This window comes from Haliotis cracherodii, unplaced genomic scaffold (genome assembly GCF_022045235.1).
Source record: "Haliotis cracherodii isolate W230 unplaced genomic scaffold, xgHalCrac1.p SCAF_9, whole genome shotgun sequence".
Taxonomy (NCBI): Eukaryota; Metazoa; Mollusca; class Gastropoda; order Lepetellida; family Haliotidae; genus Haliotis; species Haliotis cracherodii.
In genome coordinates, this window is record NW_027266343.1 from 3,800,076 (window position 1) to 3,923,636 (window position 123,561).

At 42.0% G+C, this 123,561-nt stretch overlaps 5 protein-coding genes across 7 annotated transcripts; 2 read left to right on the forward strand and 3 right to left on the reverse strand.

The window, feature by feature from the left end:
* The first annotated feature begins 4,978 nt into the window (after positions 1–4,978).
* On the forward strand, positions 4,979–48,319 carry LOC139453260 (sushi, von Willebrand factor type A, EGF and pentraxin domain-containing protein 1-like). The gene is made up of 10 exons (XM_071234895.1): positions 4,979–5,269; positions 21,558–21,657; positions 37,873–38,055; positions 38,541–38,717; positions 41,160–41,336; positions 43,188–43,364; positions 44,277–44,450; positions 45,398–45,577; positions 47,600–47,788; positions 48,102–48,319. The coding sequence occupies exons 1-10, from the start codon at positions 4,979–4,981 to the stop codon at positions 48,317–48,319; spliced, it is 1,866 nt and encodes a 621-aa protein (XP_071090996.1).
* Positions 48,320–53,228: 4,909 nt separating this feature from the next.
* Positions 53,229–54,393, reverse strand: LOC139453028 (uncharacterized). The gene is made up of 2 exons (XM_071234655.1): positions 53,919–54,393; positions 53,229–53,842 (listed from the first exon to the last, which is right to left on the reverse strand). The coding sequence occupies exons 1-2, from the start codon at positions 54,391–54,393 to the stop codon at positions 53,229–53,231; spliced, it is 1,089 nt and encodes a 362-aa protein (XP_071090756.1).
* Positions 54,275–72,830, reverse strand: LOC139452905 (telomeric repeat-binding factor 2-like). The gene is made up of 13 exons (XM_071234536.1): positions 72,680–72,830; positions 71,689–71,924; positions 70,985–71,074; positions 69,766–69,924; positions 68,841–68,905; positions 68,116–68,245; positions 66,574–66,661; positions 59,645–59,693; positions 59,388–59,438; positions 58,376–58,453; positions 57,196–57,249; positions 55,996–56,273; positions 54,275–54,785 (listed from the first exon to the last, which is right to left on the reverse strand). The coding sequence occupies exons 1-13, from the start codon at positions 72,828–72,830 to the stop codon at positions 54,484–54,486; spliced, it is 1,731 nt and encodes a 576-aa protein (XP_071090637.1). The 3' UTR covers positions 54,275–54,483.
* Positions 72,831–77,468: 4,638 nt separating this feature from the next.
* Positions 77,469–92,263, forward strand: LOC139452310 (threonine synthase-like 2). 3 transcript variants are annotated; one of them, XM_071233740.1, is made up of 10 exons: positions 77,469–77,525; positions 79,480–79,796; positions 80,098–80,292; positions 81,282–81,434; positions 82,937–83,088; positions 84,866–84,932; positions 87,362–87,507; positions 87,794–87,919; positions 89,160–89,296; positions 91,144–92,263. In XM_071233740.1, exons 2-10 carry the CDS (start codon positions 79,577–79,579, stop codon positions 91,370–91,372), a joined length of 1,425 nt encoding a protein of 474 aa, XP_071089841.1. In that variant the 5' UTR covers positions 77,469–77,525; positions 79,480–79,576; the 3' UTR covers positions 91,373–92,263. The 3 variants fall into 3 exon arrangements, with proteins under 3 accessions (XP_071089841.1, XP_071089839.1, XP_071089840.1); XM_071233738.1 differs by lacking the exon at positions 77,469–77,525 and adding an exon at positions 77,757–77,838; XM_071233739.1 differs by lacking the exon at positions 77,469–77,525 and adding an exon at positions 78,073–78,124.
* A 4,726-nt stretch (positions 92,264–96,989) lies between these two features.
* LOC139452562 (GPI transamidase component PIG-S-like) lies at positions 96,990–120,015 on the reverse strand. Its single transcript, XM_071234084.1, has 16 exons — positions 119,933–120,015; positions 118,426–118,565; positions 117,672–117,765; positions 115,955–116,050; positions 114,586–114,729; positions 113,314–113,423; positions 112,522–112,642; positions 112,107–112,168; positions 109,885–109,999; positions 109,204–109,293; positions 106,167–106,339; positions 104,702–104,758; positions 103,566–103,694; positions 102,100–102,202; positions 101,348–101,405; positions 96,990–100,167 (listed from the first exon to the last, which is right to left on the reverse strand). The coding sequence occupies exons 1-16, from the start codon at positions 119,958–119,960 to the stop codon at positions 100,059–100,061; spliced, it is 1,629 nt and encodes a 542-aa protein (XP_071090185.1). The 5' UTR covers positions 119,961–120,015; the 3' UTR covers positions 96,990–100,058.
* Positions 120,016–123,561: the final 3,546 nt, after the last annotated feature.

Consider the following 123,561-nt stretch of genomic DNA (forward strand, 5'->3'; position numbering starts at 1 on the left):
TCTTAAAAAGGGACTTTGCCATCGAACATATTTCGGAGACGCTTCCTTAGGTCTTCAGAAATCCATATTGCCGTAATAGGTAGCTATGCTTGTCCTAAAAGGCAACTAACGGGATCCCAATAGCGTGGATCGATGCTTAAGATGTCAATCACTGGATTGTCTGGTCCAGACACGATTATTTACAGACCGCCGTCATATAGCTGGAATATTGCTGAGTGCGGTGTTAAACAACCAACCAACCAATCAGATTCCAGTAGTGTGACACAGAGTGCTACATCAGCCAAAAGGCATGCTTTCAAGTCTTTGAATAGGACTTGCCATCAAACATCTTTGAGACACTCTTCCTTGCACAGTTGCCCAAAGTTCATCCAGGCCACTGTCTTCCACACATTTGCGACCAGCACCCAGGTAGGACATAAGTTGATGAAATCCTCCAAGACTGAGTTGAACGTGAGAAAACTCATTGGGGTTGTCGGTCTTGATTTTGTATCCTTTGGCATAAAGAGGCTGATCAAATGTCAGTTGAGCACAACATTGTCCAAGCTTTATTCTCTGCGAATCAAGAAACGTCATGGTGCTGTACACTTCCTCATCTGTTTCAAGTCTCAACGGTATCATTTGGTTGTAGGTGACTGATGTGCAGATGCACTGACCACTTGCAATCTCGGACGTAAAGCCTTGCTAGAGGGAATTTACGGACTGAAATGTTTATCTGAGGTAATTCCAAGACAACATACAATTCTTTGGCGGATGCACCATATTTCCAAAGTTTCCAGCAAAAAGTAAATCAGATGGAGACACCTTTCTTCTTTGTATCTGTACTGGACTTTGATGAGCTGGAGTTTGACATGCAACAATTCCCATGACATGTGTTGCTTGATGCCCATTCAACGTGTCTTCATTATAGTCGAAATTGTCAGCAATCCACTGACAAAATCCTGATAAGACGTCTCCTTGTGAGGCTTGAGGCATATCATCACTTTATTGAGAAAGAACTGCAGCTTTTTTCAATATCTAAGACCTGGTCATAGGAGACAGACACTCATTCCAGGGGTAGACAGAAGATTCCAGATTGTTTGATGGATGATTAGTCCAGTAGACCAGAGCAGTGGAGATACACATGCAAGCTTCTCACCAGCCGTTTGCATGTGGCATACAGAGACTATCCAGATCCTTTGTCTGAGGCAGGCTTGGTTGGTTGGTTAGGTTGTTGTTTAAGGCCGTATTCAGTAATATTCCAGCTATATGTCGGCAGTCTTTGTAAATAGTCGAGTCTGGACCAGACAATCCAGTGATTGATATCATGAGCATCGATCCATTTTTGTAGATCTTCAAAATCAATTTCATTTGAACATACGAGACGGTGAGTCATACAGTTAAAAAGAATTATCTCCAGATCTTACACACGGCTGGATATTTTCATGGTTGTCTGTCTTTTTAGCTTTCAGGATATTTGATACTGCTGTGTAGGAATTTCTGCATTTTTCATTAACACAATTATTTCATTTGATTGCAGGGACTCTTTGCGATGAATTGAAACTTTGAGTCAAGTATTCATGCACACCCTTTAACTTCTTCAGAACCTTTGGACAAATAACAACACATGTCAGGGTGGGAATCAATATCTGTAAGTTGGTTTGTTTATTGTTTAACGTCGCACTCAGCAATATTCCAGCTAGACGGCTGTCTGTAAATAATCTAGTCTGGACCAGTCAATTCAGTGATAAATATCATGAGCATCGATCCACGCAATTGGGATCGATGACATGCATCAACCAAGTCAGCGAGCTTGACCACCCGATCCCGTTAGTCGCCTCCTACGACAAGCATAGTCGCCAATTGCAGCAAGCAAGGGTTGCTGAAGACCTATTCTACCCCGGATTTTCACGGGTTCTGTAAGAACATGAGGCATACATGAAACTTGTAATTTAAAATGAGCATATTTTGATATCTATTTTCATATAGGTGAATATTAATATGAAGAGAAAAGAATGTATTTTTAATTACGTTTTTTAATGCTTGTTGTTACGTCTTGTATTAATCAACTGTGTAAGATAGGTAGAAACGCCTACATCAACTAGTCCAGCTATATGACGGCGGTATGTAAATAATCGTGTCTGGACCAGATAATCCAGTGATTGACATCATGAAACATCGATCCATGTTGGTTGGTTTGTTGTCTAGCGCCGCACTCTGTAATATTCCAGCTATATGACGGCGGTCACCAATATTTGTGCATCGAATACACATGCATCAACCAAGTCAGCGAACCTGACCAGACCACCCGATCCCGCCACGCAATTTGGTTGGTTTGATGTTAAACGCCGCACTTTGCTAAATTCCAGCTATATGACGGCGGTCTGTAAATAATCAAGTCTGGACCAGACAATGCAGTGATTGATTATCATGAGCATCAATCTACGCAATTGACATCGATGACATGCATCAACGCAATTGACATCGATGACATGCATCAACCAAGTCAGCGAGCCTGACCACCCGATCCCGTTAGTCGCCTCTTACAACAAGAATATTTGCCTCTTACGGCAAGCATGGGTTGCTGAAGACCTATTTTACCCTGGATCTTCACGGGTCCCCACGCAATTGGGATACGAGATGACATGCATCAACTGAGTCAGCGAGCCTGACCACCCGATCCCGTTAGTCGCCTTTTATGGTAGACATGGGTCGCTTAATGTGGGAGTGAGTGAGTGAGTACGGTTTTACGCCGCTTTTAGCAATATTCCAGCAATATCACGGCGGGGGACACCAGAAATGGGCTTCACACATTGTGCCCATGTCGGGAATCGAACCCGGGTCTTCGGCGTGACGAGCGAACGCTTTAACCACTAGGCTACCCGACCGCCCCTTAATGTGGGAGGAAAGCCCGAAGTGATACAGGTCTCGGACGTTTACCACGTCGGTGAAACCCACGAGCACGGGTAACTACTTTTTCGAACAGCAATTAAAGTATGACTGAAATGCTACTAGACCCGTGAAGATTCCGGGGTAGAATAGGTCTTCAACAACCCATGCTTGCCGTAAAAGGTGACATGCTTGTCGTAAAAGGCGACTAACGGGATCGGTTGGTTAGGCTCGCTGACTTGGTTGGTATATATGCCATCAATCCCAATGGCGTGGATCGATGCTCATGATATCAATCACTGGATTGTCTGGTTCAGACTCGATTATTTTACAGACCGCCGTCATATAGCTGGGAAATTGCTGAGTGCGGCGTTAAACAACAATCAAACAAACAGAAATGTTACTGATGAGTTTGTGTACTTATTTTTTGTGTGTACAAAGTGTTGTTGACAATGAGCTTACATTTTTCTTAATCGAATTCCATCCCGTGTATGACATGCCAATATTGTTGTGTATTTGACGAAGCATGGCGGAACAGGAAGCGCATGTGCGACCGCTTACATCAATAACAATGCTTATGACAATTACAAACATAACATCCCCTTTTCTTTGTGATTTAATCAATACCAAAGAAAAGGTTCACATTGGACTATTGGGTCATCGATCCCTATTGCGTGGATCGATGAGCATGATTTGAAGAAAAAATATTAAACGGTTTATGAGTTATGCTCCGGAAACGAACCCTACCCTAACAGATCCAAAGTCCTTCTTGTTGCCATGGAAACGTAAACAATAAAAAATTCTAAATAGCAAAAGGCACCAGTTCAGCATGTACCTGACAGACCTGCAAAGTTTGATGAAAAAATATTGAACGGTTTATGAGTTATGCTCCAGAAACGAACCCTACCCTCACAGAACCTAAGTCCATCTTGTTGCCATGGAAATTTAAAAATTTCTAGAATTTCTAAATAGCAAAAGGCACCAGTTCAGCATGTAGCTGACAGACCTGCAAAGTTTGATGTAAAAATATTGAACGGTTTATGAGTTATGCTCCGGAAACGAAACGTGACGGACGGACGGAGCCCGTTTCTATATCCCCCGCAAACTTTGGGCGGGGGATAAAAAGGGAAAGGGGGTGATACGGCGCAGGTTGTTCGTTGGTTTGTTGCAATATTCCAGCTATGTGACGGCGGTCTGTGAAATAATTGAGTCTGGAACAGACAATGTGATTAATATCATGAGCATCGATCCACGCAATTGGGATCAATACGGCGGAGGTATGATGTTGGCAAAAAACATTATAATGAAAGAAAATCTTAAATACCAACCAAGGAATCATCTGACATGACCAAGGGATGCAACACTTCCCAGCGAATTGTGTCACCTTTGTTGTTCAACGACGGCGGTCCGTAAAACATCCAGCCTGAACCAGACAATCCAGTCATAGACTTCATGAGCATCGATCTACGCAATGCAGAAACAGAGTCCGCGAGTCTGACTACGCCGTTCTGTAAGTGGCCTGACCTGTGAAGATCCGGGTTAGAATAGGTCTTCAGCAACCCATGCTTGCCTTAAAAGGTGACTATGCTTGTCGTAAAAGGCGACTAACGGAATCGGGTGGTCAGGCTCGCTGACTTGGTTGATGCACGTCATCAATCCCAATTTCGTGGATTGATGCTCATGATATTAATCACTGGAGTGTCTGGTCCAGACTCGTTTATTTACAGACCGCCTTCATATAGCTGGAATATTGCTGAGCGCGGCGTTAAACAACAAACCAACCAACAACTAACCAACCAACTGTAATAGGCCTCTTTGGACACACAATGGTTGCTCTTAAGACCAGTTTTCCAAACTGCCCTTAATCTTCACGGATATTGACCATGGACCCTGGCGTACTCCCACGATGTCATATCGCATAATGATACACACAGCGAGAGTACCGATTACTCAATTAGTTCAACAGTCTTACATTCACAACGTCCTACAGAGCAGTAGCTGTTTCATTGATCTGGTCAATGTTGTTTCCACAGTGAACATCACAACTCCGCGACTGATTCAAGTTGGAAGTCATGTGAGAAGCAGCTTGTGTTGACACGGCCACTGAGACGTGATGGCAGCTCCACAACTGACATTTTCCTGCTTTCTCATACACGTGTGGCTTTCTCCAACCGAAGGGAATAACTGGTTACGGAGTACTGACGTGAAACATTCCTCTCTCGAAGGACCTTTAGTGTGGACCGCAAAAGTTATGAACAAATTTCAGTGTGAAAATCTTTGTGCGAAATTGAAGTTATGCAGTTCGGCAAATTATGATCTAGAGACAAGGTTGTGCCAAACTGTGGGTTCATCAGCGAAATCCCCTCAATTTACAAAAGGCATTATTCGTCTGAAGGAACCTAGGGTGAGTGTTTTATATTTATGTGTGTGTGTGTATTTCTTGTTTAACGCCGCACTCAGCAATATTCCAGCTATATGACGGCGGTTTTGTAAATAATCGAGTTTGGATCCGACAATCCAGTGATTTACATCATCAGCATCGATCCACGCTATTGGGTGGTTTGCTGTTTAACGCCACACTCGGCAATATTCCAGCTATATGACGGCGGTCTGTAAATAATTTAGCCTGGACCAGACAATACAGTGAGTGATATCGTGCATCGTGGTGCGATGACATTCCCTCTAACAAAGTGACCAAGCCTGACCACCCGATCCGTTATGTCTTTAACGACCACAGCTTGCCAGGGACCAAATCTGTGCCGGATTCTCCGCGAGGGGAGTGTTTCGTAAGCTACAGTATCCATGTATATGTTATAGGTAAAATATTCACTGAATGGGTGCATCTCTGTATCTGTCGTAGTATTCCTATTTGACCTAAACTCGTTAGAGATTATCCATGTTCTCTGAAATAGTTATAAGTTCTTAAACATTTCCCTGATTTAAATAACATTATTTTTACTCCTCATCTCAACTCACCTCAGTTTATTCTTTCTAAACCACCTACGGAATGGGAAGGCTAGTAGCATAAGAACGTATCCGGGACTACATCGGTCGAGATCATGTAACAGACTTTTGAGGCCGTATAACATTGCTGTCCTGAGATGGAATGACGCCTACGACAGGACCAGAACCAGCCGGAATGGCTATGACTGTTTGACCAATCTTCGGTTGACATTTGCAACATCTTCCATGCAGTTTTCAATGATCAGATGTCTTCACTAAATGTAGTTTTGGTGAGGTTGTGTGGCTGTGTGTTTTTATGAGTTTAGAATTTTAGGGTTATTCACAGCTTGCTTGTTGTAGTTGTTTTAGATGCAGTCGAGTAGGCCTGTTTTGATAAGAAAGATGCCTAGTGCTTTATAAGTCGTTTATAGGGTTTAGTAGCGTTGCTAGTGTCATTTCATTGTTGCAGTTTAGTGTGGATGTCCTGTTGTTCTGTGTTACTGGTAATGTGTGCAATATAGTATTACGTGTTCGGGTGTTTCTTTTCAGTTTCAGTGGGGGCATTTACCGGTGTTGTGTTTTTTTAATTTGGTTTAGGTGGGAGTTTAACTTAGTGTGGCCTGTTTGTACTTTGGTTATTTTGTCAATATATGGGGTTTTATGATGGATTTTTGTGTGACTATTGTAGAAGGTGTTTTAGTTTGCAGTCAGATTTCCGATAGTTATTTTGCCACTTTGGGAAGATTTTCTCTTTTAATTTCGTTTTTTTTTATAATGGTAGGTTGATGCTAACTATTAAGTTTAGTGCTGATTTGGCTACGTGTTTTTTGCCAAACACACTAACGCGGGCAAGGATCTAACTATTTCCATGTCTTTACCTAGTATGTAGATTGTTGGCTCTTTTAATTATCTGTAGTATTAGTTTTGGGCGTTTATCTTGTGTTTTCGTTTTTTTATGGCCGAGAGCCCACTTAATGAGTCTGAAAGGATGAAGGTTGTTTTGGTGTATTTTAATTTGAGCGCCGTGCAGGCCTGTTACTATCCCAATTAATTCGGCTGTGAAAATGGATTGATTATTTGGGAGGCTATAGGATTTTGTTTCTTTTTTGGGGTTGTTGATATGGATGCCGAATCCTGTGCGTTTTGAGCCCGGGTCAGAGGACCCATCTGTGTAAATGTGGCACCAATTTCACATATTTTCGTGAATGTATGCTTGTGTGGTGGATTTAGTGGTATTTGGATCAGTTTCTTTATTTAGTTAGTTTATATGTCGATTTTTGGAGTTTTGAGTTTGGGTATGAAGAAGTTATTTGATGCTGTGTTTAGTTTTAAATTAGTTAGGTTGTGTTTATTTAGGTTATTTATTATGCGTTGAGAGATTGGATTAATTGAGGGTTGTTTATAAATAGTTACTTTTTTTTAAATTGTGTGAATAGTGGGTGCTACTGGTAGGGAAGGACATGCTTTCCCTTTTCGCCAACACCTGGTGTCGCCATTTTCTGTGGTCATAATTTCCACACCTATTTTGCTCATTACGTCAAATGGAATCTGTTTCGGTGGATTACCTAAACTAGTTATTCTCTTGCAAGGGCAATTTATATTTACACCCGTGCCCCAGCTCATCCATCAAAGGCAGTATGTTAGCTTTTGGTAAAGGGTGCCCGTGAAACGGGTGTCGGACCAATGATTCAAGGTGTGAAGCTTATGTCTCTGTCCATGTCGTAATAATGTTTGAATATTGTGAAAACAACTGGGAAATTGATGAAGAAAAAGTCACCTGTGAAGATCCTGGTACAATAGGTCTTCTGGCCCGTGAAGATACGGGGTAGAATAGGTCTTCAGCAACCCATGCTTGCCGTAAAATGCGACTATGCTTGTCGTTAAAGGCGACTAACGGGATCGGGTGGTCAGGCTTGGTGACTTGGTTGATGCATGTCATCGGTCCCAATTGCGTGGATCGATGCTCATGTTGTCAATCACTGTATTGTCTGGTCCAGACTCGATTATTTACAGACCGCCGTCATATAGCTGGAATATTGCTGAGTGCGGCGTTAAACAACAAACCAAACCAAAAAACAAAACCAATAGGTTTTCTGCAACACATGCTTGGCGTTAAAGGCGACTATGTTTGTCAAAAGTTATTAGTGTATAATTGAAAACACTTTTTAATGTCACCAAGTACATGACGATTTATTTCAGAGACAGAATCTTCTTCAATTCCAAGGATTATCAACCATAATGCGGACTATGCCGGAAACCATTATCGATTGAAACTAATTGGTTTAATCATATTTTTATTTCAAAAGAAATCTGGATCGATAAACAAGTAAAACGTGCTTGTGGAAATAGATCTCCAGGTAATAACTTAACAACAGCTGGTTATATGTATAAGATGGTACTAACATTAATATACAAAATGCACAAGTGAAATACATGAAGCCAATTTATTGACTGATTGAGTGAATATGTTTTTACGATGCTTTTAGCAATAGTCCAGCAACACCAGAAATCGGCTTCACACATTGTACCCCTGTCGGGAATCGAACCCGGGTCTTCGACGTGACGAGCGAACGCTTTAACCACTAGGCAACCCGACCGCACCCCCAATATAATGAAGTCAGTGGTGTATGTAAAATATATTGATGAGATGCCTTCACCAATACAATAACAATAATGTATAATAGCGCTGCTTCTCTGTGCGTGCTGTCCTCACGTGTCTTAAGCATACCATTTCTTTTGTCATTGTTTAAGGCGCCGCGATTCACTGTGCCGAGTTGCGTCCCCCGGGCACGCCAGAAACCTATGATTGTGGGTTCGAATCCCGGTTCGCCCCAATTATGTTTTTAGGTATGTCAGCACCATACCCGTGCTCGTGGGTTTCACCGAAGTGGTAAACGTCTGAGACCTGCATCACTTCGGGGTTTCCTCCCACATTAAGCTGACACGCCGTGATAAAACTGGAATAATGTTAAAAAAGCGGCGTTAAACCCAACTTACTCACTCACTCTTTTGTAATTGTTCACCAGCAGACACACCGACCCAGTTCGAGAAACAATAAAACATCAACTCCAGAGAATAACCAGTCTCGATTATCCGCCGATACAGATCACAATAAAAGTAATTCTTTTTATTTTCTTTCATGTATCATCATGTCAAAATATACACAATTGAAAAACCACGTGTACATACATGTACGTGTATTTCCAATTATTATCACGGCAGTTGTAAGGACAGACTCTTTTCAAATATCTCCTATCTGGGAGTATACATCACAATGAAGGACCTGATTTCGAGTTCGATTTGTCCCAATGACAACACCTTGCAATCAGCCAAATCAATGAGAAACAACATAAATTATACACACTTCGTTATACATCAATAGCTTAACATAGACAACACAAATGCCTCGGATATAACGACTAGATGGAGAATATATCTTTGTGCGATGCCGTCACATGGTGCTGCTTCCATAAACGATTGATCATCCTTTGATTGAAGTACCTTGGCAGTTTATCAGGCAAATACTTTATTAAGACATGACCCGAGTACATAAGTGGAAATGCGTTACGTCTTCAGAAATTGACAGAACTGCTTGTAAGACTACATAACAGAAACATGATCTGAATACAGAACCACTTTCAACCATATATCTTCTATTCACATCACGACAGAACTGCTTGTTAACTACCCGTGAAGATTCCGGGGTAGAATAGGTCTTCAGCAACCCATGCTTGTCGTAAAAGGCGACTAACGGGATCGGGTGGTCAGGCTCGCTGACTTGGTTGATGCAGGTCATCGATTCCAATTGCGTGGATCGATGCTCATGATGTGAATCCCTGGATTGTCTGTTCGGGACTCGATTATTTCACAGACCACCGTCATATAGGTGGGATATTGCTGAGTGCGGCGTAAAACAACAAATCAACCAACATGTTTAACAGAAAAATAACCTTTTCGGGAAACGTTATTATTCCCCGCCCATCAAAGTTGGCGGGTTTATATAGAAACGTCGTCCGTCCGTCCTTCCGTCCGTCACGTTTCGTTTCCGAAGCATAACTCATAATAAACCGTGCATTTTTTTTCATGAAACTTTGCAGGTCTGTCAGGTACATTGTACATGCTGAACTGGTGCCTTTTGCTTTTTAGAAATTTTAGAAATTTATATTTTTTACGTTACCTTGGCAATAAGATGGACTTAGGTTCCAAACTCTTCTTTTTTTAACAATTTCCATGACAAGTTCCACCTCGGTTTAAAAAGGGTTTCGGGTTTGTTTAGATTTAAATCATAAATTCTGCAACAGGGGCGGGGGATATAGCAACGTTAGTGGCAAACTCTTGTTTATTATTATTATATTATTGTTATATTTTGTTTGATATCAGTTGTTCATGGTGACATATATGAAACATTTCTTTATTCTTAATACAGTTAACGTGATATTCGTCCATTCTAATGTCTAATAATGAGAAACATAAGCAGATAACCCGTTGTGACAAACACAGTTCATGTTTGAAACGCGTTGCAGTCTAATGTTAAAAAACACAATGCGCCAAGTGCTATTTTATCAATCAATCATGGGAGCGATTGTACTTCAGGTAACCTTTTCAGAACAGTAATCGGTAGTAGCTGGAGATTGTTCACGGTTCTATATCTAATTAATCTATACTTACGGAACAAAGCCTGTGCAATTATTATCACTGACAATATGGGGGTGGGGGGTTGGTTTGTTGTGTTGACACGCAAACAATTAGGTGAAATGGGGTTTACGTCGCGTCGAAGATTATTGCACTTATATAGCGACGTGCATGTTCGTGTGTGTGTGGCTGCTTGTACTAGACCGGACTGATGCCGATCTATAGTGCTAGCTCACTGAGATACCATGCCGCAGTTTAACATGAATACCCCACTCAGACACAGTATACTGATAACTGGAAACCGTGATATGAAACATAACACACACCCTAGCTAATAAGTTTGGATCAGAAACACCAAGTAAGTCAGTACAAGATTGGAAATTGCCCCATAATTACTTACTAGCGAAAGTAAGATTCGAGCTGATCACCCAGTAACAAAGTGACCCGAAAAGAGGTTTAGCGAATCTAGGCGGTTGCTACACTTGTTGTTGTTGCATTAAGTGTTAAAGAGGTCGCCTTCTGCCTAAGCAATTTCGGCTGACCTGTCCCTCGATGGCACTCACGCTAGTCAGTCAGTCAGTCAGTTTCTAAGTTTTAACGACCCCTTCTAGCATAGCTAATTTCGGGGTCGGGGTGGCCCCGTACTAGTAGATAAGGGGAATTTGAAAAATAAAGTCCTGATAATGACGTGAATAGTGGGGATATGCTAAGGTAGCCACCCCAAAAATGTAATGTTTTATGGGGCAGGGGAATGGGGTGGAGGGCTGGGTGGTTGGTGTGTTGAGACGGGGCTATAGTGGGATTTATTTTGAGTATTTAGTGTTGGTTATGTTTTGTGTGGTTTGAGGCAGAATAAGAAACTATTTGATTGTTTCTGAAGTTGTTTTTGTGTCACATGGGTTTTGTTTGCAAGTAAAGGGGGATTGAGTAAATAATGATTTGGGATTTTAGTTTATTTTAATGTCTTGGGGAGAGGTGCGTTAGGTTTATATAAACCAAGCACTCACGCTACACTACGCCAAGGCTGATAAACCATACGCGCGGACGTCGGAGACGACAATCTCCCCTTGCTGGCCAGGAGAATGCTAAATCCGGGGAAGCTAACATAATTGTGCTTCCTAAAATAAAGAAAACACGAGTAGCCAAAAGAAAGCCCTGAACATAACCAACCCAAAGGTACCATTAAACATTTACAATCTGATATGTACAATTAGTGAGGTGTCAAAAATGACCATAAAAACATGAGGATACAGTACTAGATAATCCCGCTACTGTGCGGATTAAAGTTACTGAAACACTTTCAATCAATGAATAAGCTTGCATATATACATGAGATAACATATAACAATGGGGAGTCGGAAAACTTGGTACTTGGTATGCAAGCGTGACATTTTGAAAGCAAGTCTGCATATTTGCCATGTTTTTCCTCAATCTTGTCAATCACATTTGTGTCAAAGGGGACAGAAAATTCAATGATATAAATGATTTCACTTGATTTAGCAAAAAGGTCAAGATCAGGTTTGTTGGCCTGGATACGTCTAAGGCTGTAAATGGGCCTATTCCAGAGAATTTTGTATTTATCATTTTCCATGACGCCCTCTACATATTCCGGGTCGTACCATGGGTGGACCTCTTTGTCAAAACCACAAGCATGGTGAAGACGGTAATAAAATGATCGTGCTAAACTATCATGTTGTTTAAGATACCGTGTTTGTGCCAAAGCTGGGCATCCACTGACAATGTGTTGGACAGTCTCGTTAAATTCATTGAATAATCTACATTTCATAGTTAAAATCACACATTGACGGTTTCGAGTGGGAAGTGACTGGTCCTGAGCAGCAAACAGAAAGCCTTCTGTTTGACCTTTCAGGCCAGCCGACTTCATCCAAGTGAAGGACTCTGCAGGATTGCTGATCATCTCAACACTCTGCGCATAAACTCGATGCAGTGGTCGTTAAGATTGCCTCTCCTTGAAAAACTGAGTCTGGGCCGACTTGATATGGCAATTTGCTTGCTTGACACTCATTTCTGTACCGTCCAGCAGTACAGAACCATCAACACCGCCATTGAGATTATGTCCCACAACCTTGGCTCGTTTTAGAAAACTGTGGAATGCCTTGTTTTCACCTTGACATGCTTCACAAGAGGACCATCAGACAAATAAATGTGTGCAAAAGTGCACAAAACAATTCGATCATGAAGAGCCCCAACGTTAATCTAACCACGTCCTCCCATAATGATTGGTAAATATAAGCGATTGAGGGAAGAGCGAGGGTGGTTGGATCTATTGTCTAACATGATTCTTCGTGTGAGGGTGTCAGTACCCTGAATTTCTTGTTTCGTCCAATCAACAGTTCCAAAAGAATATGAAAGGGCGGGTACAGCATAAGTATTTGTGGCTTTTACTTTATTGTGAGCGTTCATCTCTGAACTCCAGATTTTCTTAAGTCTACATTTGTACTCAGCCCGAAGTTTTTCCTTCATATGGGCATTCTGGAGTTTGTCCCTAATCTGCATCCCTAAGTACGTATAGGCCTGATCTTCCACGAGATGTTCAATAATTCATCCCCCAAGTAAACTGACTGATCCTCCCTCTTTTATCTAGCCATGTTTCAGTTGTAGAATGTTGCATTTGTCAAATGCAAAGGACATGCCGATATCATTAGAAAAGGACTCGACAAGGAGAATCTGTTTTTTTATAGTGTCGATCCTCCATTGTCAATAAGTTCAAGGTCATCCATGTAAAAGAGGTGAGTAAGGGGTGTTGGGGATCTGTGCTGAGGAGGTCCAGAATGATAACCTTCCTCTTTGCTAAGCAAAAAGCTCAAAAGGATTTAATGACAAACAGAAACGCAAAGGACTGAAAGAATCGCCCTGAAATATTCCTCTTCTAATAGAAATGGGTTCCGAAGTCACAACCTGCCCCTGCGAATACATCTCAACTTGAGTTGACCAGAAAGTCATTAAAGATATGCGTAAAACAAGTAGTCACTCTGGGAGGTCAATACATTTCTGTGTCTTCTAAATCCATTAGTGAGGTACAAAATTCCAGCTTTTCTGTAGTCTGTCCAACACATTGAGAGGTTTCGGTGGTAAGTTCAACACTCAACACTTCAAGGATCATTCTCTGAACCAGCAATTGATCCTTACAACCTTTTTGATGACATTTTTTAGGCAATCGGGTGTAATGAAACACACCAATGGTGACCTTATTTTATCATGTACACTATTATTGTAATCCTCTACCCATGGTTCCTCGAGGTTACAGTTGCCGGATATAGACCACAACTGTTTCCAAAACCTTTCACTGGAACCCATGGTGGGTCTTTTCTCATCACTCTCATTCGTTGAATATAATTGCCTGTATGTTTGTTTTTCTTTTGATTTTAACAATTTATTTTGTTTTATGAAATTATTTTTCTTGTCACACTTTCTTTTTCTTTCTGTCCAAATCTTTAACTTTGCCTTTAGAGAATCAAGAATTTGATTGAGAATTATCTACTTTGTTGTCTTGTGTGTTTTTTTCAAAATTGGTCTCTGGCGTTTTGACGTAGATTGTCCGGAAGAACGCAATTTTAAACAAAGTTCTATCCAGGACACATCTTTCCTTGTTTCATTCAACCCTTAATTTGAAACCGGTTTTTCTTTTGATTGTTTTGTTTATTTCCCTTTTGTCGTTCATTTTCTTTGGAGACTGTATGGAGTTCCCCCTGTGTTCGAGCAGCAGGACACACGCAACAGTTAATGTCATAAGAGCAGTCCGCATTGAGTAACAGAAATAATGTCATTTAATTTATAAAGTTGATTCTATGGAAATGATTGGTTAATTTGTTTTTTTTATTGGCCTCCGTTTCCCAATCAGTAAATCACAGATTTGATTATCAAATGACATTAACAAAATATATAAGGGATCATCAGAAAGATCAACGACAGAAGAGGGGGAAAACTCAAAATCTTCGAGGCCAACATCAGAAATTTCCTTTTGTGGGTCATCAGGTAGTCTAGGGAGAACAATGCGAACGTTCATTTGCAATTTCGGGTTGCTACTGTTGGAACTGGGGGTTCATGCAAAGGTGTCTGACGAGCGTTGGCAGTTAGCTCACCAGACCTACGGCGCATATACAATTGCAGTCGCCGGAGCTGGTCGCGAATATTCTGCTCTGTCAGGTATGCATACATTGGCATGGCTTGGTCCCAATGTTGCCTCAGTAATTTGACATTTATACGTGGTATGTCTGGGCATCCTGTTGCTTTCGCACACTCAAGAAGTGTGGACTTGTGTTGGTACGTCCAAGATATTCTTGGGCGGGTTCTGTGCCTCCCCCTGGGGCAAGTCCCGTTTCCAGTTTGGTTGGTTTGTATACAGGAGGGAGACTGACTGGGCTGCGGAGTTGAACAATGTTGTTTGTTTATTCTTGGCGTTCTGTAACCCAGTAGTTGATCAGCTTCGGGGTTTAGCCTTAACTGGGTGGTGTACGTTTAGTTCAGCGGAATAAATCCTCCCTTTCTAGGCCCACCACGGAGAGGCTAACATTATTATTAATATTATTATTAACAACCAATTAAGCTACATGGGAAACACCAGATCAACACGGATCAGCCCCTACATCCTTTCGTTTAATGGACCATAGTTCTATTCCACTCTCCAAACTCTCAACATCATACATTTATAAGATGTCGGCCGGTCTCAAGGGATGTCTGGCTTAACTCAGTGTGCGAGCATATATATTCCGAGCAGTTACAAAGGCTCTCATATAGCTGGAATACTGCGGAGTTCCGCGTTTCACAACAAACACAAAAAACAACTTAGGCTCTGACACGGTATACAGCACCCCATTTACCCCGAGGTACCGATTGACAACGATCTTATCTTACCAGCATTGTATTCGGCCATTTATCTGAAATATCTTCATCTGCATGGCTAGCCGTCTGAAGGACACATTGATGGCTGACAGACGACGTGTCTGGTTGATTGCTTTTGTTTAAAGCCGCTCTCAACAATATTCCAGCGATATGATGGCGAACTGTAAATAATAGAGTGGAAAAATGCAATCCAGTGGAACGGGAACGATGACATGCAGTCAAACAATTCGACGGACAAGGCAACCAAATTAATGAAGTCGTCTTTTACGACCAGCTTGGGGCCAGTTCTAACCAACTGAGAAGACGGATGCCATGTTCTCATTCTGTGCTAACAATATCAATATATTTGATTAAGATATTCACGTATTCATATGTTAAAAATTCTGGTATGTTTAAGTTTGTGCGTTTTTAAAGAAGTGAGCAATTTCGTCATTGTCTAACCCGGAAAGCTTAGGACGCCTTAAAGGCGGGACTACACAAAGTGTCATAGCGCGATTGTTTAATATTAGCAAGAAAAAGAAAGTTTGTTACTGTCAAGTCGATGAATCGGTTACGGTATCGTCCGTAATATGGTTAGTTTAGTACTTTGAACTGCTAAATCAATAACAAATTTACAATAATTCATTCCCCCATGGTGAGGTGAAATGGAGTTTACCGTTGCGTTCAAGATTGTTGCACTTACATAGGGTCGTGTGTGTGTGTGTGTGTGTGTGTGTGTGACTAATGCCGATTTTACAGTTAGCCCACTGGGATTCCCCCTTAGACATAGTATACTGACTCTGAGCCGACCAGTCCTTGTTTCAGCCTCTTAATGCCAAACGACAGGCAGTGTAACAATAAGTACCATATTTTAACGTCTTTTGGTATGAGTGAGTTGGGTTTAACGCCGCTTTTAACAGTATTCCAGATATATCACGACGTGTCAGCTTAATGTGGGAGGAAAGCCCTAATTGATGCAGGTCTCAGACGTTTACCACTTCGGTGAAACCCATGAGCACGGGTATGGTGCTGACAAACCTAGAAACACAATAGGGACGAACCGGGATTCGAACCCACAATCATAGGTTTCTGGCGTGCCTAGGGGACGCAACTCTGCACAGCGAATCGCGGCGCTTTTGGTATGACGCGGCCGGGGATCGAACTCATGACCTTCCGCTCACCGGGCAGTCGCTCTACCATAAGACAACTGAGGAGGCCTGAACCCCCACCTTTGTTCTTCATGGAAATGTTTAGTTGTACGATTGGATGGTTGGTTTGTTGTTTAACGCCGCACTCAGCAATATTGCAGCTATATGACTGCGGTCTGTAAATAATCGAATCTGGACCAGACAATCCAGTGATTGACATCATGGTTTGGTTTGTTGTTTAACGCCGCACTCAGCAATATTCCAGCTATATGACGGCGGTCTGTAAATAATCGAGTCTGGACCAGACATTCCAGTGATTAATATCATGAGCATCGATCCACGCAATTGGAATCGATGACATGCATCAACCAAGTCAGCGAGCCTGACCACCCGATCCCGTTAGTCACCTTTTACGGCAAGCATGGGTTGCTGAAGACCTATTCGACCCCGGAATCTTCTCGGGTCTATTGACATCATGAGCATTAGTGGTACGAGACACTTCTTTGTTTATATATACTCTTCATAATAAAGTAGGGGATCCAAGGGTCACAATAGTATTTTTGGTTTGGTTTGTTGTATTACGCCGCAGTCCGCAATAGTCCAGCTATTCTGTAAATAATCGAGTCTGGACCAGACAATCCAGTGATTGATATCATGAGCATCGATCCACGTAATTGGGATCGATGACATGCTTCAACCAAGTCAGCGAGCCTGACCACCCAATCCAAAGATATATTTGTTTCTAATAATAGCTGTATGATAATATTGAACGAATTGAAAACACAACTGGTACTGAAGTATGACAGCAGGTTCAATGACCGTCAACAATCTTCAAGGACGACAAGGGCTAGATGGTAAATTTCAAAGTTGACGTTTTTGGATCAGTAGTGTGTAATACCGCCCCAATTTGTAAAACATTCATTCATTCGACGACGCATACTGCGTATGTCTCCCAACGGTGATTTGAGGGGGTCTGTCCCACTCCTCTTACCGCCGTCATATAGCTGGAATATTGCTGAGGGCGGCGTTAAACAACAAACCAAACCAAAACCCACTCCTCTTACAGGGCCTGGCCAAGGTAATCACAGACTGTGAACATTGAAGGTATTGGTCACAGCACGCTGACATTTGCACATAACATGTTTGTAGACGCCCCGCGCGTTGAAAACGCCGAATTATAAGTTTATGAACAGTGAGGAGAGGCGGGGGACACCAGAAATCGGCATCACACTTTGTACCAATATGGGGCGTCGAACCCGTTCTTAAAGAGAGAACGTTTTAACCACCAGGTTACCCTACCGCCCCTTTAACGTTGGAGAAGAAGCCAGATGAAGTGTTAAGTTTTGCCCCAAATGTGCAATTAAATAACTCACATAATCTTTTGAAAGTATATTTTCATTTTATGTACGCTCGACTAACCTTCGCCTTTGTGGATTTCTTCATCCTCCCATCCCATGGTTATATGTTGTTGTTCGATGTAAGTGCTAGAAACACAAACAAACAACGTCTGCAATCACCATGATGCATATGACAAAGACTATACTATTTGTCGAGTCACCCGTACCATTTCATGAAGAACACTCGCGTTCATTATTGGAAAGTGACATCTTCAGGGTGACGCTCAATATTTTTGGCGCCGAAGACTGGTATCCCCCGCCGTGATATTGCTGGAATATTGCTAAGCCGGCGTTAAACCGTACTCGCTCACCCACTCTACTTTGTTGAAAGGGCGGCCTGATGAAGGAATATTGCCCCTCCACCTACTTCCACCAGAAAGTGAAATAAACCGATGATTGATCATAAAGAAGACATAATGCAGCAAACACTTGTCGACGTCATTTGAGGCCGTAAGGGAGAATAAGTGCATTTCCGAGTTGAGACTATGAGGTGACTGATTTAAATCAGATGTTTCATTTACAAATGAAAGGAATTTGGAGATGGCAGCGTTTTTTATAGAATTTGTATCTTGTGATTTAGCCATAGCACGTCTGAGAATGTCATCATGGGTGGAAGAAATATATATTAATTATCCCGAAGACCTTTTGCCCTCTTAAATTACACCCATGAAGACGGATGTTGTGCTTCAGTACAGACGTATATGAATCGATGACCTCCAACATAATTAGGCCTATAATATTATAATATATATACATGCACAAAAGTTAAGCGCCACCATACTCATAGTCTCTTGATTTCACGTGTGGGAATCAGAAATACGAAATATGATGATGTATGACTGATAAGGCTTCCATATTTTCATGAACCCAAATTTGTCCAGATACCACAAGGAAAGCGTGCTTTACGTGTTGCTGCAGTTCCCTTACCCCATTAATAGTGAAATTCAAGTTCCAGACACGTGGTTGCATTTTGTTCTTATGTGAGATTCCCCTTCCAATAGAGGTTGAAAATCAGCCATGGTGAGGAGAAAGTTAACGAACGCTGAAAGATGGCAAGTAATAGGCATGAAAAATGCTGGCATGTCATGCAGGGCCATTGCAAGACAAATTGGTCGTCATCACAGTGTTATCACTCGTTTGATTGTCAAACATGGTAAAACCAATGATGTCAATGACAGGCATAGGTCTGGTAGGCTAAGAAAGACCTCTAACAGAGAGGGTAGACGTCTTTTCAGGATAGTCAGACGAAATGCATTTGCCACTTCAACATATTTAAGACTGCAGTGGATTACCCATCAGAGACTCTCGACGATGACCGTAAGGCGTCGCCTTAGAGCGTCTGGTTATAACGCCAGAAGACCAGTAAAACATCCTTAACTGACTGAGAGGTACATGCAGACTCGTCTGATATGGTGTCGTGCCCGTAGTCGATGGAACTTGGCCAATTGGAGAAGGATCTATTGGTCTGACGAGTGTCGAATGCTGCTACGAACTGTTGATGGTCGAATACGTGTTTGGAGGCAACGTAACACTCGTTTTGCACCAAGGAACATCCAGAAGACCTTAGCGTGTGGCGGGGGGTCTGTCATGATATGGGGTTGTGTTTCCTTCGGCTGCAAACTTCCGCTGGTGACAATTCGTGGACCCTGAATGGCCAACAATACCAAGATGCCGTTCTTCGTCCAGTGGTAGTCCCTCATTTTGACAACCATCCTCTTCAGACAAGACCTGTTTACATGGACGACAATGCTAGACCACACATATCTCGGGCAGTTTTGGCTTATTTGCGTCAAGAAGCTATTGCCACTCTTCCTTGGCCGGGCTTTAGTTCGGATCTTAATCCGATTGAGCATCTCTTTGACATTCTTGGCAGGAAAATCAGACATCGTGATCCCCCAGTTCAAAATCTCGCTGGACTTGAAGCCGCACTTCATGAAGAATGGATCCGTTTACTTCAGAGAAGCATTCAACGACTTGTAATGAATATGAGGCGTAGGGTTGAAGCTGTGGTCAATGTCCGTGGATCATACACACGTTACTGGAGTTCCTGTCTTGCAATAGACTCTGCACTCCCTAGAGTGTCTACGTGACACCTGACATGGTCTGCTGATATCATGACAGTTACATGACAAAAAGGTTTTTCAATGTTTTTTAATCCTTCAATTTCTGGTCTTCGGTAAAATTCCTTTCTGCTCATATTCTTTTGAAACACAAGATAAACTTGCTTTGGGACAACTTTTGCATCACATGAGGTTTATATATACGGCTTATAACAATCGTACATCTCGTTACAATAGTCATCATTAAGTGCCAAAATTAACAGCTCACAAATATGGTGGGTGGCGCTTAATTTTTGTGCATGTGTGTAAATAATATTAGGCCGTTTAAAAATCAAAGTTAAAAATAATTATCACTTATACCTTTTCTTGCTCAGGAACATAAGGCGTCAACACCAGAGAAAGACGGTCCCGATTGTACCACAAAACATATTCCATTGGGTGTAAAATGCAAATTAGCAGTGAAAAATATATGAACCGATCACTCTTGAATTGTAAGAGTAAGATTGATGAACTAAATGACGTCTTAAATAATATAAGACCCACAAGGCGGTAGGCAGTGAATTTCCATTGCATTATTCAAATCAGTATTTCCTAACACCATTTAGTTCTTTAGCATTATACCTGTGAAGACCTACATGGTTGATGCATGTCATCGTATCCCAATGTATCCCAATTGCGTGGATCAATGCTCATGATGTCCATCATTTGATTGTCTGGTCCAGACTCGATTATTTAGAAACCGCCGACATGTAGCTGGAATATTGCTGAGTGCGGTGTTAAACAACAAACCAACCAACCAACCAAACAACCAATCTTTAGCATTATAGGACTGCGGGTGAAATCGTGCATGTCGGAACCCTGACTAAAAACTTTAAAGCCACTTGCACAGGTACACTGCTTTGTCGCATTTTTTGTTGCAAATGTGCTCAGTTGATGATTAGATATTTATGCGTACTTACTGCCACATATTGCCTGTTGTGCCCGAGGAGTTAACCATAAATAAAGGATGTCCCCACAAGTGCCTAGGTGCATTCAGGTGAATTGTTTGATAGGTTTATGACAAAACACTCACCACAAGACTTCAACTTTCCAACAGTCACCTTTCACTTAATGTCGGGCTATACAGTCCTGAAGCTACAGTCTTTGATGTCTTTTGAGGCATAATCGAACATGCTCTTTCTTCCAAGATTTGAAAGAGCGTCATACAACTCTTGATCAGATGTGTTTGTTGTTGAACGCCTCACTCAGCAATATTCCAGCTATAAGAGGTGGTCTGTAAATAATCGAGTCTGGACCAGACAATCCAGTGATTTACATCATGAGCATGGTCGACCTCAAACACATGGTATCATGACTGTTTAATTCATAATCACGTGCGTATAATTTGGTAGGAATTGTACAACGGACTCTTAACAGATATTTTTAAATTATGGAAAGGGTTTTGTAGGTAGGAAGAGATGGTAATGTGACTTAGTTGTATTCTCCCCAGGGAGCTGAGAATGAGATCCGAGCGCATACTGATCCATTAACTTGGGTAATATTGTGTAGCTACGCCGAATAACTATTCAAAATGAAACTTAGGCGCTTTAAAATTGATTAGGAAAAGGGTTTTGTAGCTTTCATTTAAATAAAATATCTTACATATCTATATTATATTATTTAACTTGCAGCAGTTTCCCCGAGACAACCCCTGTGCTTCATACCCCTGCCCGGAAACGACTGTTTGCGCTACCGTTACGCCCCCTTTTGGACGCAGTTGCCTTGGTATTGGTAAGTATAGTCTATGGCATTTCGCTTGTGTTGGTTGGTTGGTTGGTTTGTTGTTTAACGCCGCACTAAGCAATATTCCAGCTATATGACAGCGGTCTGTAAATAATCGAGTCTGGACCAGACAACCCAGTGATTAATATAATGAGCATTGATCCACGCAATGCATCGATCCATGATGACATGCATCAACCAAGTCAGCGAGCCTGACCACCCGAGCCCGTTAGTCGCCTCTTACGACAAGCACAGTAGCCTTTTACGGTCCAGCATGGGTTTCTGAAGACTTATATATTCTATCCCGGATCTTCACGGTAAAATCATAAAACGTCAGAAAAGGCTTAAGATTTATTCAGACTGAAATTCTTTTGTGAATACCGCCCCAGATGCACATCAATGATGTAGTTCGATTTCGATCTTTAGAAAGTCATTTTTTTACATTTACACAAGGATATGCATGAGTCTATCAAGAAGTCGGGAGTACTGAGTACTTGAAGAATGACATGTCAAATTGAACGAGGTGAGGTAAAATGGGGTTTCGCGTCCAAGATTATTGCACTTATATAGTGACGTGCATGCACGTGTATGTGTGTGTGTGTGGCTGCTTGTACTAGTCCGGACTGATGCCGATTTATAGTGCTAGCACACTGAGATACCATGCCACAGTTTAACATGAATACCCCACTGAGACACAGTATACTGACTCCGAGCCGACCAGTCCTTGTTTTAGCCCCTTAATGCCGAACGCCAGACAGGGTAACAACAAATACCATCTCTTTGTTACGTCTTTTGGTATGACGCGGCTGGGTATCGAACCCCGGACCTTCCGCTCTCCGCTATTGAGAATGATAATAACGTTGTTAATTATAGGCTTATTACGTCGTAGATCAAGAACTAAGTTTGTCCAACAAACACTGCTTACCTAAAGCTACAGAACAGCAAACTGTTCAATATTTTGTAAGACCACCTCTTTTCCTAACACATGCTTCTATGCGGGGAGGCATACTGCCGATCAAGGAAGTTCATTAGTCCTACTGTCCCAATATCTTACCACCTCTACTTTCATATCTCATATCTCCTGTACATGGAGTGGACAAGCCTGTTGATGAAGGCCATTGGGATATGGGCCCATATCCTGTGGAACGCTACATGTAGCTCTGCTGCAGTTGTCGGCCTTGGGCGTACGTCGTTGAGTCGGCGTTGGATCTCATCCCACAAGTGTTCAATTGGATTCAAATCCGGACTGAGGGCAGGCCAAGGCATGATTTGGATGTTGTGCTGCTGGAGGAAGTTCCTGGTGACTCTGGCCGTGTGGGGACGGGCGTTGTCTTGCTGAAAGGTGTGGTTTTGATGACGGGAAAAAAATAAGGCACGATATGGGGTCTGATGACTTGGTCAATGTAGCGGAGAGCTGTGATGCCATTACCCCTGCCTGGACCAATATTCTGAAAGACCACAGGTCCCACTCTCTGGTTCAGTCCGATTCCACCCCATACCATGATGCTTGGGCCACCCCACGGGTCTCGTTCCATAACACAAGCATCAGCATAACGTTCGCCCCTCCTTCACCAGACCCTGACTCTGCCATCCATCGTTGAAACACAGTAGCGGCTTTCATCAGTGAAGATGATTCTTCTCCATTGCTGTTGACGCCAATTTTGATGCTGCCTGGCCCATTGCAGTCGGGCCTGTCGGTGACGATCTCTCAGGATGGGTACACGAGCAGGGCGGTGGCACGAGATGTTGTTGGCAGTTAGGCGACGTGGGACTGTGCGATCACTGATGGCACGCTGGTGGTTGCCAATGGTTTGCTAGCTGTTTCAGAGGCCATTCGGAATCGGTTCTGCAGATGTTGGCGTTTCAAGAACCGATCTTGTCTGGGAGTAGTGACTCTAGAACGACCACTACGCGGTCGGTCGTCGGTGGTGTTGTGGCGATGTTGCAAACGATATATCGTTCTGACGTTGACATTGAATGCATTTGCAAGACCTGTGCACTGTGGCAGTCTTCCGATCACTTATCTCTCATTTCCTGATAATCTTGGCAATCGAAATAACAAAAGACAGCTTAACAGTTTTGGGTGTCTTCACGTGTCTATTTATATATGTGTGGGCCCTTGGCCTTGACTACAACAAACTGTTCTGAACATCAAGGGTAAAGGGGTGGGGAATTCGAGATCACGAGAACCACGGGAGCGGATGCATAGGTTAGTGCAGACTTACCGACATGCAAGGCCTGGAGATATAGAGCACGTCAACCAACCCACAAAGCCTGACCACCCGAGCCATTTGGTCGCCTCTAACAACAAGCATACATGTAGGTTGCTGGGGACCTATCCTAACTTATTCTATCACTATTCCTGTGACTCATCGGTAGCTTATCAGGAATTGTGATCATAAACGGATGGCTTTATTTGATAAATAGGGAATGTCTTCGACATTTTCACATTCACAGACCTCCGTGGTCTGGGGGTAGAGCGTCTGCCCGGAGGGCGAAAGTTTGCAATTCGATCCCCGGCCGCGTCATACCAATGGACGTGGAAATATGGTACTTGTTGTTACCCTGCCTAACGCTCGGCATTAAGGGACTAAAATGAGAACTGGTCGGCGTGGAGTCCGTATACTGTGTCTGAGTGGGGTATTCATGTCAAACTGCCCAATTGTATCTGAGTGGGCTAACACTATAAAGGCGACTATGCTTGTCGTAAAAGGCGACTAACGGGATCGGGTGGTCAGGCTTTCTGACTTGGTTGCTACATGTCATCGATCCCAATTGTGTGGATCGATGTTCATGATGTCAATCACTGGATTGTCTGGTCCAGACTCGATGATTTTACAGACCGCCCTCATATAGCTGGAATATTGCTGAGTGCGGCGTTAAACAACAAACAAACAAACAAAACACTAAAATCGGCATTATTCGGACTAGTACAATCAGTTACACACACGTGCATGTACGTCGCTATATAAGTGCAATAATCAATTTCAAGCTGTTGTATCATGTTGATTAACGTCGCACTCAGCAATGTTACAGCTATATTACGGCAGTCTGTAAATAATCGAGTCTGGACCACAGTCCAGTGATTGACATAATGGGCAACGATCCACGAAATTGGGATCGATGACATGTGTCAACCGCGTCAGCGAGCCTGACCACCGATCCCGTTAGTCACCTCTTACGGCAAGGATGGGTTGCTGAATACGTTTTCTATCCCGGATCTTCACGGGGTTTGACGCCTTTAACGCACAAAGCGGTGAACAGGTTATGTCCTGTCAATGCCACCTGTCACCATGGAGATGACTACAGTTATCGCGGAATAAACAAGGTAGTAACCTGGAATATTGTTCCTGTTTAATTAGGTTGTTCAGTCTGTGCCATACATATGTAATTGATTTGTGACAGATCAAACAAAGGATTAGATATTTATTGTTCCAATTCATTTATCCCTTCAGTGATCTTCAGTTACATGTCGATGGATGTGTTTCGGCTCGATACGATGACCATTAGTGACAGTAGTTACCTGCGAAAGTGAGTAGAGGTGAAATGGGGTTTAACGTCGCGTCCAAGATTATTGCACTTATATAGCGACGTGCATGTACGTGTGTGTGTTTGTGTGACTGCTTGTACTAGTCCGGACTGATGCCGATTAATAGTGCTAGCTCACTGAGATACCATGCCACAGTTTAACATGAATACCCCACTCAGACACAGTATACTGACTCCGAGTCGACCAGTCCTTGTTTTAACCCCTTAATGCCGAGCGCCAGACAGGGTAACAACAAGTACCATCTTTTAACGTCTTTTGGTATGACGCGGCCGGGGATCGAACCCTGGACCTTCCGCTCTCCGGGCGGACGCTCTACCACTAGACCACGGAGGCGGTTACCTGCGAAAGATTGATGATGGGCCCATGCATATATTTTGCTGTTTATAATTAAGTGATATGTGAAAGGTTAGCGTGCATGCAACAGGAATCGAGGGTCATAATTATGATGGCGGAGTGCCATGTCACTGTCGAGAGCAAAGAAAAAAATGATCGTGGACAAAGAGCAATGCCAAGGAAAGCAGGGGTTAGTTTGTTGTTTGCTTGTTTTTTGTTCAATGCCGCACTCGGCAATAGTCCAGCTGAATGACATGGTCTGTATATAATCGAGTCTGGGTCACCAGACAATTCATTGATTGACCTCATGAGCATCGATCTACGCAATTGGGATACGATGACCTGCACCCACCTACCGTGACTGACCACCCGATCCCGTTAGTCGCCTCTTACGACAAGAATGGGTTGCTGAAGACCAATTCACACATTCAAATATTGGATCATACATTCTTCCTGGTTACATGAAATGTTCAATTGCCTTAAAAGTACCTTCAATGTATCAACTGAATACATTGACTGGTTGTGGTAATGCTTTAAACATCGTTCGGTTGTATCCTTGGGGCGTGGGCAATAAAAAGTTGGTTGGTTGGTAGGTTTGTTGTTTAACGCCGCATTCAGCAGAATTCCAGTTATATGACGGCGGTCTGTAAATAATCGGGTCTGGACAAGACAATCCAGTGATTGACATCATGAGCATCGATTCACGCAATTGGGATACGATGACATGCATCATCAACCAAGTCAGTTATGGCAATCATGGGTTGCTGAAGACCTATTTTAACCCAGATCTTCACGGGTCTGCAAATATGAACCGTCAACGCCAGAGAATAATCATTCTCGATTATCTGTCGAAAAAGATTACATTGGCCGTAAAAGTCAAAATAGCTGTGAAAATTATTTGAATGGGTCACCGAGAATCCGTGATATCACAATGTGTTGGGGAAAAGGGTAAGTATGCCCTGCCCTACCAATGATTTGGTTTGTTTGTTTGTTGTTTAACGCCGCACTCAGCAATATTCCAGCTATATGACGGCGGTCTGTAAATAATCGACTCTGGAACAGACAATCCAGTGATAAATATCATGAGCATCGATCCACGCAATTGGGATCGATGACATGCATCAACCAAGTCAGCGAGCCTGACCACCCGATCCCGTTAGTCGCCTTTTACGACAAGCATAGTCACCTTTTACGGCGAGCATGGGTTGCTGAAGACCTATTCTACCCCCTACCAATGAACCTCCAGGGCCACCTGTGATGTTACCACAACACATATATAACCAAAGTTGCTCGGGGCCGGGGACAGGATTTGCAAGTTTCAATCGAGACTATATTTACTCTCATTTATTAGTTCACACAAGGCTCAATTTGTGTATCATTTATTTCATTTTTGGGGTATAGGTTGTGAATTTATACAAATTATTTAATGTCGGAGATTATTTTTTGTCTTTACGTTTTTCGAAAAAACAGTATATTGTGCTCCGTATGTTCATGTCAACAACTCTGCCTTTGTTGATTTGTTAGAGCAAACTTAATAAATTTGTCCGCGACCTGTTTTCATGTGTTAATTAGAATGAGTATTATGTCGTCCAATCGCAGCCTACGATAAATCGGCCACCGGCTGTCTACTCGTCTAGCAAGAAAGGAACCCAGTCTGACAGGAGTAGGGATATAATGAACTACATGCTGGAAGCATGGATAGGACACGTAGCCCAACACACGACTTTTATCCTGATCAACTCTTCAGTTTAAAAGGGGAAACCAAACTGTGGGACTTCGGGGGCACGGGTGGCCCAGTCGTCTAAGGCGCCGCGATTCGCTGCGCAGAGTTGCGTCCCTTGGGCACGCCAGAAACCTATGATTGTGGGTTCGAATCCCAGTTCGCCCCGATTATGTTTCTAGGTTTGTCAGCACCATACCCGTGCTCGTTGGTTTCATCGAAGTGGTAAACGTCCGAAACCTGCATCACTTCGGGCTTTCCCCCCACATAAGCTGACACGCTGTGATATAACTGGAATACTGTTATAAGCGGCGTTAAACCCAACTCACTCACTCACTGTTCCGACTCACACAAAATATTCGACATTCAATTCTAAACCAAATCACTGTCACGCTGCCTCCTATTGTGTTCTGTATGGCTGGCTGCAGTATCCCGCACACCATCTACATGCCATGCTTCAGTGGTCAACCCATCATTCTCAGACTTTCATGACAGGCAGCTGACACGCTGACTGTCCATGACAACAATAGCCCAGCTAGGGATGTCTTCAGCAACCCATGCTTGTCGTAAGAGGCGACTGACGGGATCGGGTGGTCAGACTTGGTTGATGTATGTCATCGTATCCAGTGATTGACATCATGAGCATCGATCCACGCAATTAGGATACGATGACATGCATCAACCAAGTCAGCGAGCCTGACAACCCGATCCCGAGGGTCGCCTCTTACGACAAGCACTTTCGCCTTTTAAGGCAAGCACGGGTTGCTGAAAAACTATTCTAACCCGGATTTACCCGTGTACAGAAGCTGCAATTTCTTTAAAAAAATGGTTATTTCATCATGAGGAAAAGTAAACATTCAGCTCGTCAAGCAGCAATGGAATGCCTTGTTTTCCTTTTCAAACTTGAGAGCATGTTCCACTGACAAGAGCTTTGCAGCTGTTTCTTTACTAGGTGGGGACACTGAATGACACTCTGTGGATGCCCAGGAATAGGAAGGGAAACAGGCAGTGGCAGTGTGCTCTGTTAGAGGTTCTGTTTGGGTGCTGATACTTGCATCATCAGGTGTGATGTATGCTGGAAGTAGTTCTTTCAGTCAAACAGATATTTCTTCTTGGAGCTGAATTTCCTTGTTTGACTTCATGTTCTTCTTTGATTGTTTGTTGTGTAGTATTTTATAAATAAAATCTCTCTGCAACCTTTCTTTTTAGAGATTTACGTGTTAACGAGAAACTAGATCACTGACTTAGGATTATACAGACTGACAGACAGTTTATTTGTATATGTGGCAAAAAGGCCAAAAGTAAAAATTTACTATCATGTATTCAATAACACTGTACAAGTTACAGCGCAACCTTGACAGTGTAGTTTCAGAATATGTACAACGGGTTTACAAACATGGAGTGTAGTTTCAGAACATGTACAACGGGTTTACAAACATGATGTGTAGTTTCAGAACATGTACAACGGGTTTACAAACATGATGTGTAGTTTCAGAACAGGTACAACGGGTTTATAAACATGGAGTGTAGTTTCAGAACATGTACAACGGGTTTACAAACATGGAGTGTAGTTTCAGAACATGTACAACGGGTTTACAAACATGGAGTGTAGTTTCAGAACATGTACAACGGGTTTACAAACATGATGTGTAGTTTCAGAACATGTACAACGCGTTTACAAACATGGAGTGTAGTTTCAGAACATGAACAACGGGTTTACAAACATGGAGTGTAGTTTCAGAACATGGACAACGGGTTTACAAACATGATGTGTAGTTTCAGAACATGTACAACGGGTTTACAAACATGAAGTGTAGTTTCAGAACATGTACAACGGGTTTACAAACATGATGTGTAGTTTCAGAACATGTACAACGGGTTTACAAACATGGAGTGTAGTTTCAGAACATGTACAACGGGTTTACAAACATGATGTGTAGTTTCAGAACATGTACAACGCGTTTACAAACATGGAGTGTAGTTTCAGAACATGTACAACGGGTTTACAAACATGGAGTGTAGTTTCAGAACATGTACAACGGGTTTACAAACATGGAGTGTAGTTTCAGAACATGTACAACGGGTTTACAAACATGGAGTGTAGTTTCAGAACATGTACAACGGGTTTACAAACATGATGTGTAGTTTCAGAACATGTACAACGGGTTTACAAACATGAAGTGTAGTTTCAGAACATGAACAACGGGTTTACAAACATGGAGTGTAGTTTCAGAACATGGACAACGGGTTTACAAACATGATGTGTAGTTTCAGAACATGAACAACGGGTTTACAAACATGGAGTGTAGTTTCAGAACATGGACAACGGGTTTACAAACATGATGTGTAGTTTCAGAACATGAACAACGGGTTTACAAACATGAAGTGTAGTTTCAGAACATGTACAACGGGTTTACAAACATGATGTGTAGTTTCAGAACATGTACAACGCGTTTACAAACATGGAGTGTAGTTTCAGAACATGAACAACGGGTTTACAAACATGGAGTGTAGTTTCAGAACATGGACAACGGGTTTACAAACATGATGTGGAGTTTCAGAACATGTACAACGGGTTTACAAACATGATGTGTAGTTTCAGAACATGTACAACGGGTTTACAAACATGATGTGTAGTTTCAGAACATGGACAACGGGTTTACAAACATGATGTGTAGTTTCAGAACATGGACAACGGGTTTACAAACATGATGTGTAGTTTCAGAACATGAACAACAGGTTTACAAACATGAAGTGTAGTTTCAGAACATGTACAACGGGTTTACAAACATGAAGTGTAGTTTCAGAACATGTACAACGGGTTTACAAACATGAAGTGTAGTTTCACAACATGGACAACGGGTTTACAAACATGATGTGTAGTTTCAGAACATGTACAACGCGTTTACAAACATGGAGTGTAGTTTCAGAACATGAACAACGGGTTTACAAACATGGAGTGTAGTTTCAGAACATGAACAACAGGTTTACAAACATGAAGTGTAGTTTCAGAACATGTACAACGGGTTTACAAACATGAAGTGTAGTTTCAGAACATGTACAACGGGTTTACAAACATGAAGTGTAGTTTCACAACATGGACAACGGGTTTACAAACATGAAGTGTAGTTTCAGAACATGTACAACGGGTTTACAAACATGGAGTGTAGTTTCAGAACATGTACAACGGGTTTACAAACATGGAGTGTAGTTTCAGAACATGTACAACGGGTTTACAAACATGGAGTGTAGTTTCAGAACATGTACAACGGGTTTACAAACATGGAGTGTAGTTTCAGAACATGTACAACGGGTTTACAAACATGATGTGTAGTTTCAGAACATGTACAACGGGTATACAAACATGAAGTGTAGTTTCAGAACATGTACAACGGGTTTACAAACATGAAGTGTAGTTTCAGAACATTGTACAACGGGTTTACAAACATGAAGTGTAGTTTCAGAACATTGTACAACGGGTTTACAAACATGAAGTGTAGTTTCAGAACATGTACAACGGGTTTACAAACATGAAGTGTCGTTTCAGAACATGTACAACGGGTTTACAAACATGAAGTGTAGTTTCAGAACATGTACAACGGGTTTACAAACATGAAGTGTCGTTTCAGAACATGTACAACGGGTTTACAAACATGAAGTGTCGTTTCAGAACATGTACAACGGGTTTACAAACATGAAGTGTAGTTTCAGAACATGTACAACGGGTTTACAAACATGAAGTGTCGTTTCAGAACATGTACAACGGGTTTACAAACATGAAGTGTAGTTTCAGAACATGTACAACGGGTTTACAAACATGATGTGTAGTTTCAGAACATGTACAACGGGTTTACAAACATGATGTGTAGTTTCAGAACATGTACAACGGGTTTACAAACATGAAGTGTAGTTTCAGAACATGTACAACGGGTTTACAAACATGATGTGTAGTTTCAGAACATGTACAACGGGTTTACAAACATGATGTGTAGTTTCAGAACATGTACAACGGGTTTACAAACATGAAGTGTCGTTTCAGAACATGTACAACGGGTTTACAAACATGAAGTGTAGTTTCAGAACATGTACAACGGGTTTACAAACATGAAGTGTCGTTTCAGAACATGTACAACGGGTTTACAAACATGAAGTGTAGTTTCAGAACATGTACAACGGGTTTACAAACATGATGTGTAGTTTCAGAACATGTACAACGGGTTTACAAACATGGATTTCATAATATACTTACATTGGTCTCTCAGTCCTATTACGAAATACGTAGCGTAATAACACGGATAACTTAAATAACATCTTTGTATCATCGTTATGGAGCATATCATACAGCTTTTCTCGAGATGGTACATTTCTAAAATACTGTTGCATGTACTAACTTGCATATTCTGGACATATCAATAGTATGTGAGATTCATTTTCATATGGGTGGTTACAGTATGGACAGAATGTATTTTCAATTTCTTTCTTTTTTAAATCTAGGGTTAAAATATGTACACTGCATTGTAAATTTCGACGGAGATCAACTGCTTTTATTGATGTAAGGTAGGTCTCAGGTGCAATAGACCTTTTGAATTCAAAATAATAATGTACACAATTTGCTTCTCGCACACTCATGAACCATTCTTGTTTGTATTTATCTTTAAACCTTTGTTTACAAATATTCAGAAAAAATATTCTGTCACCTACGTCGTGTGCGAGCTAGACATGCCCCAAACCGTATTTAATTAATATTATTCTTACAGAGGAAACCCAGTTTACGTCCCCTATATCGTCTTGTCTTTTGAGTAAGTCATTACAGTTTCTGGAGTATCGTGTTAGTGGTTGTCTAATAAGCCTTATCTGATATGGAAAAAACGTTAAAGTGGACATTTATGAACAGTGGCATTTGCCGCTTTGTAACCTGTGTGCAATAGAAATTTTCAGACTTGAGTGTGAATATTTCCAATTGCCAAACTGTTTTACACCCACAGTTCTGATCCATACAGCAGGATCGGTTGTATTTCTCCATCAAACAGTTATTATGAAGATGCGATTGGCAAATGTTTCTACCAAAATATAAACTTTTTGATGGCATGTAAAGCTCTTCCACCTTGCGTGGCAAGTGTCCCACGGGTTGTAGTGAATATATATTTCTACACGAAAATAAAATACCTAAATATTTGTTATACGATACAACCTCAACACTCTTGCCATTGAGAAACCATTTATCACATCTAGATCTTGATATCCTACCCCAATTCTTAAAGACTAATCCCCATTTCAGACAATACTAATTCAGGATATCAATTTTACGCTGGGCCAGAATTACCGAGTCCGCAAAAATGGCTACGTCTGCAAATGGTAAGATTGATAGTTTTTGTACAGTTTCATCGATAAACATACCTCTCGTATAGATCTATGCGCATAATATTTCATTCACTAGTTCTTCAATGTACAACCGAAGAAGGACAAGAGACAGAATGCACCCCTGTCTTACACCAGTTTATGTCTTTAATATAGCGGTCATATCATGTTTATTGGCTTTTACAGATGCTCTAGTAGTGGAGTTCACGTAATTTCCAATGTATGCCAGATGTAGTTAAACTTATAGTAATCTGGATCTATCAACAGAATCGAAAAGCTTTTTTTTTTAATCAACAAACAAACAATACAAGTGTCCACCTGTCTTACGTAAGTACTTACGGACAAGGCTGTGAATGTTAAATGCATGGGCGGTGGTAGAGCAACTCTCTCAACCGCGCTTGACTTTCTGATAACAATTGTTTGGTCGATATCCAAGGTTTTATACGATTATCAGTGATTGTGGTAAATATTTTGTTAAGTGTATTTAAAAGTGTCTCTCACTAGTTATTCGGGCCGTCTGTATTACCTGCTTTGTGAGGAGGTACAAGCAACCCGACGTTCCATGAATCTTTAAACTATCCACTGACTAGAATGCGATTAAACAAGCTGTTTATGATAGGTAGTAATAATTTACAAGTTTCTTTAAATACACCAACGGGTATTCCATCACCAACCGGCGATTTACCACTTTTTAAATTATTCATAGCGCAATTTCTTCGTCGGTGATGATGCTACCAAATAATTAATCCGCCACAGTGGTCTCTGTGCTCCGGTTCATGACCATTGAAGACAAAATACTTTTTTTCAAGCTCGGAGGTTCACACAGTTTAACTAGCGCAAAAAAATCGTTCACACAAACAAACGTAGCCTGGAAACAGATAAGCAAAATCGTGTGTTGTTCCTTGCCAACGTCTCCATCAAGGTTGATTGGTTTATTGTTGTTTAACTCGCACTCAGCAATATGGCGGCGGTCTTTAAATCATCGAGCCTTGACCAGACAATCAAGTGATTGACATCATGAGCATCGATCCACGCAATTGGGACACGATGGCATGCTTCCACCAAGTCAGCGAGCCAGACTACGGAAAGTACAGCATACTTAATGCACAACTCAGATAGGTTTGAAGACCATTTACATTCCAACATAGGAATGTTTGTTTGTTGTTTAATGCCGCACTTAACTATATTCCAGCTATATGACGGCGGTCTGTAAATAATCGAGTCTGAACCAGACAATCCAGTGACTGTCATCACAAGCATCGATCCACACAATTTGGATGACATGTATCAACCAAGTCATCGAGCCTGACCACCCGATTCCGATAGCCGCCTCTTACGACAAGCATATTCGCCTTTTATGGCAAGCATGGGTTGCTGAAAACCTATTCTACCCATGATCTCCAACATAGACTCATATTGTCATCATTGTATTTTTTTATTTCCCATGCATGTACTATCGACTGTTTCGGTTACGATCACATTAGACTTGTTTGTCAAACTTCGTACTGACTGACCTCGGTCGGCCACTTCCCCAGTCTCCCTGTACATGTGTAGAACTCTTCCGATTCATCTGGATCGTGACGGACTGGGGCTGGCTGACCTGGGCGCCGATCTCCGTGGCGTTTTGTGCCGTCGTTTCCCCACTTCGGCTAAGTGCTTTGGCCAATCGTATTTGTAGGTGATATCGTTAATGATCAATTTATTGTATGATATAAATAACAATCATCGCCTCTGTGCCTGTGTCTCCTACCGCCTGGGTGTAGCCGGGGGAGACTCTCACATCACCGGTATTACTGAGTTTGAGTCTGGCCACTACTTTCACGAATTATCTAACAATTATCGGCCGTGGGTGTCGTTTAGTGGCAGTCGATGTTCTCGTTCTATTGGATAGATTGGTTTGTTGTTTAACGCCGCACTTAGCAATATTCCAGCTATATGACGGCGGTCTGTAAATAATCCAGTCTGGACCAGACAATCCAGTGATTGATATCATGAGCATCGATCCACCCAATTGGGATCGATGGCATGCATCAACCAAGTCAGCGAGCCTGACCACCCGATCCCGTTAGTCGCCTTTTACGACAAGCATAGTCGCCTTGGAATGCGATCAGCTCGACTTTCCTCAATGTCGAGTTATGTTTCAGGCAGACTTATTTTACTCAGGATACACTTATGATGAAACTCGGTGACTTCAGTCCACCAGCAGAATTGTAAGGAAATAAGGTCAAGGAAATATAAAATGTCAACGCCAGAGAATAATCAGTCTCGGTTATCTGCCAAAACAGATTTAATTGGGCGTAAAAGGCAAAATAGTGGAGAAAAGAATGTCAGTGGTTCACTGCAAATCAGTCTGAGGCGCCGCAATTCGCTGTGCAGAGTTGCGTCCCTTGTGTAGGCTAGAAACCTATGATTGTGGGTTCGAATCCCGGTTCGCCCCCATTATGTTTCTAAGTTTGTCAACACCATACCCGTGCTCGTGGGTTTCACCGAAATGGTAAACGTCTGAAACCTGCATCACTTCGGGCTTTCCTCCCCCATTAAGCTGAAAAGCCGCGATATAACTGGAATACTGTTAAAAAGCGGCGTTAGACCCAACTCACTCACTCACCCACTCTATCTGATGGATACCCAGAGAACATATTTAATGATAGGTAACATGACAATCTTCGTTTGATCTGTTTTACAATCCATGCAGCAATAATGTCAATGTTTCTTACATGAAAACAGCACCTCCTGATTTTCCGTAATGGAGAAATCATAAGAGACTGATGATTCAGGAAGTAGAACCAACAGATTCGTTCATAATTTCTCTATATTTTATCATAAGTTGTGTCAGTTGTGCATGTTTAAAATGCACGTCAGCATGGTCAGTGACTTCCTGGCTCAGAATCAACTACAACAATCAAAACGTCATCATGATGGTTTAAATATTTAGATACGGATTGACATGTTCATCACGATTTTTACACAATAGTAATCACATGATGATAGAAAGTGTATGTTTTTGAATAATTCTCTTCATCCTATTTTAGAATATCCTCAATTTAGTACCATATTGGTCCCCCACGTCTACCATAACACTTTTTGAAAACTTTGCAGAGGCCTTAAATGTTCTAATCGTGATATAAAAAAACTTTGAGTAAGAGTCGTTTGAGGCTCTTTGAAGTCTTCATAGAATATCGATTGTACAGGAAGAGTTGTGAAATTTAGACACCAAAGGCTGGAGCTGCTACAATATTGATGGATTTAAAGTGAAGGTTTTACTATTGTAGAGTTGAAGTCCTACAGTCTTGTTGGGACTTTTTGTAGCTCTGAATCTTTATTTACAGATAAAAATATGAAAAAGACGAGGACGACTGACTGGTCTCCTGTATAACTATGTCCATTGAATACAAAAGTATATGCCATGTATGTAGTTTTTACATGCCCTATCAATAACATGAAAATGTAATTTCTATCTTAATATTCCTTTGGCTGCGGCCTGAATGTGGACAAAGTTCTGTCAGGAACCCGGATGACAGGGAGCCCAAAACCCATCCATGTAAACACTAGCCGTCCGTCCACATAACGTCATTTAGCAGTGGCCTAGCTAGGTAGTTGCCTTTATCATATAATGGGTAGGTTTCTCGGCATGATAAAGCCAACGGATAAAATCGATATCTGTTGGGGTCATATGCGGATAGAGATGCAAATATCAAAGGTCAGGTAGGGACTACTTTCACTGTTTAGATACAAACATGGCGTCGCCCTCGTCATTCGGCGATCGAGTCAGAATTAACCATCGGGAATCGGGATAAATTACAGGGATAATTTCTATCATTATCAAAAGAATAGTCTGATATACTGAAAATCAGTGTCTAACTGTGACGTAGCTAAGGCAGTTTATACGTTCTGGCAACTTTGGAGATATAAATTTCGAAATAATTTTGCGAGGGCACGAGGCCTAGCCAAGCGGGATTAGTAGCCATATCTGTGCTCGTAGACCTCTTCGGTTTGAAACCTTTTCCACAAATTAGAATAGTTGGATTTGGCCGAAATGTGTTTGAATTGTTACCTTGATTCGTTTTGTCGCTGTGTGTACACCTGACTACACTTCTTAACGTTATGACAGGACAGACCGACTGTCAACAATGTCTGACCGTGGCCGTGACGTCTCACATACTAGGGTTAGAGTAGCTTCCCTTTGACAAAGGGCAGTTACTCCAGCGGACAGACCGATGGATTCCCGCGAAAGGCTCGCCAAGGCTCGCTAAATACAATGTTTATTCCTAATGCAGGATATTTACCATCCCCAAACACACACGCGTGATAACCTCTATTTACAAATGGATCTACAGAGGCGAAAAATACGACTTGTTTACAATCTATGAGAATACTCGAAGATGTGTTTATCCAAAGATTATAGGTAACATCCTCTCTGGAAATGTCACATTTGAAAGTTTCGGAAATAATTGAACTTCAAATGGTTGATAACTGGTCTATTTCTTGTCCTTGAACATTTTTGGGTCTCGTGTACATAACCAAGGACTCGAAAAAGACTGAAATGAGTGAAAATGGCAGATTTGAGAAACTTCAAGGGATTATCGATGAGTAAGTCCGACTTAGGATATCTCTACCTTATGTTTGTACTGTTTATATCCATATCTCTCAAGAAAGCCAGCATGGGTCAAATATTTACGCATATTAAAATACTGGGGAATAAGCTTACTAAAAATCTCGAAAATCAGCAGATTTGACATAGTTAGCCATACCTATACATTTAGTTTTGTTATAATGCTAACGAGCAGGTGCTGGCATGAACAAAGAAAACTTCCATTCATGTGAATGTGGATGATGAATTTGATGATGAAGGTTGTTTCATAGGCTCAAATTATTCAGATTACGTAGGCCAAATCTGGCCCTAATCCTAATACGACGGTACTCTCTTTAGGGTTTTTAAGCCAGGAGACCAGAAGCGACATGGAGATCATAATATCCACAACAATATTATGACGCCGCCTTTATCGTTTGCATTTGTTGCTAGCTGATTAACTTCATTTTCTGAAAAAAGACATGCAGGTTTGAATGCTTCGCTCATTTGTACCGAGAATTTGTAATCGAAAGTTACCTAACAAATACCTATTTTGATGTGTCCTCAGTCTTTCTCGCACAGCGTTAACGTGTCGGTACAAAGATCCCCTGTCATACAGGTACAAACATCGAGGTAAAATCACAATTACATGTCTATTATGTAGCGAATACAATCTTATTCAAAGTATCTTAGTTCCAGAAGCCGACTGTTCCGCTCCGGACCCCCTCGAAAACGGAAACTTTACTTTTACGGACACAAAATATAAGTCAGTCCTCATCTATAACTGTGACGTTGGATACAACTTCAGCGGTGACAACAACATCGCAGTGTGCGGCACGCTTGGGCAGTGGAAGGGCTTCAGCGGAAAATGTGAAAGTAAGTTCTATTCTCTATTTCTAATAGATATAACCTTTTTGGACAGCCTCTGTCGTTTGCCTGGAGAGCAGGGGAACGATGGTTCGATCTCCGGCCGCGTTATATCAAAAGACGTTAAAATATGGTACTTGTTGTTACCCTGTCTGGCGTCGGCATGTGTTAATGATTGACGACCAAAAAGTGATGATACCAGGTGTTCGCCAAAAGGTTAGCGGGTCCTTCCCTACCGGTCGCATCGGTTGAGCTCCTGGAATATTGCTCGACAGAAAGGGAAAGTTGACTATGGAAAGCTGAAATCACCCATCAAGGCATTCAGCCTTATGCACTCTTATCAATATTAACATGTTAACAACTGATCCGGCAAAAATGAAAGAATCAAATGGTTCGGAAAAGAATCCACAATGTTATAACCAGTATATGGGTGGTTGACAAAAAGTCATAGTCGACCACATGTCTCGCATAAAACCCAATATATATATTTTCAGTAATTGATTGTGAGGACCCTGTTCCCCTCCTAAATGGCAGACCGTCCTACACCCTCACTACGTATGGTGAAAACGTCACCTTCTCCTGCGACATCGGATACAACTTCAGCGGCAGCAACAACGTTGCAACGTGTGGAAGTAGTGGACTCTGGGAAGGCTTCAATGGTCAATGTGAACGTAAGGATGAAGTTTTTTTTAGTATTTCATTTAAAAAAACAACAACAACAAAACTTTCAACATGAATGGCCCAACGCGCCACGTTGCAGTTAATATCTCCTGCAATTTTATATCAGGTTGGTGATTTTCCTTATATCCTATTAACAGGGGCACTTATGGTCCAGTCGTCATTCTGCCTCCCTGTGCAGAGTTGCGTCCCTTAGTCGTGCCAGAAACCTATGATCGTGAAATTGAATCCCAGATTTTTTTTCTGATTACATTTCTAGTTTAGTCAGCACCATACCCGTGTACGTGGATTTTGCCAAGGTGGTAAACGTCAAGACGTGCATCACTGCAACCTTGTCTCCCACATCGCCATGATGTAACATGGACGCGAGGGGTGACGGATATATTCTGAGCCTTCCATAGAAGGACTTGACATAATCCCCTTCCACATTGATTAAAATTTTGCCAACAATGTTGGAGTGCTTTTATCCCAATGTCCCATTTCGTAGAAGTCCTCCTGTAGGCTGTCCAAAAAGTTCCCCAAAGCAGCTATGACGTCTTCGTTCGTGTCGAAATGTGTTCCGCCTTGAGCTTTCCTCTTTTTGGGGAACAGATGGAAGTCTGACGGAGCCTGAAAAAGAGAATTAGTTGGGTACTGAAGGAGCTGAGTTCAAACAACTCTCGGGGAATGTAGTCATGGCAATGACTGATTTTTGCGCCGGCGCATTGACCTGGTGGAAGAGCACATCTTTTCTCATCTTCCACGTCTCTTAATCCTATTTCATCCCGTAATTGGCTCAACAGGGCAACATATTATCCTCCGTTTATTGTCTGGCCATTTTGAAGATAGTCCGTCATGATGACACGGTCGGCCTCTCTGAACAGGGAAACCATAACCTTCCAAGCTGGTGGTGGTAATATCAAATGCTTCAAATGTTTTGATTGTTGTTTGGACTAAGGTGAACCCAGGTTTCCTCCATCGTCACATATCTTTGTAGACCTTCTGGACCAGCTTCAAACAGAGCTAGATTATCAAAAGAAAAGTTGTGCCTGGTTCGTCTTTGATCAGATGTCAGAAGCTATGGAACCCAGCGAGCTGATACCTCCTTCGTTGCCATGATTTCTGTGATAATGGAATGTACACTCTCTAAATACCTTCTGAATTAGTAATATGACGCTCATTCATTCGCCGGTCTCATCATCACCACATCGTGGATTCTCTGGATCATTTCTGTTGATGATGTCACAAGCCTTTCAGGACGGACTCGTCTTCAAGGCTTTCCCTGCCACGCTTAATCCCCGCTGTCTACCAAAGTGACTCTCTCATAATACCAAGCTTTTATCAAAAGTGAGTTGGTTTAACACCACTTTAAATTTTACGAGGACCGACCGTTCGTTCATTCGTTTTTTGTTGTTGTGTAACGCCGCACTCAGTAATATTCCAACTATTTAAACGGTGGTCTGTAAATAATCTAGTCTGGAACAGCCAATCCAGTGATTGACATCATGAGCATCGAGCATTTGGGATACGAAGACATGCATCAACGAAGTCAGCGAGCCAGACAAACATAGCCACCTGCTACAAGCATGGGTTGCTGAAGACCAATCCTAACCTGGATCTTTACGGGTCGGGTAACAATGAATCAACGCAAACAATAAGCGATATTGCAACAGAACATTATTGTTATGTTCATGAAACATGAATTTTTCATGAGAGTGCCAGTGTCCTCTATAAACGCCATCGTTATCAGTTGTCATCTCCTTGGTGAAGATTGACAGAAATATCAATGGTTTGCATTTGTACATGGCCAGGTGACCAAATGTCGATGATGAATTCAATATCAATATAATACCACGCTTGTATTTCCATGGTGTAACATCTACAGTGAGCAATTTACATTTCTTAAACCGATATTATCTGTAGAGCAATGTAAGTATGGACTCGGGAATCTCCCCGAACAAGCCAACTATCAGGGCCGTGGTTCACCTTGGATACAGAAGCGTCAAGGGGTACAATGCGTCAATCATAATGTATTATCGACAGTCTATGGTAGATTCACATGATACCAAATAACTCTGGTGTAGGTTCAGTGGTTTGGATAGTCAATATTCTGTTTGAAATGGGAACAAACCCGATGACAAGGAATCAATTCTCTTGCGGGGGCTCATGTTCCCAAGAGAAACCAGATAATACACTGTTTGTTTGTTTGATGTTTGATAAATATACATGACTAAGATTCGGAATGACACACTAGGGAAGCCGTTATTTCATAGAATAATAGTACCCAGAACAATAGGTCTAACCAAGAGTTCGAACAAAAAGGTTACCTTAGTTGAAGTGGTCTTTTCGGGCCTCAAAGGAATCAAGTTTGAAGGCAATGTTCCGCGACACGGAGTTACAAGTCAGAGCCCAGCTGGTGACCATCAATTTCTGATCTGTCACCTTCTCTGTTCTAGAAATCACCTGCACTGCGCCAGATGCACTCGCCAACGCTAACCACTTCTTCAACAACAGCACCTACGGAGCAGAGGTAATTTACAACTGCAGCACCGGGTACAACTTCACAGGAGACAGCAACGTAGCGACGTGTTCTACCTCGGGGAGATGGGAGGGGCTGGATGGACAATGCAACCGTGAGTGGGTAGTTATCAAATATGAATAGCGTTATGAAGAAATACCCGTATTTTCAAACGATACATGCCTTGGGGAAGGAGGCTTTGTGTGAGAGAGTTGTTAACTCAGTGGTCCTATGTTCTACAAGATTGCACATTTATGATGAACCTAATAAAACGCAAGTGGTAATGTTATTCTAGATCAGGTGTGCACTGTCGATATCATACATAAAATGTGAAACTTGAGACAAGGTATATGGGCCATATACCGAAATGTCACTATTTGCAGTAGTTCTGCATTGCGAGCATCTAGTGAGTGAGTGAGTATGGTTTTACGCCGCTTTTAGCAATATCACAGCGAGGGACACCTGAAATGGTCGAACATCTCGGAGCAGGGTGGCCCGGTTGTCTAAGACGCTGCCATTTGTTGTGCAGGGGTGAGTCGCTTCCTAGTGCAAGCAACCTAACAACCAGGTACAAATCTCAGATTGGCCTTGAATATACCAAGTGGTAAACGTCTAAGCTAAGACCTGCATCACTTCGGCCTTTCCTCCCGTACCAAGCTGACACGTGATAGCACAGAATATTGTTCAGTGTGACACAGTATCAAACTCACTCACTTATTCACTACCGCCGTAAAAATCCGGGGTAGAATAGGTCTTCAGCAACCAATGCTTGCCGTAAAAAGCCACAACGCTTGACGTAAGAGGCGACTAGTTGGATCGGGTGGTCAGGCTCTGTGACTTGGTTGGTGCATGTCATCGTATCCCAATTGCGTGGATCGATGCTCATGATGGCAATCACTGGATTGTAAATGAAAATTGATAATTTTATTTGGGAAGCTATACACTTAAACTAAAGTGACAAAACGCTTCCCACCATGTGAATACCTCCTTCTTGCCTAAATGACCTATCCCCTAATTTCACATAGACGTTATCTATGAGGATGTCAAATATTTCACAATGGTATTTCTCAGTAAACTTTAGATGACCTTGAAGATGGAGATGTAACTATATCTATGGTAGCCACGTTTAGTGACAAATGTCCCATGGATAGTTCCTCCGATGTCCGTACCAGAGATAACTCAATAACTAGTGGCCAGATTTTGTGCAAATTGGTTATGCATATGTAGATTGTTGAGTAGCAGTTACCGCAAATATTCTCCTCTCGAACTTCAGGTCGAAATACGAAAAGGCCAAATTGGATTCAAAATCTGCAACGGCGATAGAAAAAGACCTTTATCGTTGCTTGAAAATGCTTGACTTCTCATTGATAACATCAATGTAAAAATTTGGGGTAAGACATTAAGGCGACAAGTAGGCATCCAAATGGTCAGCAATTCTCTTTTAAAAACGGAGGTACCAATTACTTCAATTTTGCTGGAACCATGGGTTGGTTGGTTTGTTGTTTTACGCCGCACTCAATTGGGATCGATGATATGCATCAACGAAGTCCGCGAGCCTGACCACCCGATCCCGTTGCCTCTTACGACAAGCATAGTCGCCTTTTACAGAAAGCATGGGTCGCTGAAAACTTATTCTATCCCGGATCTTCATGGGTCTGTGAGCAATTGGAATGCGATGACAGGCATCAACCGTGTCAACGAGCCTGACCACCCTATCCCGTTAGTCGTCTTTTACGACAAGCATAGTCGCCTTTTACGACAAGCATGGGTTGCTGAAGACCTATTCTACCCCGGATCTTCCGGGACCGGATCAAGAGAGATATCGTGGACCCGTGAAGATTCCGGGGTAGACTAGGTCTTCAGCAACCCATACTAACCAACCAACCAACCAACGTATCCGAGCAAAAGATCTGATTTAATGAGATTTGTAGTAACTGTGACCATTTGTTTTATTTTCTGCACCTAGTCATCGACTGCGGACCGCCTTCTATTCTTAACAATAGCACTACTGCATCAACCTCAAAGACGTACGGATCAGTTGCCGACTACACCTGCAACATCGGCTACAACTTCTCCGGTAGTAGCGACAGAGCCTCTTGTGACGCTGATGGCAACTGGGGTGGCCTTATGGGACTTTGTCAAAGTAAGTACTCGGGGAACGAAAATTGTCTGTCAAAAAAGCATTAATACTTGAACATTATTTGGAATATGTATGAAACCGGATTTGTCTTATAAACAGAAACGCCCGAAACTTGAAAACAAACAAACAATCACTTTTCAAACAACCTGAAATGAAAGAACATATCATTGGACTTAACCGCCCTGCAAAAGAAAGTATACACTTGCCAACTGGAGATAAACAAAACATCGCAAACGTCATCGAAACGCAACAAGGCTGAAAACAGTCGCCGCAACTCTGCAAACGTAAGGTCCAAAACACAACCGTGACTCCCGTACCAAATGCATCACCATCGAATTACCATGTTTTGTTTGTTTCATTTACTTCATTAAGACACAAATAGACCCGTGAAGATTCCGGGGTAGAATAGGTCTTCAGCAACCCATGCTTGTCGTAAAAGGTGACTATGCTTGTCGTAAAATGCGATTAACGGGATCGGGTGGTCAGGCTCGCTGACTTGGTTGATGCATGTCATCGATCCCAATTGCGTGGATAGATGCTGATGATATCAATCACTGGATTGTCTGGTCCAGACTCGATTATTTACAGACCGCCGTCATATAGCTGGAATATTGCTGAGTGCGGCGTTAAACAACAAACCAACAAACCAACCAACCAACCTATTCTACCCCGGATCTTCACGGGTCAAATAGCGTAAAGGCAACGACGTCAACGGGCCTAACATTTGTTTTCAGCAAAGTAAAGTTTTTAAAACGTTGGTAATTGTTTGGTCAAATCTAATTTTAAGTGAATACTTTCTCTGTCTCGGCAGTTTATTTAAGAATCAAAGACTTCTACTAAACCTTGACGTTTTGTAAAATCCACTTGCCTGCATGTCAGGATGCTATTTTTCTGAAACTGACTTTTCTTCTCAAGTTGTTGACTGCGGCGTCCCCGGCAAAGTCGCTCACGGCAACGTGGTCTACGATGGGTCTACGTACGCATCTGTAGCCGTGTACACGTGCAACGTTGGCTACAACTACAGCGGCATCGTCGAGGGTGCCACGTGTGATCTCAATGGGCTGTGGCAAGGCCGTGGGATGTGTCAAAGTAACTACAGTTTCGAGTTATCCGTCGTTTGAGACATAGTGTCGATAGTATGCTGCATAATCGATCAAGATTCTGGCGAATTGTCTCAAATGATGTGTCGACTTAGTTAAGTTCGAGTTAACAGAGTTCGAGTCAACGAGGTTTAATATACTTCAATGGACTGTATCGAAAAATATCTAATGTCCCAGAAGATGATAGAAGAATATGATTATGCTTCAGAATGTTGAAAAAAAGAAATTGTCTGCTGCATAAAAAGTAATTTTAAAAAATATATTTAGGCTAATTTTTTATTTAATAATATCTGGTTATCCAGTCTCCATACAGCTCCCCCTGCCCCCACACCAACCCCCTTCACACCAACATCGGGGGCACGGGTGGCCCAGTCGTCTAAGGCGCCGCGATTCGCTGTGCAGAGTTGCGTCCCTTGGGCACGCCAGAAACCTATGATTGTGGGTTCGAATCCCGGTTCGTCCCGATTATGTTTCTATGTTTGTCATCACCATACCCGTGTTCGTGGGTTTCACCGAAGTGGTAAACGTCTGAGACCTGCATCACTTCGGGCTTTCCTCCCACACGCCGTGATATAACTGGAATACTGTTAAAAGCGGCGTTAAACCCAACTCACTTACTCACTCATTCACTCACTCACACCCACAGACACAGCCACCTGACCCCAGAATGCCGAAAAGTCGCCCTTACTAGTGTTTATGGGCATGCCATTTATGAATTCTGTATTGTATTCGTTAGTACTGTACATTCTATTATAAGGGCCGGGATATTTCTTCGCGACAAAAGTATGACCTAAAGACTTGACCGCAGTGTTACTAGAGTTAATAGTTATGACGCTTTGTAAGATAAGACCTTTAGTCAGCGTTAGTCGCCTCTTACGACAAGCACGGGTTGCTGAAGACCTATTATCACCCCGATCTTCTCGGGTCTGTTGACAGTTGTAGATTGTGGGACACCTCCTGATGTGGTGAACGCCAACAGCACCTACACCACGACGACATTCACAGCAAACGTCACTTATGAATGTCGCACAGACTACGTCTTCACGGGCACGACGTTAACCTCGTCATGTACAGAGACGGGGATTTGGATAGGAATGGACGGTCTTTGTGTGGAATGTGGGTATCTATTTTTTTAGTTCACCCGCCCGTGCCATTTGAGTTCAAAATCTAATGAAATTATAGTAAATAGTGTGTACAAAGAGTAGGGTTTTTTGCGATAGTTTTAGTTTTGGTTGTGATTTGATCTCATGGACCATGCTCCTATATCCTGTCACTGTTCACATCCTCCAGAAACCACTGGACCTATGAAGATGCAATGATACACATGATAACACATTAATTGAGGTTCAAATCGAATTTTCAACATGGCCCCCAGGAGAACCATTTTGAAAATCCTTTGAGCGCCTTTATTCATCTATTTGGTGTTCAAAATGTGATTAAGTTTAATTCACCTATACATGTTAATAATGGAGTCAAAATATATATGTGTTCGTGGTTTTCGAAAGGTTGGCCTTGATTTGAAATTTGCACTTCCATGCTCTTTAAGTCTCTGCGACCTACCTATTTGGGGATGTACTGAAGTGGGAAACGCACACGTGAGCAACTGAACCATAGCTGTTGCACTAAGATACTGTTTTAGAAGAATACCATTGTGTTACGATAATATATACTGAAGTGTATTCGTGTGTACACAGAATTGCAACAGTGTGTCATGGAAGCTGACAAATGTTTGATTTATGAAGCTCGGAATGTTAACTAGAAGCAGTATGTCAGACAAGGGTTTTATATAAGGGTACGCAGTATTACCGGTATATCGGTAAATTCAGCAAGGATAAGAAGCGCCTCTAACGTTATCGGGTGGTCAGGCTCACTGACTTGGTTGATGCATGTGATCGATCCCAATTGCGTCGGTCGATGCTGATGATGTAAATCACTGGATTGTCGGGTCCAAACTCGATTATTTACACACCGCCGTCATATAGCTGGAATATTGCTGAGTGCGGCGTTAAACAGTAAACAGACAAACAAACAAACAAATCATGTGCATGATGTTCATAACATATTTTATTAAATTTATCAGTTTGTTGAATGGGGAGGTGTGGCAGCCTGGTGGTGCTGAAGGGGTCGTTGTCGGCACAGGTACTACAGGATTGTATCCCGGGTATGTTTCTCTATACAGAAACGTACCCTAGGATGAGTCCATTCTGTAGCAGGGAACAATGCGCGTAAACGGTTCTTTAGGTATTCGTCACCTGTATGCCAAACCGCGGTTAAATTCACCATGCAGTACTATCATACTGTTGTATGAGATGCATTCCCGCGTATCACCCACAGTGATGTTCGTACATTAGCAGTTGTAGCAATAGTGAAGATCCGAGTTAGACCCACTCTTGTCTTTAAGAGGCGATATGACGGGATCGGATAATGCGTGGATCGATGTCAGTCACTGGAAGTAGTAGTAGTAGTAGTAGTAGTAGTAGTATAGAGTTAGACCCACTCTTGATCGATGTCAATCACTGGAAGTAGTAGTAGTAGTAGTAGTAATAGTAGTAGTAGTAGTAGTAGTAGTAGTAGTAGTAGTAGTATCGAGTTAGACCCACTCTTGTCTTTAAGAGGCGACTATAACGGGATCGGATGGTGATCAGCTACATGGTAAGGTATCCCAAATGCGTGGATCGATGTCAATCACTGGAAGTAGTAGTAGTAGTAGTAGTAGTAGTAGTTGTTGTTGTTTTATTTTGTTTAACGAAGTAGTAGTAGGAGGAGGAGGAGGAGTAGTGGTGATTGTGGTTTAATGTTTGTTGTTTAACGCCGCACTCAGCAATAGTCCAGCTATATGACGGCGGTCTGTTAACAATAGAGCCTGGACCAGACAACCCAGTGATTTGAGATCATGAGCTTCGATCCACGCAACTGAAAATCAATGTAATGAACGAAGTCACCCAAACTAACCACCTGCCCATTTTGCCTCCCCTTACCCCAAGCGTAGGTTACAGGGGACCTCTATTCTTACCCGGGACCCACGCGAATTCTTTCATTAAAGAAAAAGAGAAAATATTTTATAACTCGCTGTTTAGGTGATATTAGGGCAGATGTTGCTCTTCACAGCTTATTCAGCTTTACGAATGTGTTTTTCAGACTTTGTAAATATTGCGCCCAACAAGACAGCGACACAGTTGAGTACCTTCGGATCGTCAACAGCCGACAGGGCTCTCTCTGGCCGCTGCGCTGATGGAAACAATGCGTATCAGCCATGGTGGAAAGTGGATTTTGGCAGAGACTTCGTGATTGACCATCTGAGAGCATCCCTGAGATCAGATTGTTGTTGTAATTCCTCTTTAATTTTTACGTTTTTCACACCGTTGTTTAAGGGTGCAATATCCCAGCTATTTCATCGCCTTGACACTGGTGTTTGTATTTGGTACATTTTAGAATTGAAGCTAACTTTCAAATACATGCCTTTTTAGCAATGTTCGGGGTGAAAATGTAACCCATTGTCATAAGATCCTGGCATACCTAAGGGACGCAACTCTGCACAGCTAGACACGGCTAATCGATCTTGATAAATATATAAATCCTCCACGATACACTCAAGAACAATTAAGTCCGTGCACCAAAGAAACATATCACTATTTTTCAGCATCCCGAATGTCGACTTTGACCCATGTCCTTGAATCAGCCAATGGAGTGTCAAGTACAACGTGTCCGAAGACTTCCGGTTCAATCACTAGCGGCAGCGTGCTTCGGTACAACTGTGTAGGGACTGGCAGTTTCCGTTATTTGACGTTCAGACTGACGGTGTATAGTGCTATGACTCTGTGTGACGTCAGGGTGTATATCATCAACCCGCTTCTCTGAGAATGTTGTCCATCACCCCAGTGCATGTACAAGGTTGAACGTTCATCATATTCACATGATTTACTCTGTTGTCATCTATTTTCGCGTTACGAATTGTATATGCCGTCGCCACATATCTCTTGGAAAATACTTTCTCATCTGAAGCCTTCTTTAAAAATAAAAATGATCAGGTTGGCAGACTTTGTTAACTTTTCGTATCCCAAAGGCAGATTATCACGATAAGATCAGATCTTTTACTCCAATACGTTACCTCCCTGCTTAAAGATCTAGTGCCACATCAATATGAGGCCGCAAAGGTGAACTTTGTAATCAGGCAATTAGCATCGAAGCATCTATATTCTTCTTACTAGTGAGCAAATCTCGGATTCCTTATGTCTGTTTCTTTACCATAACGGAGTCTTCCCAAGTGACACTCGTATTGCTTCAATAATGAAGACATTTGCATGTTGGTTGGTTGGTTTGTTGTTAAACGCGGCACACAGCAATATTCCAGCTATATGACGGCGGTCTGTAAATAATCGAGTCTGGACCAGACAACCCAGTGATTAATATCATGAGCATCGATCCACACAATTGGGATCCATGACATGCATCGACCAAGTCAGCGAGCCTGACCACCCGATCCCGTTAGTCGCCTCTCACAACAAGCATAGTCGCCTTTTACTGCAACATGGGTTGCTGAAGACCTATTCTACCCCGGATCTTCACGGGTGACATTTGCATGTGATTTCACGGCATTTGATTCTCTAACTGTAAAAAAAAAACAGTTGTTGTTTTTATTTATTATTTTTATTCATTTATTTCGACCGCCCTCTCCCTTGCTGGTTAATGTTGGAGATGAGAAACACATACACAAATATGGATGCCCTCATCATGCAATAAGATGGGAGTTGAACTGAACGAAGCGTTTGTAAAATATCCGTCTTAGCACTCGACCAGAGGAGTTAGTGAGTTGGGTATAACGCCGCTTTTAACAGTATTCCAGTTATATCATGGCGTGTCAGCTTAATGTGGGAGGAAAGCCCGAAGTGATGCAGGTCTCAGACGTTTACCACTTCGGTGAAACCCACGAGCACGGGTATGGTGCTAACAAACCTAGAAACATAATCGGGACGGACCGGGATTTGAACCCACAATCATAGGTTTCTGGCATGCCCAAGATACACAACTCTGCACAGCGAAACACTGCGCCTTAGACGACTGGGCCACCCGTGCCTCCTTCTTCAGGAGAGTCAAGAGTGTGTTAAAGAAGAAAGATATTGCAGTTATAGGTACATTTATTTTATTTTGTACATTATATCTGATGGCCTCCGGTGATGACAAACCTTTTTCATTCCTTGTGTCATCACAAATCGGTATTGAAATACCCTTTTTTCCAGTTTGGATAAAAGCTGCTTTGAACAGGATTTCAGTATTTGGTGGCCTGTTGGGTTCATGTGAGAGGAAGTGATGCAGGTCTCAGACAAAGACACAATTTATGGATAACAACTTCTCTATTACTGTAAAAATGGACATTTCAGTATAGATATTAATACCGTTGTCAAGCAAGAATAATGGTATAAGGATCTATACCGAAATGTCGCTTTTTACAGTATTAGTGAAGTTGTTATCCATAAATTGTGTCTACTTTGTCATTCGTCAACTTCTAAGGAATGTCTATTAAACAGGTTTTAGACATTTCTAGTTTTGTCACAAAAATGAGCACAGACATGCTGACAAATCTAGAATATAAACTGGGATTCGAACCATGACCATAGGTTTCTGGCACCTCTGAGACACAACTCTGCATGACCAACTGCAGCACCTTGTGTCTGCTGGACCCATGCCCCTAAACCAGTAATGTTTGCAAGGACACTATCCAATCTATTCAGAGATACATATTATAGTTGTTTGAGACATATATAACTCACATAAAAGGTGCTTGTGGAATACCACATGAGGTAGTGAGCTTGATGTAATGCTTCTTTGAACAGATGGCTGTGAAACTCAAAGCATTCATTGGACACAGTGTCAGAATCACGGATTCCAATAATATCACTTTCGATCTTCGTTTTTAAATGCCAATTGTTTCTTTAGTCCCAGGAACAGTCAACAACAGTATCATATGATATCATCAACAACTTTATTACAGTAAACACAACATACAGGAAATGGTGTGTCTTAATTAACAGTATCCAAAAGGTAAACGAACACATAGATGCTTATGAAAATATATCAAGAATGCACAATATTCATTCAATTTATCAATAGCCTTGGTAACTAATTAGTCACTTTGATCTGTCAGTCTTGTCCATAACTTTACAATTACAATTTACACAGCATATTTGAATGAGTGAGTGAGTATGGTTTTAGGTCACTTTTAGCAGTATTACGGTAATAACCACCTGCATTTTTTAAACTGAAGTCACAGTCAAGTCAGTTACCATAACAACAGTGTCTTGTTTCAAATAATTTGGTTCTAGCAAAATCAATCCAATAACAAGACACATTTCCCAAGGTACAGTACAATAAATACAAATCAATACTGCGAGTAAAGTCACATGCAAAACATTGAACATGATGAAATGTTTAGAGTTATCTCCCATGCGTGTGCAAAACAATTCCAGAATCATTTTTTGTTCATACCTGTGGTCGAGAAATGATACGGACACAGGTGAGACAATTTTGTTACAAGGTCAAGAGGAGGATTGTAAGAGAGAATATCTGACCCAAGGGTATGACACTAGTCAATAAAGTTGATTATCAGAGAGTGTTCATACACACATATTTGATATCTATTTGTCATCCAAAATCATTCTTCAAACATTTTCAGTTTCTAACCAGTAATAACCAGTGTCTTGAGTGTAAAACATACCACTAACCAGCCTCAGTAGCAGAGAGATTAGTGATGTCATTTGATTGTGATGTCATGGTAACTGATGATGTCAGAATGGTATGCAAATTCATTGTGATAGTTACTTTTGTAAATACTGTGTGAGTGAGTATGGTTTTACGCCGCTTTTAGCAATATTCCAACAATAGCACGGCAGTGGGACACTAGAAATGGGCTTCACATTTTGTACCCATGTACGGAATCGAAACTGGGTCCTCGGCGTGATGAGCGAACACTTTAACCACTGGACAGCAACAATTATTCCAAATTCTACCATGACCTTGAAGAATGCTTGATTTATACCTTTGAAACCTCATGCTGAAGCACGCTGTTCCAAATTGAAATAAGAGGTACCTACTCCACAGTGGGACTACATCAAATTTCAAGACACAGGTTTATCTCCTAATTAACCACTTCATCAAAATCCAAAATCAGTGGAATGTTTTATTGATATTGTTGTCAAATATGAACACACTCAAGTCTGGAGTTCTTCTGAAATAAGACCAATTGTCCAATTGGGCAACAGATGGCAGATTACATGTACAACCTCCATTCTTGAACATGTTGAACCATGATGTGGGGATGAGTATCACTGCAAATGTGTCTCCTTGACACTTCACCCCCACGCATTAAACCTCATTTAATGAATTTACCCTGATACAAGACAAAGATGAAGTTGCTGAATGGAAAAGTGAGTGAGTGAGTGAGTGAGTGAGTTTGGTTTAGTGCCGCTTTTAACAGTATTCAAGTCATATCGCGGCGTGTCAGCTTAAAGTGGGAGGAAAGCCTGAAGTGATGCAGGTCTCAGACGTTTACCACTTCAGTGAAACCCACATGCAAGGGTATGGTGCTGACAAACCTAGAAACATAATCGGGGCGAACCGGGATTCGAACCCACAATCATAATCATAATGTAGGTTTTTTTACATTGTGTTGACACTCTGAAGGCCCATAAGACTTCTTGTTGTTAAAGGGGGTGGTGGGTTAGCCTTGTGGTTAAAGCGTTCACTCGTCACGCTGAAGGTCTGGGTTTAATTCCCCACATTTTAAACTGGACTTTTAAAGTCAGTTAACTCTCTTGCCCCGGGAAGATGGGTGTAGCTTGGATCAAGATGCATGGTTAAGTTTATGATTAAGGATAATTTTATTTCTGTATTGTGTATCACTACCATCGATGGTATTGATGTCAAATATTTATATTTCAACTTGTCATCACGCCATGGTAACTTACGTTACATTGACAGTTTCCATCTTTCGTCGAGTCATCACAATCCTGCACATTGTCAGTGAATGTGTTCATTACAAATAGCAATCTGGATCTGGCAGCCCAATGGATGACAACAGGAGCAACGATCAATGCAATTTGGGTACGTCAACCATTAGGCATGTCACTGTACCCATATCATCGCATTGCTTCTTACAAATATTTCATTCATTGAACTCTCTCCAGGATCCTTACAGACAGGATACCAGGGTACTGTTGTACAAGACAACCTTAGTGCTACGACTGTGGTAATGTATGTTAAGGTATGGAGGTTACGATCACCTTAGCGCTAAGATCGCATAGCAAGGACGCCATTACTAATCATGTTAATCTAAACATGTAAGTTGGCCTTAAGGCCTGCCTGAATCATATTCCAGTTATATCACGGCATGTCAGCATAATGTGGGAGGAAAGCCCAAAGTAATGCAACTCTTAGACATGTTAATTTGTTAACCACTTCAGTAAAACCCACGAGCATGGGCATGGTGCTGACAAACCTAGAAACATAATCATGGTGAACCAGGATTCGAACCCATGATCATAGGTTTCTGCCATGCCCAAGAGACGCAACTCAGTACAGTGATGACTGGACCACCCATGGCCTAAACCTAACCTGAAGATTGAGGCTTATTTTATTGAGAAACGCAAAGACTGACCATCATAGAGTACATTGCTGCATTCCACAAGCTTTCCTCGTGCACCAACCACTGATATTGGTCCATGTTAAACTGAGTTATGTAATATACAATCTGAGTCATGCAACAATAACAGAGTCAGGAACTAACAGGAGTATCATCACTAGGTGGAACTAGATCCTGAGACTGCCCTGGGGTCACAGGGGTATCATCACTAAGTGGAACTAGATCCTGAGACTGCCCTGGGGTCACAGGAGTATCATCACTAAGTGGAACTAGATCCTGAGACTGCCCTGGAGTCACAGGAGTATCATCACTAAGTGGAACTAGATCCTGAGACTGCCCTGGGGTCACAGGAGTATCATCACTAGGTGGAACTAGATCCTGAGACTGCCCTGGGGTCACAGGAGTATCATCACTAAGTGGAACTAGATCCTGAGACTGCCCTGGGGTCACAGGAGTATCATCATTAAGTGGAACTAGATCCTGAGACTGCCCTGGAGTCACAGGAGTATCATCACTAAGTGGAACTAGATCCTGAGACAGCCCTGGGGTCACAGGAGTATCATCACTAAGTGGAACTAGATCCTGAGACTGCCCTGGAGTCACAATAGTATCATCACTAAGTGGAACTAGATCCTGAGACTGCCCTGGAGTCACAATAGTATCATCACTAAGTGGAACTAGATCCTGAGACTGCCCTGGGGTCACAGGAGTATCATCACTAAGTGGAACTAGATCCTGAGACTGCCCTGGAATCACAGGAGTATCATCACTAAGTGGAACTAGATCCTGAGACTGCCCTGGAGTCAAAAGGAGTATCATCACTAAGTGGAACTAGATCCTGAGACTGCCCTGGGGTCACAGGAGTATCATCACTAAGTGGAACTAGATCCTGAGACTGCCCTGGGGTCACGGGAGTATCATCACTAAGTGGAACTAGATCCTGAGACTGCCCTGGAGTCACAGGAGTATCATCACTAAGTGGAACTAGATCCTGAGACTGCCCTGTAGTCACAGGAGTATCATCACTAAGTGGAACTAGATCCTGAGACTGCCCTGGAGTTACAGGAGTATCATCACTAAGTGGAACTAGATCCTGAGACTGCCCTGGAGTCACAGGAGTATCATCAGTAAGTGGAACTAGATCCTGAGACTGCCCTGGAGTCACAGGAGTATCATCACTAAGTGGAACTAGATCCTGAGACTGCCCTGGGGTCATGGGAGTATCATCACTAAGTGGAACTAGATCCTGAGACTGCCCTGGAGTCTCACACAGTAAACCTGAAGCAGTTTGAGGCATGATGGGCCATTCACTAAAAAAGTAGATGGGAGTTGCTCTTGTATAAAACTAGTCAGCTTTTCCCTCCTTATCGACATTAAAATATTTCTCTCACAAAACTTTTCCAAAGTTCTTTGTCAAAGTCCTCAATTTACCAGATCTGTCCAAATTCCGCCACTTATCCTTCAGATCTATCCCCGACCTGAACGTCTTTAGTTTGGCCTTGACTGTTGCCCAGTTTCCCACACCGAACTTTTGCACTGCCTTAAAGAACTCCTCCTCTTCCTTTGGGGTCCAGAACGTCCTGCTGGCGGTAAAACCAGCACACTTACCCTTCACCTTGGGCTGCTTAGGCTGCAAGCTCCGCCGCACTTTGGGGCGACCTTCCAGACGAAGCTGTTTTCTGGATGACACTATGACATATAGGAAAGACAGTTTTCATTAATCTATGAGCATGATGAGCAGGTTATCTAATTTTAAGATCGTGATAATAAACGGGTTGGTTCAGAAAAACAATGACGTGAAAAACTTTAAATTTGTAAATACGAAATTTCCTCAGTCTCTAAAGTCTTTAAATTCCACAAGGTACTTCCAGTCAGAAAGCATTCAAGACATTGACCTTAAATAATAAGTGCATTTATAATGCGCCAGATTCCATTCACCAAGTGGATGCTCATAGCGCTACACTATTATTACCCCGGTCAATGGATCAGTGTGCTCTCCATTTCATTCTCAGCTCCTTGGGGAGTATACAACCCAAGCTGCCTGTAAGGCGCTAGAAGGTTAACAGCCACATTACCATCACATCCTACCGGGTACCCACTCACTGCTGGGTGAACAGATGCACATTTCGAACAAAGTCACTTGCCTAAGGAGACACCACATGTGGTACATGTGCTTTAGTGTGGGGCAGGACCGAAGCCCTAGAAACTCTCAGGAGTCAAGCTAGTGAACGTGGTCACACATCCAACTACTCTCCGAGACCGACGTTGCTTAACTTCACCTGATTTGGGATCTCTGCACAGGACCATGTGCCACCACGTCAATACCTTCATACAAAAGACTTCCAAAGATCCAGCAATTAATCAAGTTTCAGGATCATACAAATGCAACAGAAACTGGCAGTGAATGACACCATGTTTCACAATAACCTCAAAGATGCCCTTGACCTTTGACACACATGGCACCAACATTTCGCGTTGGAATTTTTGCAAAGACATTTGTTGCAGGGACCCATCCTAGAGAAAGTACATACCAAACTCTAATAAGAAATGAATCAATACCTTTTGAGAAAATGCAACAACTCTTTTTCTATCTCATGAATTTGACCTTTGATCTTTCCATGACAAGTGCCAAAAGAATTCCCCAAGGCCATTTGGAAAGATAATCTCTAATGTCAATAGAAATATCAGCAGCAGCGACGGCCATATTCCAACAAAAACTGAAAGCAGTCTTGTTTCTTCCAATGACTATTTGTCATAAGGGGTCGATGTCAATTTTGGTCATCCCATTTGACAAGAACAGGGTTAGTCACAGTCACTAATCTGCAAGTTTCAGATTAGTAAAAATCTTGAAGGAATTGCAGTTTTCAAGAAACAGCAACATGTATGTACATGACCCTACCTTCATCTTCAGAATCTTCCTCATCTGTCACATCCACACTTTCTACATCGTCTGAGCTGGGCAGGTCATAGACATGGCGGTCCTTTCTGTGCACATTCTTCTTGTAACGGAACTCCCGGATGTCCTTCGATGGACTTGTGTGTGGGGAAGATCCATGCCGTGATCGGTTGGCCCCGTCGCTGTCTCGGGATCGGTCTCTGTTACTCGTTCGGTAACGTGGAGTTCCCTCTCCAGATTGCCCGGACTCGGAGGATTTCCCACTCCCCTTCCTCTTGCTGCTGAGAAAATCATTTTCCTTTTCACCAAGCTGATACACATCTGTTCAAACTTAATCCCTCAACCTATCACTGCAACAGCATAGAACATAGGGCTGCCTCTGTGGTCTAGTGGTAGAGTGTCCGCCCGAAGAGCAGAAGGTCCATGGTTCAATCTTTGGCCGCGTCATACAAAAAGACGTTAAAAGATGGTACTTGATTGTTACCCTGTCTGGCGCTTGGCATTAAGGGGCCATAACGAAGACTGGTCGGCTTGGAGTCAGTATACGGTGTCTGAGTGGGGTATTCATGTTAAACTGCGGCATGGTAACTCAGTGGGCTAGCACTATGAAATTAGCATGAGTCCGGACTAGTACAAACAGACACAAACACACAGACACACGAACATAAGAATAATCTTGGACGTGATGTTAAACCCCATGTCACCTCACTGAAGCTCATCTAGAGATGTAGGCAACAGCTAACACTACCAAAAGAAGAGAGCGACTTTACAAAAGTTGGTGTCAGCAATGCTATTCAAATATTTTGTGTGTAAATACTGGGACACTGAAACTATAGTTTGAACAACAGGCCCAAATGACTTCATATAGTGTCAAAAAACATACATTCCGAAGTTCAGCAATGTGTGATCCCTCACTGTGGCAATCTGAGAGGAGGAATTGTTTGCTGAACCAAATAAGCATTTTGAGAGAAAACAAGAGCATATAAAAACACAAAGGTTGAAACAATGTCTTATTATCGCGAAAACCCCTTTTTGTCCCACCACTAAACATATACCAAATTTCATAACATTTTGAACAAAAATGGCTGAATAAATACAAACTGAAAACATGATCAGATAAAAAACCTTATATTTCATTTTTCATTCATTTAACAAAATTGAAACATTTACAAGTAACTGTAGTTCATCAGCCTTTTTTCCTACCTGTCACTTGACTTTGGAGATGAGGAAACAGCTTGCACATCCCGCACGGTCTTCCTGTAGAACATGAGACACTATATGTCAGGCAGTAGGTGCAACAACCAGCTTACATCTTATGAAGGTTCAACATCCTAGCTTACACCTTATGTAGGTGCAACATCCAGCTTACATCTTATGTAGGGTCAAAATCCTAGCTTACACCTTATGTAGGGTCAAAATCCTAGCTTACATCTAATGTAGGGTCAACATCTTAGCTTACACCTTATGTAGGGTCAACATCTTAGCTTACATCTTATGTAGGGTCAAAATCCTAGCTTACACCTTATGTAGGGTCAACATCTTAGCTTACACCTTATGTAGGGTCAACATCCTAGCTTACACCTTATGTAGGTTCAACATCCTAGCTTACACCTTATGTAGGGTCAACATCTTAGCTTACATCTTATGTAGGGTCAACATCTTAGCTTACATCTTCTGTAGGTTCAACATCCAACCTTACATCTTATGTAGGTTCAACATCCTAGCTTACATCTTATGTCCCAACAGTTCATGGAACAAAAGCTTGATAACTACACAAATCTCACATAACGTATAATCATTATTATTATCCAATCTCAATAAAACCAGATCTTAGTTGTTGCTACCTCTTAACAAAGATTAAAGGCACTTGTTTTGAAACTTGTGACCTCCATTCCAGGCTACGCTTTGAAAAATATTAATTCTGGAATGTTTAATAGATGGTTGATATTCTATGGCAGAACTTCCCTATTTAAAATCTATATCCCATTGCAGTGAGGGACAAACACCCAAGACTTTTTAAAGGTATCATGATAAGAATACACACTCTGAGTGTCACTTTCCAACTGTCACCCTGATTGGTCAGATGTAAGGTCATTCTGATGTGACCTGTAATTGGAGGGGCGGTCGGGTAGCCTAGTGGTTAAAGCGTTCGCTCGTCACGCCGAAGACCCGGGTTCGATTCCCGACATGGGTACATTGTGTGAAGCCCATTTCTGGTGTCCCCAGCCGTGATATTGCTGGAATATTGCTAAAAGCGGCATAAAATCATACTCACTAACTCACTGTAATTGGATGTCCTCAGATCTTGGATTAGAGATAGCCAGAACTAAAGTCTGGTTTTAATGACATTGTATCATTATCATAACATCATCCATCAACTGACCTCAGGGACTCTGTTGTCTTTGCAAGTCGTTTTCTTGCTTTTTGTGTTGAAAGTAATAGCTTTTTTGTATCTGAAGGGCTGAAAAGAAAGAAAACCATTAACGATGAAATACTTGATCTGTACACGTCAACAAAACTGTAAACAACAAGCCCAATTGGTTTTACTCAAAAGAACATGCAAGATGTGAAGGTCTAAATGAAATAGTACATGCATAATTTTGTGTGTGTGTTGTTTAAAGCCGCATGCAGCAATATTTCAGCTGTATGACGGCGGCCTGTAAATAATCAAGTCTGGACCAGATAATCCAGTGACCAGGTGACTGATATCACATGCCAGTATCCCACGTCATCAGGGTACAATAAAACGCAATCAACAAAATCATGGCGTCTGACAACCTGATCCATTTAGTTTTGCTAGCTCACCATGCATCTCCCCAAGGCAAGGGAGTCAATTGACTGTAAAAGTCCATTTTCCACCCTTGACAAACTAGGTTTGAATTTCTGGGCTTGATCATAGCGCCACCAGTGGCTAATATGAGTTATGTCCCTTCTATGCATTATATTGACCAATCAGATTCCACCACTCATATCACTTGCAATTGCTTCAAACAAAATGGCGGGGCCCAGTCGAAATGATCTGATCAATAATCAAGATCTATATTGTAATTAAATGGGCCTTACCTTGCGAAGTGCATCAAATACCTTGAGCACCTTAAATAAAAACACAAAATTTTGCAAAATATCAGTCGGTGCCCAGTTGACCGAAATCTGCATGTTGAAATCCATGTTGTCCATGAACCCATGTCTAGCTCGTTGGATGGAATATGCATAGACTCGTTAGTCCAGTCAAAATGTAACTCCGGAATACTTGCCTATAATCAGTTATCTCCCTTGCCTCGGGAAAATCTCACCATGCAATTGCAATGCGATCACAAGGATAGGACAGGTAGATTCTTTCTGATCAATGTACTGAATTCTCACTTCATGAAGCAACTGTATTCAGCTTTTCTCACCTTTTACTCTTGTGTTTAGTGTTATGATCACTTCTTGGGCTTCTTGAGGCACTGTAAAAAGAGTGAGTGAGTGAGTGAGTGAGTGAGTGAGTGAGTGAGTGAGTGAGTGAGAGTGCATTTTAAGGCCTTTTCAAGGCAATGATTACATTTTTCAAAATTAGCTATGGATTGAGATAGGCACCAATCTCTGGATTAGTCAACAATGCGGTTTTCTTCCGCTGGACTTTAATGTACCAGCATAATTTTTAAATACATACCTTGAACGTCTTGGACTGTCTCTGGTTGTCTCTTGTAAGTCACCATCATCTGCAAAAGTTGGAGACTTTAAACACAAGAGGGGGTCCCGTTTAGCAACATTTCTTTGGTCATTTTCAAGAAAAATATAAACTTTTACAAACCTGTAGAGGTTGTGAATTCTCTGATGAAATCCTCCTTGGGGCACTTATTGCATTTTCCTGGTTCAAGAAAATCTACATGACATAGTTGTAACCATTTTCCTTAATAAAATGTTACCACACAAAAAACTTCGTTTTTGTATGATATACGACCACCCTTACGGTGCCTCACCCTCTACGGCGCGTCACGCCAAGGGAAGCAACTCTCACCCAAATCACTTTCCATATGTCTAATGCTGACGGAATGTGGGGAGGTGGGTGGCCGTGCCCCAAGGAGGATTTCATCAGAGAATTCACAACCTCTACAGGTTTGTAAAATTCTCTTTTAGATTAAATCCTCCTTGGGGCACTTATTGCATCAAGACAGACTCCTAAAGATAATCTAGGAAGTGGCATCCGTCAGCAACAAGCGTAATAAATACATCGTATTTTGAATATTCAGAGAATAAACTGAGAGTTCAATAAAATGGAACCAACCTTATCGTGAGGCACCACCGTCGAGAGGCGGGGGCTGGAGACAGGGCGTGGTCGACCATATGCTATGATATTAGCCTTTATTCTTGGCTGATCATATTTTGAGAACTCAAAACACCCTCCCCCCCCACTTGTTTGAACGAGTGATATAGGGGCGTTGATCACGAGAGACTATAACCGCGCTGAGCTAGGCCAGAGGGTCTCCGAGGATCTGAGGAGTGCTGTGCAATACGAGTATTATCGAGTAGTAAGGACGGATAATTTATCGACCGTAGAAGATATAATCCGGACCGTTACTGAGCAGTTGTATAACCGGTCCGGGCGATCTAAAATCTCGAAGGCTCAATCGGCTAGAGATTAGAACTTTGCCCAGTTCGGAGAACTGACTGACCAAACCGAGCACGCTCGCTTGAGTGTTTGTCGAGTTGGTAATGTTTGATGAACGTGCTCGGCTGGCTCCAAATAGCCGCGGAGCAGATCTCCTCAATGGGCAGAGCCGCGGCGTACGCTTGTGACGTAGCCACTGCTCTAACCGAATGAGCCTTCAACTTGGTAGGGGGGTCCCTGCCCTGAAGGGTGTACGAAGTACAGATAGTAGAGACTATCCACCTGGAGATAGTTTGTTTGCTCGCAGGTGAGCCAGCCTTCCTACCGCCATAACAGCAAAATAGTTGATTATCCTTACGGATACCCTTAGTTCTGCTGATATAGGCCTTGAGTGTCCTACGGACATCCAAGACATGAGCATGTCTTGCAGTGGTCCCCAACGAGGAAGGCTGTGAAAGAGCAGGTAGCTCAATAGGAGCCGTCACGTGGAAGGCGTGTGCGACCTTAGGACGGTAAGAATCCGGCAGCCGAATACTGACCCTGTCCCGGTGGAAGACAGTTAACTCGGGATCGGCTGACATTGCATGAATGTCGCCTACCCGTCTGCCGGACGTTATCGCCACAAGGAACGCCGTCTTCCAGCTCAACAGCTGAAGAGAGAGAGACGACAGATCCCGAAAGGAAGGACCGGACAGCCAATCAAGAATGATTGACAAGTCCCAAGGGGGACTGATCCGCCGTACCGGCGGTCGGATCCTGTCCACACCTGCTAAAAAGCGCTGCACTAATGGGTGCGCACCCAGAAGTGCCCCGTCGACAGGGACGTGAAAAGCTGCGATAGCTGTAGAGTACCCCCAGACTGTTGATGCGGCCAGGCCGTCATCTAGTTGCGACTGGAGGAACTCAAGCACGGCTACGAGATCTGCAGAAAAGGGATCTGCAATCCCTCTATCGACACACCAGCGCGCATAGCAGGCCCATCTATCCTCGTACTGAACGTTTGTCGAATCTCTCCGCGAAGCCAGTATTGTGTCTGCAACTCGTGCAGGAATACCGCTCTTCTGGAGGCGATTCCTGACAGTGGCCAAGCCACCCACTGAATCCTGGGATTCGGGTGGAGGGCCCCGTTCTGGGATAGTAGGTCCGGTCGTAAAGGTAATAGAACAGGAGGCTGAGCCAGAAACCTGAGTATTACTGGAAACCAACTCTGCGCCGACCAAAGAGGTGCCAGGAGCACAAGTAGTCGCGCAGGGTGAGTGGTGAGCTGAGATAGGACCTTGTGGATGAGAGGTACTGGGGGGAATGCCCACAGAATTCTGTCCGTCCAATCTAGCTGGAAGGCGTCCGGTGCCAGCGAGCTCGGGTCGGGGACTCGGGAGCAGAACGTTGGTGTCTGGTGGTTCACCCCAGACGCAAACAGATCCACCTGGAACGACCCGTATAATTGGGAGATAATCCCGAATATCCCCGGGTCGAGCCTCCACTCGTGAGGAGCGAGGATCCGGCGAGACAGAGCGTCGGCACGGACGTTGTCCACCCCCGGGAGATAAACAGGTAGCACCCTGATATCGTGTGAGTCGCACCATAGGAGGAACTGCCACGTCTCTTGGAGAAGCGACGGAGACACCGTTCCCCCCTGCTTCCGGATGTAAGTCATCGCCGTTTGGTTGTCCATCTCTAGACGAACCACTTGGCCACGAAGCAGATCCAGGAAGCGTTGGAACACCAACCTGACCGCTCTCAGTTCTAGCACATTGATATGCAATTTGATCTCCTGCTGGGACCATAGTCCCGAGGCAGTGTGATTGTTCAGAACGCCTCCCCAGCCGGAGAGTGACGCGTCTGTTTGAACTGTGAGAGACGGAACGGGAGTGTCGAGGGGGAGCCCCCGGGACAGATTCCCGACCTCGGTCCACCACTGAAGGTGTGTAATGAGCCACTGCGGGGTCTCGAGAACAGTCTCGAGATTTTCCGAGTTCACCCAAAGTCGACGGAGCGCTTGTTGAATGGGTCTCATTCTCAGGCGCGCCCGCCAAACCACATCCACTGTCGCCGTCATGTTGCCCAGTAACTGGAGCCATGTACGAGCAGTGTGACTTGCGGACAGAAGGAACTGGGAAGTAACACTTCTGACCTTGGTAATGCGATCTTGTGACAGTGATACAAGACCGCTCACCGTGTTGAAATTCGCCCCTAGGAAGACTAGATTCTGAGTAGGTCTCAGGTCTGACTTCTTGAGATTGACTATCCACCCTAGAGTGATCAGAATATCTATCACTTGTTGTGTAGCTATCTGACTCAGGGATTGCGATAGAGCTCTTAGTAACCAGTCGTCGAGGTATGGGTGGCAGAGCCGACCTTTCGACCTGGCTATTTGGGCCGGAATCAACATCAGCTTGGTGAACACCCTCGGGGCCGTGGCGATCCGGAATGGTAGAACCCTGAACTGATAACACCTCCCATCGAAAGAAAACCTGAGGTATTTCTTGAACTCGGGGTGTATGGGTACGTGGAGATAGGCGTCTTTTAGGTCTATTGACGTTAGCCATTCTCCTGTCTCGACCGCGGAGATCACTGAGCGCAGTGTCTCCATCCGGAAGGACGGTACCTCTATATGATTGTTCAACCTTCTCAGATTGAGAATTGGTCTGAACCCTCCGTCTTTTTTGGTGACTAGGAAATAAGTCGAGTAGAAGCCCTCGCTTTCCTGTCCCACGGGAACCGATTCGATCGCCGCCTTCATAAGATGTGCGTTGACCTCGGCACGGAGGAATTCCGCCTTCTCTCGGGTAGCAGGCACCGGAGTGTGCTTTATCCCGGAGAAGGGGGGCGGATGATGTTTCCACCGAGGCAAGTGGCCATCCCTTAGAGTGGACAGGGTCCAGGGATTTGAGGTGACTGTCTCCCATTCCCTCAGGAATAGAGCCAGTCGGCCGCCTACGGGGACATCCGGTTTGAGGCAGTGGACCCCAGCTGTCGGCAGTTTGATAACTTGCGACTGTGGGTCCGCCCGGGGCGCTTCGGGCGCTAATGGGAACCCGATGGCTTCCCGGCCCCGCGAAAAGGCTGCTGGCCTCGACCAGCTGCCTTGCCCCGGCCCCTGCCTCGCTTGCTCCTCCCGGCGCCCTTACCTGTAGGAAGCGGCTGCTTCCAAGTAGGTGCGGACTTCTGAGCCGGCGCGTCAGAAGTGGGAGGATTCAAGCGGAGAGGCCCGCTTACGCGGTTTAACGCTAGGTATTTCCAACAAGGCCTTAGAGTCCTTGATGGAGGCATACATTTGAGCGGCCTCTCGGACTACCTGCTGAGCCCCAGGGAAGAGGGTAGAACCCATCTTATAAGGCAAAGCTAGGAGATCCTGGCGTGTGGACGTCGAGTACTTGGATACTGACATCCACAGCCTGCGCATGCCCATAACTGCGCACATCATCTGCGAAGCACAGCTACGAATAGCGTCCCGCGCGAGATGACTGTGGACCTCCGTCAGTTGCACCGCCAACTCCGAAGAGTCGGCCGGCCCCTCTCCCACTAGCTCTCTCTGTACAGCCGACAGATAAGCAGAGTGTACGGCTATGCGAAGCTGTTGGCCTGCATTACTGTATTGCTCCTCAAAGCAAACGTAAGCCGCCTTCAACTCCGCGCCGCACATGGGAAAGGGGGGCAACCGCCGGCCCTGCTTGGCCTTAGCCAAGGCGGGGGTCGAAGACCCCCCCAGGGTGACAGAAGTCCAAACGCACTCGTCGACCACAGGCACCTCAAAATCACCGTCCTCTGCCAACGGGTACCGCTTATTAAGTTCGGGCAGGTCGAACTTCCTGCGGGAACCCGAGAGCAGAGGGTCGATGACCTCGTGTGTCAGGGAGGACAAGATACGGAGCCGCACCTGGGGCGCCTTGCTAGGAGCGAAGGCGTCCCCCGGAAGGCGGAACTCAGTTGGATCCGACTCGGGCATAGGCGCAGCCACCTGAGGCAGTACCTGGACAATCTTGTCCCGTACGTGCCTCAACGAGGATGCGATGGAAAAAATTCCCGAAGCCTCCGAGTCATCCCCTCCCTCCTCCATCCACTCCTCCTCTCTCGATTCCGAGCCGACCGTAGTCGACTCGTCCTCAAGAGAGTGAGCGGACGAGGCAGGAAAAGGACACCCGAAGGCCTGGGTCTTCGCATCCCCGGGCTGCCCCCGGCACGAAGCCGAGTCCCGGTCCCGAGGTGCCGGGGGTTCAAGAGAACCCACCTGGCTCTGGGCCATAAATCCGCTAGCTGGAGCCTCGGCCTCGGAGAAGGCGTCTGACCCCGCTAGGGATAAAGGTGCGGAGGTAGTGAACGAGCAAGCGCTCGCCACCCCTTCACTGGGGAGCGACCTCGAGCCGGAGCCGAAGCCCGGTCTCGGGTCGTCCCCGAGGTCGAGTGGCCTGCCTCGGCCGACGCCGGGCATTCCACAAGACCTCGAAACCGCGCCCGGCGCCGACGACGAGGAAGGCCCCGCCCGCATCTCCTCTCGGAGCTGGGACTTGACCTCCTCCATCATCGACGCCATCTGCGACTAAAACAAAGCAGATATATCTGCTAAAGACGGTGCAGAAGAGGGTGCAGTTAAGGGGACCTCGGGAACCCTAGAGCCTTCACCCCCGGCCCTCGAAGAGGGAGCGGAGGAGACCGTAGCGGAAGGCTTATTAGCCTTAGGTTTATTTTTACCCTTTTTAGACGGGGGGGGGAATGGCCTTTTTCGAGTGAATGTCCACCCCCGCCTCGAGTAGGCTTTTATAGTGTAGGAGATCGGCATGCCGCCTTTTCATCGTCTTGGGCGTAAAAGCCTTGCATGTGGGGCATGATTGATCATCGTGTCCGTTCTCCACCAAGCACTTTAGGCAAAATGCATGTTGGTCTTGGGGTGGGACGTTAATCCCGCATCCCGTACAAAGTTTGAAGGTCTGTAAAAAGACCGTAAATCTTGTTGGGTTGGGCGGGAAAAGTGTATCAGTGCGATAAAGATCGGAAGATACGTGCTTTTAACAATTGTGAAAACAGAAGCAAAGGCGTAATGTATAATGCGACTGTAGCGCGATACTAATAGCCATTGTCCGTAGTATAATTTGTTTTGTTTTTTTAAAAAACACCAAGTGGGCGTATTACGCTCTAAGGTGTAAAAAACCCTTAAAAAAGGTAAGTATAGTTATAATCTAGTACATCACCTTGGGTTTTATAAAGGAAAAAAAACGTGCAGTTGAAAACTGTATGATATAACAAAACCCCAAGCCATTTTGTTGGCCTTGGGGTTACATGTGTCAGACAGTGAAACCGCACAATGGACGCCATTACGGACATTTGAATTCTTATGCACCGTACACGTGGCGTTTCTTCTATGAGAATTACAACCTTATAACTTTACAATGCGAGGTATTACGCCTTTGCAAGGTAATAAATGTACCATACATACAGTTTGGTCAGTCATGCTGTCTCAGGTCACGATTTCGTACTTTGAAACTTTTCTCAGAATGGTCACACGTCTTGTCAGTCGAATGACATAAAGGAAAGTGATTTGGGTGAGAGTTGCTTCCCTTGGCGAGACGCGCCATAGAGGGTGAGGCACCGTAAGGGTGGTCGTATATCATACAAAAACGAAGTTTTTTGTGTGGTAACATTTTATTAAGGAAAATGGTTACAACTATGTCATGTAGATTTTCTTGAACCAGGAAAATGCAATAAGTGCCCCAAGGAGGATTTAATCTGAAAGAGAATAGTTAATGTTCCGACTAGAATCTACTGAAAAACAGAGATGACACAGGGCTAGTCATCGTCAATACTGCACAGGTTTGTGTACATATGTTCCTCTTATCACTTGTGAAAACATACAGCGGTGTAGTCACTCTTTTAACAAACGAATCAAGCCATGAGCAGCATTCCAAAGAGAAATGCTTAGTAAATGCATTAAAAATGATAAGTTTAAAACGTGCATTTTTGCAAGTGTAGAATGGAGCCTATGTTTTAGTTACCTTCAACAGACATGTCCACCTCAGACTCGTAGTCCATGTTGGAGTTGTTCGTGTCCTGTAGCGCAGCTGTTACGATGCCGTTCACAGTCTGAAACCAACCACAACATGCTTTATCACGTACTGTCTGTAATACTGCCCGACACAACCCGACACAACACAACACAACACAACACGACTCTAGGACTCTAAATTCTTTGGAATGACTATTATTGCAGGGAAATTGAAGGCTTGTCCTCTTTTGTTTTTAGACCGCCTCTCTGGTCTGGTGGAACGTCCAAGAGAGTGGATGGTCCGGGGTTTGATCCCGCCCCAACATACCAAAAGACGTTAAAAGATGGTACTTGTTGTTACCCTGTACACGCATGCATGCACACACAAACGCATGTCGCTATATAAGTGCAATAATCTTTGACGCAACGTTAAACCCCATTTCACCACCTCAACTGCCTGCCTCATATTACCACAGTGAGACAAGCACAGGTTAATGTCTCACATTACCACAGGGAGACAAGCATGGGTTAATGGGTACAAAGTCTGTCTCATATTACCACAGGGAGACAAGCACGGGTTAATGGGTACAAAGTTTGTCTCATATTACCACAGGGAGACAAGCACGGGTTAATGGGTACATAGTCTGTCTCACATACCACAGGGATACAAGCACGGGTTAATGGGTACATAGTCTGTCTCATATTACCACAGGGAGACAAGCACAGGTTAATGGGTACAAAGTCTGTCTCACATACCACAGGGAGACAAGCATGGGTTAATGGGTACAAAGTCTGTCTCACATACCACAGGGAGACAAGCATGGGTTAATGGTTACAAAGTCTGTCTCACATACCACAGGGAGACAAGCACAGTTTAATGTCTCACATTACCACAGGGAGACAAGCACGGGTTAATGGGTACATAGTCTGTCTCACATTACCACAGGGATACAAGCACGGGTTAATGTCTCACATTACCACAGAGAGACACGCACAGGCTAATGGGTACATAGTCTGGCTCACATAACCACAGGGAGACAAGCACGGGTTAATGGGTACATAGCCTGGTTCACATATTACCACAGGGACACCAGCAGGGGTTGATGGGTACATAGTCTGTCTCACATAACCACAGGGAGACAAGCACGGGTTAATGGGTACATAGCCTGGTTCACATATTACCACAGGGACACCAGCAGGGGTTGATGGGTACATAGTCTGTCTCACATTACCACAGGGAGACAAGCACGGGTTAATGGGTACATAGCCTGGTTCACATATTACCACAGGGACACCAGCAGGGGTTGATGGGTACATAGTCTGTCTCACATTACCACAGGGAGACAAGCACGGGTTAATGGGTACATATTCTGTCTCACATTACCAAAGGGTGACTGGGGACGAATACTGCCCAAATAGAAAACACGCAGACAAGTAGGAGGCGTGGGGGACCTATAACATGCACACAGCCCAACACTTTGGAAGATGATTGCTTCTGAAGTCCGCAAGTGGAAGGGAATATATAAACAGTTTCTCCTGGTCACTGACAAACCTTGTTCCTGTATCTGCCCAGCTTCTTGTTGAACTGATCCCTTTGGTTGGGTGAGAGGGGGATGTTTTCATTGACTATATGAATGCCTTCAAGGGCTGATATTGTCTTGATGTCTTGCAGATTCACTTTCCTGAAAACAAACCAATGCATATTCAATCTAGATTAGCTGATTCAAAATCCACAAGAAGAATTAGTGGAATATTCAGCTTCTACTCATCCCTTTCTTAAAATTAGCATACTAAAACCTGAATTGAAGTCACACATTGTTGCCGTTTGCAAGGCAAGCAGGCCAGAAGACCTTGGCCACATCATGTAAAACTAAAACAAAGATCCCGTCAATGATAGGATGATGAGAATTTTTGACATTTCAACAACATTTTGCTGCAAAGAAATGACAACCAAAGACAATGTTTGTTGTTAGAAGTGAGTGAGTGAGTTAGGTTTAACGCCTCTTTGAAGAGTATTCCAGTTATATCACGTCTTAGACATTTACCACTTTGATGAAACCCATGAGCACAGGTATGGTGATGACAAACCTAGAAACATAATCAGGGCAAGCCAGGATTCGAACCCACGATCTTAGGTTTCTGGCATGACCAAGGGATGCAACTCTGTACAGCGAATTGCAGCGCCTCAGTGCCCCCTTGTCATAAGTAAATGTAATAAAGTGTTTTTAAGCTGTTTGGGTCATTTTGAAGCCTGTGGACCCTGGTCTTAGCAAGTACCTTCTTTTCCTGGGTGTTTGATTGTTGTTGTCTCGTCTGTCTGTTCCGACATAGGCCTTGGCAAGCTGAGACATGGAACAATGTGAGGAAATACGGTTACCAGGAATAAAAATGTAGAGGATATTTGACTTTCTTGTTAAATAACACATGATAATATGTTTATCTCATCCAGTGGCATGACCAGTCAGATGTTTTCAAGAGTGTTTATTGTTTAACGCTGCACTCAGCAATATTCCAGTATATGATGCTGGTCTGTACATAATCGAGTCTGGACCAGACTATCCAGTGACTGCCATCATGAGAATCGTATGTTTGTTTGTTGTTTAACGCCGCACTCAGCCATATTCCAGCTATATGATGGCGGTCTGTAAATAATAGAGTCTGGACCAGACAATCCAGTGATTGATATCATGAGCATAGATCCTAGCAATTGGGATCGATGACATGCATCAACTAAGTCAACGAACCTGACCACCCGATCCCGTTAGTCGCATCTTACGACAAGCATAGTTGCCTCTTACAGCAAGCATGGGTTGTTGAAGACCCATTCTACCCCGAATCTTAATTGGCATACGATGATATTCATATTACAACAAGCATAGTCGCCTTTTAGTAAGTTTTACGGCAAGCATAGGTCGCTGAAGACTTATTCTAACTCAGATCTTCACAAGTCAAGTGGCATCAGTAACTAAGTTACTGATATTGTACAGTGAGTGAGTGAGTATGGTTTTACGCCGCTTTTAGCAATATTCAAGCAATATCACGACGGGGACACCAGAAATAGGTTTCACACATTGTACCCATGTCGGGAATCAAACCTGGGTCTTAGGCATGACGAGCGAACGCTTTAACCACCAGGCTACCCGACCGCCCCATATTGTACAGTGATTATCCCTGACTCCATATGATCATGATCATACAATACCTTCAATAAAAACGGTTCTTCGATGTGTTCAATTGTGTCAATGACTAGATGTAGGAACTCTTCCATAATGTCCAGGAAGGACCTGTATGTCTCTTTCACAAGGTCTTTGTGTTTTGAGTTTTTGGACTTAAGCACAGTCTGTACGACCGACTTCTTGGCCTGGAACATAAGACCACATGGATAAGACAAGATACAGAGGAAAATACATTATGTGTGCAGGTTTCACTACAGGAATTTTCTGACATGGGCCCTTTATGTGAAAATTTCAAATATTCCAGAGGTACGCCCATACAGCACAATGTTAAAATGCACCACTGTATTTTAAAAAGTGGGCCTTTTTTCAAATTTAGGGACTAAAAGCACAAGTCCTCACCCTAGAATTATCCCTGTATGTGGCATTAAACAACAAAGTCACCTCATAGTTCAGGGTTCGAAATTAACCTAAGTCTGCCAGTCTGAAACTAGTACAATAATGGAAGGACAAGTGACATTTCCTTGTGGACTACCACTTTAACTGTTAGGTAGATGGCAACTCTGTAGCAGGACTAGTGACATTTCCTTGTGGACTATCACTTTAACTGTTAGGTAGATGGCAACTCTGTAGCAGGACTTGTGACATTTCCTTGTGGACTACCACTTTTACTGTTAGGTAGATGGCACCTCTGTAGTAGGACTAGTGACATTTCCTTGTGCAAATGTTGTGGACTACCACTTTTACTGTTAGGTAGGTGGCAACTCCGAGAGATCAATTTTGTGGACTAATGACATGATGAGTACAAAAAATGATTTCTAACCCTGTTAAATAGGGTATTCTACTTGTCTAAAATTCGACAGGACTTTCAACTTAAGAAGGTTCTGCGTATTTGATATTTCAGACTGAAAACCAAATCCCCTGGCCCTATATTTCTGAAACAGACCAGGGTTTTACCAGTTACAAAATATTGCGTCCTATACGCATACAAATTGTGAATGGATGCAGAAAATTTGAAAGGCTAGACCTGTTTTTACTGACAATTGCTTCAGACTTGGTGCTGAATTTCGGTCTCTGAGTAGTTCTAGATGTTTCCCTGCAGCTATAGTATTTGAACCAAGGGATCCCCTGCAGACTTTCATTTGTAATTTCTAACAAAGGATAAGTGACCACCATGTTTTATAACCAGCATTAACACATGATGAAGCTCTGGACATTTTCATGTCTCTTGTATTTACATGTAATCACCTTTTCAGTTTCATCAAGATCACACCACTGCCTGTTAAACACTTCCTTGGCCAAATCAAAGTCTCCAGCTCGGCAGCAAACATACACTGCCTACAACATGAATAATAGTTCTAAAGATACAGCATAAGACAGGATATATATACGCCCCAAACAATCTGCATCTGAGTGGCCTGGCCCGAACAGATTCATTAAGAATTCACGAACACAGCAGGCCGGTCGACATCCTTAGAAATTATATGGTTTGTTCTTTTCCCACATGAAAATTAAATTCATGACATATTTTATCATGTTTATTTTCTTATTATCATGATTTTAGAACAAAATAGCATAAATATTTCATGATTATAGCCCTTAGCAGCGTAAAAAAATCATAATATGTAAACCTTTTTGTGTTTTTCAGAATATCACATACCCATACTACATGTACAATGGTTACCATGGTTATTGCATATGAAATTACATGACACGTGATAAAAAATCTAAATAATTGACGAAGCTGACATTTGTACCCATATTTTTACAGAATCATATTTCTGTGAACGTTTATATCATAGCAGGGATCATCCTCGCAAAGTTTATGCATTCTGGTTCATAGCAGTGTTAAATAATGTAAAAGTTAGAAAGGTAAACAGATTGCCACCACCTCGCCACATTATAAGATCACTTTAACATGAGATTCAGGTGGGATTTACATGTGGACTTACCTGCATCATGATGGCGACACGTTTTTTGGGAGCCTGCTTTCTGATGTTGGTGGACATATCATAGCCTTTGATGATGGAGTCAAAGGATGCCAGCACCTCCTCCAAGACAGTCAGGTTGGAGTTGCTTGTGTACCGGGCATCGTAGTCCTCTCCATCAGACAACTTGCACAGTATCAGCAGCAGCTGGACTCGACTCTTCTTCACTGAAGAATTCTTTATTGGGCGACACAGTACTCCTGGTGGCAAATGATTGATGCAGGTTTTGACACGACATTGAAGAAATGGTCTTCAGCAACCTATGCTTATAGTAAGAGGTGACTAACATGGTCGGGAGGTCAGGCTTGCTGACTTGGTTCATGCATGTCATCATGGTCATCATATCCCAATTACGAAGATAGATGCTCATTATGTCAATCACTGGATTGTGGAGTCCAGAAACGATTATTTACAAACCACTGTCATATAGCTGGATTACTGCAGAGAGCGGCAACAAAGCTGGGACCTGCAAGTTTAGCTGCTAGGCCTAGTCATGAAGTCACAAACTAGTAAACTTCAGGACAAGGAAGCTCAGGCTCTTAACCACACTTCAACTCTTCCCTAATATTCTCCAAGGAACAGCCACAGCTTATTTAATCACAGCCTCCATCGTAACGTGTACTAACTATAATCATCGTGATCATTCCAAATGAAGAAATCTTAGGCTGACGTAATTCCAATTTAGGTTGTATTTGTCACCGTTTGGCATAACATCGCTTTAGGAAAAAAAGAAAGTGGAAATCCATGCAGAAACAAAATCATGCTAAAAGATTATGCTGTAGTGTCACTGGGAAACACCTATGATCAAACTATGCACACACGCACGCACGCAAGCAAGCAAGCACGCACACACACGCATCATGTAAAGAACACAGACTACATTGTAGTGAAGACTCGGCTACCGAAAACTGGACAACCAAGCAATTATTGGGAAATACTTATTTAAGTAAATTACCTTGAATCAAATCTCGTGTTGAAAATGCATCTACGGCTCTTTTTTCCCTAAATTCTTTCCATGCCGTGTAACAAGCAAAATCAAGTAGCCATTCGTTTACTGTTGACTCTATAGTCTCTTGATCTTCCCGCGAGTTTACGGAAGCCGCCATTTTCCCCATGGCATTAAATGTCAGAGAAATATCAAGCCAACCCTCAAACGAATAACAATGTATTTGAACGTTTTGGACATCCACTTTTATCTTCCGATACAATGTAGTTTGCTTTTGCACAAAGTAATTCCTTTCTACACTGCCCCAAAATAACATAATATAACACTAATCTGAGAGTTGTATATAGTGTAATACTTTTTTTACATTTTAAAAATCAATGATCATCTCCATGCTATCAAAATCCGACATGATCTAAACAGTGAGTCCATTCTGAATAAAAATAATCCGTATTAGCTTGTCTCCCGCCGTCATATTGCAGGAATATTGCTAAAAGCGGTATAAATCCAAACTCACTCACTCCATTCTTGTCTGTCAGTCTGATTTGAACCAATTCTAAACTAGAATACACACATATATTGCCCTCCATTGTTTGTCCAATTGTAGCAGACCAACACCGTAATGGTATATTTTTTATTTTATCAAAAAAAATAAAAATCATTTTATTCTTTTTTTATTTTATTTTACATTTTATTATGGTGTAATGGTGCATTTTAGTAAAATTTAAAAAGATTGAACGCAGTACAGAAATAAATGTCAAATTTTATAGTTACCCTCTCCACAGTTTATTTTTATTATTCCCGGCCATCCGTTATATACGTTATATACGTCATTTATTTGTCATCTTTATCGGCTAGGAATAGGGGGTGGAGGACTCAATTTTTATGCATGTCGCCAGCATTATCGTCTCAAGGTTGCAACTCTTGCAGAAAGTTCTGTCGCCAAATAATAATAGTTAAACTGGTCCCACTTATGCTTCGCGCAGCAAGCGCATCGCTTTTACTTGTTTAGGTAGACAGGATCCCAGTCAAAACAATCGTCTGCTTGCTCTTTATGGGTGGGGTTGGATCAGCGTTTGCGTTGAGCGTTTTCAGCTCAGACATATACATCACAGGCGTTTCCAGAGGGGGCAGGGGGACCGCCCACCCCACACACTTTTGAAAACAAAATGTAGTATGTTGTAGGCAGTAAACTTATCTGAGAGAGGGCTTTAATATTTTGGACCGCTTCCTTTTAAAAATGCTGGATCCGCCCTTGGGTATGTATATATACATATGCATGAAGCGAGCAAGATGCAATTTAACCTCAGCTAGGACGTATACTTGAGTGGTACATTCTGCTCGCGGTCAGTTCACAAGGTAATTGTTTTGAACGTTTATGTTCAAGAATGTTGGATGAACTTGAGCAAGATACAACGGCACTGATCCGATCAGTCAGCTTCCATTTGAAACCACCAGCCAGGATTAGCCGCCTTCTAAACTTTTTGCGGAAAAGAACAGCTTCGTCATCTCCATTGCGGAAGTTTGATAAACCTATTGGTGGTGGCTGAATAGTCCCGCGCCTAACTACGAAGGATGTAGGATACATTCTTACACTAGGCATGCATGTATATTAACTTCAATAAATTCCATGCGTACAGCCTGCAGTTGTGCCAAATACACAACCAGGCAGCATACTTCATGCATTAAAGTGAATTTAGATATTTTCTGTTGAAGAAAACAACCAGAAAGGCTCCTGTTTTACCATTTCTCATGAAAATTTACGTTATTTTGAAGCAGACCCAGCTTATTTTGTTGAGCGATTTAATTGTACTACATTAAACTACGGTTATAACTAACTCAAAGGGACTACTAATTTTAGTTCGTTATAACCGTAGTTCGTTATAAGCGTGTTCGTTATAACCGTAGTTTACTGTATATGGATCAGTCCTGAGTTCACGACTATCAGCCAGAGACTAAACAACAGTCAAAAGAAGTGGAAACATCTAACGTCTCATCCTAAAAAGGAAGCAAAGTCTGTTCAACCAGCTGGCGCTTCTGATATTCCAAAAACAAAAATGCTATTCAAAAGTGGACTACCTCCTGAAAGGTCATACCGTTAAAGGCCGCTATTATGCATATCTGTTTAGGCAACTACGCCAGAGAGTCAAGGCTAATGCACATGTCCGCCAGGAGAATGCACATGTGTACAATTCTGTTGTCATGGCTGCAATGCATGATGGCGCCCCTTTTTTTCAGACCCTACATGTTAACTGCGCACTCGGCAAAGGGTATATTATGTATGCACTTAGTATTATGTGCACCTCCACTTTTTCAAAATCCTGGATCCGCCTCTGTACCGATCGGTATTGAACTATTCAATCTATCCCAATAATAAACACGTGACATTCCCGCAGTATATGCATTTTGATGTTTTGAGCGCCTTCGTGGTCTAGTGGATAGAGCGTCTACCCATGGTGAAGAAAGTGAGTGGTTCGACCCCCTGGTCACGTCATACAAAAAACGACGTTAAAAGATGGTACTTGTTATCCTGGGATAAAACAAGCACTGGGCGACTCGGAGTCAGTAAACTGTCTGAGTAGGGTATCTATTTTAAGGTACGACATGGTAGCTCAGTGAGCTAGCACAATAGCAGTGTTGCGGTACTGGTGGTCGTTGGACCAGTTTTCTACTTGATGCGTCCATGTAGTTGTCTACGGGAAGTTGATTTCTAGGAACATCTAGATTTTCAGCTGTTTACGGAAGGTATGAACTTATGATATATTTTAAGTATCCTGGTAGTTCCAGAGAGTATGGACAACAGCAGAAAACGCTCTGTCGTCGATATGTGTCCAGGCCTCCTAGCTGTGAGTCGGGTGGTCGTGTAATGTCTAGAAATGAGGGCACATGGCTGGCCTTGTAAGACTCCTCTATTGCAGAGTGGTCTCCCCTTACATGTATTATGCTTGTAGGGATATGGGGGCTAACATGGGTATTTTAGGAGTGCTCACAAAATATATTCCAGGGAAGAGATTGCATCATCCAAAGGTTATATTTTTTTTATGTAGCTTGGGGATTCAGTTTCATCTATTGCTGCATAAGTGAGGGTCATAATTTTGCCTGATGCCTTGTTATATAGGAAGACAGTGAAGCTTCTGCAAGATTGGTGCCACGTGCTTCGATCGATTATTATGATTCGCGCAGCGTGGTACGAGTTGCACTTGCCGGAGATTGTTCACGGTAGTAACACGGCTTTGGGAAAATTTACAAGATACATCACTCAGCAATTCACTCCAGCTATATCGATATGACGGTGATCTGTAAATAATCGGGTATCGATCACAGGAACTCGTTAATGGTCAGTAAATAAACATATATACCCCTTAATTATAAGAAGAGAATTTTTATATAGGGGGTATATATATATTCGGAATCGAACCCGAACCGGAACTCGACCACCCTCCAATGCATCAACAAAGCCAGCGTGCCTGACATGCACCTGTTCCCGTAAGTAGCCGCCTCTTACAAGCATGAATGGGTTGCTGAAAAAAGCAATTCTAACCCGGATCTTTGAGGGGCTCAGGTGAGCTACAGTAATCTTGTCTTGAGATACCGTACTTAGAACTGCATCTGGAAATTACAGCATGTGTTCCGATTTTTGTGTGATCCAGACAATCAGAAAAAAACATACACAGGTTCAGTAAAAATTAATTGCTGGAACGTACGTCACATAATAATTGTCACGAACAATGAATGACATATTCAGTCATCTGCAACAATTAATGCACTGACATCACCTCTCTGTGAAAGGTGGATCCTGTGAATTAATTTTGTTTCCGCAACGCTGGCACAAACCAAAACCACAAGCGTACTAGCTTTGGTCTCTGGTGAATCAAAAATTGTATTTCTCAATAATCTATTACTGGTATCTATGGTGGCCGAGAGGGGACATCGCGCTTTCTCGCTCAATTGCTTTCTAGCGGTAAAGCAATATTCCCTCTTGGTCACTATATGGATCGCATGTGTTATGTGTTTCTTTACAATAAAAAGTATATACGTTAAACAACATTAATGAATTGTTAAACCTGACCTCAATGGGCGGGGGCTGATGTGGGTTTTAATCATAAAAGACAGCTGAGATTTTTCCAGTCACATTTCAAATTATACATATGGACGGAATGTTGAAATTTTCTCACTATCTACTTGAACATAATTTAACAGTACAGACATAGGTGCTTTTATAACAATCCACGTATTTCTGCGTAAAAAAATAATATTTGATTGATTTATGGCACTATTTAGCTATTGGATCCCCCGCCCCCAGGCCAAGTTATCAAAACAAATAGCAAATAACACTACCCATTAGCACTGAGTAGTACGTACTTCCTAAAAAACAATAGTGTTTTTCCTAAAAACATCGCTTATATCAAAGTGGAAGTCCTCATACGCACTCGTGCATTACAGGCACCCTTAATCATGGGCAATTAAATTCTGGAAACATATATCTGTCGTACATAAACATTTCAGGCTGTCAGCATAACCCACGACATTTATCTTTCAACTCAACTTTGTTTTCACCAAAATAATATTGTAATTTTTAGAGCGCACTGGGCGCTTATTACGTCGAATACGGTAATTATATAAGTCTACTCCAATATTTTTGCATGTATAATTAACTCTAACGTTAATTTCCAGATTTACAGTACACACAATTCAAAAGAAGTTAAAGAACGCCCGATTCTTTCATATGACTATGGTTAATCATTAGAGGAAGCGATAGAGCGAGAAAGCGATAAAGCCAGAAAGCGATAGAGCGAGAAAGCGAGAAAGCTATAGAGCGAGAGAGCGAGAAAGCGATGTCCCCTCCCGGCCACCAAAGGTATCGGCTTACTATGTGTAATATTTTTAATTCGTTGAGGGGCGGTCGGGTAGCCTAGTGCTAAAAGCGGCGTAAAACCACATTCACTCACTCTAATTCGTTGCGGACATACCATTCTATCTTACCATTACGTCAGTTTTAATGGTTTGATTTTTTACAGTTTCCTCGGGCCGTTTTGATGTGGACACAATTTGCCATTTTGTCTTTTAAGCTTTTCGGCCCGGGTCAACTAAATAACCTTTCCTTATCATTTCGAATGTCTGAATATGTGTGAGCAGAGGATGTGGACACGGGTATAGTGTGCATCTAAACGGTAAGAACATTAAGTATAGTGCAGCCACGCACGAATGCAGGGTTGACACGTACTGTCACTCACTATTTTGTCAGCCCAGAGACTATATAGGCCTACCGATATGGTCTCTGGGCAGCCCACAGGCCCCTGAAGCAGGTTAGTGATATAACTGAAACAGTGGACCCATATATATAAATAGATATATATGGGTCCACTGTTTCAGTTATATCACTATCCTGCTTCAGGGGCCTGTGGGGCAGCCCCATGAAGTACGTCTTGTTCACCGTTATAAAAGCAACGTTGTGATGTAAGTATTAATACGTATTTGGGACATCAGTCATATTAGATCGTTGTCCTGTCTCGACTACATGTCTACTGGCATGCTTTGACATTTTGAACTGCACTGAAGCTTCGCAATCATTGCGTCGTCGAAAATCGCTGCTGTATGGTGCCAGGCTGAATCAGCATTGGCCCTTTTCAGTCAGACACAAAACGTATAACCATCTTTTATTTGTTTATTTTTTTGTTTGTTTAACGACCCACTCAGCAATATTCCAGGTGACTGAAGGTGGTCTATATACAGGGTGTGTGAGTGAAGATGATTTTAGCGATGTTTCAGCAATATCATGGCTGGGGACACCAGAAATGGGCGTCACACATTGTACCCATGTCGGGAATCAAACCCGGGCCTTTGGGGTAACTAGCGAATGCTTTAACCACTATACTACCCCACTACCCCAATCTACAGGGATACGGAAGGCCTATGTAGCTTTATAAAAATTGTAACAAATTCAAATAACAAATAATAATAAAAGATGTATGCATCAACAATTTCAGCTTGACAACTTTGAATTCTTACAAAACCGCACTCACTGTAAATTTTGGTTTATGGAATTCAGATCTACTACATCACGCATTGCGCAGACACCTCAAAGTGTGAATGAAATCATCCCCTTAAGAAATGACAACTAAGAGAGAATAATTATTTAGAATATTTGCAATTGTAGCATTATACAATAAGCTGAGCATATTCTGCTGCAAGATAGGATGAAATTAAGTCTAAGAGAGGAAGAGGGAAACAGAAAAGGTGTGCTCTTCCATCAGGACGATGTGCCAGTGCACAAAGCAGTCACTGTATAATTTTTGAGGCAACTTTCTGGTACTCCATGTCGGGATATTGCTGGAATATTGTGTTAAGCGGCTATAAACCATACTCGCTCGCTCACTCACTCACAGCGGTTCAAAGGACCAGCACATAGGTGAATCTACTAGTCCTGTTGGATCTCTACTAGACACAATGGTCCAGACCTAAAATTGTTTTGTAAGGTATTACTTTTTTGTGCAATTAGAATGAGAAACCAGCCAAGAAGGTAACCACTGTCATTGCTTTTTAATATTTGTATGTTTAAGTTATTTTGATCTATTCATTGACTATTTAAAAATTTAAAATGCCGGAAACTGAATTATCCTGCATGTTTTGAATGGATGATGATACCTGTGTTTATAATATGAATTAAAGCTTGTGAATTGTACTTTTGTGTTCCGAACATGCTGTAGTTTTAAAATATAATGAAAAGTCAAAATGTGTTTTTTCACCCATAAGGTCCCCTATCTCATGGCTGGTCACAAATATGTGATACATTTTCGTACCTTATTTCTCAGATTGTCTGCAGACATTCATGATAGATAATAGCAAGCAGAGGACCTGGCCAAATATATAAGAAAGAAATAAGAAACCTTTGATCACTCAAGTCAAAACATGAAGTTTGCCAGTACAAGAGGCGGTGTACGTGGACTGACGTTTGAAGACGCCCTGTATTCAGGCTACGCAGCCGATGGAGGGATACTCCTGCCCGAGTCCATCCCCCAGATTTCCCTGGACACCCTTCAGTCATGGGCAGGTCTTTCCTATGTACAGCTGGTGAAGAAGGTCATTCCACACTTTGTTGGTGAGGAGATTCCATCAGAAGACCTCAATGGTAAGTAAATATAGCTAAGACCTTTTTTTATCACCTGTTTGGAAGATAATTCTTTTCCAATACCATTGGGTTAGTGGGAGAAAGAAGAATTTGTTATTTTCCTAATTGATGTGTGGTAAGGCACAGGGTAAGTTCCCTTTCCACATTGATCTACTTGATATTCTGTTGGTGCTGAAATTAGTTAATAGAAACTCAAACAAAAGCAACTGTAAGTAAAATCAAAATGTCTAATGACTTCCCCTAGTTCATATGTCAACAGTGATTTTTTATTGGACATTCTTCATTTCATTCTCTATTTCAGATTTGGTTGACAAGGCCTTCAGCAGGTTCTCCCACCCTGACATCATTCCAATAAAGAAGTTTCCCGGCGGCCTGAATGTCATGGAGATGTGTCATGGGATCACCTGGGCGTTCAAGGATCTGGCGTTGTCCTGTCTCGGACAATTTCTTGACTACTTTCTCAACAAGCGGAAGAAGCATCTCACCATCTTGACAGGTAGGACAATGGGAAGACAAATCATCTCACCATTTTTACAGGTGGGACAATGGGAAGACAAATCATCACACCATTTTGACTGTTAGGACAATGGGAAGACAAATCATCTCACCATTTTGACTGTTAGGACAGTGGGAAGACAAATCATCTCACCATTTTGACTGGTAGGACAATGGCAAGACAAATCATCTCACCATTTTGACTGGTAGGACAATGGGAAGACAATTTATCTCACCATCTTGGCAGGTAGGACAATGGCAAGACAAATCATCTCACCATTTTGACTGTTAGGACAATGGAAAGACAAATCATCACACCATTTTGACTGTTAGGACAATGGGAAGACAAATCATCTCACCATTTTGACTGTTAGGACAATGGGAAGACAAATCATCTCACCATTTTGACTGTTAGGACAATGGAAAGACAAATCATCACACCATTTTGACTGGTAGGACAATGGCAAGACAAATCATCTCAGCATTTTGACTGTTAGGACAATGGGAAGACAAATCATCTCACCATTTTTACAGGTGGGACAATGGGAAGACAATTTATCTCACCATCTTGGCAGGTTGGACAATGGGAAGACAAATCATCTCACCTTTTGACAGGTAGGACAATGGGAATACAAATCATCTCACCTTTTGACAGGTAGGACAATGGGAAGACAAACCATCTCACCTTTTGACAGGTAGGACAATGGGAAGACAAACCATCTCACCATCTTGAAAGGTAGGACTATGGGAAGACAAACCATCTCACCGTCTAATTTTGAGAGCGCCCTGGGTGCTTATTACGTCCAATAAGGTACTGTCCAGTGGCATTAACCCCAACTGTTCAGAGTGGCATTATAACAACTATTAAAAGTGGAATTAGTTCCAACTGTCAAAAGTGGCATTAACCCCAACTCATCTCCCCTCACTCACTCCTCATATTGACCCAACTGTTCAAAGTGGTGTAAACCTAACTCAGTGACCTATTTACAGCAACATCAGGAGATACTGGCAGTGCAGCCATCGAGTCAGTGCGTGGGATGACATGGGTGGACATCATTGTGTTGCTGCCCCGTGGCCGAACGTCCAGGGTTCAGGAACTCCAGATGACCACAGTGATGGAGGATAATGTTCACGTTTATCGAGGTACTGTATTCACTGTCTCTAACTCAGAGGCATTGATTTTACATAACTTGGTCGTGAATGCTTGAATATTGCTAAAACCAGCATGGAACCACTCACTCACTCACTCACTCCATGCTTTGGGGCTATTCACAAACTGCTAATTTATATACTGAACTGCAAAAGAAACGTCACCATGGACAGATATATGAGAAACCTTATTTGTCCAAACACTGTAAACATACTTTCAGACATATTAAAAAGATGAAACTTGGCAAAACTGATCATCAAGGTTGAAATTAAAGTCTCAAATGTTCTTAAAGTCTCTGAGAAAATGGCAACACAAGTCGGTATCTCGTGTGTCCACCATGTGCATTGATGACTGCCGTGCAACGTCGATACATGGAATGGATGAGGCGGTTGATGAAGGTCATAGGCACTTGGGCCCACACTCTGAGGAACGCCTGAACAGTTCAATTGCAGTTGTCGGCCTTGGTTGGACGTCATTCAACCGTCTTTGAATCTCGTCCCACAGGTGCTCAATGGGATTTAAATCGGGATTGAGGGCAGGCCACTGCTTGGTTCTGATGCTGTTTTGCTGTAGGGAGTCTCTTGTTGCTCTCGCAGTGTGGACGCGGGCTTTTTCATGCTGAAACTGGTGGTTCCGCCAACGTGCCAAATGAGGTATGGCGTGTGGTCTCAAGACTTAATCAATGTACCGAGCTGCTCTCCCTGGACTGATGTTCTGGAAGTCCACAGAGACCCTCTGTGCAAGACCAATTCCACCCCACCCCATGAGTCTCTCTCAACAACACAAGCATCCGAATAACATTCCCCACGGCGTCGCCAGACTCTCTCTCTGCTAACTGCTCTTGAGATACAGTAACAGCTCTCATCAGAGAAGAGGACTCTTCTCCACTGCTGGTGGTGCCAATGCTGGTGCTGAGTTGACCACTGAAGACGGTCCCGGCGATGACGTGGTGTCATAATGGGTCCTCGGAGTGGCCTGTGACATTGGAGGTGTCTGCTCGTCAATCGTCGACGCACGGTGTCCGCACTAATGTGTCGCTGATGTGTCCCCATAGTCTGTTGAGCAGTTTCCGCAGCAGTAACAAAGCGACCTTGAAGATGCTGTCGCACAATCTGACGATCCTGACGTCGGGTGGTGACCCTTGGTCTTCCACTATGTGGTCAGTCATCTGTTCCCATGATGCGTTAGGGCGATCAGTTTTATTGTCATCTGCTTTGTTTCTTTATCATCAAATTACATTTTTGAGGGGACAAGGTAATTTTGAATTTTAGAAACTTTGACAAAAATTACCCAGATATTTAAATGACAACTTATCATGCAATGTTACTTTGGCGGGACCTTTTTTTTGCGGTTCAGTATATAAACCATAACATGTGAGTGAGTTTGAGGTCTCAGATATTCACCACTTTGGAGAAACCCAAGGGAATGGTGCTGACAAAGCAACAAACATTTGCTCCTGTAGACATGCATCGGCTGATCTGTTTTTCCACCACAGCTGATGGAACCAGTGATGATGCAGATGTTCCAATTAAAGAGTGTTTCGCCGATGCAGCATTTGCGAAGAGGCACAATCTTTGCTCCATCAACTCCATCAACTTCGCTCGCATCATGGTGCAGGTTGCTCACTACTTCTACGCCTATCTACAGGTACTAGTATGTCAATGGAAGTGTGTGCTGCAATGTGAGTGCTTGAAAAATGTTAAATGGGAAATCTATCAGAAATCTATCAGAAATTCTTTTTTCTCTGTCCAAAATGTGCATAAAATCTAATGGATACATCACATTAAATATGAAATTTGATCAATATTTATAACACAATTTGGATTTAGTTTGTATTCCTCACTCTGGTGACCAGGTGAGTTCAGTTACCACAGGGGCGGTCGGGTAGCCTAGTGGCATTCGCTCGTCACGCCGAAAAAACCTGTGTTCGATTCCTGACATGGGTACAATGTGTAAAGCCCATTTCTGGTGTCCCCCTGTGGTGATATTGCTGGAATATTGCTAAAAGCGAATGATGTCATCCATTGTCTGATGATCCATCATGGCATCCCAGCATGACGTCATTAGAGTCAGAACTCCAAAAGTGATGTCATATCTGTCTCACAACAGTTGGAGGTCAAAAGAGAGGGCTAGCTAGAAAATTACAGATAACGTTTGTGTTCACAATGTCGATAAACATGTGTTTTCCAAGTTCGGTGTGATGGCAAACCATTTTTGAAAAACAAATTTTTTGGTATGTGCAGTATTGAAAGTATTGTTAAATGTTGAAAAGAAATCTCTGTCCCCAGAATGAACATGTATTCCATGTTCCCAACAATGATTAATATTCCCAACAATGATTAATATTCGACAGAAACCAGTCAGTGTTTGTTGTCAGTTAACATATGACCTCGTCCATCGCTGATAACGTCCAGACAACTCCAGATAAGCAACATATTGGCATAAGATATCAGCATTAGAAATCGGCACTAGTCCTGTAGTCCTTGCCAAACTGCCCAAAAGTTAAGGTATCATAACGACTAGTAGAAATTTGCTTGATCATAGCGCTACCAGTGGCTATTACATGTTAACTCTCTTCTATGTCCCTATTGACCAATCAGATCCTAAAGACTGAGGAGATGCACTGTTGTGAGTTCTGCGACATTTTTTACACTTAGGGCAGCGTACGAACAGGCATGAATTTGAAGCCAGATCAGAATGACTCAAAGACTTGCTCATGTTTAAACATTAGAAAAAGAAATATATTATATCGTGTATAAAATTCCCCAAAATTTCAGACAACCGGACTAGCAACTTTGCAAAGACACTAGATGAGATAAAATATTTCCAGTTTTCTGTGTTACAATAGATCTTCAGCAACGCCATGCTTGCCCAAAAGACAACATTGCTTGTTGTAAGAGGGGATTGGGTTGGGAGGTGAGGCTCACAGACTTGGTTGATGCATGTCACCGTATCACAATTGCGTGGATTGATCCTCATGATGTCACTCACTGGATTGTCTGGTCCAGAATCGATTATTTACAGACCGCTGGCATATAGCTGGAATATTGCTGAGTGCGGTGTTAAACAACAAACAAACAAACCAAACAAACATCAATCATCTAAAGGGTAAACATAGGAATAGTTCTGTTTAATGTTAGTTCACTGAAAATGACAATAAACTGGTGGATTGTCAGCTTAGAAACTTTACTCCCGACCATCGGACGGGCAACTTTTCAAAACTGACCACCCGTCAGCTCAATTGACCGTCTCTGACTCTCGGGCAGGCGGGTATTTTAAATCCTGATTATATCTTGTCAATTCCAGGGCCCTGTTCCACGGAGTGATTGTAGCAGTAAAGTGATTTTGTAAATCCCACAACTTAACTAATGACAGTGTTAGCACTGCGAACAGTTGTAACCAAGTGTGAGTGGGTATGTTTCAGATGTGTCCAGCGTGTGACAGCGAGGTCGAAATAGCGATCCCTACTGGAGGCTGTGGCAATGTCACATGTAAGTATATATACTGTAAATCGTGAAATTAACGAGAGTGTGAATAAGATGCGCAAAATGCGAGTGGTCTTTGTTCGCATTAATGAAACTCCACAATTAAGTCTCCAAAATGACTATCAACAATAAGATAGCCTCCCTGCACACTTTGGATAGCGGAAATACCAACTTGAATATAAACACAAACATAATTTATGAGCAGCAGTTGTAACAAGATGGAGATGCATTCATTTTAAGATTTACAGTATACCCCGAAGCTATGAAGAATGGCAGAATTATTTTTTTCTAATTCTAATAGTGTGAAACAACTGTGAGAGTTTGAATGACAATAGGTTATACTATCTAGGGTAGGTCAAATTGCAAATAAAGATAAAAATACATTTCTGAATCAGAATATTTATAAGATGTAGATTCATCAACTGGACTGTTTGATAATAAACTGCCTGTTAAAGAAAGAATACACTTAAAAAATAGATTTCCTCAAAACTTTACAAATGTTACTAGATTGAAAACAGTTACCTGTTAGATCCTCATTGATATGGTCCATGAAATATCGCCAATGATGCCAGTATCAAATGCATCAGCATCAAATAACCTTGTTTTAGCCACTATCAAAATAAAAGGGTGTGTACGGTACTTTCTTTTGCCAGGCAGTATATTGGAAATTACTTTGGAAAATATTTGTTAATTTTTTTTTATTGATCTTTGACAGGCATTTAGAAGTTGGAGTGCTAAGTAAGGATAAGAATTTATGGATGAACAACTTCTTTATATCTTAATTGTAATAAAGAAGTTGTTCATCCATAAATTCTTATCCTTACTTACTTACTTTTTTTATTGTACGTACATTTAGACAGGATTGCCATCACACCTCATCAAGCTGTTTTTGATGCAGTCTCAGACAAATTCTGCCATTCCGCAATCATGGAAAGATTTGCAGATTTCACAATCACGGAAAGATTTGCAGAAAATGTAACCCTCTTGTAATCAGTCAATACACTTTTCATTATTTTCAAATTTTTCTATCAAATTATGGACTAGAATGATGCCCAAATATTTGACATGTGATTGAAACATACATACCGTATTCAACGTAATAAGCACCAAGGGTGCTCTCAAAATTAGAAATAGGGGGCTCTTATTAGAATATAATTTTGGTAGGAAAAAAACAGAGTTGAAAGATCGTATATTTCTAGATTTATGTACCTGAAATGATACAAAAGAAAAGTCTTTGCGTATTATACACGACAGATATATTTTTCCAGAATTTAATTGCTCATAATTAAGGGTGCATATAACACACGAGTGCGTATTATACACGATTAAATAAGTCTTGTGTACATTGATCAATCGGAAGGGGTGCAGATTGGGATTGTTCACTAGCCAAAATATTAGCAAATATCACCGTGGGCGCTTATTAGAGCGGGGCGCTTATTATCGAATACGGTAATATAATTCCAGCTATATAATGAAATTTGAAATAAATGACTCTCACTTGTAAATGACCTTGCAGTATAATGACTACTGGTACATGAACTATGTTTACATATAACCATAAATAAATATCAGCGACACTATGCATATTGGCTTAAGTTTTTCTTTTCCCATGATAACTGTTTATATTGACAGTTTGTGGAATGAATTAATTCGTTTCAAATTTGGAAATCGAGTTTTCCAAAAAAGAGTTTGTATTCATTTTTCAGAGGGAAATGGCAATGTATTTACCACAGAATTTTGTAATGTTATTTTCACAGTATTTCTACTGCAGAATGTCGATACTTTTACCTCAGAATTCGTCAGGGACTGTTGATGGGAGATTGCCCACTGTTGATGGAAGATGGCCCGTTGTGGGTTTGAATCCCAGGTTGTGATCCTTGGTCTGTCAGTGCCATATCCAGACTCGTGAGTTTCACCAAAGTGGTAACCATCTAATGATCTGCATCACTTCGGGCTTCCCTCCCACATCAAGCTGACAAGACGTGGCAGGGATGTTCAATGCCCGACTTGCCTGTCCTGTCAAAATAAAGCACCGGGCAAGTGGGAAAATATAATTTAGTTGCCCTTGGGCTTGTAAGAAAATTGTCAGTGTAAACTTTTAAACTTAGATACATTGTGTGTCTTTCAACTGATGAAGTACCTGGCTAATTTAATCAATTTTCTATTCTGCATCTTCCATTAGCTGTTGTTTTGTTGTTAAAATCAAAGTTTTATTCTTTTCTCTAATTTAGCAGGGCAAGTTGAAAATCAGGCTGGGCTAGTAGAGGTTTGAAGTTTACTTGCCTGGGCAAGCATGAAAGTTTGGTATTTGAACACCCCTGCATGGTGTAACTGAATTAGAGGTCAAAGCAGCATAAAACAGACCCCACCTTCTCATAATGATCTGATGAGGGTGTGAGTAATTCATGGTTGTTTAATATGTGAATTTTGTTCAGCTGGATGTTTAGCCCGGAAGATGGGTCTGCCGGTGAAGCTGGTGTGCTGTGTCACTACTAACGATATAGTGGATCGTGCTATTGTAAAGGGAGACTACTCTATTGGGGAGATGAAACAGTCATTAGCTCCTGCCATGGATATACAGGTTCTTTTTTCCTTGTTCACTTGTTGAATATTTTAGTCAGTTACTAAAACACAGATCAGCAGAGGAAGTGTTGAAGTATGGAATAAAGAATCAAATTTGAACCCAACAGAAAAAAAACAGAATAAATCTCAATATTTTATAAATGGGTTCTGGTGAGTGAATATTGTCAACTTTTGTCCCACCTCTAGATGGCATATAACATGGAGTGAATATTGTCAACTTTTGTCCCACCTCTAGATGGCATATAACATGGAGCGAATATTGTCAACTTTTGTCCCACCTCTAGATGGCATATAACATGGAGCGAATCTGGCACATGTTCTCTGATGGTGATGTTGAGATGGTTAGCAGCATGATGACAGAGTTTGAGAAGACAATGATGACAAAAGTCCCGGAGAATCTCAGAGCCAAGGTAAGTATTTTTAGTAACAGTTATTCGATTCCCGACATGGGTACAATGTGTGAAGCCCATTTCTGGTGTCCCCCGCCGTGATATTGCTGGAATATTGCTAAAAGCGGTGTAAAACCATACTCACTCACTCACTCACTAGTAACAGTTACCAGCATGTTCTAAACCAGTTGGGAGTGAGTTAGTTGGCTTCACAAACCTATAGTTACATCACCTTATAGTTCTTATCAAAGGTTTCATCAAATAATGGAAAGCCTGCAAACTTAGTTGCAAGTATCTGTAATCGTCCCCTAAATGAAAAATTCCGTCACTATGGGGATTCCCCATACTGGGATTAAAATGGGTTCCTGGCATTTAATGTGCTACAATGGGGTTGGCACGCAGTCTGCCTGGTGGATCATTGAGGGTTTTCCTACATTTCATGTTTAGGTATTTCTGACAAAAATAATTTTCGTGTTTCCTAGGCAACAAAACAGCCTTAGACTCAAATATGTGTAGCATTTGATTCCTGAAACTGTTTCATATTTTATTATTAACCTTGCATATGTATCAAACACATGCTGAACTGATGATTGTTGATATTTTGGTAATTCTAACAAAATATTATTTTTTCCTTGTTTTTTTTTTTTTAGTTGCAGTCCCTTTCTCCATGCTGTAGATATTGTGCATCCTGTTTGCTGTCCATGATTTCAGAAAATAAAATACCCCATATTCTAAAGTGCCCCATTATGGGGGAGAGTGATAATGGTGTTTTATACCAAACAGGATGTTTGCCATAAAAAGCTTGTCACAGACTTTGATTGTTCTTTTAATTATTCACATTGTCAAGATCAAAGGTTGTTTCACACTCTCACCAATGTATTCAATGTTATTTTTGTAGGATTAACAGAAATAGCAACACTTTTAGATTGACCTCGTCCTGGCATATCCATGTAGCTGCAAAGCATAACAAGTCTACATATCAGCCAAGGAAAACTTTTGACACGGACTGCTGCACCAGTAGCTATAGGCCATGCCCCCAAATAGTTTTGTTTGGGAATCCAATTACCAAGCGTGTGATATCAGCACTTTAACTAGAACATTTTATAGGCCCCTGTTGTTATTCTGAACAAACACACTAATTTGTTTCACTTTACTTGCCCATTAATGGCTCTTTGAAGTCAAGTATCATAATCAGGGCGAAACATGGACCCTGTCATGGAGGTGGGGGTAATTCTGCAACTTCATGAGATGTTGCTTTCAGATTGGTGAGGTGGTCAGCTCCCATGTAGTGGAGGACGAGGGGATCAAGAAAAGTATGAGGAAATGCTGGGAGGAGAACAGCTACCTTGTGTGTCCCCACTCAGCCACCACACTAGACTACCACTACAGTAGACAAGGGTAAGAACAGGGGCCACACTGGACTACCACTACAGTAGACAAGGGTAAGAACAGGGGCCACACTAGACTACCTCTACCGTAGAAAAGGGTAAGAACAGGGGCCACACTGGACAACCACTACAGTAGACAGGGGTAAGAACAGGGGCCACACTGGACTACCACTACAGTAGACAGGGGTAAAAACAGGGGCCACACTGGACAACCACTACAGTAGACAAGGGTAAGAACAGGGGCCACACTGGACAACCACTACAGTAGACAGGGGTAAGAACAGGGGCCACACTGGACCACCAATACAGTAGACAGGGGTAAGAACAGGGGCCACACTAGACCACCACTACAGTAGACAAGGGTAAGAACAGGGGCCACACTTGACTACCACTACAGTAGACAAGGGTAAGAACAGGGGCCACACTTGACTACCACTACAGTAGACAAGGGTAAGAACAGGGGCCACACTGGACTACCACTACAGTAGACAGGGGTAAGAACAGGGGCCACACTGGACTACCACTACAGTAGACAGGGGTAAGAACAGGGGCCACACTTGACTACCACTACAGTAGACAAGGGTAAGAACAGGGGCCACACTTGACTACCACTACAGTAGACAAGGGTAAGAACAGGGGCCACACTGGACTACCACTACAGTAGACAGGGGTAAGAACAGGGGCCACACTGGACTACCACTACAGTAGACAGGGGTAAGAACAGGGGCCACACTTGACTACCACTACAGTAGACAGGGTAAGAACAGGGACCACACTTGACTACCACTACAGTAGACAAGGGTAAGAACAGGGGCCACACTGGACTACCACTACAGTAGACAGGGTAAAAACAGGGGCCACACTTGACTACCACTACAGTAGACAAGGGTAAGAACAGGGGCCACACTGGACTACCACTACAGTAGACAGGGTAAAAACAGGGGCCACACTGGACAACCACTACAGTAGACAAGGGTAAGAACAGGGGCCACACTGGACAACCACTACAGTAGACAGGGTAAGAACAGGGGCCACACTTGACTACCACTACAGTAGACAGGGGTAAGAACAGGGTGCACACTGGACTACCACTACAGTAGACAGGGTAAGAACAGGGGCCACACTAGACTACCACTACAGTAGACAAGGGTAAGAACAGGGGCCACACTAGACTACCACTACAGTAGACAGGGTTAAGAACAGGAGCCACACTAGACAGCCACTACAGTAGACAGGGGTAAGAACAGGGGCCATACTAGACTGCCAGTACATAGGAAATTCTGTTACAGCTGATACTGACTGGAAATGGTTCCTGAACTACACTACAAGAACAACGCCTGTGACAGGCAGGAATGTGTACTGTTATACTGGATGCACTTTCATATAGATGGGTACAATGATGGAAATCAAGTGTGAGGAGTGGTTAACTAGTGTGAATATTTCATTCCTTTTCTAAATATGAAGCAAAAGTTGGGACTGGAGTAATCCCACAGCCTTTCAAACTTCAGCCTTTATTGTCTAAGTACATCAGGTTCTATAAAGGCCAGGTTCTACAAAGGAATCTTTCTGCTACGTCGATCATAGTTCACATAGTTTACCATCAATGCTTGATGAAAGGTATTTTGTTCCTAGCAATGCTGGAAAAAAAGAATTGTGATCATATTTTACCCTTAAATAAATTGTTCCCAGGACACACAGGATGGTCTTCCTTAAAGGGATTTTATGTAGCTTTTTATGCATTATACTCGAAGAGTTGTTTTTTTTAAAAATACTGCATAAACAAGATAGAGGTGTACATGGGTGCACACTATAATCAAGACAATACTATAATTGACAACATATGACTTCTTTCTTCAGCAGTTCGGATGACACGCTGAGAGTGTGTCTGGCCTCAGCCTCCCCAATCAAGTTCGAGGAGGCCGTGGTGGCAGCAGGGTTGCGGTATGACAAGACGGACGCCGTCGTCAAGTTGTACAACTCACCCACAAGGTACCAGGATGTGGAGAAGGACGAAGATTGGGTGGACATCCTCCGAAAGAAAATTGAGGACATTGAGAAGAGATTTCAGGCCAGAAACCTGGCATAAACTGTGACATAAAATTATAATCTAAGATTGGTATCCAGAGACAATAACTTGAATACATACCATTATAACTACATGCTGATCAATTTCATCAAGGAGAACAGTAATTGCATGTTTAGTCAGATCTTATTTTATACCGAGATGCCCAAAATACATGGAGACAAAGTCATTGATATCCCACTCCGGTTTAAATAAGTGCATAAAATCTCGAAAACTAATTCATTTACTTAACCATTCCAAGAAAGGTTATGACATTATGATTGATGACGAAGCAAAATGATTCCCTGTATTTTTTTAAATGCTTTTATTACCATTCAAAGATGTGAATGGTGGCGATGGTACCTTTCAGTAGATTGAGCTTTGTATTTGATTATCAAATTTTGATAGCAATATTACATAGAGTGTTGTTAACTCTGCTGCATTATTCCATAACAAAATAGTCAAAACATGAAACAATTCCTGAATTGATGTATGTTGCTGTCCAACTTGATATTGTCTCAACAACGCAGAAAGAATTAAGTAAAAATAATACCTTAAAAGCAAAATGTCCCAGGTCAATGCACAGTTGAACAGTTGAATAGTTTATGTGAGTTATGCTCCAGAATCTGTCCAAACTTGTTGCCTTGAAAACGCAGGGAAAAAAGAATTCAAGTAATCCTATTGAACAAAGGGCATCATTTCAGCACATCCCTAATTGGTATACGTTTCACAAAGAAATTAGGACTAGTTTATGAGTTATACCACAAACTGATCCCTACCTTCTTACGAAAATGTCCAACTTGTTGCTTTGGAAATTGAAAACATTACAATTTCAAACATTTATAAATAAGGCACCAGTTCAATGTTCAATGCATGCCTGATGTGTATAGAATCTCATTAAAATCAGATCTTAATTCTCGAAACCGCTATACAAAGATCTGAGGACATCCCATTGCGGAATGGGACCGACCAATGGAATGACTGACAAGAAGTCAACAATAGCCAGTCAGATGGCAGCTTAATCGAGCTTTACGGCACAAGTTTCAAACTGGTGACTACGCTTCGAAACATATTTTGATATATACCCGGTACTCAATTAAAAAATTAAAAACAAAACAAGAGAATATTCTGGACTGGCTAATAGATGATCTAGATTGTATAAATACAGACATAAAGCCCATAACTGTCATTTGGAATACCCTGTGTGTTTTTTGTTTGGGTTGCACGACCAAAAATACCAATCCAACTGTCACTTTCATGATCTGATAAGCGATGCTCTGATTGGTCAGATGAAAGGTCGTTCTGACATGACCCGCAATGTGATGTCCTCAGATCTTTGTTAAGCAGTAACAAGAACTAAGACCTGATTTTAATGAGATTGGATGTGTATACAAAGTTTCATTAAGAAACATTGAATGGTTTGTTCTGGAAACATCCCTACCCTCTTTTGAACTTAAATCTTACTAATTGCCATGGAAACACTTAAACACAAATTCCAAACATTCCTGAAAAGCTTAAGACACCAGTTGAGTATTTGTTTGTTTATTGTTTAACGCCCCACTCAGCAATATTCCAGCAATATGACTGCGGTCCGTAAATAATTGAGTCTGGGTCAGACACTCCAGTGACAATCAAAAGAGAAAAATAAGTACAAAATGATATTCCAAATAAGCACGTTTTCAATGGACTTATCCATAATGGGGGAGCTTACTTTTGCAAAATGTAAACTACAAGTTTTGAATAATAACCAGAATACAAGTGGACTCACATGTATTTGTTTTGTTTTTATGCTCAGTGTATCTTTATATTCACACAGATTTATTTATAGTCTATATTTTAGGATACACTGTGATAAGTATGGGTATACCATATTGGTGTACCTGACTCCAGGCATGTGGTATCTTTTTGCCCTTTCCATTCAAATGCTACACCGTGACAGCTGACACAAGTAACTATATTCTGCAACAAGACACTAGGCAACTGAATAGAAGAATAAGACTCGACCATTCTGTCAGCGGCTATCAGTCAGCTAACTAGTCCTTACCATTCTGTCAGCGGCTATATGTCTGCTAACAAGTACTTACCATTCTGTCAGCAGGCATCGTCTGCTAACAATTCCTTACCATTCTGTCAGGGATTATCTGTCAGCTAACAAGTACTTACCATTCTGTCAGGGACTATCTATCTGCTAACAAGTACTTACCATTCTGTCAGCGGCTATCTGTCTGCTAACAAGTACTTACCATTTTGTCAGCGGCTATCTGTCTGCTAACAAGTACTTACCATTCTGTCAGCGGCTATATGTATGCTAACAAGTACTTACCATTCTCTCAGCAGCCATCGTCTGCTAACAATTCCTTACCATTCTGTCAGGGATTATCTGTCAGCTAACAAGTACTTACCATTCTGTCAGCGGTTATCTGTCTGCTAACAATTCCTTACCATTTTGTCAGCGGCTATATGTCAGCTAACTAGTCCTTACCATTCTGTTAGGGACTATCTGTCTGTTAACAAGTACTTACCATTCTGTCAGCGGCTTTCTGTCCGCAAACTAGTCCTTACCATTCTGTCATCTGCCATCTTAAAGTAGGTGGCTCATGCTGATGTAGTCTCGAAATGTTTTGAATAATACTTTTTTTTACCTTACTGATTTTATTGTTTACTTGTTTTATGCTGCACTCGGCAATATTGTGTTATATCATGGCAGCCAGTAAATAGTGGAATGTAAACGAGACAAGTCGGTGGTCGGTATTATGACCTACGTATGATTACAATCAGCCATGTCACCAAGTCTGAGCATCTGATCCAGTTAGTCGCTTCTCAGCACCAGGTTGCTGGGCATCCATTCTAACCCAGAATCCCCTCTGGGTGTTCTTGTACAGAAATGTCGCCTGATTGTCTATGAAGAAGTTGTCATCCACACAGTAATTGGAATAAACTACCTTTCAACCACTTTTTGTCATGTGTTATTGTTCTCATTAGTTTTCACTTTTAGGATTTCATTCTTTTTATTAAAGTACATAGGTACATAATTTTTTTAGTTTCTGTTTGTAATATGTTCACACTGGTAATCCAGGATAAGTTAAATCAACTCGTAAAACGTGTTTGAGACAAGTTGGTGGTGCACAGAATTTAGGCAAACATATTTGATTTGTGACCGGTAGAGAGGGTGAACGCATGTAGTGCACGTGCAGGTCATGACGATGAAATTGACACACTCCCGTGCACACACACGTGTTGCTCTTAAGATTACGAAGTGGTCAGTGTGACAAGTCAATGCCAGAATACTCTGAAAGTCGTTTCATAGAAGTTAATTACAAACAAATAAACATGTCACAGCAAGGTAAGCATGGTCAGATCATACATTCTCAGGCTCGAGAAATGTCCTTTGTCATAAATTACATGGGGAAAGAATGTACAAATAAATCTGAAGCATTGTCAAAAGATAGCATTGCCACTGGTCTGTCTGCATCTAAAGCGCATCAGAGCAGAAGGTATCGTTCGTGATGATGGCGAGTGTAGTTTCATTAGCCCAAGTAAGTCACGAAATCGTCCAGTGATCAAATCCCAACTTGACGACCGGTGAGCTGTTCGCCAATTCATATGTATACTTGTCACAGACAAAACACTAGTGTATGAATATTTAGTCTGTTTGAGGGGGTGCCCACCACCCACATACAAAATGGATCTGTGAAATGTGAGAGAGAGACTGTTGTCTAACACCACTGTCATATTCCACCTGTATCAGACAGACTTTCAGCATCAGGGATAAGAATGGATATTTTCCTTTTCAGCTGAAACTTCTTTTCAATGGAGCGTGGTCCAAAATTTTGGGGTGTTTATGGTGGCTTGGCCATTAGATTTTTAAAAAACTTTGCGGATCCGCTGAAGATTCGCTGGTCAGTATTCTGACCAAGAGCCCCCACGGGTCGCACATGAACAGAGAATCTTAAGACTTCATTAGGAAAGTAGTATATCGGACATCTCACTACTTCATGAGTTTGTGTACACTACTACCTAAAATACCATTTGCACAAACTTCATACACAGAGTGAGTGAGAGAGTATGGTTTTACGCCACTTTTAGCAATATTCCAGCAATATCACGGCGGGGGACACCAGAAATGGGCTCCACACATTGTACACATGTCGGGAATCGAACCCGTGTCTTTGGCGTGACGAGCGAACGCTTTAACCACTAGGCTACCCGACCGCCCCTAATACACAGAGGAGAGATGAGTGACTTCCATGAGTTCTGCATCACATTGATGAGTTGTTTGTTGTTTAACACAGCAATATTCCAGCTATATGATGGCGGTCTGTAAATAATCGAGTCTGGACCAGACAATCCAGTGATTGACATCATGAGCATCGATCCATGCAATTGGGATCGACAACAAACCAAGTCAGTTAGCCTGACCCACCGATCCCGTAAGTCGCCTCTTAGGACAAGCATAGTCGCCTTATACGGCAAGTATGGGTTGCTGAAGACCTATTCTACCCTGGATTTAAAATAGACCCATGTCACTACTACACGACATATCAACCCTATGTATTCATGGATGATGGAGAAACATAACGTGTACACAAACAATGTTTGTATTTAAATGCCGCACTCAGAGATATTCCAGCTATGTGGAGGCCTGTAAATAATAAAGTCTGCACCAGACAATCCATTGCTTGTTCTCGTGAACAGTGATCCACGCTGTCCGTGTACGATACCATGCCATCAACCAAGTTCCCGAGTCTGCCAACGCAAACCAGTTGATCCCTCTCACGGCCAGCATAGGTTGCTGGGGACAATTCTAACCCGGATTCCCCACCAATCTCATTAAAATCATATCTTAGTTCTCGCTGCCGCTAAATAAAGATCTGAAGACATCCCATTACGGGGAACGTCAGACCGACCTTTTGCAAACTCTGACTGATCAATGGAATTACTAACAAGAAGTCGACATTAGACAATCAGAAGGCAGCTTTCTCGTGCTTTACTGCACCAATTTCAAATTGGCGACTAGGCTTCGAAACATATTTTGACAAATTCTTGCTTAAAAATTTGAAACATGAACAAAAGAACGTTCTAGAATGGCTTATATATGGTCTGGATTGTATAGATTCAGTCATTAAGCCTGTAACTATCGACCATTTGAACATTTACGAGGCTGCATGATTAGAAATCACATTCCGACTGTCACTTTCATGATCTGGTAAGCGAGGCTCTGATTGGTCGGATGAAAGGTCGTTCTGACGTGACCCGCAATGGGATGTCCTCAGATCTTTGTTTAGCGGTAGCGAGAACTAAGGTCTGATTTTAATGAGATTGGGGTAAGAGGTGTCTACAATTGAGTTGCATAGTTGATCCTTCTCACGACCAGCCTAGGATGCTGGGGACAATTCTAACCTGGATTCCCTACAAGGGTATTACAAACCTGTGTAGTACTGAAGATGGTTTGTAACTATTAAATAAATATCAAAATGTTCACAAACCGTATTGCTGCCCTTGTGGAAGGGAAGCAGCAGGTGGGGAAAGACTCATTTCTGTTCATGAGTAGATGTACACATCTTTGAAAAGATAATCATGATAAAACTAACAAATGATTTTTCTTCCACATTTTTTTTATTACAAAATATCATCTAATCATACAAACATCCATACTATAAAAGTGACATTCACAGCAAAACAAACACGGAATGGTGAATAGAAAAGTCCATATAAGGTAAATAACTTACTATCTGAGACCTGCTAACATGTTGAATATTTTAACACTGACACCATTTGGTGAGTATGGCCTTGGAGTTTTTGATGATGCTAAGCAATTTTTGACCCGATACACTGTGGCTTGCAGAGTGTTATTGTGTCTTGAGCAGACAAAGCATTTGTCAGGCGTGTCTGCCGTCATCATGCCAAGGATGGGACAGCCCATTTTTGCGTCCCTGACATCACTGTAACAAGGGTCAAAACAGATCTGATTTACTTGTTTTACAGAACCGCCTTGCCTAAAAATAAGGAATTTTATGAAAAAAGATTCCATAAAATGTTTTTTTATTAGCCAAGCAATAATGAGATACAGGGCTTGTAAATCGATGTTTTGTATCATTACACCACTACCCAATAGGTGGCATTTCATCAGACCTGCAGCCATGACACAGAAATAGTTTTACTCAAACAATCACACATGCTTACAGCTAAGACCCCATATACATGTTGTGCAGATGTTCACTTCGATGACAATGATATGATATCACAGTCTGTCTTACAATGTATAAAACATACAGACACTTCGGACATTTACACAAACACTATCTTGTTCAACAAGATCAACAAATACTCACATAATCACACAACCACATATTCTTTAACTTATTACCAGAGAATACAGTCCTGATTGCATCCTACATTATCCAGTGTATATATCTTATTTCATTATCATAAATTATCTGGACCGATTATCCACCAAAGCTTCATTTCGGAAGTGACATCACAATCTCTATTACCAACTGAATTGTCTTGATGGTCTAGCGGACCGACCGTCTGCTCACAGAGCAGGAGATCGGTGGTTCGATCCCTGGTCACATCCTACCCAAAGATGTTAAAAGATGGAACTTGTTACCTGCTTGATACAGTAGGGTGTGACTTAAAGGGAACTTGTGTTCTGTTTATCTGGTCTCTGGTTTCAAAGCCACTAGTCCTCGAGCCCAAGAGACTTAATCAGTGGTCTTGTGATAGAGTGTCCGCATGGAGACCAGAAGTTCAAACCCGGCTGCGTCATACCTAAGATGTTGAAATATGGTACTTGTTGTTACCCTGCCTGGCAATCGGATTTAAGGGGCTCAAACAAGGATGGGTCAGCTCGGAGTCAGTATACTGTGTCCAATTGGGGTATTCAATTAAACCATAGCATCGTATGTCAATCAGCTAGCACCATAAAACTGACGTTAGGCCAGACTAGTACAAGCAGCCATACACACACACACATGCACACACACACACACACACACACACATGCACACGCTATAAAAGTGCATTAGTCTTGAAGTTGACGTTAAACCACATTACATCTGACCTCACCAACTAAGTACAGACATTCTCTCACTCAAGATCCTGAAATCGACAACCAATCAAAATTGCTCTTCTTACGGAAAGTTCTGCACAGATCTAAAGTGAAAGAAATCATGGCCTCATGTGAACGAGTTCTCAGCATATTTAATTGAATCTTAGAATGTTATAAATGCATGTCTAGCATAGAGTACTATAACTAGGGGGGATCATTTGGTTACAAGACCTTCTATGTTCTAGTTGAGATGGCACACAAGGCAAGGCAAGTATTGCTGATATCACTGCTTGTTTCAAGAACAGTGTATTTTGATTGGATGAATATTTTCAGCATTGTGTCCTTCAACAAAGATAACAAATGATGCTATGGCCATGAATGGGTCGGGATATATGTCATGATAGAAAGAAGATATGTTACACTGGATAAACGAGGATGTCAGAACTGATGCTCTTACATCAGGTATTGTTCTTCAAAATTCAATATGTCTGTGGGCAAAGTGCAATAGTGCCAGGCACCATAGCTCACCTGGCTATATAGTCAACTGTTTAATATGTTTACAATGACGGCTACTTAACAAAACTGTTTGACAACTTTAATATTCATAATATTTTCTGCTAAAATACAAAAAGAACAAATGTATAGATAAGGCTAAAAAAGATAATAGTCTTGGTTCTCAGGCACCGCCCACATCATCATAAAGTTTGCCACATGTTTTGTTTTTATTTCCATATTTAAAACAAAAAATTCATTAATAATTCCAAATCCAACTGTAGTCAAATACTGTATTCCAGTATTTTACTCTTCAAGGAATACATTTATGTAGGGAGGCCCTTTCCTAGGTTGAGTGTATAAACTTTTTATTTGGTTACACAACTGTTTGTTTGGTTACATACCAGTTTGAACAACCAAAAATAAAGAAAGAATAAAGACACCCACCCCCCTGCCTGCACTAATTTTTCAAAAACCATGGCATGAGAACCAATTCTTTTATATATTTTTAAGCCGAATAACCAAGTTACTACATTTCAGCAATGTTTCTTAACTTGCAACAAAAAACATTTTATCACCTTTTTTTGGTAAAAAGGAATTTTCTTTGTTTTTAATATACTTATTACAAACTATTGGGTTGAATTTCAGCAAAACTGGTTCCACAGCTTCTGTAATGGTGGCACTATATCAAGTCCTCTTGATAAAACTGAGCTGTCGTCATCAGTGGGAACAAACAATCATTCAGATTCAGTTTTCAGAAATGACTATGACAGACGATAGACAAACAGGCCGCACAAACAAACTTGACAGGCAGTTAGGTGAGCTAATCTAAATCATTGTCCTATCATAGTCAAATATTCTTATCCATTTTGTACCATTGGCCAAAATCGTATGAAATGCAATCAGTTCTGAGATTTACTGTTTCAAAAAGTCCTGTGACCCATGAGATTTGATAGGACAGTATTTGAATCTAGGGAACATCTAAATCTAAAACTGTTAACATTGGAATCATTAAGTTATGTTTAACAATATGACCATTGTCTTTCGTGCTTATTTCAAAGGCTTAAAAGAATCGGAGATTTGATAGTCATAACTCTACAAGGGTTCCGTGGACCAAGGCCTGTTTCAGTGACACTGCATAGTATATAGTGACTAGTGGTGGTGCATTCACTCCTTCTTCTGCTTCCTCCTGCTGCGGAACCACTTGACGGCCTGCACCAACGACGTGAACACGGGGATGCTGATCGGCAGGAACAGCGGGATATAGATGGCAAACCTGGAACAACATGGACAGGGTCGTCATACCGGCTGATCCATTAGACAAACTAGTGATTGATATAATGAGCAACAATCAGAGCCATCAGGGTACAATGACACTCAATCGCCCAAATCTGAACACCTGATCCATTAAGTCTCCTTGTACGAAAGGCATTGATGGCTGGGGACAATTTAAAACCAGAATCCCATCAAACCAATTCTATGAATTTGATAAGGAAGCATCAACATCCACAACACAATTTCAACAGTATTGTTTGTTTGTTGATTAACACCACAATCAGCAATATGGCAGCGGCCTGTAAATAATGAAGTCTATGCCAGACAATCCAGTTATCAATATTGTGGGCAACAATCAACGCTGTTGGGGTACGACACCCAATCAACTAAGACACCGAATCAGACCACCGGATCCTCTTGGTCACCTCTTATGACCAGCATAGGTTGCTGGAGACCGATTCCATTATGACTCTGTGCCTTTATATAATTCATAAACCTACTAACCTCTTAGGAGGTTTTACTTTTTCCCAGTAAGACCTGGAATGAGGTTTTCCTTTTTGCTAGTAAGACCTGATGATTTGAGTAGCAGGTGGATTTGAACTTAGTATTTCAAATGTCCAAAATTCTAAAATCGAATTTTAGATCTCATAATTTAGTTTTGTCTTAGCTGTTTTGTTCTTGACTGTTATTTATTTGATCGTATTACTCGGTCCTCAGTCTTCCATTGCCTATACCCTCTTGCCTCCATCTTTCTTCCTAGACCATAACCTCGGAGTCATGCTTTATCCTTCACAGCAAGAACACCAACAATATCTTCTCTGACCATTCACACTAACCACAGAGTGATGCAGTGAATGAGTTACTTGCGATATGCTGCAGTCAGCAATATTCCAGCTATGTCACAGCTGTCTGTATACGATGGTTGGTTGGTTGGTTTGTTTGTCTGTTGTTTAAATAATCGAGTCTGGACCAGACAATCCAGTGATTGACAACATGAGCATCGATCCACGCAATTGAGAATGATGACATGCATCAACCAAGTCAGCGAGCCTGACCACCCGATCCCGTTAGTTGGCTTTTACGACAAGCATAGTCACCTTTTACGGCAATCATGGGTTGCTGAAGACCAATTCTACCCCGGAATCTTCACGGGTCGTATATGATGGAGTGGATTGACTTACTTTTGATCTTCAGGGAAGTACAGCAGTTCTAGCAAGGAAGGATCAAAGAAAGCTTTCTCTGTAATCAAATGGACAAACTGGTTAGCGGGTTTACATATACGTGATGTATTGATGGACAAGATCAACAAACATTTCAATGCATTTCAAACACATCTTGATGGCTGATTGACTAGAACTTTAGTTGGGCTCTAATGTAGTTGGCATTTGATCAAGTCTATCATGTCCATGTAAAAGACAAAGGAGCAACCTATCAACTGAGTGCATGTTTTTTCCTCATCTTCTTAGATCTTCACTTAAATCTCGCCACTTTTGCACTTCAAATAACACATCTTACAAAACAGAACTTATCACTTTACTTTTGTATCCTGTGACTTTTTCGTAATTTTCTTCCACTGAAGCCAAGCACAGAGATGAGAAACACATAAAACAAGCATGAAATCCTCATATTCCCCTGCAAATATGACAAGTCTGGTTGTGTGCAAGGCGGTTTTCAAGAGCTGCTACGGAAAAGAGCACTACCGCCATTTTCAGTCTAAATCAAAGTTGTAGCTATGGAAACCTGATTTTGTTTTAAAAAAGGCACCAGTTCACCACTAGACCTATCTATGTGCCAAGTTTGGTTAAGATATATCTCATGGTTTTTGAGTTCTGCTCCAGAAACAAAACTTGATGGACTGATGGAAGGACAGCACCCATTCCTACAACCCTCTTCCACTTTGTGGCGGGGGATAATAACATGGTTGGCAACACACCTGAAGCTATGAGGGCCTTCTTGGAGGAGAGAAACGCTTCCTCTAGTTGCCCCTCGGCCAGCTGTCTGAGACTCTCCCTGATGGCTGCCACGGACGATTTCACCTGCAATATGGCAGCCATAAAATACTATCATCCTAAAATCATGTTTTCTTTACAGTGGAATCTTTCAAAACCAAACCCTGGCTAATCCGGATCTCTGTCAATACTGGATCCAATTCACTATCTGACTACATTCATTCAAGTAAAATCAGTCTAATCTGCTCATACAGACTTCCTTCTCTCAGGATCCTAGACTGAAAATCTGTGACAATGGACTGTTTATCATGTCATTGATGCTCCTTAATTGACTGACTTTCTCACACCAGAATGATCAATTGATCGTGGCACATGAAAATGCACACAAGAATGTAAGTCTTCAGGAGCTCTCTTGGGTACAATGTGTGAAGCCCATTTCTGGTGTCCCCCTCCGTGATATTGCTGGAATATTGCTAAAAGCGGCGTAAAACCATACTCACTCACTCACTCACTCACTCTCTGGCTACAACAGTATGCACATACATATATATGTATTATTTCCTTTTTATCATACAGGTACACATCTTTGATCTACACCATGTTGACTGTTCATTTGACATGAGATACCAAAGGATTCAACTCTTTGCTAGAATCAGATATCTTTTTAATCCAGATTGCTGTCCAAACAGGATTTAAATCGTGTTCCCATGTTAGTTGTTTTGGTATCTCTGATAAGAAATTAGAATTTGAATGTGCTTGGGTCAAGTTTAATTGGAAAAAAACAAATGCTAATACTGTAATAGAGTGTGGTGTTAGTGTGTCATGTTCAGTAATTGTACAGTACTGAACTTATTCAGTCCTACATGTTCTCAGGAGGCTTGTCTGTAACAGCTGTTTACAGTAGAAAGAAACTACATACACGACCACCTGGGGTGGAATGTGTCTTAGGCACTTATTGCTAGTCATAATGGGTGACTAAACTGAGCGAGCACCATGGGGATTCTAGGTCTGAATAGGACCCCAGCAACCTATGCTGGTCATAAGGGGAGACTAAATGGGGTGGGTAGTCAGGCTCGCTGACTTGATTGCATGTCAACATGCCCTGATGGCAGGGATCATTGCGCATGATATAAATCACTGGATTGTTTTGTTCCAGGCTAGATTATTTACAGGCTGCCTTCACATAGCTGGAATAGTGAAGCATTAAACGCATGTATGCATAATGCAATTAATCAATTATTATTTAAAAAGTTTACAGTCAGATTTCACTGTAACCTTGTATGCTTTTTCGAGTTGTACCTTATTCTAATCCTTTAAAGATGGAGTGGTCGGGCAAACCATTTGTTTTAAATGTGACCAGTTCATTTTCTGATCATAACTCATTTTTTTGTAAACTGGAGAATAAAAAAGTTATTTAAGTATAACAATAACGAGCATTGGTGAAACCTACCTCAGTGCCGATGTCATCTTTAATGACGATGTTGCCGATCTCCCCAAGCAGCTGAGCGAGGGAGGACAACGTCCCTGCCGATGTGGCGATGTTCTCCACACAGAAGCTCCTCAACCATGCGTCCACCTCCTGCACAGAACAAAACAAAAAACAATGCTGATTTATACCCTTACAACATCACCTCTATTGAGTTGTGGGGGGCACGGGAAGCCTAGTCGTCTCACGTGCCAGAATTTGCTGAGCAGAGTTGCCTCCCTTGGGAACACCAGAAACCTATGATCAAATACCCAGTCGCCCTGATAATAATTCTAGGTTTTCCAGCACCATACGCATGCTTGTGGATTTCACTTCTGAAACCTCTGTCACTTTGGTCTTTCCTCCCACATTCAGCTGACACGCTGAGACAAAACTGGAATACTGTTCAAAGCGGTGTTAAACCCATCTCACTCAATCACTAATGCATAGTTCCAATAGAGGTAAGTTATTCTTGATATTACCCAGTCTTTTAAAAATTGTAGAAAAATGTGGGTTTCCTGATCTCAATCGGAGATTGCTGCTTAGTTAGTTTATTGTTTGAATAAAACAATTTGTGACATGAGGTGAGGTGAGCTGAGGTGAAATGGGGTTTAATGTCACATTGAAGAAAATTGCACTTATCAAGTATATAGTGTTGTGCATGCATGTGTGTGTGGCTGCTTGTACTAGTCGAGACTAATGACAGTTTTATACTATGCTACATGAATACCCCACTCAGACACAGTATACGGACTCTGAGCCGACCAGTCCTTGTTTCATCCCCATAATACCGAGGCAGGGTAACAACAAGTACCATCTTTTAGCGTCTTGTAGTATGATGCTGCTGGAGATAAAACAATCGACCCTCCGCTCTCTGAGCAGATGCTCTATCCTCTAGACCACAGGGAAGGTCTGTGACATCATGGACAACGGATGATGTCATCTTCTATTATTAGAGACAAAGTGGCGCTAGGGGTTTCTTCACAAACTATGAAAATAATGGAACAATTGGAAGGATCGAGCAATCAGGAATAATTCTAATACTCAGTGAGAATTACTGAAAATAACTTTACCCATATCCACGTCTGAAGGGGTAATTATGCAAGGTACCCAACACTTACCCACGCTGTGATGCCCTGGTTCTCCAGATCAGCAAACGACAGATCGACACTGGCCACCTGCAATATTTTAACCATACAGAGAGTCATGTAATATACAAACATCGGTTTCTTAGAGATGTAGGTAAAGGCCCGTATTCTGGGCCCCATTCCACAAAGCGATCATAGAGCTAAGACGATTGTAACACATACTGTACCACAGACTAGCAACAGTCATGGTGCTGCAACTGCTGTTTGAGCTGGGACCCGGAGGATGGGATTTTTCTTTGAGACATGTGCAAGGAGAAGCCAAACCTTTTTCTTAACCTCGGCATTTTTTTAGAACAAGGCCACTTTTGGGGGGGTATTATACGGTGGCAGTTTTCAGGGGGCAGTAGCCCGAGAATGATCATATATGTGTAGCCGTGCCCTTCATCCCAGGAGTTGATTTCACAGTACTTGTAAGTCATCAGAATATGTCTATTACCTTTCATCATGTTTACAATAATATTTAAAAGTTTACTTTGTTTAAAAACATCCATTTTTAGTGGGCCAGAAAAGGCTTGTGTCATACTGCATACTTTTGAGATTTACTCTTGATGTGAAATGTTGTGAGAGACAAACATTACATTCTTGCAACACAGAGAAGGAAGAACATGAAAATGAGTGACTGCCTGTAAATGAGTGACTGCCTGTAAATGAGTCATGGACTGACTGTAAATGAGTGACTGCCTGTAAATGAGTGATGGACTGACTGTAAATAAGTGACTGCCTGTTAATAAGTGAGTGACTGCCTGCAAATGAGTGATGGACTGACTGTAAATGAGTGATGGACTGACTGTAAATGAGTGATGGACTGACTGTAAATGAGTGACTGCCTGTTAATGAGTGAGTGACTGCCTGCAAATGAGTGATGGACTGCCTATAAATGAGTGATGGACTGACCTCAAATGAGTGACTGAGTGTAAATGACTGACTGAGTGTAAATGACTGCCTGAGTGTAAATGAGTGACTGAGTGTAAATGAGTGACTGAGTGTAAATGAGTGACTAAGTGTAAATGACTGCCTGAGTGTAAATGACTGCCTGAGTGTAAATGAGTGACTGAGTGTAAATGAGTGACTGCCTGTAAATGACTGCCTGAGTGTAAATGAGTGACTGAGTGTAAATGAGTGACTGCCTGTAAATGACTGCCTGAGTGTAAATGACTGCCTGAGTGTAAATGAGTGACTGCCTGTAAATGAGTGTAAATGATTGACTGAGTGTAAATGAGTGACTGAGTGTAAATGAGTGACTGAGTGTAAATGAGTGACTGAGTGTAAATGAGTGACTGAGTGTAAATGACTGCCTGAGTGTAAATGAGTGACTGCCTGTAAATGAGTGTAAATGATTGACTGAGTGTAAATGAGTGACTGAGTGTAAATGAGTGACTGAGTGTAAATGAGTGACTGCCTGTAAATGAGTGGCTGATTAACCATCCACAAGCCCTACCTGGGCCTGCAGGTTGAGCAACATCCGCATCTGAGTGATGAACACCTCCATCATCTTCCTGACATCAACGTTGACGGGGTGGGGAAGACTGGAGTTAGGGGGGACCTCCGCGTTGGATATCCAGATCCCTCCCCACCGAGGACTGAAGAATGCATTGCTGGCAACGGCTTTGTCTGAAATAGAGGACCATCAGTACAGCCTGTTGTTTTGTTTGCTTGTTCGTTGTTTAAAGTCACATTCAGCAATATTCCAGCTATATGATGGTGGTCTGTAAGTAATCAAGTCTGGACCAGACATTTCTGTGGTCAGCATCATGAGCATTAATCTACGCAATTTGGATATGATGATATGCATCATCCTTGACTCAGAGTGGTCTCGTACTTGATCAGTATGTACACTAGACAACAATTACGTGATTTATCCTTGACGAAGAGTGGACTCTGGTCTCGTGTCGGTATGTACACAAGACAACAATTACGTGATTTATCCTTGACGAAGAGTGGACTCTGGTCTCGTGTCGGTATGTACACAAGACAACAATTACCTGATTTATCCTTGACGTAAAGTGGACTCTGGTCTCGTGTGGGTATGTACCCTAGACAACAATTACCTGATTTATCCTTGACATAGAGTGGACTCTGATCTTGATCGGTATGTACACTAGACAACAATTACCTGATTTATCCTTGATGTAGAGTGGTCTCTGGTCTCGTGTGGGTATGTACACTAGACAACAATTACCTGATTTATCCTTGACGTAGAGTGGACTCTGGTCTCTTGTCGGTATGTACACAAGACAACAATTACCTGATTTATCCTTGACGTAGAGTGGACTCTGATCTCGATCAGTATGTACACTAGACAACAATTACCTGATTTATCCTTGACGTAGAGTGGACTCTGATCTCGATGTATGTACACTAGACAACAATTACCTGATTTATCCTTGACGTAGAGTAGACTCTGGTCTCGTGTGGGTATGTACACTAGACAACAATTACCTGATTTATCCTTGACGTAGAGTGGACTCTGGTCTCGTGTGGGTATGTACACTAGACAACAATTACCTGATTTATCCTTGACGTAGAGTGGACTCTGGTCTCGTGTGGGTATGTAAACTAGACCACAATTACCTGATTTATCCTTGACGTAGAGTGGACTCTGGTCTCGTGTCGGTATGTACACTAGACAACAATTACCTGATTTATCCTTGACGTAGAGTGGACTCTGATCTCGATGTATGTACACTAGACAACAATTACCTGATTTATCCTTGACGTAAAGTGGACTCTGGTCTCGAGTGGGTATGTACACTAGACAACAATTACCTGATTTATCCTTGACGTAGAGTGGACTCTGGTCTCGTGTGGGTATGTACACTAGACAACAATTACCTGATTTATCCTTGACGTAGAGTGGACTCTGATCTCATGTCGGTATGTACACTAGACAACAATTACCTGATTTATCCTTGACGTAGAGTGGACTCTGGTCTCGTGTGGGTATGTACACTAGACAACAATTACCTGATTTATCCTTGACGTAGAGTGGACTCTGGTCTCGTGTGGGTATGTACACTAGACAACAATTACCAAATTTATCCTTGACGTAGAGTGGACTCTGGTCTCGTGTGGGTATGTACACAAGACAACAATTACCTGATTTATCCTTGACGTTGAGTGGACTCTGGTCTCGTGTCGGTATGTACACTAGACAACAATTACCTGATTTATCCTTGACGTAGAGTGGACTCTGGTCTCGTGTGGGTATGTACACTAGACAACAATTACCTGATTTATCCTTGACGTAGAGTGGACACTGGTCTCGTGTCGGTATGTACACTAGACAACAATTACCTGATTTATCCTTGACGTAGAGTGGACTCTGATCTCGATCGGTATGTACACTAGACAACAATTACCTGATTTATCCTTGACGTAGATTGGACTCTAGTCTCGTGTCGGTATGTACACTAGGCAACAATTACCTGATTTATCCTTGACGTAGATTGGACTCTAGTCTCGTGTCGGTATGTACACTAGACAACAATTACCTGATTTATCCTTGACGTAGAGTGGACTCTGGTCTCGTGTGGGTATGTACACTAGACAACAATTACCTGATTTATCCTTGACGTAGAGTGGACTCTGGTCTCGTGTCGGTATGTACACTAGACAACAATTACCTGATTTATCCTTGACGTTGAGTGGACTCTGGTCTCGTGTCGGTATGTACACTAGACAACAATTACCTGATTTATCCTTGACGTAGAGTGGACTCTGGTCTCGTGTGGGTATGTACACTAGACAACAATTACCTGATTTATCCTTGACGTAGAGTGGACACTGGTCTCGTGTCGGTATGTACACTAGACAACAATTACCTGATTTATCCTTGACGTAGAGTGGACTCTGATCTCGATCGGTATGTACACTAGACAACAATTACCTGATTTATCCTTGACGTAGATTGGACTCTAGTCTCGTGTCGGTATGTACACTAGACAACAATTACCTGATTTATCCTTGACGTAGAGTGGACTCTGGTCTCGTGTGGGAATGTACACTAGACAACAATTACCTGATTTATCCTTGACGTAGAGTGGACTCTGGTCTCAATCGGTATGTACACTAGACAACAATTACCTGTTTTATCCTTGACGTAGAGTGGACTCTGATCTCGATCGGTATGTACACTAGACAACAATTACCTGATTTATCCTTGACGTAGAGTGGACACTGGTCTCGATCGGTATGTACACTAGACAACAATTACCTGATTTATCCTTGACGTAGAGTGGACTCTGGTCTCGTGTGGGTATGTACACTAGACAACAATTACCTGTTTTATCCTTGACGTAGAGTGGACTCTGATCTCGATCGGTATGTACACTAGACAACAATTACCTGATTTATCCTTGACGTAGAGTGGACACTGGTCTCGATCGGTATGTACACTAGACAACAATTACCTGATTTATCCTTGACGTAGAGTGGACTCTGGTCTCGTGTGGGTATGTACACTAGACAACAATTACCTGATTTATCCTTGACGTAGAGTGGACTCTGGTCTCGTGTGGGTATGTACACTAGGAAGTTCAGCGCAGGGTTGTTGGAGGTGTGGGAACCTGTCCACAGAACAAGCAATCAGGAACATAACAGGACAGGGCATACAAGTATGTTGGGTTGACGTTTTCTTTATTTGTTTTTTAATTAAAGGTGCACTCAGATATTTTCCTGCTATATGACAATGGCATGTAAATAATCATGTCTGGGACAGACAATCCAGTGACTGACATTATAAGCAACATCCCAAACAATTGATTATGTTCATGACACATTTTTATTCAGGACATGTTGGAGCAAATCATTTATTTGGGGGGGGGGAACACCCCAGGACAAATTATCTTCTTGAAAGAAATCCCAGCCCCTCCCCTACCAGAATGTCCAATGGTCAGTCCATAACCTTTCTATTAACCTGGGCACCTTTCCATGAAGCGATTGTAGCTCTACGACTGGCGTAAGTGTATGCTAAACTATGGGAGTTACGAAACCTGAATCAGACTTATAGGAATACCAATACGGAGTGATCACAGCATGTCAGCACTGGTGAAGAAATGCTGAGGATCGTAATTCATGCAAATCTAGGATTCAGGCTAAAGGAAGCAGCTCTGTACAGAACACAAACAGAAAAGAATCTACAGAAGATGAGTCCTTACCTAGTTTGGACTCCAGTGGTGTGATGAGATGAGGCAGGTCCTGCTCTGTGTAGAAGGAGTCCCCGGTCACCGTGTTCCTCTGCGGGCGACGCACCAGACCCGTGAAGTACAGGACCTACAACATCCCCCAGTTCTCTAACAAACTGATTACCAACACTTATGTGTGTAGTTATAATGAGCTTGCCTCTATACACTCGGTGCATGCTCAAAGCGTAAACATTATGGATCAGTGTGCCTCGATTTTCATTCTCAGCACCCTGGGGAGTATACAACCCAAGCTGCCCATTAGGCGCTAGAAGGTTAACAGTCACAATACCATCTCATCCTACCGGGTACCCACTTTTACTGCTGGGTGAACAGAGACATAACTCACTTGCCTGAGGAGATATCACATGGGTTACATGTGCTTCAGACAGGCAGAGATGGATACAGGGTCCTAATAGGTGGGGTTATTGAGGTCCGCAGACACAATCATCTACTCCATCCATCAGTCTTGACTTTCATAGTTCAGGATATTATGTATAAGTATTTAACTTCGCATATGAAGGAACTGCATGACTGTACATATCAAAAAGGATGAGGTAAAAAAGACAAAAATAATGTTTCACTCCCTTTCACCGATTATTTGTTGATCAGCACTATATAATGACGACCCGTTAATTGGGATACCATGACACCCAATCATTAAAGTCACTGAGAAAGATCATCAGACCTGGCGATATGACCTGTTACACCTGACATGGCAATATGACCTGTAACACCTGACATGGCAATATGACCTGTAACACCTGACATGGCAATATGACCTGTAACACCTGACATGGCAATATGACCTGTAACCCTGACATGGCAATATGACCTGTAACACCTGACATAGCGATATGACCTGTAACACCTGACATGGCAATATGACCTGTAACACCTGACATGGCAATATGACCTGTAACCCTGACATGGCAATATGACCTGTAACACCTGACATAGCGATATGACCTGTAACACCTGACATGGCAATATGACCTGTAACACCTGACATGGCAATGTGACCTGTAACACCTGACATGGCGATATGACCTGTAACACCTGACATGACAATATGACCTGTAACACCTGACATGGCAATATGACCTGTAACACCTGACATGGCAATATGACCTGTAACACCTGACATGGCAATATGACCTGTAACACCTGACATGGCAATATGATCTGTAACACCTGACATGGCAATATGACCTGTAACACCTGACATGGCAATATGACCTGTAACACCTGACATGGCAATATGACCTGTAACACCTGACATGGCAATATGACCTGTAACACCTGACATGGCAACATGACCCATAACACCTGACATGGCAACATGACCTGTAACACCTGACATGGTAATATGACCTGTAACACCTGACATGGCAATATGACCTGTAACACCTGACATGGCAATATGACCTGTAACACCTGATTTGGCAATATGACCTGTAACAACCAACATGGTTATAAGATCTGTAACACCCAACCGGGAACAGTAACCTGTAACCTGGCTGGGTTCCCACAAACTGTTTTGCCCCCTTCTCTTACTGATGATAGGATGGGGTAACATGACATATATATACTGAAAAAAAGTCATGGATCATGAATATTCTTGTGTATATATTCTCAATGACATTGTGTGCTCAGTCTTCACTGCAAAAAAATTATCATATTTCCAACCTCACGTCACAATAAGATTTGAATGATGTCAACAATGCCCCAAGATTACGGAAACAACACACTGTTGTCTCATGATGTGATATGACTCTAGGTCACATATCAGTTTTATGAACCCCGATAAGTTTACCCTCGTAGGTAATACATTCATATACGCTGACTCGACTACAACAGATTCTAGCATCACCCACAAGCAGCAAGGGACAACCCTGCCATGTACCGATATGTGTTCCAGCCTTAGCATTCAATCACATGGTTTGTTCTAAGTAGAGTAACACCTACCCAGTGGCAGTGGAAATATGAGTGAGTGAATATCACGCGAGGGACACCAGAAATGGGCTTCACACATTGTACCCATGCGGGGAATCGAACCTTGTTCTTTGGCGTGATGAGCGAACACTTCAACCACTTGGCTACCCGACCGCCCCCAGTGAAAATATGAAAACCCACTTCCCGAATTTGACATATATAGACAACACATGACCATGTATCTGGACTCCCTGACAACTCACCTGTGACGTCAGGGTGAAGTCTGCGAAGGCATCCAGCTTACTCAGGAAAGGTTTCAGATAAGCTGCAACACAAACACAATTGTGTTACTTTTGAACTTTTACACTGGAAATGATGCAATGAGATGAACTTTCAACAGTTTTCATCATGCAGTTCAGTAGTGGTTGACAGCATTATCAATGAACCAATCTGGGATTCGAACAGACCATCATAGGATCCTAGGACACCCAAGTTAGATAACTCTGTACATTACTGATTCTCAGCTATTGTCAATATCAGTAAAACATTCCAAAATAACTGCATGTTACTTTCAATTCAAGCACAATACCACTGACCACCATACCTTGCATAATATGCCAGGGGGAATAGATTTTTATGTTTTTATTTAGTGGTATGTTCAGGACCTAGTGTACATACCACCAATCCCAGCCTTGACGTCCCACTGTACGTCCAGAATGTCTGGCTGAGGGTTCACCAAGGTGAAGGTCATATCATATCCTGGCGTTGACCTTAGTGACCTCATGCTCTCCTTGTCAGGCTAAATAGCAATAAATAAAAACACAAGTTACAGGATACAGATCAAACACGATAAATTAATAAAAAAACATGAAAAGAAAACAAACAAGTTTAACATGCTTAATGACAGAAAAGCCGAACAAATCACTACATTTTCAAGCATGCCAAATGCTCAAACATCAGATGATCAGTGGAGACATTGTAGGGCTACAAAATGAAATACTGTACATCGCTGTATATAAGGCGAGTTTTTTGTACCTAGAATTAGGGGGCTGTCAAGGGGGGTCGTCTTATACACAGGGTTGAAGAGTTTTCATGTTTTTCCCCCAATACAAAGACATTACTGTGGGCATGTAACACCGGAAATACAATCTAGCTATCTGTTTTGCAAAACCACACAAATCGGAGTGAGTGAGTGAGTGAGTGAGTGAGTGAGCGAGCGAGTGATGTTATAGTACCCATGTGGAGAATCGAACCCAGGTCTTAGGTGTGACGGTCCAACACTTTAACCACAAGGCTACCCGACCGCCACATACAGAATATATACTACTCAAAAGAAGTTAACACTGATTAAGGACCAAGTATATATTGAGGTACATTACCGATCACCATCGACCTCCTTTACAGTTTACCACATACACACAATTATGATGATGATCAAGACATTTGCAGTAACCATGGTAACCTCGTTACCTTCAAAGACCTTGCCCCTTTAGCAGCGATGAGACTCTTCTTCACTGCAGCCTCCCTGACGATCACATCCTTCAGCACAGAGGACACCGCCCTCCCCAGTGTGGCCACATCTGAAGTCACAGGTGAGGTGAAATTGGGTTTAACGTCGCGTCCAAGCTGCTTGTACTAGTGCAGACTGATGCTGATTTATAGTGCTAGCTCACTGAGATACCTTGCCGCAGTTTAACATGAATACCCCACTCGGACACAGTATACTGACTCCGAGCAGACCAGTCTTTGTTTTAGTCCCTTAATGCCGAGCATCAGACAGGGTAACAAGAAGTACCATCTTTTAAAGTCTTTTGGTATGATGCGGCCGGGGATCGAACTCCGGACCTCTCTGGGCGAACGCTCTACCTCTTGACCACGGAGGCGGTCTCTGAAGTCACAGGCACAAGAAAACACAACTAAATAGCCTGCAAGGCATGTCTTGTGATCGTCTAAGAATTCTGTCAGAGAGATGTTTGGGAGATGGAGGATGTGTTTGACAAAAAGTATTCTGTACATGTTCTTTGACTGAAGACTTGATTTCATACAGACCCCAGGAGATACAAACTTTTTAGGCGCATATTACAATTTTCAAAGACCCTGACTTAAAACATACAGCTCAAGAATTTCAAGGTGAGGTGTTGAGATGAATTGGGTTTTTACATCATGTTCAAGATTATTGCACTTATATAGCGACATACATGCACATGCATGCGTGTGTGTGTGCCCACTGAGATACCATGCCGCAGTTTAACATGAATACCCCACTCAGACACAGTATACAGTTTTAGCCGAGTGCCAGACAGGGTAACAACAAGTACCATCTTTTAACGTCTTTTGGAATGACAAGGACAGGTTCGAACCCTCGACCTTCCGCACTCTACCACTAGACCACGGAGGCAGTCAAGAATTTCAAACACTATCCCTGCCTAACATTGATTCCAAGCAAGCTATGCTAACGATGCTCTAAAGCAGATTGAGTGGCAAGATCTGTGACTTGGCTGACTGCCTGTCATCTTACACAGTGTACGATGTTGTTCATGATATCAACCATTTGTTTGTCTGGTCCTGGTTAATTATTTACAGGCCACTGTCAGAAAGCTGGCATATTGCTGATGGTGCCGCAAAACAGCTAATCATTTCACACGCTGTCACTGACACAACAAACTCAAAGTAACATAAGCAGAAAGCATGTGATGTATGTTTTCAATACGTCTACAATCAACATGTGTTACAGCAGCGTACCTTGGTCAGCAGGGTTCAGGAAAGTGATCCTATTGCAGCCAATGAATGTTCTTGTGGTGATCAGCTTGGATTTCTCCTTCAGTAAAACAACAAAATATTTGTTTCGTTCATCTCCTAGATGACTGGTAAGCTTTCGGTCGAGGTCTGAAACAAAGAAATTACACATGGTTATCTGTGATACTCTGATCACAAAAATGTTAGTATTGCTCCTCTAGCAAGTGCAGGCAACAGGTCAAGACAACGACGTACAGTTAGTCCAAATAATATATATTATGATATAGAATTCATGTGATTAAAAACATTCCGTGTAATACTCTTTAGGGATTCAGGATTAGAAGTGGCAACTTGATGGACTGGGTGGTCAGGTCAGTGTCTTGGCAAATAGCATGTCACCATACCTTGGTTGCATGGATTTTTGCTCATAATATTAATCACTGGACTGGCTGGTGCAGATTCCTCGTATTGCCAGAATATTGCAGCGTTAAACAACACCCACATACACACACAAAACCAGAGCAGGTTCACATGTCTGATGTGTACACTAATGGGATTGGGTGGTCAGACTCGCTGATTTGAATGATGCATGTTATCTTATCCCAATTACGGGTATATACACACTCTGACACCTTCGACAAATGGGCCACTCCCCTCAAAACACTATGTGAAGATCCAGATCTTCGGATACCTTTGCTTGTCTTAAAGGGCGACTAACGGGGGTCGGTTGTTCAGGATTGCTGACTTGATTGATGAATGTCATTGAAGCTCAGTTACGTAGTTTGATGCTCATGATGTCAATCACTGGATTGTCTGACCCATACTAGATTATTTACAGGCTGCCACCACTGAGTACTGCTGAGTGTGGCATAAAAATAAACAAATAAACAAATTACCTGTTAATCTACAGAACCAAGGCAGGGCACTCTGGACAGAGCATCACATATTGTGAGGGTCAAACCTAGGATTACCATCTCAAGCCATGCTTCATCCATTAAGCTACACCAGGAATATGATAACAACTGTTAACAATAGCGTTTTGTCTGAATGAAGTGACAGGATGTTTTGAACCACTGGTCTTTTGTATTAAAGTTTGTCTGTTTGTTGTTTAACACTGCACTCAGCAATATTCCAGCTCTATGACAGCGGTCAGTAATTAATCAAGTCTGGACTAGACAATCCAGTGATTGACATCATGAGCATCAATCTACGCATTTGGGATACGATGACATGCATCGACCACGTCAGTGAGCCTGACAACCCAATCCCGTTAGTCGCCTCTTAAGAGAAGCATAGTCACCTTTTACAACAAGCATGGGTTGCTGAGGCCTATTCTACCCCGGATCTTGACGGGTCTTGTACAAGAAACTAATACCTTTTATAGAACTGGCTACTTTTAGCATAACCAATTCTTCATTGACTGGTTCCCGGGCTGATATTCTGTAGGTTGGTATAAGTGTCTTCCTTTTTTCTGAAACAAACACGATTATTAACATGATTAATAATGTCACAAAAACATCTTCATCTCAACAAAGTATCGTCCTCAATGTACATACTGTATACTATGGCCATAGTCCAGACAATATCCATGTTTCAACCAATGCTGACTCATAGCAGCTGGTATATATCAGCAAGATATTGCTCAGTAGAATGTGATACAATGTTAAAGAGGGATGTAAAAGTGGCAGGTCTTCAGACATTTATTACAAGCATGATGGAATATTGCAATAATACATCCATCTTCCTGGGGCAAGGGCATTAACTGACTATAAAAGTCCAGTTTTTCACCCTTGCTTAGCTAGGCAGGAATTTCAAGGTTCGATCAGCCACCAGTGACTATTACAAAGTTATGTCCCTTCCATGTCCCTACTACCGACCAATCAGATTTCACCTACCATCATGATCATATCACTTGCACTTGCTAAAAAACAAAATGGCGGTGCCGAATCAAGACAATCTGACTGATAATCAAGATGTATATTGTCATAAAACGGGTCTCACTCTTACCTTACTTAGTGCATCAAATCACTTGAGCACCTTGAATAAAAACATGAAAATATTTGCAAAACATCTGTCCATGCCCAGTTGGTAGATCACATGTTTTGTAAATCCTGCAGTTGACTGAAAAATGCACGTTGAAATCCATGTTGTTTACAAAATGGACGTCTTGTCCATTACGCGATTTTGATTGGACTATGCATAGACTCATTAGTCCAGCCAAAATGTAACTCCAGAAGTCCAGCCTAGTTCGGCAAGGGTAGAAACTGGACTTTTGTAGTCAGTTAACTTCTTTCCCTCGGGGAGATGTCCTGACTCTTGGCGAGGGCCACTCAACATTCATTTTTTAATACATCAAACAACTATGCTCTGCCAGCAGGTTCAATACATAGGCTTACACTGTCAAAAGACCCAATGTCAAGTCACCGATTAATAATGTTAAAGATACTTGACTTTTCTACATTAAACGTTCAGCTTGCAAGATCATTATATAGAAATACCGTATTAGATGTAATAAGTGCCCCACTCTAATAAGCACCCATCGCGATATTTGCTAATATATTGGCCAGTGAGCAATCCCAATTGGCACCCTTCCGATTGATCAATGTACACAAGACATCGCGTAGAATCATGATAATACGCACTCGTGTGTTATAAGCACTCTTAATTATGGCAATTAAATTCTGGCAAAAATACATCTGTCGTACATAAACAGTTCAGGCTGTCAGCATAAACCACGAAATTTATCTTTCAATTCAAAATAATATTCTAATAAGAGCCCCCTATTTCCAATTTTGAGAGCGCCCTGGGCGCTTATTACGTCGAACACGGTAACCGTCCACAGTCCTACAACACAGCTTAGCACCTGCCTACACACACACTGACCACATGCATCGTTGAATGTCCGACAAAGTAACTAATGCTCCCTTGGTCAATGTCCCGCAAGAAATACACAATCTGATTGGCTGAACTGTATACAATTTCAGGTTTGATTAACATTTGTGGACCGGTCTATTCAAATACCTAACATCATGATCATGAATCATGCCATATTATATCTATGGCGTCAATGTGTCAAAACTCAACATTTATACCTGATGATAGACTTGTTTGGACCTCCTTGCTCAGCTGAGATAAATCTATGCTTCCAGCAAAACTGATCACCTCTACATTGACCTGGTACTCAATCTGAAACAGAGCCAGGACATTGACACGACCTGTATAAATGATGCATAAATGTGTAAACAGGCGATAACCAGGAATATTGATCTATAAAATACTTAATTACAGCATTAGAAAATGGCACTAGTCCTGTAGTCCTGGCCAAACTGGCCAACAGTTAAGGTATCATAAGGACTAGTAGAAATTTGTCATTTTTAAGGGTTTTGCCTATATGCTATCATTATAAGGGCTAGTTTGCTAAAAGTGTTAGTTTCTACCCCTGACTTCACAGTCCAAATCCAATCTGATAAAATAAATGAGTGCTTCCTATTTAAGAAAATCTAAAATTAGGGTATTTGGTCTTTTTTTTCAAATATAAATCCTTTTTATTTTAAAAAATCCCCCACACACTCACCATGCTCACAAAGATGAAAGATCTTTCACAGTTTACCATGGTTTACAAGTTAGACTCCGGAACAATATATGGATGGACAGAGAGACCAGGTGATGACGATATCCCCCAGCATTATATGCCGGGTTATAAAATGCTATGGTGCAACTCGAGATATATGAGAAAAGAGATTGACATGTTTAACATTCTTGTTAATATAGACATGTTGTATGGGACACTAATAAATATTATTCCTTTTATTCGATTAGTAGTTCATATTGTAACATCTTTTGTACCTTTGTGGCTGCAAGTGTTGTGATCTCCTCATAGGGTAGAGGCACCCGGTACACCTCTGTAGTTTTCCACCACAACGGCAGCCCAACAATGACACAGATCAGTCCAATGCCCAGTGCGGCATATGCCTGGGTGTTCTTTTCTGTAAAGAAACATCAGCACACATTTACATCTCAACCCATCACTTGTGTTTGCTTACTTTGTGACCAGGGAAATGTGAGCAAGCCATGATTGTAGCTTCAATGAGCAACATGTTGGGGCAAGATTTGCAAGCTTGAAGCTTGGCTAGAATAATTGTTTAATTAGCCTACACTTAACTATGGGACCATGGGTACCATCACTAAGAATTAGTTCTTGATTTGAACAATAAAAGAGTGTTTGAATGGCAAAGGGTGGCCAACCTTAAGTATCGTGAAGGGGTGTGTGATGGGAAACAATGACTGGCTAGCGACTAGTTATCGCTGAGGACCAAATATCACAACTCCCTGTTATAGCGCGCACATGGTCACATCTCATTTTACTTATGCTCGTTTTCAGTAGAAGAGAGAAATATTTATCTGATAATGATGAACAAAACAGACTCCTGTAACGGAATATCTAATACAACTTCAGAAAAGATACAAGGGCAGTGTCACATGATAAATTCACGTGAAATATATATCTAACAATACGATGATGCACTTTCAGTTCTGTCATTGCTTTCTATCAGTCTGTCATTTCTTGCCCAAAATAAAACTATATTTCCAAAAATGCTTAACCTGTATATATCACGAAATCCATAGTACATATTGTTAGGGATAGGCATGTGAAGATTGAATTTTGTGAAGATTGAATTTTGGGAATATTGGTTTTGTCAGTTTGCAGACGACAAATTGATAACAGCAGTTCTTATTCATTTTTATAAATTAAAAAATTGAGTGCGATACCCGAGTTGGGTTTAACGTCGCTTTTAACAATATTCCAGTTATATCGCGGTGTGTCAGCTTAATGTGGGAGGAAAGCCCGAAGTGATGTAGGTCTCAGACGTTTACCTATTTGGTGAAAACCACGAGCACGGGTATGGTGCTGACAAACCTAGAAACATAATCGGGGAGAACCGGTATTCGAACCCACAATCATAGGTTTCTGGCGTGCCCAAGGGACGCAACTCTGCACATCGAATCGCGGCGCCTTAGACGACTGGGCCACCTGTGCCCCTTGGCCCATAGGAGAGGAGATCAATGGATAATGACAGTAAGCTACCGGAACACTTCCACAACTAAACCTAGAGATGGAGGAGGGAAGTAATATCAGGGAAACCGGTGCCAGCGACAAGGAGCTACGCCCGGTAAAATGTAGGACTCATGTTAAGGATATCACAAGGTTTAGGGAGCATTTCACGGCGATATCCGGGATAGCTCCATGCCGCAGAGTACCGATTTGGTTCCTGGTGGAAAAAAACATCCCGGTGGAAGCGTGAAATCACAGAGATGAATAAGTCTAACAACATGGGTCAGATAAACGCCTTACCCTGTTCTTCACTTAGATCTTTACCCATTTTCTATTGACAAGTCACAGTAATAATTCTACACAACACGACGCCGGAAGTTGATACCAAACTTAATCGTTATTTTGAAGAGGTGTTCTAAGGGAGGTAACTCTCTGACGGCAAGCTAAGGTCAAGTTGTTGTTCACTTGTGATATTACGGACTTAAATTCCAGTAATTATGTCCATCTGGAATGCATAGATACGGGTTTTTCAATATCATTTGCATAAACGTATATTTTAAGAAAAACGCAGTTGAAAAAAAGACAGCTGCTGCTATTTCAAAAACGAATTGTGAACTGCATTATTTAGAGGAGAGAACATAAAATCCAGTTGGACTTTGATGCTCATTATGCGTTGAACGTCTTTTGCGGACAAATTACAGCGGTGCTGCCTGGAATTGACTAGTCTGTCTCCCAGACCCTAGAGAAATTTAAAAAAAAATCCAACTCAAGTCCAGAATGATTAAGCTAGTCAAGATTGCTTTAGCTATCCAGGCATTGGAATTTTTGTTGTTGATATATTGAAATAAGATAACTTTATTTCTTAGACTATATGCTAGTCTAGGAATGAACTTTCCGATGTAGGAGGATCAGGTCACTCCCCAGGATCAAATCACTCCCCCTGGATCATAACAGTTCCCGTTTGCTGGATGAAAACGCACCCCTTATATTTACTGCACACTGTTTTGGCGATAGGCAGCGTCCTACCCTAATTAGTTGATTACCCAAATCTTTAAATTGGCTATATATACGGTTTCAATCCTTCATTTATACGTCACGATTTCATAAAAAGTTCTATTAAATAGTTTGCGTGATAAAATAAGCATTGAAAGATATCGATTGATAAAAGGTAATACAAATTCCTTGAAAGAATGGATATTTGTTATCAGCCTTAGGTATTTTAATTAATCCATAAACTTATAAATATATGTAAGGAATATATACTACTGTATAATAAAACATTGTTCAACTCAAATCAGTCAATTTAGATCAACAATTTGGTGATGGTTTGGTATACTTCCGATACTACTACTACTACCACTACTACTACTACTACTACTACTACTACTACTACTACTACTACTACTACTACTAGTTTAAGGGTTGTGATTTAACCCTGCCACACCGGCTTACATATTAAGGTGACTATTACAAACTGACTACCTGTTCACGCGGATTATTGCTGGTTCATGCTGAAGGTAAGGCGAGGTGAGGTGAAATGGGGTTTAACGTTGCGGACAAGATTTTTGCACTTGCATAGCGACGTGTATGCATGTGTATATATGTACACGTGTGTGTGTGTGTGTGTGTGTGTGTGTGTGTAGTTTAACATGAATACCCCACTCAGACACAGTATACCTACTCCGAGCCGTGTTCTTGTTTTAGCCCCTTGATGCCGAGCGCCAGACAGGGTATCAACAAGTACCATCTTTTAACGTCTTTTGGTGTGAAGCGGCCGGGGATCGAATCCCGGACCTTCTGTTGTCCGGGCGGACGCTCTACCTCTACCTCTACCACTGAGGCGGTCGGTTCCAGCTGAAACTAAACCAAAGTACACCTATCAGTATTAATATATACATAAATAGATTAATACGTTACTCTTTTCCAGACAGTCCACACACCGAGAGAGACAGAGGGAGGGAGAGAGAGACACTCTGTGTGCGTGCGTGCGTGCGTGCGTGCGTGCGTGCGTGTGTGTGTGTGTGTGTGTGTGTTTCCATGGATAACCCACACAGACACAGTTACACAGACTCCACTCCAAATCGACCCGTCCTTGTTTCATCCCCTTAATACCGAGCGCCAGGCAGGGTAACAACAAGTACCATCTTTTAACGCCTTCGGGTGAAACACATGTTAAATAAATAAACAGAACCTTTGTATTTTCTTGTCAGTTGACAGTGCTATGACTCGTGACTCAACAATTAAAGTTGACATTTTCACTCGTGACTTCGCCACCCATAAAATATTAATTTTGTCATTTTCTCACCTATCAATATAAATATTATAACAAGCTGTGAACATTTTCTTTGTAAAACAAATAATGGATTAATTTATTTTAAGAAATATACCATGCAGAAAACACCTACACATATTCAACTTAGTAATAAATGAGATAGTAGTAGCGACAATTAATCGAAAGAAGTAAATTGATCAAACTATAAACATTTGCGTGGACAAGATAACACGTTTACAATAGAACTATGTTGTCGGTTTCTAATAATGTTTAATATGCTATGACAAGCTATCCGAATAATGAATGATTAAACATCTTTGGGAAGATGTGGATGTCTTCATGAAACTAAAGGAAACACGAAACAATTTATGCCAGTTTGGCGTCTGAATTAGGCCATGAGGCTTTGTAACTGAATTAACTGGGGACATTCTAGATTAGTTGAAATTAGCATGATACAGGTCCCTAAAGGATCCCAATTGTAACACCAAACATAAGTGTCTGTTAAAACACATGCATTCTGACACACTGAAATGGTCGAGTATTGGACGACAATGACATTTGATTAAGTTCGAATAGGAACTTCATTCAGTGGCATTTAGAAGTTGGTGTGATGAAGAAAGACAAGTTCTATGGACGGATTGTAATAAAGAAGTTGTTCATCCATAGAACTTGTCTTTCTTCGAATAGGAATTAAACGACTATTTGTGTGGAGGTACCAACTGCGTCTGTTAAGCAAAGGAAACTATTGTCGTCACCAGTTGTTTCTATTAAGCCAGGGGAACGCTTTTGACTGTGTTTCTTGTAAGCCAGAGAAACGCTCTTGTCTGCAGCAATTGTTTCTATTCAGCCAGGGAAACGCTCTTGTCTGCAGCAATTTTTCTTTTAAGCCAGGGAAACGCTCTTGTCTGCAGCAATTGTTTCTTTTAAGCCAGGGAAACGCTCTTGTGTGCAGCAATTGTTTCTATTAATCCAAGGATACTATTGTTTCCACCAATTATTTCTATTAAGCCAGGGAAACGCTATTGTCTGCATCAATTGTTTCTAACAAATCAAGGAAACACACTTGCCAACACAATCGTTTCTGTTAAGCCATGAAACAATCGTGTCTGCGCCAATAATTATTGTTCCTACAAAGACAAGGGCACACCCGTGCCTGCAGAAATCGTTTCTATTGAACTAATGAACGCTCTTGTCTGCACCAATCGTTCTTAAAGAGCAAGGAAACACTCTCGCTTCTATAACACCAAGGTACATCAAGCATTAACAAATAAAGACTTGGCTTTTGTTTGCTTTATATCTATTGTGTACTAATCAGGACAATTCGCTGACTCAAGGCCATAGAGCGGGAACACCAGATTTGGACTTCACACATTGTAACCATGTAGGAAATTGAACCCGGGTCTTCCCCGCGATGAGCAAACGGTTTACCCACTGGCCTACCCGACCGCCTCAGCTCTTCTGCAAAACTATTTTAGCTACCGGAACCTCAATTTTATACAAATCTTAACCATCTAAGTTTTAGTTAGGTATGTAACGTATTTTATACCAAGATATTTATTTTAAAGATATTTTGTATTTTACGTGTAAATACGTTAAATCTTACTTTGCTATTTACATGATTCTATTTCTTTAGAGATGTGTGTAACTTTGTATTGCA

What these genes read in the sequence shown, in the direction of transcription:
- LOC139453260 (XM_071234895.1), top strand. Translation starts at nt 4,979, where the DNA reads ATGGCAGCTCCACAACTGACATTTTCCTGCTTTCTCATACACGTGTGG. An exon ending in CTTCAGCGGAAAATGTGAAA is followed by an intron (nt 38,056 to 38,540) that starts GTAAGTTCTATT and finishes ATATATTTTCAG; the next exon opens with TAATTGATTGTGAGGACCCT. An exon ending in AGGCCGTGGGATGTGTCAAA is followed by an intron (nt 44,451 to 45,397) that starts GTAACTACAGTT and finishes GTCTGTTGACAG; the next exon opens with TTGTAGATTGTGGGACACCT.
- LOC139453028 (XM_071234655.1), bottom strand. Translation starts at nt 54,393, where the DNA reads ATGCCTCAAACTGCTTCAGGTTTACTGTGTGAGACTCCAGGGCAGTCT. An exon ending in TCAGGATCTAGTTCCACTTA is followed by an intron (nt 53,843 to 53,918) that starts GTGATGATACTC and finishes CTGTGATTCCAG; the next exon opens with GGCAGTCTCAGGATCTAGTT.
- LOC139452905 (XM_071234536.1), bottom strand. Translation starts at nt 72,830, where the DNA reads ATGGCGGCTTCCGTAAACTCGCGGGAAGATCAAGAGACTATAGAGTCA. An exon ending in GGTGGACATGTCTGTTGAAG is followed by an intron (nt 59,694 to 66,573) that starts GTAACTAAAACA and finishes CAACTTTTGCAG; the next exon opens with ATGATGGTGACTTACAAGAG. An exon ending in GGAAGATTCTGAAGATGAAG is followed by an intron (nt 54,786 to 55,995) that starts GTAGGGTCATGT and finishes TATATGTCATAG; the next exon opens with TGTCATCCAGAAAACAGCTT.
- LOC139452310 (XM_071233740.1), top strand. Translation starts at nt 79,577, where the DNA reads ATGAAGTTTGCCAGTACAAGAGGCGGTGTACGTGGACTGACGTTTGAA. An exon ending in AGGCTGTGGCAATGTCACAT is followed by an intron (nt 84,933 to 87,361) that starts GTAAGTATATAT and finishes AATTTTGTTCAG; the next exon opens with CTGGATGTTTAGCCCGGAAG. An exon ending in TACCACTACAGTAGACAAGG is followed by an intron (nt 89,297 to 91,143) that starts GTAAGAACAGGG and finishes TTCTTTCTTCAG; the next exon opens with CAGTTCGGATGACACGCTGA.
- LOC139452562 (XM_071234084.1), bottom strand. Translation starts at nt 119,960, where the DNA reads ATGGGTAAAGATCTAAGTGAAGAACAGG. An exon ending in AAGGGGCAAGGTCTTTGAAG is followed by an intron (nt 112,643 to 113,313) that starts GTAACGAGGTTA and finishes ATTGCTATTTAG; the next exon opens with CCTGACAAGGAGAGCATGAG. An exon ending in TGCTCAACCTGCAGGCCCAG is followed by an intron (nt 104,759 to 106,166) that starts GTAGGGCTTGTG and finishes AAAATATTGCAG; the next exon opens with GTGGCCAGTGTCGATCTGTC.